The sequence below is a fragment of the Saccopteryx leptura genome, chromosome 12, assembly GCF_036850995.1.
Source record: "Saccopteryx leptura isolate mSacLep1 chromosome 12, mSacLep1_pri_phased_curated, whole genome shotgun sequence".
Classification (NCBI taxonomy): domain Eukaryota; kingdom Metazoa; phylum Chordata; class Mammalia; order Chiroptera; family Emballonuridae; genus Saccopteryx; species Saccopteryx leptura.
Window position 1 is genome coordinate 11,511,825 of NC_089514.1, and position 133,050 is coordinate 11,644,874.

The following is a 133,050-nucleotide window of genomic DNA, read 5'->3' on the forward strand; positions in this document are numbered from 1 at the left end:
TCGAAACCCTGGGCTTGCCTGGTCAAGGCACATATGGGAGTTGATGCTTCCTGCTCCTGCCTCCTCCTTCCTCTCTCTTCTCTCTCTACAATGAATAAATGAAGTCTTAAAAAGGTAAAATTAAAAATAATAATATTAATAAAAAAAAGAGTCACTGCAAAGGAGAAATATGGCTCTAAAACTCAGTCCCTGCAGAAGAAGCCAATCAGTACTTTAAAAAGGATCCCTGTGAGAGCGATCAAACAACAGTGACAAGGGAATTAACCCCGTCAGAAAGGCTCTGTCTAGAGCAGGGGTCCCCAAACTACAGCCCGCAGTCCACATGCGGCCCCCTGAGGCCATTTATCCGGCCCCCCGCTGCACTTCCGGAAGGGGCACCTCTTTCATTGGTGGTCAGTGAGAGGACCATAGTTCCCATTGAAATACTGGTCAGTTTGTTGATTTAAATTTACTTGTTCTTTATTTTAAATATTGTATTTGTTCCCTTTTTGTTTTTTTTACTTTAAAATAAGATATGTGCAGTATGCATAGGGATTTGTTCATAGTTTTTTTTATAGTCTGGCCCTCCAATGGTCTGAGGGACAGTGAATTGGCCCCCTGTCTAAAAAGTTTGGGGACCCCTGGTCTAGAGAACACCATGCCACCACCCCGCTGAGGTCGGAACCAGACCGAGTGAGGTCTGAAACCCCTGCACACGGCCCGCCACTTGAATAGACTCTGACAACAGCCATGTTGAAGATGAAGGACCACAAATTAAGGTATCTGAAATTCTCACACGAGCCTCGATGCTGTGCCTATGAAGGCAATCTCAAATCTAATTTAACGATCTATGGAGACCTATTCATTTGAGGAAAGAAATATTCTTAATCAAATAATGGGAGTCGCCAACTTCCAGATTTATTCTTTAAATGCCGCTCTGTACCAAATAACAGTAATCGGGAGAGAAGTAGTGGGGGAGATGGTGTCAATCTCATCATAAAAAGAACACAGATTTCTAAGTGGTGTCACAAGGATCTCTAACTAGGATGGAAGAAAAAAATAGGGCCCTCCCATATAAACCCTGAAGAATTAGTTTGAAAAAAAAGTGTGGAAAATTACTGAATAACAGGGACAGCATCAGAACAGATAGATTCAGGTCTCAAAACACATCAATTATTAACATTTGAATCACAGCGGTGGTTCATACAACCACCTCCCCCCTCTCTCCTCCCTCGCCCCCCCACCCCCCGCCACAGCCCCAATAACAGCAAGCACAGAGCCAGCCAATGGTCCTTCTTCGCTCCTCAATTTTATCCCAGGAGGGGTCACCCAGGACCAGTCACAGGCGCGGGGAGTAAGAAAGAGGCAACCGTCACCAGTGTTTGGAAGGCTCTTTAATAGCAAGCGTATGGTAATTACATCGTTGGATGAGAACCCCTCTCCCGGGAGAGAGGAGCAGATGGGGACGGGGGTTCGATGCAGGAGTCACACTGCTGGAAGCATCTAACGAAGGGAGACAGTTTGGGGCAACCCATTTCACAGTTGTGTCATTTACAAGAGACTTCTTTGAAAGGAAATAGAAAGGCAAAGAAAGCATACACACCCTGTACGAAATGTTTGTTTTTTGTTTTTTTGTGGGGTTGTTTTTTTTTGCCTAAGAAACACCCCCAAAACTGTTCTTTGCTTTTGCTTCTCATTAGAAGGCTGAACGGCTTTCATATACAAAGTAAGACTGGTTCACAGGTCCATTTCAGCTTCGTCTTAGGGTGGACAATCTCCTTTCTCCGCTAAGAAGCTGGTGTGTGGACAGAGGACGGCTCCCCACCTCTATCTGCCTAGCGACCAGAAGGTACTTAAATAAACCTTAAGGAAACAGAAACGAAACAAAAGGAGAACCAGCGGAAGGCCGTTTTACAAAGAACAGACTGTCAGCTTTCTCTGCGGCACCCAACGACTGGAATACAGTTCTCAGTAAATTAAATGTTTATTTTCATGGGACCTGGCACCCGCTTTTTAACTGCTGATGCCTCTCCAGCCTCTACAAGGCTTTTAATGGGCTTTCTAACGGGAAATGTTCATCAGGCCTCGATTTTTTGCAATCCAAATTTAAAAAAAAAACCTCAAAGGTAGCATACTATAAATATTAACAGTTTGTCCAATGGATGTGAGCGGTAGGTATTTTACCGTGGACACCGCGTTGCCATGGACACCAGAGGCCACTGGCATCCTGGCAAGTTTTACAATTATTCTGTAGAAATCTAAAAGGACTTCAGCCTTTTCATGCCATACCTGGTACCACAAAACCAAGATAACCGATTAAATCTTTAGGAAAGAGGATTAGTTTTTTGATTCAACAAAACTGTAGGCTTCTCCGGTAATCTGAAGACTAAGCAGTTGGCAACGACATCTCGCGTACACACTCCCTTTTGGGAAGAGGGATATGCGACCCACTCAAGTTTTAATTGTGCTCTTTCTACGACCCTGAAGCTCCGGGGCCTAGGTAGGCTCTGCTCTCCGGCACTCCTGACCCATGGTCTCCTCTGCAGCTGACAGCAAGGTCAAGTGCGGTTTACGTTCAGCCTGGCATGTGACAGGAGCCTCTTTTAGCACTTTGGAAAGACCGGCTTCTCTGGCTGACGGTTGGCTTATCCAGGACAAGTTGGCTTATCCAGGGCAAGAACTCCACCAGATTTTCAGGACACCCGCTGTCTCCTTGGCTGGGGGTGGGGAAGGAAGGCATTTTCGAAGCCACAGAGCCATTCCCAGCATGGCCTTGTCTCTCAACATGCAGGAGGCTCCTCTGAGCTCAGCAGGTCCCTAATGGCATAGCCATGAAAAGAATTTCCCGGGACCTGACGTGATCAATGCCTCCTGGTTTTTTATTTTATTTTTCTAAACAATCAGACCCTAATTCTCCCATTCATCCTCCCTTAATCGCCTCCTCCTGCCCCAGATTTAAGTCCTGCCTACTCCTACGTGCCTCCCAAATCATGGCCAATCAGATTGGTTCACGCCACAGCTTCTCAACTGGTCCATTTTCACAGGCAGGGCAGAGAGCCTGCGGAGGCTCTGGGACCACAGCTCCCCCAGGTCCACACGCTCTGTGCTCATACGAAACGGAAACAGTCTTTAGAGGTGGAGATGTGCTAGAGAAGGGTTTCTGCTTACACGGGAAACACGACAACAACTACGAGAGGAGAGAGGTTTTCACTCGACACTGGAAACCTAACCCTGGCACTGGGGCGCAAGGAGAAGTCCTCAGGAAGAGACTGTTTTGTGTTCTAGTCACTGAAGAACAAAAAGGACTACATGCTGTTCTGACGGGGGGGGGGGGGGGGGGGGGGGGGACGGACGGAGCGGACACCTTAGCGTAACTGAATCCGGAGCGTGGCGGGCACCGTGTGGGGTCCCACCACCCTCCCCGGCTCCATAATTCACTCTTCGGTTCCGCACAGCCTGTGATTCTCAGACAGAGGAAAGTAACCAGTAGTCATCAGAAAAATGTCTCCGATCCACTCAAACCCAGGCGCGAGGTTCTGTAAGGTTAGCGTAGGCATGACGTCGTATCTTGTCCACAGCGATGAACAAGTCACGATTCCCCTATTCACACCTGCACACTCACCACACACACACTCACTCACACAGATACTCCCTCGAAAACAGAAGGTCACTCTCTCTCAGCTACTCTTCATGCAATTTCCCCCTCTCAGTGTAACTTACTCTATCCACTTCCAAAGCCACAGTCTGTTGGGGCACCAAGAAAGCGATGCCTTCCACAGGCTGAGCACGTACACCTCAGACAAAGCTGTTCGCTAGACCTCCTGGGGCCTCTCACCTAAGGAAGTTTCATCAGCCCCTCAGGATCAGGCCCTGGGAGGGGGGGGGGGGGGTTGAACTCTCACAGACCAACAGAAACACTTCTACCGTAGCCCTGCAGCCAGGATCCTAGGGACAGGAGATTCTAAATCTATTTCCTGCTCATTTCCCTTAAAGCCTCCGTGATTTTTACTCTGCAAACCCACACACATTATAAGGCAGTCATGGAAGAACAGTGGTTAAAGCAGGAAGGGCAGGCATCCCTCCTTGTTTTAAGCTAGTGAAGTGACTTGCCCAAGGTCACACAGTTACCGGCAGAGTCAGCACTAGAACCCAGGTCCCTCTCTTTAATCCTGGGTCAGTGCTCCTCCTCCTGGGCCACATCACCTCCCGGGAAGGGTGGCGCTATGTCTGTGAATGTTCACACTTGTCCAGACACAGAACCGTTTCCACAACAGAAACCCCAGGCTGCTCGACTTGCCAACCGACCAGGTGAAACTGCCCTGTGCAGACTAACGCCACACAGGACCCGGACGTGTGGGTCTGTGTTCAGCGAGCACCGGCGGGGATGTGCACAGAGAGAAAGAACACTTAGAGGAAAACAATCTGATTTGCTTTTGGGGTTTTGCCAGGAAAGGAAGTAAAATATAGCGATGTTATCCCCGAACCAGTCCAGTGAATGGCTGAGTCTATCTCAGCTCGATTTTTACAAACAGAATATTCACATAAGAATGCCAAAATGCATTAGGTGAAAACCTAAACAGTTTTTTGATATATGTTACATCCAAGTACAATCCAAGTTTGTTCCATTTTCAAACAGACGCCAATTTAGATTTTATGCCTCTCTACTACATACAAAATTCCAGTTTACCTTTGAATGGAGCAAGCTAGTCAAGCTTCTTCATCTCAGCTGCAGAAGTCATCCTTTCAGCCTACTGGGTTAAAATAAAAATCGACCACACCTGAGCCCTATCTACAAAAAGTATAGTTTCCCAAACACCTGATTGGCTCAGGTCTGGAGCCAATCAGAACAGAGGTGAGGGAGCAAAGCCCAGAGCACACTCATCCCACTGGATGAATCCTCAAGGTCTCTGTGGTTAACGGGCTCCCCGGAAGGACGTTTCTTTTACTTAAAAATTAACCTTGAATATGTTTCCTCAAAACAAGAAAAAAAAATGTGGCTACTGACGCACAGATGGAAAACATTGTATTATTTTCCCCAATGACTTAAAACTGCGGTACGCGGTCTGACCATGAGCGGCTGGGCTCCCATAGCACCGACGGAACAGAAAATGTTGAGATAATCAGGTTCACACCGACATACCTAGAGGATAGACGAGGCTCCCAGAAGCTCTGTGGCCTCTGCGGTGGCTGCCTTTTTTTTTTTTTGATCGAAACTTTGACAATCTAACAGGCACGCATGTTAAAAACTACCCCACCCCAATGCTACGGTTAGTGAAGTGTTCAAAAGAAGCATCCGGCATCCCGTGTTGTTAGACCCAGAGATGAGGAAGGGGGTTCAAGAAAATGAATCCTTTCAATAGGTCCGTGTTCGCATGACAAAGGATTTCCCCCAGAAATATTTGTTGGTTAAATGATGACAGTTGTTATTTCTGTGAGTTGTCTGAGTATTGTGATCATTAAAACATTAAAACTTCCCCTCTGCACCCAAGCTAACCTGTGATAAAAGATTCCCACTTTCACATCGCTTTAAAAAAGTCACTGCAATTAGGTTCCTCGGAGCACTTGATTACAATTGTTTAATAAATTATACAGTGGGATCCTTTCCTTGACTTTAAAAAAGAAAAAAGAATAAAAGACAGATTAAGAAAGGATTCCATCATATATATATTTTTAAAAATGTTATACTGGTTTATTTTCCCATTAAATTTATCTATGGCTTCAAAGTTGAAGAGTGGCCCTTGGATTCTGGATGTTTTCATGATTTAACAAGTTGCCATCTCATTATAAAGAGAGAAGCTAGACTGTTTCACTTCCTATGTGGGACGGTTTATAAACACTTTTAAGTATATAAATCGGTAACTGATGTCACCCCACTTACATGTTCCACTGTTAAGACTTTCAAAGTGGCTTTGGAATTAGCATGTTCTAAAATAACTGACCATGCAAGTATGTTTACACAACCACGGACCGGTTCCCATGTACCCAGGTAACTCAGCAATGGCAGCGCCCGGAAGGTTCTTTGCCTTCCTCACCCTCTTCATCCAGAACTAAGTGATTATCCTTTTCTGCCCTTGTGCAGTGTAATGACTAGGTATTAAAACTCACGCCTTCTAAGCAAAACCTTTCACTTACGACACTTACAAAGGTACATAAAAGTGCAGACGGCATGTCCTCTCTGCCATGCTTTCCCCCTCCGCCAAGTCACCTTGAATACATTCAGAGTTCTCTACATTCAAGTCAGCGAATGTCAGCTCTCCCAAGGACACCCGAGAGAACGTCTAGCCGCAACATGGACTCTAAATTCGAAATGGCCAAGGCTACCGAGACAACTCCATGGAAACCCACTGACACGGGAGTAAAACGCAGGTCCCTTCTGAGCATAGCTTATCCCAAGATCATTGTGTGGTCATTAGAAAGGTATTTCATTTTTAATTTGGAGGCTGGGAGTCAAGGCGTCCTGTTTCGAAGAGCTAACCCGGGAACCCGCGACCCCACCTCGGGTGCCACGGGGCTCACTCATTGTCAGAGGGAAGCCCTTGTGAGTTTACTGCTGACTGACCCCCATTTGGGGGTGGTCCGCCTCCGGTTCCTCCTCCTCCACGTCGGCACTGTACTCTTCAAAGGCGTCATCGTCTGCATCCGGAAGCCCCAGTAACTGCAGGGGAGAGAAGAGAAGCAGCCGTGAGCACCAGAGGGCCCCAGGCAGGAAGACCACCGGAGGCCTCTGCTCAAGTGCAACAGCACTTAGCAGGACACGGCGTAGCTGCTACAGATTTCCCATGGGAGTCAACTGCCCTACAATGACGTTCACAAGCGTATTAGACGGAAATGTCGACCCTTCAATGGGTTGGTGTCCAGAGGGCTCACCGGGGAGCCTGAAGATTCTCTTGTTTTAAGCATCAAAACACGACACCACCTACTACCTACGCGAAGAGGTAATAGCTACGCCCCGTGCACACGTATCTGGGATGTTAGAGGCAGTACCGTGAACAGTGCCGACTGTCCTATCAAGATATCAGAAACCTATTCCCCTCGTTTTCTCCCCTAAAAACAGACCTGCTATTACTTATAACACACACATAGAAATGTGGAACTATTAAAATGTTCAACAAGCCTGACTGGGCGGTGGCGCAGTGGATAGAGCGTCGGACTGGGATGCGGAGGACCCAGGTTCGAGACCCTGAGGTCGCCAGCTTGAGCGCGGGCTCATCTGCTTTGAGCAAGGCTCACCAGCTTGGACCCAAGGTCGCTGGCTCGAGCAAGGGGTTACTTGGTCTGCTGAAGGCCCACGGTCAAGGCACATATGAGAAAGCAATCAATGAACAATTAAAGTGTTGCAACGCACAATGAAAAACTAATGATTGATGCTTCTCATCTCTCCGTTCCTGTCTGTCTATCCCTCTCTCTGATTCTCTCTGCCTCTGTTAAAAAAAAAAAAAAAAAGTTCAACAAAGCAGTTAAATAAACCACAGTGCGTCTAGAAGGTAGATTACACAGCCACTTAAAATAGATTTTTCTTAAAAGATTTTATTTTTGAGGAGAGAGTGGGGGGGGGAGATGGTGGGAGGGGTGCAGGGAGAAGTGAGAAGCATCAACTTGTAGTTGCTTCTAGTATGTGCCTTGACCGGGCAAGCCCGGGGTTTCCAACCAGCGACCTCAGCATTCCAGGTGGCTGTTTTATCCACTGCGCCACCACAGGTCAAAAAATGGTATTTTAATGAATCTAATGATAAAAATATATGTTCAGAAATATAAAAAAATAAAATTGTGTTTTCATTATCACACAGATTTCTTTAAATTTATACACAAATGCATAGAAAAAAAAGACTTCAATGAAATTCCTCCAAGTCTTAAGAGTACATTTTTAGACAGTAAAACTTATGGGTAAGTTCTTTCCTTTTTAACCTTCTTGTATTTTCCAAATGCTCTCCGGTCAGCATCAGGAAGACTGACAATCAATGCACAGCGAACATTTTCTTACAGCACTGCCTGGTTTCTGGCTAGAAACTGTGAGTGCCCTTTGCTAGGCCAGGTCAGTGTGGACGAAGAGCCCTGGTGTGGGCAGGAAGCCGTGACCTGGGGCACTCATGGCCATGATCCTGAGCATCTATCCCCGGGCCCCTCAGTGAGATTTATGGTACGCATGTGGCTGAAGGACTTGCTCATACGGTGACCCCTTCCTTGGTTGATCACACTGAGGCAACGTCACCAAACGACCCTCTGATCTAAACTCTCAGTGCATGAAGACACCAGTAGAATAGGACGGGCCACTGTTCACTTGGCGCTGCCCCCCCAGTGTGGTGCCAACCCCACGCTCTGCTTCCTGCTCTGTCCTATTTACTAAATGACAGGAATAAGCGGAGTCCTGATCAGAATAATACCTTGAGTCTGAAGTTCTCAAACCACAACTCCTGCACGTCTAAACACACTCAGGGCAAAATCGTCTGCTAGACTCTGCTGGTCATATTACGCATGTGGCCTGCCGGGGCAGACACGGCCAGCTGCAGACACGTGCTCTCTCCTTAGGGCTCTGAGGACGGCAGCTCGCTCACAGACATTGTCGACTGGGAGCGGTAGGGCAGGAGGAGCCCGTCTGGGCTCATCCCGGTAGTTTGTAACAATCCCCTGTGTGCTTGGGAGAGGCGGAAGCTTCTACCCCTACCACCGTCTCCCTTCTATACGGCAGTGGATGGAACAAATGACACAATTTGCCTCCGAAGTGAAAAGAGATGGTTGGTTACAATGAATGCAGGTGAATCGTATCCCAGTGTCCAGTTTTTACTTGAAGAGTGAAATAATTCAGACAGAAAAAGTTAAGAACCATATGATTTTACCTCTAGGTATGAGATATAAAACTGAATGCCACAAATGAATAAATAAGAAAAACAAAGACAAGTCACATACCTAGACAATGGCATGGTAGTTACCAGAGAGAAGATTGTGGGGGGGGGGGGGGGTGTGAGGAGATAGTAAAGGGGAAAGGGGACCAAATACATGGTGATGGAAGATGATTTGACTTCGGGTCACGGGCACACAACGCGGTATGAAAATCATGTATCCTAAAAATGCACACTTGAAAACTATTTAACCTTATCAACCAATGTCACCCCAATAAATTTCATAAAAATGAAACTATAAATTAAAAAGAAAATAATAATAAAAATCAATGATGATCCAAAAAAGTAAAAATAAAAAAAAAATCTGCTCAATGACCCACAAGTGTTTAAGCGTCAAAGGCTTAATGTTTAAATAGCTAATAGAAATATGGCTGACAACACTGAGAACTCCAGAATAATCACCTAAACACCAAAAGAATATGTGCTCTCATTCAACACTACGTCGCTCCTCAGTCCATAAAGGGATATCTCATTCAAAGAGGAGTGGCCAGTGGGTTCCCTCTCACTTAACCAGTCCGACTGGTGGCCACTGCTCGGGGCCCTGGGTGCAGGAGGCGTCCGCAGCTCAGTGGGAAAGGTCAGAGTCAATGAGCCACGGCTGTGGAGGGTAAAGAGGGCTCAGCTGAGGCATGCATCTTTGCCATCTTGTCCTGAAGAGACGTGCCACTGATTATTCTTTTCCATAATACACTGAGTAATTCACGTGGACTCAAACCACAGGCGTCCCTCAACATCTTTCCTCTCCTCAGCTTAGGAGGTGGCTTAAAGAAGCTCCAGCAGATGGAGGGTGAAACCATGACCACCTCTCTTCCCCTCTCTCCTCCTTCTAGCTCCCTGCCTTACCTTTGCTGTGCGTCCAAAGCCTGTAATTCTAGGTCTAGAGCACCAGCCATACGGGACGCCCTTCTCTCTGGTGGGAAGTGTTCAGATGCTACTTTAAGAGCTGCTCACTCCGTTCTTAGAGGAGGAAGAAGAGAAGCAGTTCTCAGTGGCCCTCTGGACTTAGGGAGGCAGTCAGACAGACTCCCGCATGCGCCCAACCGGGATCCACCCGGCATGCCCACCAGGGGGCGACACTCTGCCCCTCTGGGGCATCACCCTGCTGCATCCAGAGCCATTCTAGCGCCTGGGCAATCTTTGCTCCAATGGAGCCTCGGCTGCGGGAGGGGAAGAGAGAGACAGAGAGGAAGGAGAGGGGGAGGGGTGGAGAAGCAGATGGGTGCCTCTCCTGTGTGCCCTGGCCAGGAATCGAACCCGGGACTCTTGCACTCCAGGCCGACACTCTACCGCTGAGCCAACCGGCCAGGGCCTGGCCCTCTGGACTTTTACGACACTTCAATGCAGGGTCTGCAGATCTGTTGAGGGGCTGTGTGGCAACGGCTCTGGACCTGGTGTGCGGAAGCCAAAGCCCTCGACGGGGACCTCTGCCAAGCCACCGCCTTAGCTGAGCCTCAGCGCCCTTCTCTGTAAAGTGGGGACCATGACACCTGCTCTACCTCTGAAGAAATGACAGAGAGAAAATGAGAAAGTGAATGCGGCCGGGGTCTGCAAGCTGTAGAGCCTCCTGTGAATTATCTAGCTATGTCACATGAACTTGCTCCTCCTTCGAAAGCACAGCCAGTTCAGTCATTCCAGGGGAGTCACCGTGGCCTGGGCAGACTGCCCCTGGCCCCTGCTCCTGCCTCCCCTCTGCTGGGCTTGCTTCTGGACCCCCCCCCCCCCATGTTCGTTAGCAGTAGTACTGTAGGAGGCGAGAAGCGAAGTAGGAAACTCACCATTAGATTCTATTTGATTGTCAGGCTTACATGCAGCATTTGATGGAACCTACCGATTTTTTCAGATTTAATAATAATAGTTCATAGTTAGTGAAGCTGTTATCTGCTAGGCTCTGCCTTAAGCAGCTTTACCTATATCGATCGGTTCCTTTTGTTTTCGTAATAACCCTATGGAATAGGAAATATTATTACCCCCCTTTTCACACAGAATACCTAGAGAGATTGAGTAACCTGCCCAGAGCTACTAAGATGAGACTCAGAGCCAGGGTTCAAACCCAGGCCGTCGGACCGCAGACTTCACCTACCTAGCACCAGGCTACGCAGGGTACTCCCTCCCCGGTCAAGGCTGCTCCTATTGCTGGAGGCATCCGTGTTCTCTACCGGGTAATATACCTTTTCTAACATCCCAAAAGCAATGCCAATGTCTATATTTATGAGTATGTATGATTTGGAAGCACGCAGAGAACAGAAAAAGCACCAGAGCTAGAATTTGTCCGGGATTCCAAACGGTATCGCCCAGACGTACAATCGGTCTAGCGTTTCCGGCCCTGTCTCCGTTCCCGTCTACGGTGGGCAAGTCTAAATTTAACCTCTGGATCCAAATCTGAACAGTCAATAGACTTATCAGAGACAGGGGCGCAAACAGACTGGTAAGAACCCTGGAGTCCTTGCTTTTACTGTACCCACACATTCTCAGAAGGAAAATGAGCAGGCCAAGAAATCCTGTCTGGCATATTTAAATCACTGCTTATAACTATAATCATTAATTCATTTTTTTTAGCACTTTTTCTTCATTTAGCTGGGAAAAAATCTTTATGCTCACCCTGGACAAGGGTTGGCATTTCCAGGGTTTTGCTGTCCACCAAGCTTCCTTCAAACCACCTGTGAGCACGTCAATTCTTCCGGGGCCCATCCATCCAAATAGGATTGTGCTAGGAGACAGAGATGCCGTCCCTCGAGAATCAAGGTTTTGCAGAACCAAGAGAGTATTGATTATCTGTGGACTAACTCCAGCTCTTTTGGAAAGTGGTGTAAACTAGAGGAAGCCATATTTAGTTGGTATTTAGCATCTGCTGTCTCCAAAGGTGACACTCACTCAGCACAGTGGGCTAGCGTGTCTATAAAAGAGAAGAAGGTGCCTGACCTGTGGTGGCGCAGTGGATAAAAAGCGTCAACCTGGAAATGCTGAGGTTGCCGGTTCGAAACCCTGGGCTTGCCTGGTCAAGGCATATATGGGAGTTGATGCTTCCTGCTCCTCCCCACTTCTCTCTCTCTCTCTCTCTCTCTCTCTCTTCTTTCTCTAAAAATGAATAAATAAATAAAAATCTAAAAAAATAAAAAGTGAAAGGGAAGGAGGTGTCCTCGGAGAGCACAGTCAACCGCTAGGGCTCGGTGCTCTCGGTAAGCGCCCTGAGGTTTCAGGGGTCCCTGTGAGCTCCTTCCGGAGGACTGACTGAAGCAGCACCCTCACGCTTTACTGTGTACGATTCACCAGGGATCTACCGCGATCTCAGGTGGGATCTGAGATCCTGCCTTTCTAACAAAGCCCCAGGAGATGGGGTCACGGCTGGTCTGGACCCACACTTTGAGTATGGAGACTCTAAAGCCTTTGAGGAATTTGCCTCCATTTATCTCCATAAGCTGTAATGCCGGTGGTACCAAGAGACAGCTGACAGGCTCCTGGTCATCTGTCTTCTTGATCTAGGGAAAAAGCAGGTTGGTGGCAAGATGAAAAACGGACAAAATTAGTAGGTACTCTCTTATGTAAAAAATATTTTTTTTATTGATTGGTTTTAGAGAGAGAAGAAAGGAGAGAAAGAGAGAGAAGGAAATATCAATCTGTTCCTGTAGGTGCCCTGGCCAGGGATCGAACTGGCAGACACTGCATCGGGATGATGCTCTAGCCGAGCTATCCTGCCAGGGCGGTGCTCTCTGACTTTTAGGGGCCATTGTACTTTCTAAACAGGACAAGTGTCAAATTCCTTCCCTTCTTCCAGGCTCTTGGTCAGACTAAGAGTAGAAGCAAGAACTGGACTTCTAGGTCACAAAGGGTTTTGCTGTAGGGTTGGTTTAAACCCTGGCTTTCCAACCGTCAGTAGAAAACAAAGCTATCAACCTGGTCCGTGCCAATGAGCTAGGATTAGGAGCCCTTTTCTGGTAGAAATGTCTCTGATTCTCGAGAGGGAAAAAGCAGAGTCCCAGAGCAACTGCAGGGACCAGGGTCGATCAGAGAAAGAAGCCGTGGGGAGCCACAGGCTGTAACTCCAGGTAGCACCATCAAAGTAACATCTGCCGAAACGGCACACAAAACGGCCATAGCAACGGGTGCCTCGTGACCCTAATGTCCACAGTGCCAGGAAGAGGAGGAAGAGTTAGCACGCCAGGGAGATAAAATAAAGCTTTATTCTCGTTGAGAGAAAGCGGACGGGCAAAGACAAGGTTTGGTTTTGCAGCGAAGGGAAAAGGTAAGCTCTCTTTTCCCTCATGAGCAGCGGGAGGTCTGTCAGTCCTCACTAAATAAAAGATACAAAAACAGGGAGGAGAAAAATGAGTGGCATAACCACCATTATTATTGAGATCCATGGCCACTATTTTGTTATCTAGCTCAAACATGTGGGGACCAGCAACTGTCAACCAAGGGCATCTACCAAGAAAAATGTAGGACTCCAGAGATCTTCCTAGTCACATTTATCAAGGCTACTGATGGGCATCTTGGAAGCCATCACTGGACAGATGACCCGGTTAAACCCACCAGCTCCCAGGCAGCACTGACAGCCTGTTTGGCACTATGATTTGCAGACATGTACCATGTGGCTATGATGTCCCAGCAGAAAGGACACAAAAGTAGGTACAAGCAAAAGTTCCCAGGAGTGGAGCGAATGTGGTCACCCACACTCATGGGTCCATCCACTAAGCATTTTCTAACAGCAGTGATGAGACAGAAATGAAAACAACAGGCTAGCAGGTGGAGGGGCTCCGGCAGTCCTTTATGTCCTGAGTCTGATTTTGAAGATCCCTATGAATATACAAGACAGAGAAACAGGTATGACCCCCCCCCCCTTTTAAAGAGGCGGCCACTGAGGATGAGCAATGTTCTAGAGGCCACACAGTCTGGGAGCCAGACAGGCTAGCGCGCCTTCCCCCACTGCGGACATCTCTAAGGACTCTGAGCCCAGGGGCCAAGATGGGCCCTTCTGGTCCTTCTTCTTGGCCACCTCCTCCCCCGTGAGCACGACCAGATCCTGCCTGGATCCTGCCGTTTCTTCAAGTCCCACCCCCTGGTGAAGCCACCAGCATCCAGTCCCTCCACGAACCCGCTCACATCTGATATTCCTAGCCTTCCTGACAGTTTTTTAAAAAACACAACATTGTTTCTGATTATAAATATTTCCTGTGACATCATAGAAAATTTAGAAAATACAGAAAAGAATATCCTCGGTGATCCAGAGGCTCTGTCTGTGGCCACGTGCCCCTCTAGGGGACGGAGTGTCCATTCGTCGTCCTTGTAGCCCTAGCACCGTGACCTGTATGGATTAGCTACTGAATGGTGGCTATAATTTGGCACAAACCAATACTGATAAACTTTTGACTGTAACAGCCCCTCAGTACCTCCTCCCATCCTTTACTCAGACAAGGTGCCCCTGTTAAACATATGCGGCCAGCACTCAGCAAATTGTTTTTTCTCTCCACCAAGAATCTAAGAGTCCTACAAAATGTTTCACTCCATCCTGCTCACTTCTCAGCAGTATGTTACCTTGTGTCCCCTCCCACGCCAGCATTTCCCCCGGGCGCATCATGTGTAATGTGCTAAGTACCCCACAAGAATTATGTCATTTAATCGTCACCCCTAAGGTAACTATGGTCATTGTTTCCTAATTTGACAAGTGAAGAAACTGAGAAACGGAGAGGTTAAGTCACTTGGCGAAGGTCACAAGTGGCTGAGCTGGGATTTGAACTGCAGCCCCCAGAGCTTGGGCTCCTCATCAATGAAGTATCCTGATTCCACATCACTGGGGAAAGGGACCACAAACACCACCTTGAAGTCCACACTAACGTCCTCTCAGCACATGGCTCCCCAGAGAACCTGCAAAGCGGGGTACGCAGGGGAGGGAACGGAACTCTTGGCATATTCTGCACAGTAAGTACTCAGCACAGCGTCTGGACCACCACGAGCGTGCTGTCTTGTCAACTGGAGCTTTCTCTGCATGTTTCTGCGGCTGTCTCTCCTGCCACAGAGTCACCCCTCGGGGACCAGAGCGGCCACCGCGCCCCGCCCCTCGCTCTCCGAAGCCTGCATTGGCAAAGCAGGTGGTCGATACATTTCATTGAAAATCGGATGAAGGCCCTGGCCGGTTGGCTCAGTGGTAGAGCATCGGCCTGGCGTGCAGGAGTCCAGGGTTCGATTCCCGGCCAGGGCACACAGGAGAAGCGCCCATCTGCTTCTCCACCCCTCCCCCTCTCCTTCCTCTCTGTCTCTCTCTTCCCCTCCCGCAGCCAAGGCTCCACTGGAGCAAAAGATGGCCCGGGCACTGGGGAGGCTCCATGGCCTCTGCCTCAGGCGCTAGAGTGGCTCTGGTCGCAACAGAGCGATGCCCCGGATGGGCAGAGCATCACCCCTTGGTGGGTGTGCCAGGTAGATCCCGGTCGGGCACATGCAGGAGTCTGTCTGACTGCCTCCCCGTTTCCAGCTTAAGAAAAATACAAAAAAAAAAAAAAAGGATGAAGAAGTAGAGGGAAAAGAGTAAGATGGCGAAAAAGAGTAAAACTTTTTTTTCCCCCTTTCAAATCCAACCTTGGATTTCTTGGGGCGGGGGATGGCTGTACTGTCACACTGAGTACCTCAGGAAGACACGAGAGAGGGGGAAGCACTGTCCACCCAGCTGGCACGTGGGAACGCAGTGTGCTGAGGTGAGCTGCGCCACCTGCCAGGCAGGGCAGCCGAGCGAGGTCAGAGGATGAACCCGCTCACCCCGGGCCTGCAGGAGGACCGGGGCTTCCGCAGCCCAATCGCCTCTGCTTGCCTGATGTTCCAGAAGGCTGCAGAGACTGCACAGGGCAGAGGGCTGTCAATGGGCCGGCCAAGGGAAAGCAGGGGCTCCACGCCACAGGTGAGGCGGTTCTAGCACAACGGTGAAACTATCCCCCCCCTGGCTTCCCTGACGGGACACAGACGCAGCTGCCCGAATGGATCGGGTCGCCACCACCCTTTGGGACACGACGGGCTGAGGGTGTCCTGCTCGCCCACCTTGTAGCACTGGGCTACGTGCTGGTTCAGCCAACGCTCTCAACTACAGCGGCGACCAGACGCTCCCTAAAGGCACCGCTCCCTTACAGGAAACACAGGTCCAGGGACCAGGGGGGGGAAACGCACTCCTCTGTGGAGATGGGGTGGGGAAAGGCTCCCGCTGACCTCCAGCAGTCCTTCCTTCTGGTCCGCCACCCTCCCCGGGGCACACCCTGGCTGACAGAGACCCGGGTCCCCACCTGCACTTCCCCTTCACTGACCCTCAGAAGGCGCCTCCCACTGGCACCCCCAAGGGCAAAACCTTCCCCAAGAGGGGGCACTGTTGGGAGCATCGTCCCTACCTGAGGCTCTGCTTTAGAAATGCACCCTGGGGCCCTGGCCGGTTGGCTCAGCGGTAGAGCATCGACCTGGCGTGCGGGGGACCCGGGTTCGGTTCCCGGCCAGGGCACATAGGATTAGCGCCCATTTGCTTCTCCACCCCCCCCCTCTCCTCTCTGTCTCTCTCTCTTCCCCTCCCGCAGCCGAGGCTCCATTGGAGCAAAGATGGCCCGGGCGCTGGGGATGGCTCCTTGGTCTCTGCCCCAGGCGCTAGAGTGGCTCTGGTCGCGGCAGAGCATCGCCCCCTGGTGGGCAGAGCGTCGCCCCCTGGTGGGCGTGCCGGGTGGATCCCGGTCGGGCGCATGCGGGAGTCTGTCTGACTGTCTCTCCCCGTTTCCAGCTTCAGAAAAATACAAAAAAAAAAAAAAAAAAAAGAAATGCACCCTGGAAGCCCAACGACATTAACTCAAATCTCTGTGTCTCCATGACGCGCTGCAGCTTGAAGTGAAAGAAAATACTCAACCAATCGAACAGTTTTCAGCTATGCATCTAAATTTTTTGGAACTGCACCCCCCACCCCATTTACATGAGGCTGCCTGGTTGCCAAAATACAGCCATCGCCCTGGCCAAGAAAGACAGCACAAGTTCTGGGGCTGGCTCCCCTTACCCAGTTAAGCTACCCCTGCAGGGGCTCTGTTGGCCACCAGAGGTGACAGCCACACACAGAGAGCCAGGTGGCAGGTGACTGCATGGAACTCCTGTGGGGAAACCAGCTGCCAAGTGGGTGGGTATCCTCTGCTAATAGGTATTTTGTTTTCGTTAAGACTTGGGGAAATCAGTATTTTTCAAAGTACGCCTCCCCGGATACCTCTCCTTGGATGCCTGATAGGCATTTCAAACACTGACGTGTCCAGAACAAAGAGCCCGATAAGTGTCAACCCTAAACTTGTCCTCCCACAGCCTCCCCCATCTCAGTAAATGACGCCATTCCCAGCACTGCCCAGGCAGGGAATTTTGGAGTCATGCTTGTCACCTCTCTTTTGATCACGCCCCACTTCTGGTCTACCTACTCGGAAGGCATCTCCAGATTTCAACCCTTTTTTTTTTTTTTTTTCTGAAGCTGGAAACAGGGAGAGACAGTCAGACAGACTCCCGCATGCGCCCGACCGGGATCCACCCGGCACGCCCACCAGGGGACGCTCTGTCCACCAGGGGGCGATGCTCTGCCCCTCCGGGGCGTCGCTCTGCGGCGACCAGAGCCACTCCAGCGCCTGGGGCAGAGGCCAAGGAACCATCCCCAGCGCCCGGGCCATCTTTGCTCCAATGGAGCCTTGGCTGTGGGAGGGGAAGAGAGAGACAGAGAGGAAGGAGGGGGTGGGGGTGGAGAAGCAAACTGACGCTTCTCCTATGTGCCCTGGCCGGGAATCGAACCCTGGTCCCCTGCACACCAGGCCGACGCTCTAACGCTGAGCCAATCGGCCAGGGCCCCCAGATTTCAACCCTTTCATTCCACCTTCACTGTGACCATCATGGTCCAACCCCCTCCCCCCCGCCTGATGACAGCGATGGCCTCTTCACTGGTATCCCTGCTCCCCCCATCCCACCCCTTTCACCCTGACAGCCTAGTCTCAACTTATCACATGCAAAGTGGGATTCCTCTTAAATACCTCCAGCGGCTCCCATAACACGGAGTAAAAACCCAAGTCCATCTGTGACCTGCAAGTTCCTGAATGTCCTCGGGCCCATCTCTGGCTCCACACACTGTCCCCTCCGCTTGGGCACAGCAGCAGCTCCTTGTTCCTGACATTGGCATCCCCCACCCCCACCCCTGCCTCACCTGGTGCTCATCATTGCCCCTCAAGTTCAACTCAAATGTTACCTTCCTAGGAGATAGATATTGAACAGGAAAGTGAAACGGAGCACTACGTTTAAGTAAAAAAAAAAAAAAAATGTACTTTGAATAGATTGGAATAGGCTTAGAAAATTAAATAAAATTTAAAATGAATTGGTTGGACGAATGAGGCAAGTCAGACGGAAGGACAAAAGCCACCGAAATTCCAATTCTTATAATAGTGGGTTCAGTGATTAGGACCAAATGCCTTCTTAACTATACTGAAGAATTTGAACCTAGAGAGGTAAAGCTAACATGAAAAGGCTGCTTTTGTCCTGAGGGTATTTGCTGACCTAGAAGAAAGAGCTAGAAACTTGACTGCGTTGTTGGCATACTGGAAGAGCTGGGAGGCCAAAGTCAAACCCAAGGTCTTCCAAAAGAGCACCCCGTGATGAACCACCCCCACTCTGAGCTGGACGCCAAAGGCTCTGGGACCCTGTGCTATGGTTTAAATGACTTGTGTCCCCTCAAAACTCATACGTTGTAATTCTCCCCTCCCCCCTTGAGGTGATGGTGTTAGGAGGTGGGGCCCTTGGGAGGTGATTAGGTCATGAAGGTAGACGCCTCATCAAAGGGACCAGCATCCTAGCCCTGGCCGGTTGGCTCAGCGGTAGAGCGTTGGCCTGGCGTGCGGGGGACCCGGGTTCGATTCCCGGCCAGGGCACATAGGAGAAGCGCCCATTTGCTTCTCCACTCCCACCCCCTCCTTCCTCTCTGTCTCTCTCTTCCCCTCCTGCAGCCGAGGCTCCATTGGAGCAAAGATGGCCCGGGCGCTGGGGATGGCTCCTTGGCCTCTGCTCCAGGCGCTAGAGTGGCTCTGGTCATGGCAGAGCGACCCCCCGGAGGGGCAGAGCATCGCCCCCTGGTGGGCGTGCCGAGTGGATCCCGGTCGGGCGCATGCGGGAGTCTGTCTCTCCCCGTTTCCAGCTTCAGAAAAATACAAAAAAAAAAAAAAAGGGGACCAGCACCCTTACAAACAGGTCCTAGAGACATCTGTCCCCTTCCCCGCTGTGAGGTCACAGGGAAAGATGGCCGTGAACCAGGACGCGAGCTCTCACCATACCCCCAAATGTACTGACACCCTGACCTTGGACTTCCCAGCCTCCAGGCCAGGAGAAAGAAATTTCTGTGTTTCTACCACCCGGCCTGTGGTATTTTCTATAGCAGCCTAAACGCGGAGGGGGGGAGGGAGGCCAAGCCAGCTCTCAGGACCAGGACAAACCAGGAGAAGGCAGCCCTGCAGCCCGGCTTCTCCCACTTTCAGAGTTCTAGGAGCCCCGGTCTTAAATGGTTTGAAGGTGTTGTCAGACCGCTAGGGCCTCAGGCCATGGCAGAATAAAAATCCCCTGTGAAGGAAGGTACCCTCACTTTAGGCTTCAACTGATTCCTACATGTAAATTTTCAAATACAATAGCCAGCACGTACAGATACTCCGACATAACACAGAGACACAACAGCAGAGTGAGAACCAGTCGAAACAAATGGCGACAGGCTTACAGACCTTGAAATACTAGGATACGAGACACAGTCTATTATGCAACCGTGCCTACTGTGTTCAGAGAAATAAAAGAAACGCTTGAAAATTTCAGCAGAGAGGTAGATACTGTTTGAAAAGATTTGAAAAGGAAATGCATAGAAATTCTAGAGTACATCTCCTTGGACACGTACAGCACGGCAGGCGTGGGACTGAACCTGGGGGGCAGTGTCACGACACTGACCCTACCTTTCTGTGATGATAAAGGGAAACAGGTAATGTCCAAAACCGGGGTGAGTGTTCATTTCACATGGTTTTCAGTTACAAACAGTCAGCTAGCCACAGATATATAAATTCCTAAATCCTAAGGGGTGGGGAACTCTCTAGAATGAGTTTATAAAAAGAGAAAAAAAATAGAACCAGCATCCAATGTCATCCTTCTCTTACCCACAGACAGGGCAGTACCTCCTTCATATAGGCTTCTGGCAGCTCCCTGAATACAGGCCTCTCTATGGTACGGGAACCTGTAAGTCTACTGGGATACTCGGTTGTCTCATGAAGGCTCGGCTCTGTCAGCTTCCCACCCTATCGGAGATTCTCAGCTCCAGTGATGTTAAAATAACCATCATCCCCGCACCAAACAGCTGTGCCACATCCCGTTTCCCCCTCCCTCCCTCCCGCCCTCAGCCACCCTCCACTAGCTGCTATCTTTAAGCCACCAAGCAGACAAGAGGAAAAGAATTAGTCATCCCAGGTTTGGCCCACTGTCCCCACCCGCCCACCCTCGTTATTCAAAGCGCAACCCCCAGCAGGACACGAGAGGGTTTTAGAAGCCGAGCAGGCACCTACAGGTCTGAAAGACTTGAAGACTTTTTCCAAGACTTCCTGGAGCGTCTTCTTGCCGCAGGAGGAGATGTAGTCCTGTGCCAGCTGCAGGAAGGGCAGGCAGTCCTCGCTCTCACTCCACACGTGCTAGTGCCCGCAGGCACGGGGCGGAGAGAACAGACACAGTCGTTACCCTCGGGGGGGAAACACAGAGAGCCCAAAAGTGTTTCTCGTTGTTCTTAATTACACGCACTTGAAGAAGCCCTCCATCCCAGAGTAAGATTCCTGTGTTCATTCCTGATTGGTTTGCACTGAAGGGATCAGAAAATGCATACCCTCCAGCAGTGGTTCTCAAAGTGGGCGCCCTATGGTATTCCAGAGGAATATGTGCCTGTTGGGGACCAAAACACCAACAGGGTTTCTGGAGTTTAGATTTTTGGGGGACAGAGGTGTGGGGAATTGGCTCTAAGCTGACAGTCTGCGCAAACCCCTACCTCACTTGCCTGATTAGGTTGCAAAAGGCTGTTAAGCTGTGGTGCTGGATTGTTTACACTACCCGCCCCCATGTTCTCCAGAAAGACTGGAGGCAAGTTTCTTCTATCCTTTGTTTGGTGTAAAGTTAAGATGATATGTATGGTGGGGGTTTTCTGCACTCAACACAATTAAGAGTAAAAAGAGAGGAATTCTTCAATGTATTGATGATGAAATGAGTTTGCCTTTCAAATATATGTCCAAACATTGGAGAAATCGCTAGGACACATCAGGCTCATGTTTCTCATAAATACAAGAATGAAAAAACTTAACACATTCATGCCGGGACCTGCCGAATTTACTAAATCTTACTAAGAATGTATCTATAGTCTTTTTAAAAAATGTTTAACCCCTCTTTTTTACAAATTCTAAAAAGCATAACTCAAAAAATGTAACAAAAATATTTTTAATGTCAGAATAAATTTAATTTTGTTGTATTTATTTCACTTAATTACCATAAAAGCATGCTTAGACTGTATTTTTTTCTTTAATATTTGACTTAATTATTATAACATATTTCTCAGAAATTTGTATATAGTGCGCCTACAATGATTTGTAGGACTTTAAATGCGCCCTGGCTTCATTCAAACAGTTTGAGAACCACTGCCTTACAGGAAAGCCTGTGCTTTTGGTCCATAATCTCAGCTGCTACATTCACCATCAGATCTGCTCACAGGTTGCAAGCATATGAATTGATACTCCCCCCACCCCCACCCGTAATTTCCACCGCTCCCACCCCACCCCGTCCAGTGCAGGCTAACGGGTGGTTTTAAAACAGGAGAGAGGAGAAACCGAGAGCCTACTTGATCCTTACCTTTGCCTTTGGCTATGGCTGAGGAATTAATTAAGCATAGTTTGTAACCGCTACATTGGAACAAGACATTCTTTACCCCGTGAGCGCGGGTGATGGTAAATTGACTTCAAAATGAAATGAATTTAGGAGAACACACAGGAAAATCGTCACTAAGTCACTGCCGGGTAGCAAGGGAAGGAAAGACTTCCGAAAGCTCACCTTCCCTTAAAACGCTTTAGGAGCGATCATATATCCATGCAACACTTCACAACGGTCACAGACACCAAGAGGAGACTGGCTTTAGGTTTTGATTTTTTCTTAAGACTCGATGAGTTTTTCTTTCTTTTCTTTTCTTTTCTTTTTCTTTCTTTCTTTCTTTCTTTCTTTCTTTCTTTCTTTCTTTCTTTCTTTCTTTCTTTCTTTCCTTTCTTTCTCTCTTTCTCTCTCTCTCTCCCTTTCTTTCTTTCTTTCCTTCCTTCCTTCCTCCCTCCCTCCCTCCCTCCCTCCCTCCCTTCCTTTCTCCACGTGAGGATATCCCCCATTTTAGCACATCTCTAGGACTAGACAAGTCTCTCCCATCAATATTCAAGGATTAGGAATAAGCTGGAGAGACCCCGACGCAGAAGGGACAGGTATTGGGCTACCAGGATAACGTCAGGGTATCTATTCGGTTTCAAAGATCGTTGTTTAGGGGGTACCAATTACGGACAGCTATGGAACAGAGGAGGACATCTGCAGATGAGAGCAAGAAGCAGGGGCCAGGCAGCGGGAGACGAGATGTATTTGGAGAAATGGTCCGTGTCAAGCACAGACTCCCTCCCATTAATACAAATGATCAGGGCATCGCCCCAGAAAGTGATCCGCCCTCCGCTCAGTAAACACATTCCACTTCTTCCTCCTCAGCGCAGCATTTCCAGGAACCAGATCTACAGACTTAAAATGCTGCTCAGATCTAAGACTAACGAGGAGCTAATGTGCCGTCTTTACAGCCAATTACCTGCTTCAGAGATGCAAAGGTCCGTTTCCAACGGGCGGGCGGCTCTACACCAGCAGACCCCAGAGTCGTTTCCACCTCGGCTAATAAAGATAACCTCTAGGTCCTCTAACTCCAGAGAACAGCTCCAACACATGATCCCCTATTAATCAGAGACCCTTACAGTGGTTGAGCCACTGAGATGGCATTTGAGTACCAGTCTCTCACACTGCACAAAAGTAGAATAGGCCTGACCAGGCGGTGGCGCAGCGGATAGAGTGTCGGACTGGGATGCGGAGGACCCTGGTTTGAGACCCCGAGGTCGCCAGCTTGAGCGCGGGCTCATCTGGCTTGAGCAAAGCTCACCAGCTTGGACCCAAGGTCGCTGGCTCCAGCAAGAGTTTACTGAGTCTGCTGAAGTCCCACGGCCACGGCACATATGAGAAAGTAATCAATGAACAATTAAGGTGTCACAACGAAAAACTAATGATTAATGCTTCTCATCTCTGTCCGTTCCTGTCTGGTCTGTCCCTATCTATCCCTCTGTCTGACTCTCTGTCTCTGTAAAAAAAAAAAAAAGAATAGTACAAAGGGCTTTGGTGTCCATTATCGAACTTGATTCTTCCTCAGCGGAGAGCAGCAAGAATCAAGTCCCACTTCAATGTAAGTTCCCCGCAACACCCATGTTCATACTCAAATTTTAAAAAGCGTATTATGAATTCTTATCCAAGTTAAAGATGGGGTTACCATCTAGCACAACACAATAAGAGAACTTTAAGCCTGCCTTCCCTAGACTTGGAAGACTAGAAAAAGAAGTACTAAGTTTACTAAGTGCCTGTGTGGCACGCGGAGGCTGTTTTAACGTAGGGTGGACGTACGGACCCTCCGTGCCTTCGGAGTCTGCAGAATGGGGTGGCGGGTGGAGTTGGACTCTCCACCTGCCATGTGGCTAAGGTCACATGCTGAGTAAATCAGACAATGTGACTTCACAGAGAACACTGTTCAAAGCAACTTGGGATATAAGTGTAGCCAGGAAAACCTTGTATACCTGTTTTGTGCGTGTGCGTTTTGAAGTGCATTTGGGCTTCAAACTGCCAAGTAAACTACGGAAAGTGTCATCACTCAAACAATATCAGCATTGCAATGCACCCTCCTCTGCTTGGAAGTCAGACAGTTCCTTTGGTTGTGTTCTTAGGGGGTCTCGGACCCCCCCGGGGAGATTGATCATGCTGCAATTCCCATGTATTTATTCACTTGAGGAGTTGTTGACTTGTGATTCTATCTTGGAGAAGAGAGACAACACCCTGTACAGGGATTTCTGTCTAGTCTGCTGAGACTGCCCTCATTTGGCGAGCTTACCCTGGATTCCCTGCCGTGTTGGTTTTGTGGGTTTATGAAACAGTTTTTATTGAATCCTGGCCCATGAGATGATGTGAGAGATCACGGGGTTGGGAAACAGACAGACTCGGGTGGACATGGCCTAAGCTTAAAAGACACCACTTACTAAATGCTAATTGTTTCATATCCATTGTATCTCACAACCCAAGTTATTTGTTTTTATTTTTTGAAACATTGTTTCTTTCCAAACCGAATCAAGGCAGTCAGCAGAGACCCACAGAACAGGACAGAGGATGCACACTAAAATAGAAACGCGCAGTAGGGAACATAAGGACGAAGGGAAAACAATGAAAGGAAAAGGAGAGAAAACCCAGGGAGACTGGGACAAACAGTGCAGGGCAGACAGGCCGGGCCGCTTGCTCGAATAGGATCCAGTTTGCCCCCAGAGGCCTGTGCCCAGACGGAAGGCTATATCAGTGCCCACAGATAAAACAGAGCTCTTCACAGCTGCCAGGCAAGGAAGGGGCTGGGGGCAGGATGCCTCCCTCTTAGGAAAAACAGATGGCCCCATTCCAACACGGGGCGGGGGGCAGAAAGGACACCAGGGGGATGGGCTGATGCTCCCGGAAACAGGATCTGGGGTCTCGTCTTGTACAGAGACCACTGGGTGACTGAAGACCCGGAGTCCTGCACCACAGGGCATGGCCACCATGGCTTCAACTCGGGAAGGAGTTTCAACACGTATAACCGAACACCATGAAAAACAAAACAAAACAGTAGTTCCCAGGCAAACAGAAATGTAGCTACAGAATACCCTGGCTTCCCAATAGGGTTGTTAGAGCTCAGGCAGATCGTAGACCTCCCGAGTTGTAACAGGAGACAGGCCGAGCAGAGGCTTCGGGAAGGAGAGGAAAGCAGTGGGTCTCAAGCTTTGGTGGGCAAGTGTCGCCTGGAGGCTTACTGAAAGACAGTTGCGCCCTGGCCAGATAGCTCAGTTGGTTAGAGCATCGTCCCAAAGCACAGAGGTTGCCGGTTCAATTCCCACTCAGGGCACATACAGGAACAGATCAATGTTTCTGTCTCTTTCTCTCTGTCTCCCTTCCTCTCTCTCTAAAATCAATCAATCAATCAATCAAATTTTTTTAAAAAAGAAAAGGAACACAATGGCTGGGTCCCACCGGGGCCTGACTGATGGGGGCAGGGCTGAGAGTTTGCATTTGGAACGGGCTCCCAGGGGGTGCTCAGGCTGCCGGTGCAGGGACCATACCTTGAGAATCAGCAGCAGAGCAGACCTCTGACTAACTAGAAATGGGGGAGGGGAGGGGAGGGGAAGGGAGGGGAGGGGAAGGGAGGGGAGGGGAGGGAAGGGGAGGGGAGGGGAGGGGAGGGGAGGGGAGGGGAGGGGAGGGGAGGGGAGAGGGCAGCGGATGAGCATTACATTTAAGAAACCTGAGTGTCATGACTGACTAAAACCAAGTCCAAATCTCAGGACACCACAGGCTGCAGCGAAGCGGCCACTTGGACCTCCCCCGAGCAGCCTCCCCCTTCCACGGATTCCTGCCCATTAGAAGTTGATCGTCCCAGGTGAGAGCTTTGATTTTAAAACAAACCATCTAAGCCCTTCTTTCTGTTATTACATTGGGCCAGAGTTCATTATCAAGCTTGCCTGACTTATGACAATCTACCATGTTATCCGCAAAGAGGAAAACAGGCACCCGTTCTCCATAGTACAGATGGCAATATCCAGCTTATCCAAAAATGGCATTAGGTCAATCCTACAAATATTTTTTCCGGCACAGAGGGCCACCGCCATGGGCCTCACTCTCACTCTGGTCTTGACTTGAGAAAAATTTGCCATCATCAGTTCCAGAGGGGTCTGTTCTGAATCGGTGTGGCTTAATCCCAAATGTTGTCCCTAGAAAAGATGGTGGAAGATAAAAGCCACAAGCCATCTCAGGCCACCCAACACATTTCTGCACAGAGTGGGCAGAGCGTGGCTGGCCGTACCTCCGACCTGCTCTTCCTGTCAGCCACTGAGCTGGTCTGCCAAGGTTGCTGAGGCTCAGAGAGGTTACGCCACTTGTCTGTCGTCACACAGGGAGCAAAGGGGCAAAGCCAGGATATCACCCTGAGCCTCAGCTCCTACATTCATAAGACAAAAAATAACACAGGGTGGTTTTAAAGATCAGAGGAGCTACCCTGTAGACTGACTCTCATTAGCAGCGGTCAGTCAGTGTCTGTTCCCATCTATCTGAACTCATACTAGCATAACTGCACTCTCCTCAGGATTGGCCACTCTGTGGATATGCAAGCTCACCTCTTTTTTCCTGAAACAGTCTCTCTATGTAAACAATGCACAGCCACGGCGGCAAGCCTGCAGTCTACTACTATTCCCCACTTAATAATAGTGTCATACAGACAGGAGTATCCCTATCTGACAGATGAGGAGACTGAGCGTAGGGTTGAAATTAGACTAGAAAGCGCTTCCTCTGCACTATACTATCATATAAACCCAAAGTACTCTCATTTAAACAAATTACATTTTCTTCTCCAAAAACAACTTGGTCGTCACATAGTCCAGAACAGAGAGATGTGTCTCTGATGAAAACAGGGGGAAAATATAGACATAGCCCTGTGCACACATACAAGGTTAAATCGAAGTTTTCCTATAAATAAAACCTTTTCCTTTCATGCTATACCAACTGCTATCCTTGTTTTTGTATTGAGAAAGGATTAAACTACACACAATTTTTAGATCCAAGCGCACTTTGAAAAAGTAGGACAAGGGCACCTTTCCCTGGTCCAGCCCTGAGCCCTGGGCCCGGGAGGGGCAGGGCAGAGCTCTATGTTTAGCGCGCCCCTCCTCCTGGGCGGGGCAGGAGAAGGCAGCCCTTCCTCCTGGGCGGGGCAGGAGAAGGCAGCGGGGCTGCCATGCGCAGGACCGCGTGCACGCCTACACACGTGCCCGTTCGTCTGGTGTATTAGTGGCTGCCAATACCCCATCCTCTAACTTGGCAGCAGAGGGGAGTGTGCCACCTGTCTGTGATCCCCTGGCCCCTCCCTGTCACACCTGCCACCAGGCAGGGTGAGCCCTGTCCTTGAACTCCCAGCAGGCAGGGCGCTGGCAGCTTCATTTTACCCCTGGACCCAATGACGTCACGGGCTGTCCACGGGGAGAGGCCCGAATCCGGGCCACACCTGCAAAGGCACTGTGTGGACCGGGTGGCCTGTGAAGAGAGAAGGGGACAGAGCGCACAAGGGACCCAGGAGCTGCCAAAGCTGAGGAAAAACATCAAAGGAAGTCCTTGTTCCTAGGCGTCTGGAGCGACCGGCCTGATCCTGCCCCTGGGACGCTCTGCATGGTGGAAAGAACAGGCGCCTGGGCTTGGGCTCAAGTCCTGGCTCCCTCACTTCTGCATGGCACAGTCCTGGATGAGTCCTTGAAACTCACTGAGCCTCAGTTTCCTGGCCTAGAAAATGGGGATAAGAATACCTACCTCACAGAATTTTTATGAGGTTCAAGAAGCTGCCCTTGAACCTAGTCAGAATTGGGTCCCCACTTGTCACGACTCTACTGCCATGTTTTCAGTATAAGGCTATGGCTCACGTTTCTCTACCACTTAACAGCTGCGGGAGAGCGAGGAAACCTCACTGTGCTTCAGTTTCCTCACCTGTGTAATGGAGAGAATGCCAGAGGACCCTGTGAGATCACTAAGATGAAATGAGTTCACATATGCTAAGTGCTTGGAGCACTCTCTCTCTCTCTCTCTCTCTCTTTTTTTTTTTTCCTGAAGCTGGAAACGGGGAGAGACAGTCAGACAGACTCCCGCATGCGCCCGACCCGGATCCACCCGGCACGCCCACCAGGGGCGATGCTCTGCCCACCAGGGGGCGTCGCTCTGCTGCGACCAGAGCCACTCTAGCGCCTGGGGCAGAGGCCAAGGAGCCATCCCCAGCGCCTGGGCCATCTTTGCTCCAATGGAGCCTTGGCAGCGGGAGGGGAAGAGAGAGACAGAGAGGAAGGGGGAGGGGTGGAGAAGCAAATGGGCGCTTCTCCTATGTGCCCTGGCCAGGAATCGAACCCAGGTCCCCCGCATGCCAGGCCAACGCTCTACCGCTGAGCCAACCGGCCAGGGCCTGGAGCACTCTCTTGATACACAGTAAACTGCACGTAGTGGTAGTTACTATTACTGCCCTACGATGCTGTCATCCTTGAAATTTAACACCTACCTGTCTTCTACACTAGGACTGTCATTCATCCGCTCATTCTTATACACACAGATTGAGCACCTATGATGTGTCTGACACTGTTCCAAGTGCTGGAATACAGGGATGAGAAAGATAGACAGGCGTGACTGGTGTCAAGGAGCGAGCCTCGTAAAGAGGTGGGGGAAGAATGTTCTAGGCAGAGGGAACAGCAAGTGCCAAGGCCCTGCCTCAGCTTGGCATGCCTGAAGACCAGAAAGGCCAGCGTGGCATGAACCCAGCAAGCAAGGGGGATGAATGGTTCGAGGTGAGATCAGAAAGGAGGCAAGAGCCTGACAAGGCGGTGGCGCAATGGACAGAGCGTCGGACTGGGACACGAAGGACCCAGGTTCAAGACCCCCGAGGTCACCAGCTTGAGCGTGGGCTCATCTGGTTTGAGCAAAGGGTCACTCAGTCTGCTGTAGCCCCACGGTCAAGACACATATGAGAAAGCAATCAATGAACAACTAAGGTGTTGCAAGGAAAAACTGATAATTGATGCTTCTCATCTCTCTCCGTCCCTGTCTGTCTATCCCTCTTTCTGACTCTGTCTCTGAAAAAAAAAAGAAAAGAAAAGAAAGAAAGAAAGAAAGGAGGCAAGAAACATCACACGTGTGGTCTTGAAGTCAGGATGAGGGCTTAGGTTTCACTGTAAAAGCGATGGGAAGGCAGCCTAAGGTGAGGTGCGCAGTGGTGGGGACACAGCCTGGATTATAGTTTAAATAGAACTGGAGACTGCAGTGAGTCACTAGTATCATCACCCCCATTTTAGGCAACTGTTCCCGACAAGCCTGCTAGTATGGCACTAATATTAGCATCCCCATTTTACAGATGTGAAAATCGTGGCATAAAGAGATTAAATAACTTTCTCCAAGGCATAGAGTTAGACGTGGGGGACCGGGGTGCAAACTCAAGTAGTCTGACCCCGGAGTCTGAACACTCCTAACCACCAAGCAACACTGTCTCAGATGAGTAGAATGGCCCCAGGAGCGTGAGGGCAGAGACCTGACCTTTATCCTAGATAGCCCTGGCCTGGTGCAAAATAAGCCTTCAATAAATGTTTGTTGAATGAAGGAATGATGTGATGGCACTTTGCAAATTGAGAAATGCTATGTAAATATTCTTATTAAGAAATCCTGCAGATTATAGAAATTCCAATCATCTCAAATTCCTTTTAATGCTTAACAGATTTTCCTGGGACAGGGAAAAGAACAGTAAGGATGTTTACTTGGAGTCTGAGTGCCTTTAACCTGGGGCAAACAGCAGCAGACCACCCTGGGCCGGGGCAGAGAGGAGCAGAGGTCTGGCCTAAGAAACTCCCCTGGTAGGCAGCTTGTCCACCACAGCCTCAAGAAACTTCGAGAAAAGAAATTCTTTTCCCATCTTCTTTCTTCCTCATCTACTTCATTTAATTGCCCATGAATGAATATGTTCAAGCATTTTAATCATACAAATGAGGAAACATTTAAAATAAGGGCAGTCTTGAAAAAAGGCTTGATAAACATAATGTTTCTGAATGGCTTGCTATACACATTCAAAACAAGAGAATGGTCTTGCATTTCCTCCACCCACTTAATCTCCTTGGAGTAAATTCTTCTGATGAGTCTCCTTCAGTCCCAGCAGGAGGGCTGTGTGCAACTCTCCCATGAAAGCCAGAACCCCCAGAGAGAGACTCTTGCCCTAGGTCACACAGTAAGGAAGGAATCCACCTGCGGACTATGGAAGCCCTGGGGGCTGGAAGGGACTCCTAATCAAACCTAACCAGGCAGACAGATTGACCCCCCACCCCCCACCCCTACCCCACCCCCCGCCCTTCCCACTCCATCCCCGGGGCTTTTCCGCACTTCTACAATGAAGCAAACTCCTTTCCAATGACCCACTCCTCCCAATAACAAATAACTCTTATTTACTTATTCTCACTACAGCTACAGCTAACAGTGTTCTTCCATGTATTTATATTGTAGCTTACAGGCTCTTCACAAATACCTGTGATGGGGGCATTCTGATTGACCTCACTTTACAGGTGAGAAACTCAGGGAATCCCAGATTCAACCTGTGACTCAAACTTGCGGGGCCCCTGCTATGAGTAGAGACTGTTAGGTGCTTTATCTATCCAATCGCCGGGGCGCTGGCATTATACCCATTTTGGGGGGATGTGTAAACTGAGCTGGGTGACGGCAACTGACTGGAGTCAATCGGCCAGAACTCAAATCTGGCTGTCACCCAAGGATAGGTTTCTTCCAGAATGTCGCAGAGCTGGGGCCTAGGTGGGTTCTTTCCCGCCGTGAGGTGGGGTGGAGGTGGTGGGAGGGGCGTGCCTGATTGCCAGGACCACCTCTCTGGAACCCAGAAAGGTGCCGTGCTGCCTCTCTAACTCCTTCGAGAACTTCCCATCGGGGTTGGGGGCGCGCACCAGCGCAGGCCCCAGCACGGCTTTGTCTCACCCCACCTGAGGAGCCAGGGCCACGCAGGTCTCGGCGCCGCCCCACTGCCATCCGCAGGGGCGGCGGCAGCGCCAGCTCCAGGCTCAAGCCGGTGACCACACGGTAACCGGAGCCCTCAGCCGCCTCCATCTTACATGTGGGGACCATTATTTTTTCCCCCGTCCTTGCAAACACTTCACGGAGCGCCACCCCGGCCCAGGTTCCTCACCTCCCACCGCAACTTCCCTGCCCTCCGTATCCCCTTCCTAAACTGCCAGCGCCAAGATCCCAAGTGGGCGCAGGATGTAAAGTCAAAGATTTGGACACAGCAGTTCCAGGTCCCGATTGCCCCGAGCCTAGAGCAGGAGCAGGAGCGAGGGCTGAGAAAAACCAAATCGGAAAAACCAAAGGGCTTTGGGGGGGGGGGGGGGCGCGGCGGCGCCTCAGTCGGACAGAAACCGCTCAGAAGCTCATAGAGGAGCAATGGAAGCACAGGGGATAGGCGTGCCCGTGTGTGTGTGTGTGTGTGTGTGTGTGTGTGCGTGCGCGTGCACGCGCGTGCGTTTTGAAGAAACGGGGTGTAATTCTGCAAAGAAGGTCCAGGAGATGGGGCATCGCTAGTGTGGAGAGAGGCTTTGTGTCCAAACACGCAGCGCCCCGAATAACGTGTGTTGGGGGTGGGGGGGAGGCGGGCGGGGTTCCCCAAGCGGGGACAACTGGAGGACTTGTGCCTGCGCATCCGGAGGGGAACGGGGTTCCTCACCCGGACGGGACACCTGGGTGTATGAAGCTCCGGACTCTGGATCCTGCGGAAGGGTCCCTGCGCCCCGTCCCGGGCTGGTGTGACGCGGGACACCCTGGAGATGCTCCATGCCACGCACAGTCACGGGCCTCCGGGTCGCGTCTCTGAACCAGCCCTCCCCAACCCGGCTTCCCGGATCCTAAGGGCGCCCTGCCTGCCGCCCAGCGGCCCCACCCGGAGCGCTGACACCGCCGCGTCTGGCCCGGGGGCTTCCCCCGCGGAGCGCGGGGTAGAGGGGTGCGCGGCGCGACCGGTTACGCCCCCCCACCTCGCGCCCCACTGCCTCCCGAGCGTGCGAAAGCTCAGGCGCAGGGCAGCAGCCGCGCGGCCACACGCCCTCGCTCTGCTGCGGTCCCTCCCACAAGCACTCACAAAATTGTCCTCGCAGCCGTTGTCCGGACACAGCACGTAGAAGGAGACGCCGGGGTCGGCGTAGAAATCCATCCTGCGCTCGGTCTCCTCGGTAGCGATGAGCTCGAAGGGCGTGTTGGAGCACCATTTCTCCGCAACGTCAGCCAGCTGCTGGAAATCCATCCTGGCTCGCCGCGCCCGCCGCTCGCTCAGCCTCCTCTCCGCCACCCGCCTCCCGCTCCCTCCGCCCGCCCTCCGCTGCTCAGGCCCCCTCCTCCCGCGCGGGCAGCGCGCCGCTCCGCGAGCTCTCGGGCAGGCGGCGGGGCCGGGCGGCGCGGGCTCCCTCCGGTCCCGGGGCTCCTCCCCGCGGGCTCTGTTTACCTGCTGTGTGTAACGGGGTGGGCGGCGGCCAGGGACAGCGCCGCGCCCCGCCCGGCTCCGCCCCGGCCCGCCTCCCCGCCCGCCTCCCCGCCCGCCCCCTTTAGAGTCGCCCTCGAGGCTTGCGCGGGTGGGACGGCCGCCGCGCCGGGGCGGGTTGGCCGGGCGCTCCGTGGGCTCCCTAACACCCCTCTTTAAAAAAAAAAAAAAAAAAAAAAAAAAAGAAGAAGAAAGAAAAGGAACCCGGAGCATCCCGGGACCCTCGCGAGGCCGGGGCCACCCCAGACCGTGACGCCATGGGCCCCAGCCAATCACCGCAGCCTGGGACTTGCGCCCTAGCTCGCGAGCCGGGTGATGTCACAGCGCGGGCCCAACATCTGCGGCTTCCCGGGTTACAGTGAAGCAGAGAAATCTGGTAGTCCCTGTTAGCGATAATCTGGAGTTAGGAGGCCAGGAAAGCGTTTTCTCGAATGCGATTTAAATGCAGGGGACACCCACAAGAAGAGCAAATAACTTGTCCCCTGTGTGAGGTTAGCAGTGGAGGAGCTGTGAAAATCGAAGGGGAAACGGAGCTTTTCTTTTTCAGAATCAATGCCCTTCCCTCCATGGATGTAAAGAAATATTTCCCCTAAATACTTTTACTAGATACTGATATGAATGTCCATTTGGAAAGGAAGATGAAACTTGATTCATTAACATAAGGTTGAGTTTTTCTTAGAATTAAGCCTCATAAGACTGTTTTGAATGTTACTCAACTTTACTTCCTATTGCATAAGCTAAAATGATCAGCTTGCTAGTTTGGAAGAGGAGAAAGTAAATTTTAAAACAAGAGTATATATGGCCCAACAATTGCACCTGTTGAATGCTCACTGGGTGCCCAGGCTAGACAGGCATTGCTGGATTGCAGAAAATGCACTGGACAGAGCCCTCGCCCTCAGGAATTGAATGACTACCAGCAATGGCACGTTAAATAGCATTCATTCTACAAACATGCAATCAGTTTTATCTTTAAAGTTTGTCTTCTGAATCAGGCACCGTGCTAGCCTTAGGAATATAAATATGCATAATATGTGGCTCCACCCTCAAAGGGCTGCCAGACTAGGCAAGGGAAGCTCATGACACCCATCACACCCTTTATTCAGTAGTATAGATGTGGTTCTGGGAATTTTCTCTTGCACATTTCTGGAATAGGAATTCTTTTCGCCTTGACTTGCCTTAATAAATCAAAGCTGCCTTCCTACAGTGAAAGTAAAAATGGCACTTAATCTTTTGGTAGAGTCAGAGGCCAGGATGGTGATTAGCCCAAAGGCATCCCGGGCATTGCATTTTATCTGATCTTTTCCCTGAGGGAGCCACCCTTACCTGGAAGTAAATTAAATGCTCTCCTGTAACGATTTCCTAATATCATAATTTGCCAGTCCCTTGAAAACAACTCAGTTCAGTGAACATTTACAGATCATCTATTGCAGGGGTAGTCAACCTTTTTATACCTACCGCCCACTTTTGTATCTCTGTTGATAGTAAAATTTTCTAACCGCCCACCGGTTCCACAGTAGTGGTGATTTATAAAGTAGGAAAGTAACTTTACTTTATAAAATTTATAAAGCAGAGTTACAGCAAGTTAAAGCATATAATAATAATTACCAAGTACTTTATGTCAGGTTTTTGTTAAATTTGGCAGAATAAATCTTTATAAAACAACTTACTATAGTTAAATCTATCTTTTTATTTATACTTTGGTTGCTCCGCTACCACCCACCATAAAAGCTAGAACGACCACTAGTGGGCGGTAGGGACCAGGTTGACTACCACTTATCTACTGGATACCAGACAAAGATGCATAAAGCTCAGTTTTGTTTGTTTGTTTGTTTGTTTGGGGCCCGCAAGGAATTTGCAGACTGTAAAGTAAGATTCTAAGACCCCAAGATCCCTGCCCTCCTGGTATACACGCCCTCCCAGTTATTCAACCAAACACTAATCTAGATACTGCCCTGAAGGATTTTGCCCATTTAATTAAGATCTCAAATCAATTGACCTTAAGACAGGGAGATTGTCTTTGGTGGGCCTGACCTAATCAGGGGAGCCCTTAAAAGGAGTTGGGCTCTTCCTGGAGAATGGGTCGAAGCATGAACTAAATTCATCATCAAGGAGATTTTTCACTAATGGCTTTGGAGATGGAGGGGGCCACCTGGGAAGGACCAGAGGCAGAGTCTAGGAACTGAGAGCAACAGCTCTTCTAGGTCAAATAAGTTTGTAAATATGATATATATGTTTGCTCGCATATAGTTTGCATTGGATGTGGGGGGACAGGCTGTAAACAGGCAGGATCCTTATAGCCTAAGGCTTAGTTTTAAGACTAAGCCTTTCCCATCCACCCACTCTTTTTTTTTTTTTTTTTTTTTACAGAGACAGAGTCAGAAAGAGGAATAGATAGGGACAGACAGACAGGAATGGAGAGAGATGAGAAGCATCAATCATTAGTTTTTCATTGCAACACCTTAGTTGTTCATTGATTGTTTCTTATATGTGCCTTGACCATGGGGCTACTGCAGACCAAGGAACGCCTTGCTCAAGCCAGCAACCTTGGGTCCAAGCTGGTGAGCTTTGCTCAAACCAGATGAGCCCGCGCTCAAGCTGGTGACCTTGGGGTCTTGAACTTGGGTCCTCCGCATCCCAGTTCGATTCTCTATCCACTGTGTCACTGCCTGGTCAGGCTTATAACCCTTTTTGATGTGGGGTGGTGCACTCTCATGAGGAATCCCAGTATGCCTCAGATAAGTGACTTTGTATAAGAGACTTCCTTGTTTGTATATTAAATTAAAGGTTTTAATTTCTATACTATAAAGTGGGGCAGACCAGGAGCTTGCTCTCTCTTGGTTCCTGAGATTAGCATTAGAGGAGAGAGCAGAGAAAGGCCACGTGGAGGAGAGGAGAGGCAGCCAAGATGGCGGAGTGCTGAGGGAGAAGCCAGTTTGTGCAGAGTTTGTGCAGAGAGAAGGAGATCGGGAACAGAGGTGAATAAGGCTGGTGAGCTAGAAATCTTTGATTCTAGGAAACTCAGTTTAAGTCAGTAGCTTCGTGAGCACTGAATGAGTGGGTTTTGGAGCCCAGTGTGTGTTTTTACTTGCCCGCCGGGTGCAAGCTAGGATTAAAGCTAATGGCCCACCAGTTCTTGGCTCCATTGTTTCATTACCACCTGTCTGAATCAAATGCGAACCTGCACTGGCCAGGCAGCTGTGATGGTGGCCATGGCTACTGGCTTTACAGCCCTCAAGGAAATGAGACTTCAATCCTACAACCACAAGGAAGTGAGTTCTGCCAAAGACTTGAATGAGCTTGAAAGTGGATTTCCCACAGAGCCTGCAGACAAGAACTCAGTCTGACTGATACCATGATTTCGGTCTTGGGAGACCCTGTGCAGACAACTCAGTTATGTAATGGCTATGCTGAAACTTCTGACTTACAGAACAGTGAGCTAATAAATGCGTGTTGTCTTAAACTGCTAAGTTTCTTTGTCATGCAGCAGTAGAAAGCTCATATGTAGGACAATGGAGGAGATGGGCACATGAATTAAGATTCAGTTTGCTTTTGGAAATGTCACGTTACCGTGTTTTTTCTTCTTTTTTCTAAATATGGGGACCTCAAGATAAAGCAAGCTTCTTGCAATTTTACCTGGTTCTGTCATTTAAAGCACTAGTCTAGAAGTTCCAAAAATGAAGAGATTCCTTAAATTTGAGACTGAAATACAGAAAATACATAGCTTTTCTTCTTTTTAAAAAAGAGGGAATTTTAAAAATGTGTGTGTTTTAAAATCCATCTATCAAATTTGCTCCAAGTGATGGATGGCCATAATTACAAAGTGATACATATTCAACAAATACTTTTTGTCAGAAGATGAAAAATTCTCATGATGAATAGAATTCTGGGTATAACCCAGGTGCTTGATGGATTGAATGAATACTGTTGTTTGCCTTGGAGAGGCATGGAGTTCAAGAGCAGACGTTTTGGCATTCTGGGTTGATGGTTACTTCTGCAGTGTTAAGTTTTATGTACATCTGCAACTTACTTATTTGCCCCATGCCTTGGTTTTCGCTTCTGAAAATGGAGACAACAGTGAGAGAAAGTATGTAAAGTCTCTATCCCAGAATCTGTAGCATCTCCCTCCACTCCCCCACTATTGTGACACCCCAGAATGTCTCCAGACCACACTGCCAAATGTCCCCTGGCGGGCAAAATTGCCCCCATTTGAGAACCACTGATTTAGAGAGGAACATTTTGTATCCGTTCTGTTTCAGTCATTTTATTAACCTGGAGAGGATATACAATGAAAGCAGAAATTAATGGAAAGTGCACCTATAGAAGTTGCTTGAACCTTGAAAAAGTCAGATGCTTAGACAGGAGACAGGGAATCACCCTGCCTTCCTCCCACGTGGACAGTCCTATGAGGCACCTGGTGTAGGGATGTGCGCAGGCTCCCGGTTCAGCTCGTTCCAGAACTTCAGCCAGGTTTTCTGTGTAGCCTGATGGTAAAGAAACATCAGGGCCTGAACCCCCGTGTTGGGAGGTTGGCCTTTGGCTGATATTTGGAAGTAGAAAGAAGATGAAAATGCATCCCTACTGCTGGGCAGAGAGTTGTGCCCTCCTCGCTGCATTTAGAGATATTTCTCTTCCTTCCTACAGACTTCGCTCTCTCTGAACCATCGTTTGACTTTGGGAGATGTGTGTGGATAAGAAGAGGATTACTGAAATGCCACACTGGCTGGGAGGTGACAGGAGCCCAATCTGGAATTGCAAAGCCCACCCTAGAGTGTCCTGCTTAAGTTGACTCTTCCACTGACCCCATTCCCAAACCCCCTGTGGCTTTTATTTTAGTGTGACTTTTAACAAATGAGTTTGCGTTTTATATACTTCCACATTGTAAATCCTTTTAACTAGCCCTGCCCTCTAGCAAAGCTGCTTCTTCCACACAGCCTCGTGGTTCTGTGGTTTGAGGAATTAGGCAGAAAGGGAAGTGTGGTGGCTGGTCCACACCGACCTTCTGAGCCCAAGGTGCCCAAGGTAATTATTGCACTGCATTAGGAGGGACTGCGGATTCCAAGTTCCAGAAGGTGGTGGGCAGTAGGGAAGGGTGTGATTGGTCCAGCGGTGATGGGCTTGGTGAAAGGACCCCGGGATCTGGAGAAGCAACACCCGGAGGGCAACACCGCAGCAGTGAGTGCCACCCCACCCCTCCCCCTTCCCAGCACACTCAGGAAAGGTGCCCCCTGGAGGGGGGAGGCTGAAGGGCAGGCAGGGGCCCGAGTTAAGCTTACGCCAAAGTTCATGTTTCCTTGCAACAGGGATTTGTAAAGAAATTAAATTGAAAGATTGGCAAAAATAAAAAATCTACATACTTAAGTCATTGTGACCCATGTACCCCCTAAAGGTCAGGAGGGAGTATTCACTTAGGTATTCCAGCCCTCTGGCCGGAAAAATTCATTCTGGATCTTGTTCCTGCATCTGTCAATCTTAGTTTTACAAAATCTTTTTTTTTTTTGGTATCCTTCTCAGAGGTTTGACTCTAGAATTCGAGCAAATTCTGGATTACGTAATTTGGCTACGTTTGTTTTCAAAATATGTCCATCTAAAATTCAGCTGGTAGCCCTGGCCAGATAGCTTGGTTGGTTAGAGTGTCGTCTGGAAGTGCAGAGGTTGTGGGTTCAATCTCTGGCCAGGGCACATACAGAACTAGATCGACATTCCTGTCTCTTCCTCTCTTTTCCTCTCTGGCTAAAATGAATAAATAACAATTTAAAAAATAATAATAAAATTCAGCTGGTAAACACTTTCCTTTTATATATGTCAAAGAAAGAATTTGATTTAACTTCCTGTTTATTCGTGGGAACACTTTGCCATTCTGTCATTCCGTCGTTCCCTTCCTCGCAGCTAAGATAGCTTCTGAACACGCTCCATTTCTAACGTTTTCCTTGCCTTCCTCCAGTACAACACACAAAACTTCCTTTTCAGCAATATTCCATTGGTGCTGAGGGAGAAACAGACTCTAAGATGGCAAAACAGTTGTTTGAACATCTTTCTCTTTTCCATTTGCGACAACGATTATAGTTCAGCCTCTCTTTGATTTGTCTGCTGAGGCTCATTAGGAGCCAGTTATATTAGCTCATCCTCACGGGAGGTGTCCCAAGAGCCCTGCTCCAGAACTCAACGAGGACGTGGATTTCCTCTGGGAACAGGCGTGTATCCAGGTAATTTGCTAAACCAGGAGCTGCTGTCGTTATACCAGCAGGCTGATCGCTTACGATACGTCCATTTAATAAGATGCGATGATATGGATGGCAGCTGACGTACTGTACCCCAGCCTGGCCCCGACAGAAAGCGTGCAAGTGCATGTCCTCAGCCACACGCTGCCTAGGTAGCTGATCAAAAGAGTGCAGCTGCCTGACCTGTGGTGGCGCAGTGGATAAAGCGTTGACCTGGAAATGCTGAGGTCACCGGTTCGAAACCCTGGGCTTGCCTGGTCAAGGCACGTATGGGAGTTGATGCTTCCAGCTCCTCCCCCCTTCTCTCTCTGTCTCTCCTCTCTCTCTCTGTCTCTGTCTCTCCCTCTCCTCTCTAAAATGAATAAAAAAAAAAAAAAAAGAGTGCAGCTAAGATTTGTGAGACAATGGGTCGGGTGTCAGAAAGACTTCAAATCATGACTTTGCTACTTATTAATTGCATGATCTTAGAAAGGTTACCTAACCCCAGTGAACCCTAATTTCCTCATCTGTAAAGAAGGATGAAGGTATAGATGTTGTGAGCTTGTTGTAAGACTGGAAAGCATACCATCTCTGGAGTATTTCTATAACAAAATCTATCCTTATGAATTTAATTAGGGAAAGCTGAGCTTGTTCTTCTGCTTTGACCACTCGCACAATAGTAACACATTGAACAAACCCACCTCTCATTTCAGAAGGTGGAAGAACCGTTGTGATTTCCAGGGACCCTCTAGGAAATCTCAAGACAGTCTTACATGTAAAAAATACCTTGATTTTATATAAACCTAAAAATGTCTAAAATGGTACATTTTATGCTGTGTATATTTTATCACAATAAAATACCTGTTTTCAACCCTTTTGAGTATACACTCAAGAGTGGAATTGCTGGGCCATATGGTAATTCTATGTTTAACTTTTTGAGAAACTGCCCGACTGTTCCCCTCGCGGTTGCACCATTTTGTATTCTTGCCAGCAATGTAGGAGGGTTCCAATTTCTCCACATCCTTGCCAACACATTTCCCTTTTTTTTTAAACTCTAGCCATCCTAGTGAGTATGAAGAGGTATCTCATTGTGGTTTTGATCTGCACTTCCCTAAAATTAAGTTCTTAGGTTTCTGGTGGCACAGGAAAGGTTGTTTGCTCTCAGAAGCATGCGTTGTGTCGGTATAGGTGATTAATCATTACCTGTTGACAAATATTTCACTAGGCTGAACATTTACAGAGAGTGTAAGCTTTGTGTATCAGCTCAGTGACAATCAAGGGTTATATCTAGCTTCAGGAAGTTGGGAAATCAGACCACACAGATACATTCTATAGGCTCTGTGACAACAGGCTCCTAGGATGACGACAGCGAATTCCTACCTCAACATGAAGCAGCCAGGGAAGCTTTAAGCCAGGCGTCCCCAAACTAAGGCCCGCGGGCCGCATGAGGCCCCCTGAGGCCATTTATCCAGCCCCCGCTGCACTTCCAGAAGGGGCACCTCTTTCATTGGTGGTCAGTGAGAGGAGCACTGTATGTGGCGGCCCTCCAACGGTCTGAGGGACAGTGAACTGGCCCCCTGTGTAAAAAGTTTGGGGACCCCTGCTTAAGCCATTGCACCCAATGATGGCTGAAGGTCGCTTACAGTTAAAACAGGTACTGACTGCTGCTTCCTCTTTAATTAATGTGTCTTATAAGAAACCTCTTAAGGCAGATGGGTGCTCACTTCCCAGAGGTGTTTGGTGGATTCATGTGAGCCAAACTCTCCACGATGGTGTGAACTCTGCTGTCATTGAAGGGTCAGCTGCTCTTATGAATGAGATTTAAATTCTGACGTTAAGATATAGTAAGACCCTGCCCCGGGCCGTGGATTGCTAGCTGAGGATGCGACGCACAGCTCTCCCACAGGATCTCAGTCTCAATCACAGCTCTGTCCCCTGCTCCCGCACTGGCCTGTCTGGGTTCAGATCTGGCTCTGCAACTTACTGGCTATGACATTGAACTTCTGTGAACACCAATATTCTTATCTATAAAGACGGAAATTAAAACGCCCATCTCGGGCTTGTTTTCAGGATGAGCTACCATAACCTGGTTCTCTTGCTACGATGCCTGGTACACGAAGAGAGAAGTCAACACATGTTAGCTCCCTCAATAGTTATGATAAATTCCCTTGTGTTTTTTTTCTCAAAGTTTGGTAGGCAAGATTTTCATACGCTGCAAACTCAAATGAGCAAGCAATTGAACTTTATTTTGCGGAAACAGAAAGTTTGAGCCCACGATGCACCTGATGACAGAGAAGCAATCAAGTAAGTTCTAGGAAAATTCAGTCATTTTGACGTTTTTCCAGGCTTTTGAGGTTTCACTCAATTCAAGATATTCTCACACATTTCCTTCTCTCCATTCTTGGGCGTCCTGGCTTTGGGGGAGGTGTTTAACTCCATGTTCATTCTGATCCTAGGTCCTGTCCTTGAAGGCCACTCCCCACCTGCCTTCTAACTCTGCACGATAGACCACCACGGTTCTTTGGCTACCGTTAGACATTTTTGTTACTTTTGTGCCCCTTTTAGGAACTCACCAGCATCTAAATATTTATGTATTTATAAATAATAAATGTATACATACATACATATATGTACGATGTGTGTGTGTATATATATATATATATATATATAAAACATATATATATTTTTTTATTTTTCTGAAGTTGGAAACAGGGAGGCAGTCAGACAGACGCCCGCATGCGCCCGACCAGGATCCACCCGGCATGCCCACCAGGGGGCGATGCTCTGCCCATCTGGGGCATTGCTCTGTTGCATCCAGAGCCATTCTAGCGCCTGAGGCAGAGGCCACAGATCCATCCCCAGCGCCCGGGCCATCTTTGCTCCAATGGAGCCTTGGCTGCAGGAGGGGAAGAGAGAGACAGAGAAGAAGGAGAGGGGGAGGGGTGGAGAAGCAGATGGGCGCCTCTCCTGTGTGCCCTGGCCGGGAATCGAACCCAGGACTCCCGCACGCCAGGCCAACGCTCTACCACTGAGCCAACTGGCCAAGGCAAATATATACATATTTAAAAATTTTTTTTTAATAAAAAGGGTTTTGACTAAAGTCTGGGCAATCTTTATTCTGCAGGAAGTTATGTCATCCAGTTATTCTTCTCATTTCTTTCTAATATCTTTTTTTTTTTTTTTTTTTTTTTTTCTGAAGCTGGAAACAGGGAGAGACAGTCAGACAGACTCCCGCATGCGCCCAACCAGGATCCACCCGGCACGCCCACCAGGGGCGGTGCTCTGCCCCCCAGGGGGCGATGCTCTGCCCATCCTGGGCGTCGCCATATTGCGACCAGAGCCACTCTAGCGCCTGAGGCAGAGGCCACAGAGCCATGCCCAACGCCCGGGCCATCTTTGCTCCAATGGAGCCTTGGCTGCGGGAGGGGAAGAGAGAGACAGAGAGGAAAGCGCGGCGGAGGGGTGGAGAAGCAAATGGGCGCTTCTCCTATGTGCCCTGGCCGGGAATCGAACCCGGGTCCTCCGCACGCTAGGCCGACGCTCTACCGCTGAGCCAACCGGCCAGGGCAACTCTTTCTAATATCTTGTTTACATTGTGCACTGATCTTTTTGGGGGATAACCTCCTGAAACTTGAAATTACTTTATCTTTCATAAATCCTGGCTGTTATAAATAAAAAATGTTGGATGATAAGACTATTGTTTATACTATACATTTCAGTAACCTGGAACCAATTTGAGTTTCAAGAGCCTAATTTGGAACTCACATCCGTTTGGTTGAGACACTGCCGAGCGGTGACTTGGCAGGGAAGGGCGAGGAGGGAGCTCACAGAAAATGCACATTTCACAATGCTGCATGAGTTTGAGTTTGATTTCTTGATAAGTGTGAGCTGAAGTGTGGTCTCTCAAGCATGGTTTTCACCCTTCAACCTGGATGGCTTGCGTCTTACCATGTCCAGAATTATCTCCTCTGTAGTGTTCAGTCTGTTTTCCACAAAATTATGCCAGTTGGGACATGGATGACGGAGGACAGATGGAAGGGTCGTGCCAAAGTTAGATCTGTATCTGCCAGGCCAAGTGCAACACAACGCCCATTTTCCAGAAGTCAAACTGCTTCTGGAAGGGGAGAAGGAGAATGGCATTCCACCAAGCATGCTTGTCATTCCCCAACTTCGGTTCCAGATCCTCTTCCTACCCTGGCCCATGGAAAGAGTATTAAATTCTGTTCCTCCATGGCCCTTATGTAGCAACTGTGCCGGCAGAGGGGCATGTTAGACATTCCCAGCTCCACTAACAGAGCCATTTCCACCAGACAGCTAGAACGGGGGAGCACGTGAGATTCAGCGGCAAACGTCACTACAAAGCTATGGAAATAAAGATAGGGTGGTATTCAGAAACTGTTACATTAAAGGCCAATTGACTTTCTTTTTTTTGAGCCAGAGAGAGAGAGAGAGAGAGTCAGAGAGAGGGATAGACAGGGACAGACAGACAGGAACGGAGAGATGAGAAGCATTAATCATTAGTTTTTCGTTGCGCGTTGCAACACCTTAGCTGTTCATTGATTGCTTTCTCACATGTGCCTTGACCGTGGGCCTTCAGCAGACCGAGTAACCCCTTGTCAAGCCAGTGACCTTGGGCTCAAGCTGGTGAGCTTTTGCTCAAACCAGATGAGCCTGCGCTCAAGCTGGAGACCTCGGGGTCTCGAACCTGGGTCTTCCGCATCCTAGTCCGACGCTCTATCCACTGTGCCACTGCCTGGTCAGGCCCAATTGACTTTTGACAAATATTGCAAGAAAATTCAATGGGGAAGGAAAGTCTTTTTTTGACAAATGGTGCTAGGAGAACTAGATATTCTCATACAAATGGATCGAGTTGGACTGCTCCCTTACAACACATAAAAATTAACTCAAAACGAATTGTAGATCTAATACTATGAAACTCTTAGAAGAAAATCCAGGAGTATATCTTCACAATCTTGGATTAGACAATGTCTTTTTAGATACAATACCAAATACACAGCAATAGAATAAAAAATTTATAAGCTGAACTTCACCAAAATAGAGACTTCTGTGCTTCAAATTATACCATCAAAAAAGGGGAAAGAGCCTGGGTGGTTGGCTCAGTGGTAGAGTGTCGGCCTGGCGTGTGGAAGTCCTGGGTTCGATTCCTGGCCAGGGCACACAGGAGAAGCGCCCATCTGCTTCTTCACCCCTCCCCCTCTCCTTCCTCTGTCTCTCTCTTCCCCTCCCACAGCCAAGGCTCCACTGGAGCAAAGTTGGCCCAGGCGCTGAGAATGGCTCTGTGGCCTCTGCCTCAGGCACTAGAATGGCTCTGGTTGCAACAGAGCAACGCCCCAGATGGGCAGAGCATCGCCCCCTGGTGGGCATGCTGGGTAGATCCTGGACTCCCGCACGCCAGGCCAACGCTCTACCGCTGAGCCAACTGGCCAGGGCCTCATCTTTTTTAGTCATCATTTGTAGTTCCTTATTTGTGAGTTATCTAGTTGTGCTGGTTGTAACTTTTACAATTAAACATGATTTATATACATTTATAATGAATGCTTTTGGTGTCTTAATAAATTGCATCTACCCCAAATTTACAAAGATACTGTCCTATGTTTCTTTGTAAACTTCTCCATTCAGTTATATGATCTACCTTGAATTACTGTGTGTGGTGTGAGGTACGGGGGGAGGTTCATCTTTTTCCCACAGAGACGGGCAGTAAGAACCTTCTGCCTTCCTTTCACCATTGAATTACTTTGGGACTTTGACCAAAACTAACCGACTATATAAGTGTGGTTGATTTCTACACTCTCCTGGGCTATGGATCTTCACACAGTACCATCTTGATTACTACAGCTTTACTTACAGGAATTTTTGTAATTAGCTAATGTAATTCCTCCAACTTTTTGTTAACTTTCAAGGTTGTTCTGGTTATTTTAGGCCCTTTACATTTCCATATAAATATTAGAGTTAGTTCATCAGTTTCTTCAAAAATCTTATTAGAATTTTTAAAAAAAGTATTGTATTAATATATAATTCACATATGATACAAGTTCACCCGTTTATGTGTAAAGTATAAAATTCCAGTATACAATTCAAAGCGTATAATTCATGCAATTATTTTTGGTATGCTGTGGTAAATATATGTAACATAAAATGTGTCATTTTAATCCTTTTTTTTTTTTTTTTTTTTTACAGAGGCAGAGATAGACAGGGACAGACAGACAGGAACGGAGAGAGATGAGAAGCATCAATCATCAGTTTCTCGCTGCGCTTTGCGACTTCTTAGTTGTTCATTGATTGCTTTCTCACATGTGCCTTGACCGCGGGCCTTCAGCAGACTGAGTAACCCCTTGCTGGAGCCAGCGACCTTGGGTCTAAGCTGGTGAGCTCTTTGCTCAAGCCAGATGAGCCCGCACTCAAGCTGGCGACCTCGGGGTCTCGAACCTGGGTCCTTCCGCATCCCAGTCCGACGCTCTATCCACTGCGCCACCACCTGGTCAGGCTTTAATCATTCTTAAGTAAACAATTCAGTGGCATTAAGTGCATTTATAATTTAGGACAACCATCACCATTAGCTAGTTCCATAGCATTTTCAGCGTCCCAAACAAATTCTCAAACTAGTATGCAGTAACTCCCCATTCCCCCACCTCTCAGTCCCTGGTAATCTCTACTCTACCTTCTATTTCTGCGAATTTATTTCTTTTAGATAGTCATATAAATGCAGCCATACAATATTTGTCCTTTTGTGTCTGGCTTATTTCATTTAGTATAATGTTTTGAAGATTCACCCACGTTATCAGATATATCAAAACACCATTCTTTTTTTCATGGCTGAATAACCCACTGTTTGTCGAGAACACATTTTTCTCATCAATTCATCTGCTGATGGATACTTGGGTCATTTCCACCTTTAGGCTACTGTAAATAATGCTTCAGTGAATATTGAATTACAAGTGTCTGTTTAAGTCCCTGCTTTCAATTCCTTTGGGTCCATGCCTGGGAGTGGAATTGCTGGGTCACGTGGTAATTCTATGTTTAACTTTTTGAGAAATTGCCAAATTGTTTCCAGACAGCTGCTCCCTTTTACATTCCCACCAGTAATGAACAAGTTTCTAATTTCTCCACATTCTCACCAACACTTGCTATTCTTTGTGCTTTGTTTTTCATTAGTCATTCTATTAGGTGTGAAGTGGGATCTCATTGTTGCTTTGATTTGCCTTTCCCTAGTGATACTGGATATGTTTTCATGTATATATTTACTGGCCATGTATATATTTTTCTTTGGAGAAACATCTATTTCTCTTCTGCCCATTTTTGTGTGTGTGTGTGTGTGTGACAGACAGAGACAGATAGGGACAGACAGACAGGAAGGGAGAAAGATAAGAAGCATCAATTCTTCATTGCAACATCTTAGTTGTTCATAGATTGCTTTCTCATAAGTGCCTTGACGGGGGGGCGGGGGGTGCTACAGCAGACTGAGTGACCCTTGCTCAAGCCAGCAACCTTGGGCTCAAGCTGGTAGCATTGTTTAAACCAGATGAGCCCATGCTCAAGCTGGTGACCTCGGGGTTTTGAACCTGGGTCCTCCGTGTCCCAGTCCGACGCTCTATCCACTGCGCCACCTCCTGGTCAGGCTCTTTTGCCCATTTTTTACTTGGATTGTTTGTCTTCTTGTTGTTGAGTTTTAGTGTTCTTTGTATATTCTGGACATAAGTTCTGTATTAGATACATGGTTTGCAAATATTTTCTCCCATTCTGTAGTTTATACATTCACTTTTTTGGACAATATCTTTGATGGACAAAAGTTTTTAATATTGATGAAGTCCAATTTATCTATTTATTCTTTTCCTGTTCATTCTTTTTGTGTCATATGTATATGCTGGTATTTTTACTGGGAGTGCACTGAATCTTTGTAGTAAAGATTTATTTGGTCTGCCATTTCTGGCACTGAGATCCTAAAGTCCTTGGAATTTCCTAACTTAGGAGAGTAATAAAAAGCATCTTGGTATTTATAATAAACTTCTTTCACCACAGCTGAGTTTGTTAATGGGTAACTTTTGGAAAGTACCTAAGTATTGTGGCTGGTTGCTAGGGGACACAACCATGGGATTAAAGGGTTGAAATGTTCAGTCCCAACCCCGAACTTCCAGGGGTGGGGAGAGGGGCTGGAGATTGAGTTCAGCCACCAATAACCAATGATTTAATCAATCATGCATATGTAATGATAGGCATGGTTACCTCTCCAAAAGGATGGGGTTCAGAGAGCTTCTGGGTTGAACACACAAAAGTTCTGGGAGAGGAGCATGCCCCAGGGGGCACGGAAGCCCCGCACCCTCTAGCCAAACCCCACCCTGTGCATCTCTTCCACGCGGCTGTTCCTGAGTTAGATCCCTTACAATAAACTAGTAAATTTAAGCAAATGTTTCTCTGAGTTTTGTAAACCTTTTTACCAAATTAATCAAACCCAAGAAGGGGGTTGCAGGAACCTCCAGTCCCTGTCTTGTCAACGAGAGGCACACTGACAGCCTGGACTCGTGGTCGGCATCGAAAGGAGATGAGGGACCATCTTTAGGATTGAGTCCTTCACCTGTTGAATCTGATGCTTTCTCTAGAATTTGACTGAGTTGAATTCAGGACTCCAGCTGGCATTAGAGAATTGCCTGGCGGTGTGAAAAAAACAAAAAGAAAACACGTCTGATACATCCTATCACTACCAGATCCTCCAACCCATGAATATAGGGTGTCTTTTACTTATTTATTTATTTATTCATTTTAGAGGGGGGAGAGAGAGAGAGAGAGAGAGAGAGAGAGAAAGAGAGAGAGAAGGGAGTGAGGAGCAGGAAGCTTCAACTCCCATATGTGCCTTGATCGGGCAAGGCCAGGGTTTTGAAATGGCAACCTCAGCATTCCAGGTCGACGCTTTATCCACTGCGCCACCACAGGTCAGGCCTATAGGGTGTTTTTTAAAATTATCTTAGGTCCCCTCTATCTTGTCTCAGACATAACCTAATCTAACCCTAATTATGTCCAAAAGACCCCACCCACAACGTATGAACTTTGCGGAGGCACAAACATGCAGTTCATAACAGTAACACTCTCCCCCAGTGTCTAGATATATACATAGTTCCAGGGAAGTGCCAGGGTGGCCCTATGCTAGATCACGTGCCCCACCCCGCCGGGGCCGGAAGGCTAGGCACTGTGACTGGGAGCCCAACCAGAAGTCAGAGGAGCAAAGGGGCAGCCACTCAGTGTGCTCCAGAACAGGGGAGAGGAGATCGGGGCAGGACGACACATGAGATGTGTTCTAAAGTGAGGGGGGAGGACCCTCCGGGAAGTGTCTGGCCCACACGAACGCCCAGCTAGCCACTGTCCTGGAATCCTCCAACTGGGACATGGTTGTGAAGCATCCCAACCGGCTCGAGGCTCAGGTAAGGAAGAGGAGGTGTCTCGAGTCTACTGGAAACATGATTACATGCATGCAGGTCTTCTCCTTGAAGGCTGTGAGACATTCCGTGCAGAGTGGGGACCTGCCCTGGGGGCAGCAATGAATCCTCTGTGAGATCAGGGACAAGCGGCTCCAAATAAGAAAAACCTTACTCAGCTAGGAAAAGCCCAGGCATGATGGAGCTACACTTCCCTTTAAAACAGTAGTAATTAGCCTGACCAGGCGGTGGCGCAGTGGATAAAGCGTCGGACTGGGATGCAGAGGACCCAGGTTCGAGACTCCGAGGTCGCCAGCTTGAGCGCGGGCTCATCTGGTTTGAGCAAAAGCCCACCAGCTTGAACCCAAGGTCGCTGGCTCCAGCAAGGGGTTACTTGGTCTGCTGAAGGCCTGCCCGTGGTCAAGGCACGTATGAGAAAGCAATCAATGAACAACTAAAGTGTTGCAACACGCAATGAAAAACTAATGATTGATGTTTCTCATCTCTCTCCGTTCTGTCCCTGTCTATTCCTCTCTCTGACTCACTCTCTGTCTCTGTAAAAAAAAAAATTAAAACAGTAGTAATTATTAATTTGACCACCAGCACCCTTTTGGGAACTCTCAGCCTGTGCTCAGCATGGGCACCACGCCATGCACATGAGGCACAATTCTTGATTTGGTCCTTCTGCAGCAGCTATTGTGACCTCCATGACAGAGGGAGTCTTTTAGTTCTATATCCCAGGGATCATCTTTTTATCCCGAATGTCAAGGAGTGGGTTTTTTTCTCCCCCTGGGACAGACAGGGGGAGAGAGGGTCCTGAGTCACTCCTACACACGCACCAGGAGAATGTCTGGCTCCGCCATCTAAATCCTGATTGGTCCTTGAAACAAACCGCTGACTGAATACATCGAGTGCTGCGCCCTCTCATCTGCCAATGTGGCAGCCGGGTTAGATCAGCAGACGCTGGCACTGAACCACATACAGCTCTATTGCCCAGCAATTTCACTTGGGCAGAGAAGGGGTTGACATTTCATTTCCAAACTCACAGAAGCACAAAGAAAGAATCCTTTCAACTTCTCAGATGGAGCACAGCCAGTTCATGTGCAAAACTCCCTGGCTGCTGAGTCTTTCTGGCTTCTCTCAGAAGAGGACTGTCCGCCAGACCAAAGAGCTTCTTTTTCCACCTTTTCGTGTTTCAGATGGACTGGGCAAGTCACGGGGTAGCACACTGGCGTTCAGTTTTCCCCCATTTGCCATAAAAGAATGCAACACTCACGAGTTGTATAAAGTGGACAGGAGTAACATCAGAAGCTTCTGAGTGAAAAACAGCCAGTGGGGGGAAAAAGAAAGTATGGTGAAATTAAGTTCAAAATTTAAATTTCAAGTACCTTGCTAGGAGTTAATAAAGGAAATATCATTAAGTGTGGCGGCATGTGTCGGGGGTCCACCAACAGTATACGATGCTTTTTAACCTTGTTTTTTGAATACCCCCATCCTACTTTAAAATAAAAAGAGAGCAGGCTTATGCAATGAAAGTCAATCAATATAGTAAAGTACAAAGAAAAGAGTAAAAGAAAATCAATATCCACTTAAAAATAACCACCACTAACTTTAGGTGAATATCATTCCTGACTTGTTTTTACACAGACACGGATAAAAGGATAAGGAATATCTTCGTAAATAGAGACTCATACTTATTTTCATTTTTCATGTTTATTTCTCATCATATTAATTTAAAAAAATAGCACTCAGCTCATTTGTTTTTACTTAAGACAAGAAAATAAACAGAAGCAATTACTCAACTTTAATTATTTCTTTATTCCCAACAGGTATTTATTTGAAAATTCATTCAAGTTTGCTTTACATTATCAAAAACTTAAGGTTAGTCATTATGTGTTTTTTTCAGACAATATCAACTGTCTGCTATAAAAAGGAGTTTGGCAATCTTAAAACCTTCCTTCCTCCACTTCCAGTTTATGCCGTCTTATTAAGATTTATATTTGCAATATGTATCTAAAATACAACTGTAATAATGCCCAGCCTGGTCTTGGTTCTTTATATAGATCCCATGCTCCTGCCAGTCATTTTCCTATAAGCTTCTCCATTCTTGAATTATTTGATTCATTTCTCCTATCAAATAGTTTCCTTAAGAAGAGTTCATGTGCTTAAGAGTATCTGCTGTTACATATGACAACTTGGCTGCCAGTAATACAGGATACCAAAGTCACTTTTCTTCCTACTCAGAACTTCAGATACACTTCTCCATTGTTTCCTGTCACTGAATCTTATGGAAAAGCAGTTTCAGATCCTTTGGTGACTTGCATTTTCTGACCAAATGGTGAAGAATTCTTTTTTCATTTTTTTAGTTTAACTTTATCAGGACATGTCAACTGCTTTCTGTCAGATTCCCTAGAATATAGGGCACATTTTCAATCTGAAGGTTAAGTTCAGGAAGCTTCATTTTAGGAAACAATCCTGTATTACACCTTTTCTTTTCTTTAAGAGTTTATTGATTTTAGAGAAAGAGGGCAGAGGAGGAGCGGGAAGCATCAGCTCATACTTGCTTCTCGTATGGGCCTTGACCCGACAAGCCTGGGTTTTAGAAGTAGAAAGCTCAGGTCGATGCTCTAGCCACTGAGCAAACAGTCCAGGCTGTATTATAACTTTTAATACTCTTTAGTTTTTTTCCTTTTTTCCTTTTTTTGGGGGGGAGGGAGGGGGTTACCAATAACACATATGTTAGAATACCTTTGTCTTCCTACAATTACTTTATCAAGAATTACTTTAATCGCCTGACCAGGCGGTGGCGCAGTGGATAGAGCATCAGACTGGGATGCGGAGGACCCACGTTTGAGACCCCGAGGTCTCCAGCTTGAGCTCAGGCTCAGCTGGTTTGAGCAAAAAGCCCACTGGCTTGAACCCAAGGTCGCTGGCTCCAGCAAGGGGTTACTCAGTCTGCTGAAGGCCCACGGTCAAGGCACATATGAGAAAACAATCAATGAACAACTAAGGTGTTGCAACGTGCAATGAAAAACTAATGATTGATGCTTCTCATCTCTCTCCATTCCTGTCTGTCCATCCCTGTCTATCCCTCTCTCTGACTCACTCTCTGTCTCTGTAAAAAATAAAGAAATAAAAAAAAAAAAGAATTACTTTAATCTTTTAACAAACTCTTTATTCACTGCAAGTCATTTCTTATAATCAACTGTTCTCAATCATGTTTCTTGGTATTTCTAATTCATTTATTTGTTCTATAATAGTGTTATTTTGGTCAAGTTATCTCCTTCTGTTGTTTAATCAGCTCACACAGGAGCTCCCGTTTTCCTGAATTCATGTTCTTCTGAAGTTCTTGGAGGACGCAATGCAGCCTTAGGAATTGTTTCTTAGGTGAGCTCTTCTTTCCATCTGATTGCACCTGTTCGCCACTCCATTCCCTTTGCCGGCTGGACCCTATTTATGTAGATGCAACCTCATTTTATTTAAATTTGCTCATGTTTAAGACCATTTGCCTTGTTCAGGCCATTTATTTGCTCTGATATAGTGTTGACGTATTTCAATTTTTTAATCGCTAGCCCAGCCATACCAGTGCTTTGCCAACCAAAGCTGACCCCTGCGTGTCTGTGTCTGCCTGGGGGGTGGGGAGGAGCCATGCGCACAGGCTTCGTGTGAGGGGCTGCACTCCGCTCCGTCTTCTGATACTAGCATTCGGTTCTGTAGCCGGGTGGATGCCTGTAGCAGGCATACTGACTACGTCACAGGGGAGAAGGCCCGTGGGATTTAGGAGTTTCTTCTTCTTGATTCAGGGAGGAGCAGCTTGTTCCTGTCTCTCTTCTCACCTGTCTCTCCCAGCAACACTCCCTCTGTGATGCACACCCACAAACACCCACACACACACCCACACACACGCCAGCCCCACTTGGGGGAAGGAAGAGATAGGCTAGCCAGCCTGCCCAGCTCTCCAATCAGCTTCTTTCCAGACCCTGAGGGGTTTTTTTTGCATTTTTCTGAAGCTGGAAACGGGGAGAGACAGTCAGACAGACTCCCGCATGCGCCAGACCGGGATCCACCCAGCATACCCACCAGGGGCGAAGCTCTGTCCACTAGGGGAGGGGGTGATGCTCTGCCCCTCTGGGGCGTCGCTCTGCCACGACCAGAGCCACCCTAGCGCCTGGGGCAGAGGCCAAGGAGCCATCCCCAGTGCCCGGGCCATCCCTGCTCCAATGGAGCCTTGGCTGCGGGAGGAGAAAAGAGAGACAGAGAAGAAGGAGGGGAGGGGGGTGAAGAAGCAAATGGGCGCTTCTCCCATGTGCCCCGGCCGGGAATCGAACCCGGGTCCCCCACACGCCAGGCTGACGCTCTACCGCTGAGCCAACCGGCCAGGGCCAGGCCCTAAGGTTTTAATGACAGTTCTCAGTTTTGCAAATTCCCCCAGTGTGGGACAGGGTTGGCAACTCTTGTCCTTCTTGCTGGGAAATCTGGCCTTTTTCTTTGGGATCTTTTGAATTTGTTTTTTTTTTTTTTTTTTTTTTCAGAGACAGAGCGAGAGTCAGAGAGAGGGATAGATAGGGACAGACAGACAGGAATGGAGAGAGATGAGAAGCATCAATCATCAGTTTTTTGTTGCAACACCTTAGTTGTTCATTGATTGCTTTCTCATATGTGCCTTGACCGCAGGCCTTCGGCAGACCGAGTAACCCCTTACTCGAGCCAGCGACCTTGAGTCCAAGCTGGTGAGCTTTTGCTCATACCAGATGAGCCCGCGCTCAAGCTGGTGACCTCGGGGTCTCGAACCTGGGTCTTTCGCATCCCAGTCAGACGCTTTATCCACTGCGCCACCTCCTGGTCAGGCGGGATCTTTTGAATTTTAAGGCACAACAGTCAAGGTCCGTTTCCCTTGCTTTATTGCTGGTATATTTAAGTGGTTTTTACTTTTTAAGTTTTAATTTATTTTGGTAGTTCATTTTTTCAGGCTTTAGAGGAGGAGGTTCTGTGATCTGGCCTTATTTATCCCGAGAAACTACACAAAATCTTTAAGAGAAACACTTGATAAAATACTTTAAAAATAAGTTTATTATAACTAACAAATATAAAATCTGACAGATGTTTTCAAACATTTTTGCAAAAAAAGTGAAACCCTCCCTTGTCCTCCCTCTTCCCCCAAGATACAGAGTAAGAACTCAGACAGAGTTTTACAGGAAACACTAAACACGAACTCCTCATTCACTGGGTGGTCCTAAAAGGCTTCAACACATTATATTTTAAGTAAAGGTTCATTAAAATTAAGAAATCAATAAACCATTTGACACCTGCTTTCTACTATCATTTTATGATGCTCGATTAAAATGCTGAAGGACAAGAACAGGTAACAAAGACAGCGTGTGACAGATATTCAAAGTGCATGGATCAGCGAGACCACAAACATTCAAGATAAAGAATTTCAGGGGCGGAATTAAACATTGTCTTAAAAAAATTAATCCAAGGAAATCTATGTACATTGTAGCCTTTGGCATCTGGTCCAATGTGTTTGTTCTTCATAGAGACATCACTTTGTCCAACCTATCAACCAGATTAAATAGACCTCAACACATGTCTCATCTGACAAAGATTGTCCACAGCCAATTTCACATGAGGTAGTTGGGCTGTTTACAGACATTCTTGTGAAACTGTCATGACAGAGGGGACTCACACCTCAAACATGCCATGAGACTGGCTCGTCAGCCTTCTGGGAAGCAACAGAAATTACTTCTAGATGACCCTCTTGTCATCATTGACTCCATATGCCTATGAAGAGACAAGTACACCCAGAGTCTGTGTGGACAAAATCAGCTCTGCAAGTGGGACCAACTGTCCCAGGCTGGTTTCCGCTTATGAAGTGTAGGGAGGAAGTACTGACCACACTTGACAACACAGGTAATAGGAAGGACGTGCTTAAAGCAAGCAGGATATCTTTCTTGTGTTCTCACATAGCTTAGCTGAAAGCATCTGCTCACTCTGAAAGAGAAGCCAATCAAAGGGTAATGGAAGCATTTTGGACACGTTTGCATTACAGTGGAGGAGAAAGACCAGCGCATGCCATGCGTCAACTGTACGGTGGATCACCGCTTAGTCATGCCCTGGGGGGCGTGGCACAGCCGTGCAGGGCGGAGTCATGCAGCCTGCCTCTGTGCACAGGATGCCCACGGCAACAGGAGAGACTGGGAGCGCTCACACAGACAGTCTTGTGAACAGCCTGTTTACGGAACTCTTGAAAGGATCTCTAACAACCTTGTAATAAGCAGTCTGAAAATATCATTAGACGGCTAGTGAATATTTCATGTCATTAATTGTGAAACCCCTGAGTAAGCAACTGCAGATTACAAAGGGACATCCAGAAGCAGGATGTATTTCTCAATAAGTTATTCTATCTATACTTCACAGGAACACAGGCTCAGCGTGCACCCTAAAGTCTGCATGCAGCTGGACCAGCCCACACAGAGCCACCGACGCCCAGCCCTCGGGGTGTGTGCAGCCAGACCGGACCACGGAGAGCCACCGACGCCAGGCTCTCGGGGTGCGTGCGGCCCGACCAGACCACGGAGGACCCCTGACGCCAGGCCCTCGGGGTGCGTGCAGCCCGACCAGACCACGGAGGACCCCTGACGCCAGCCCCTCGGGGTGCGTGCGGCTGGACAGACCATGGAGGACCCCTGACGCCAGGCCCTCGGGGTGCGTGCAGCCCGACCAGACCACGGAGGACCCCTGACGCCAGCCCCTCGGGGTGCGTGCGGCTGGACTGGACCACAGAGAGCCACCGACGCCAGGCCCTCGGGGTGCGTGCGGCTGGACAGACCATGGAGGACCCCTGACGCCAGCCCCTCGGGGTGCGTGCGGCTGGACTGGACCACAGAGAGCCACTGACGCCAGCCCCTCGGGGTGCGTGCGGTCCGACCGGACCACAGAGAGCACCCCACCCCAGGTCCTCGGGCACCCATCACATCAGCTCAGCTAACAGAACTGATGGCTTAAAACAGACTTTACTTATACATTTTAAATCTAAAGATACAAAAAAAGGTTGCTAGTTCTCCTTACGAAGGAACGAAGCACGAGGGTGGAGAGGCTGAGGAGCTGTAAAACCTAGGACTAAAATCAGAAGCAACCGGTTTTAATCAGTGGGTCAGAAATGCACCATTGTGTAACCAACTTCTTGTAAGACAGGGTAGTTTAGTAGAAAGAAAAACACATAAGTTTTCCTTTAGAAAGCTTCCAAAATGTCTCACGTCACCTTACACGGCTCAGCCTCTGGGCGCTCTGCCGCCGCACACCTCGTGAGTGATTTTCACGGTCAGGTTGCATTTCCTTAAGCAGATACTCCTCACTGAGACTCTTTTACTTGTTTCAAATTAAATAAAAGTCTACTTTCTCTATCAGTTCCCACCATATATACAGTGTGTCCGTAAAGTCATGGTGCACTTTTGACCGGTCACAGGAAAGCAACAAAAGACGATAGAAATGTGAAATCTGCACAGAATAAAAGGAAAACCTTCCCAGTTTCTGTAGAATGATGTGGCAGCATGCGCAGATGATGACGTAACACCGTGTATACAGCGGAGCAGCCCACGGCCATGCCAGTCGAGATGTGGACGGTACAGAGGAAAGTTCAGTGTGTTCTGTGGCTTGCTAAATTAGAATCCGTGACCAAAGTGCAATGTGAATACTGGCGCGTTTATAACGAAGCGCCACCACATAGGAATAACATTACTGGGTGGGATAAGCAGTTGAAGGAAACCGGCAGTTTGGTGGAGAAACCCCGTTCTGGTAGGCCATCAGTCAGTGACGAGTCTGTAGAGGCTATACGGGATAGCTACCTAAGGAGCCCTAAAAATCTGTGCGTGAGCCCACATCGAACTGCACTGAACAGGTATGAAACTGGGAGAGTTCTCCTTTTATTTGGTGCAGATTTCACATTTCTATCGTCTTTTGTTGCTTTCCTGTGACCGGTCAAAAGTGCACCATGACTTTACGGACACACTGTATTTTTTTAAATTAAAAACATTTTCCTGAAAATATACAGGTGACAGCGCTGACTTTCCGGATGGACACACACCCATGACGAACAATCAGAGGACTGCACACCCGCCCAGCAGCCCTTATCCAATGCCAGACGCCGTTCCTAGACGCCGCACATCCGGCGGTCCCCTGCTCCGCAGCTACAGTGGGAAGAGGGGTTCTGCAAGCTCTTTAAGGGGTTCCCCTGCAGTCTGGGGGGGACACAGAGCGGCTGCTCCAATGGGGACACCTCTGGTGAGGACAGAGAAGCAGCAGGGCGGACCTATGTGATCAGATCTCCCTTGCTCTGGACTAGGACACTCGGGGAAGCTCTGCGTTCAACAGGACACGTGAATAATGGCAAGATGCCCCAATCTACCACCAACACAATCTGATGAACACAGCCTTTCCAAGTCAGTCTCCAAAATCCCTGCAGAGATAGTGGGAGAATCATCCCCACCTCAGTCACAGGCTGGTGTTGCCACTGTCCCCGCCAAAGCTGTCCCTTCAACTCAACATTTTCCATCAGGAGCAGCTATAAGAAGTCGAATGTGTTTTCAAAGGACAAACACTTGCATCATCAAAAGGACTGTTCAGCTGAACTGGCACACTGACCCTCCCAAGTGTAAATCCTGGCTTCTCCTGTGGGTGGCGCAGACGTGACGCGATGGTGTGTATGGACGCGCCCCAAGGGGTCAGCCAGGCTCACCTACTGGCCTCTCCTGATGCCTAGGGGACACGTGGTAGTTCCCTTCAGGATCTCTCTAGAGGTTACTCTTGAAAAGGGATCCTGAAATGTATGAATAGCGAGAGCAAGAGGGCTGCCCTCGTGTTTTCTCATCTCCCCTCACTGTCAGAGTGAAAGGAAGCTCCAATGGCCTGAAATCTCCGAGGAGGACAATTTCTCTCTATCCTTCCTCTCTGTCCCCTTCTGAGATGGTAACTGCAAATTGGCACAAAGTAGAGTTTTGTCTAAAATGGAGAAACCAATACTGCAGATCCAGGAGGAAGCCCTGCGGGCGCCGAGCTCCAGGTCAAGTTGAATTTATCCTCTATTACTAGGGTCAACTTCTAGTTCTTTCTACTGAAGGGCTCCCAGAGCTTTACACACCTCAGGCAAACTTAATACGCTCCAGTGAGGGAAATACCAATCACAAACACATTGCCCCTTTCTACAGGGTTGGAAAACGGGAGAATGGGAAATGTAACTGACTCAAGTTATTCTAACCCCGATTCCCAAAGATCCCGAATAACAGCAAACTCCTCTTCCCCGGAAAACTGAGTTGTGTCCACCAAGCAGTTTCCGAATGAATGTGAAATGGCCACACTGAGCATCTTCCTTTGAGTGTGCATTCACAGCTTCATGGGCAGATCACAGGGATTTTCTTGTGCCCACTCCCTCCATACATGAGTTCCCCTGAGGAGCGGAGAGCACCAGCGATTAGACCGCTCATGCTTCACAACCCTTACCACTCCTGGGAGCGTCTGCTCCCAGTGGCACAATGCCTAAAGTGTCTGCATTCAAGGTATAAGCAAGGACTGGCTGTTTTTCTCTTCCTCTCTAGGAGGCTGTGTCAAGGGCGGGGTCCCCGTGTCCCGCCATCATTTTCACACTAGCCAGAGAGGGAGACCCACACGGATTACTCATGGGGGCTGGGGAAACAGCACACACACAGCTTGGCAGCAGCCAACAGAAAGTGCCAGAATACAGAAGAATCAGCGTCATTTTAGCACCGAGTGTACCCCCAGCCTTAAAACAGTTAATGTTGCTTTTCTAAGTTTAAGCCTTTTCCAGAAGTCTTTATGCGTGCAGAGTATTTGCTTCATTAATTGGAGCTAAACAAAGTCCATTTGTTTAAAGACTGACAGAGGATAAATCGACACCCCTCCCTACATTACTCTCTCTGGCTAAGGGGCAGGTGGTCATCGCCCTCAGAGCAGCACCATCACCATCCAGGGCTGCTCAGGCAGCACTCACCTGTGCTGCTCCGAGGAACTCACCTTCCCTCCAGGGGGCCCACCCAGTAGTGGAATGCCCTTCCAGCTCCCCATACACTCTGGGCAGCGTGGCCTCCTAAGACCAGGGCCAGAGCCCCAGTGCTCCTCTTCAGGGGAATGCCTACACAAGGGTGTGGTGTCAAAGACCGAAATCCCACCATTAACCTTGACACGGTCCCAAAGCCCTTAGAACTAAAATGGAAAAGCAGCTGCATTTCGCTTGCTGTGCACGATGGGTGATTAAACCAAGATTGATCAGAGAGCACAGCGGGAACCACGTTCCCTGCATGCAAGACATCGGCTGGGTGTCCGTGCCGGTTCCATTAGGAAGCTGCTGAGTAAACGTGGCGCACTCCTCACTCTCCCTTTAGCTGTTTTATTTCCACAGTAGCCTCTTCCTGTTTGAAAACAAGGGCACATCACTTAGTTCATGCAGAAGACTGGACATTCTGTAAACTAGAATTTAATCTCATGGTTTTCGAGTCTGTGCGTACAAGACTCGCCTGGAAAGTGTATTCAAATGCAGATCCGGAGTCCCACCCATAGGATCTAGATCTTCAAGTCAGGGTAAGGCTGGGTGTTTGCTTTCTGAACAAGCTCTCCATGCGACTTGGATGCCGAGATGGTCCAGGTCACACTGGGAAATCACCTGGTTCCTCTACTGAGGGGCCGTGTCACGCTCAGCAAATAAATCCCTCTACCTCCAAACCTTACTTTTGAAGTTGAGTAATAATCCCTGAAATGTCACAGTTTTGCTGTGATGTCCAACTGAGATGACATACGGGCAAGCATGGGGACAGTGTGGACATCAGGTAGGACCATCTCTGATGGCCTGTCCCACCTCTCCCACAGTCTTCCAGCCGGGGACATCAGCCACCCCTTCAGAGCCACTGTCCCCCCGTTTGTGCACAGGGAGGGCCCTCCTTGTTTAGGCCTTGTATCTTCCGGGCTGACATGGTCACCCCAGCGCCCTGAACCTCTCGACTCCCACAGGCGTTTCTTGCCCACGGAGCCACAGAGAAGATTCTCTATATTTCAATAGCGTCCACACAGGGGCTCAGCCCCGTCCGAGTTTTAGTCTAAGTCTAAATTGATTGGAATGCTGGCTATGGGTTACAGTCCTGGATACAGAATTTGCTTATTTTCAGCTTGGGTTTGGGTGGCCCAGTAAAACTCAAAGCTAAAAACAAAACAAAACCAACAAATGCACTTGTCAAATCTGCTCTTAGGACTCTTCAAGTCTATATAACAGCTATGATTTGGTTTCCAGGAGGCCCTTAGAACTGAAATATATAGCACCTTGATTTTTAAACACACAGAACATATACACATTTTAAAAAAATGATAAAAGCACTGGGCTTTGCCTCCTCCTCCGCGCGCCCCCACGTTAGGGGTGGAGAGACTGCAGCCGCGGCCAGAAACAGAACCCTCCGCGGGAGGTGGAGGTGGAAGCGGGTGGTCCTGCGCCGTCACACCACCTCGTCGCTCTCCAGTCCGTGGACCTCGTATAAAGAGTCCAGGATCGCCAGCTGCTTTTCCATGGCAGGCAGGTAGAGGCTCAGGTCCCTCTGCATCCCAGCACTGAAAGCTGCCTTCCGGTGGTCGCCCTCCTTTATGGTTAACGCAGCCACAAAGTCTTCATAGGACGGAGCTGCCCTCAAAGCTAACTGCAAAAGAATCTCCCGTGAGAAGGTGCACCACGACTCCTCCGTGCTTTACTCTCATGCGCGAACACACACACACACGCACACACACACACACACACACACACACCCCGAGGGCAGCAAAAATAAAAAAATGTAAATACACCTTTTGAATTCATGGACTCTTAAATTTTTTTTTCAAGCACCAAATCAAAGAATTTTAAGGCTAAAAGAAGTAGTATGTACTTGGGCCATCCTGAGGATGAATAATGCCGGCAAGTCAGGGGATGCTGGGAGAAAAGGGTCTAAGAAAAGCTCTCCTCCCCTTCACAGTGTGACCCGGCGTATTCCCCTGGAACCCACAGAAGCGACCTGCATGTGTTTTGCCACCACAGCCTCTGTTCCCGCCTGGCCAGCCTCGCAGAGCACCTGGCTCTCGGGTCTGGGCCTCATCTTCATACATACAGTTTCTTGCACATCTCCTGTTTCCCCCCACATGAGAAATGTTTCCTTCGCACCCCTGAGTATTTTCTAAAAAGGAAGGGAGCTAACGTTTGTTGTTGGCTTGTGCACTGATGCTGCGATGCATTTCATCCTGGTTAATCTTTCTAGGAGCCCTGTACAGTGTACCCTAGTTTACAGATGAGCATCACGTAGCCGGACCTGGGCACAGCCATGTCTCTGCTGTCAGCCACACTCACACTGCATCGCTCCCCTCAGGCGACCTCCTGGGCTCCTTCTAGCTTCCCCTCCATCGCAGACCACCTGTTCCCTAAGCCGTCTGGCATCCGCTGGGTTGGGTCTGCTGAGATCTCTGGAGACTTTTTAGAATCCTGAATTATTATTCTATGGTTTCTTTCTTGAGAGTCCTTATACTTTGAATTTGAAAGTCTTGAAAAGAGAATCAACCTTCCCCCTTTTTGCAAATGGAGAGTGACTGGCATTTTTCATGCAACGGTTAAAGCACAGGCGTGGGTAGAGAAGACCCGAACTTGACCCCTGAATCTATCAAATACTTGCTTGAGGAATTTAAGCACGGCGTGTAAAGACCTAGAACCTAGGTTTCCTCATCTGTGCCAGAGAACTGATATCCCTTTCCTTATTTGAAGCATTAATGTGATACGTCTGATGTCCTTAACCCACTGCCAGGCACATACTAAATACTTGATTAATGGTAGGAATAAACAGAGAGAGCAGAGAAGGAAGAGAAGGCAATTACCTGAAAGTATAATGTGAGAAAAGCTCCCAGAACTGAAGAATATGAAACTGCAGATTTAAAGATCCACCCAAGAACTCAGCATAACGAATGATCCAGACCAGAAGGGGAAATGTCATAAAATTTTAGAATGTGGGGATATAGCAAAGATCACAAAAGATCATGCATCCAGAAGAGCATGAGGAACATAAGACTGGGACAGGAATTGGAATGATAGGAAATTGCACAGTAGTAACAGTGGAAGGTGGAGGACCACAGAGGGGTGCCTTCATAATCCTGCGATAAAATTATTACCAACCTAGAATTCTATACCAGCCAAAGCGCCACTCCAGAAAAAAAAAGGCAGAATAAAGACATTTTCAAGCACGCAGGAACTCGGCAAGGTGGCACCCCTGTACGCATCCTCTTCGGAAGCTGAGGGAGGATGGACAGCACCAACACGACAGATTAGATCAAGAAACGGGAAGTCACAGGACCCCTGGGAAGTGAAATCAGAGTGAGGTGGGCTTTTCCTGTAGGAAAACTTGTGAGGGCGGTCACAGCCCGACAGGCCTGAGTCACTAACTCGGATAACAGTAAGAGTTTAGAAAGCTCAGGAAGGGAAGTCTCCAAGAAAATAACAAACACCGGTTGGCTCAGTGGTAGAGTGTCGGCCTGGCGTGCAGGGGTCCCAGGTTCGATTCCCGGCCAGGGCACACAGGAGAAGCGCCCATCTGCTTCTCCACCCCTCCCCCTCTCCTTCCTCTCTGTCTCTCTTTTCCCCTCCCGTAGCCGAGGCTCCACTGGAGCAAAGATGGCCCGGGCGCTGGGGATGGCTCCTTGGCCTCTGCCCCAGGCGCTAGAGTGGCTCTGGTTGCAACAGAGCGATGCCCCTGGTGGGCATACCGGGTGGATCCTGGTCGGGCGCATGCGGGAGTCTGTCTGACTGTCTCTCCCCGTTTCCAGCTTCGGAAAAATACAAAAAAAAAAAAAAAAAGAAAGAAAATAACAAACAAACATATCATGATACGCTTGTAAGTTCATAGTGATGGCGACTTGAGAGATCTGATGATGCAGGGGAAATACAAGCATGTAAGAAAGAACAACACAGAAAGTACCCATAGAATTTTGGCTCATCGTCATACTGTTCACCTGTGACTCATTACACTGGGATGGTGGGGGCGGCGGAAGTGAAGTAGGGACAGCGAGGTCTGAGAGAGCTAAACTCCAGTCTGTAACAGGAAGTTGAAATTTAATGACTAAAACTAGGCCACAAGGAACAAGAACCACTCTTAAGATTATGGAGGTATTAGAAGAATTAGCCACCGAAGTCGAAAGGGGCAGCCTCTGTGGAGTAAGGCTGGGAAGTACGGAGCAGAAGGCAGGACTGTTCTGTTTTTGTTATAACATTTTGGGATGTTTGATTTAGAATTGTAACAAACCCCGTGCACAAATGTTTAAGTAAGATAAAAGATTTTAAAGGTTTTCCCTGTTTGGGGCCCTGGGAATTTCTCAAATGCTCCTAGACGACTCTGATGTGCCCTGGCAGGGCAGCTCAGTTGGTGAGGGCATCATCCTGAAGTACAGAGGTTGCTGGTTCGATCCCCGGTCAGGGCACACACAAGAAACAGATCGATGTTCCCGTCTCTCTCTCTCTCCCTTCCACTCTTGACAAAATCAATAAATAAAAGTTTTTAAAAGTATACTTAAAAAATGAAGAAGACAGTGATGCAGACCAGTCTATTTGGGAACCAATGACAGAACTCAACGGACAAGTGAACCACAAAGGTCAAGATGGTTAGTGCCCAGGCGGGAGGCAGAGCCTGGACTGGGCGCCAGCTTTGCAGATTAAAACTGTTTGAAGATCAAAGCTCACTATTTGGCTAATGAATGAGTCAACTTCCTTGAGTGTAAAAGATGTTTCCCTGAGCAACTGAGATCAGTTAAATGAATTTGTCCCTGCTAATTAATCAGCACGTTGGAAACTCAATCAACTTTGCAGAGTAGGAATGAGTTGGCGAATAGGAGAGAGGATGGCAGGGCCAATCTAGCTTCTCTATTGATCCGGCTGTTGCCAAGTGCTCGACATACCTATTTTCTTAACCCTCTGAGAAGTGAGTTTTTCTGAGGCTCACTGACCCCCAGGAATGGGTTTGTTTTTTTTTCTTAAATGAAATTAGTTCCAGTTCCAGTTTTATCAACTTAAAATCATGTTTGTTTGAGAACCAATTTATGGAAACAAGAAGAACCCGCATTCGCCTTTTCTCAATGTTGCCTTACGCATGAACGATCGTACTCTGGAGGGTCAGGAGGCACGAGGACGTCCATGAACGTTTGTATTACTCAAAGGGTTAAAACCCAGAAGTTAAAAAATGATTAGCAATTATATCAAGAGCCTTCAAAGTGTTCTTGCTCGAGGACTTTGGGTGTATTACCTCACCTCTTGTGTCTCAGGTTTCTGGGTCTACAAGCAGGGGAAATAGGACAACCCGCCTCGGAGTGAGGAAATGAATAACTGTGCAGACATAAAGCACTTAATACAATGTCTAGTGCATGGCATACGCTCAACATTCTAAGCTGAGGTCGTAGTTGTTGGCATTAGACATAGCAATTCTAATTCTAGGAACCTACTTTGAGAAAATAAGTGTTTTAATTTTTTAAGTCAAAAGTGCATATGAACAGATGCTGTTTTATCTGCAATAACAATGAGAAGCAGCTTAAATTTCCAACACAAAGGATTGGACAAATAAATTATGGTACCTCCATAGTAGAGAAATATTGTGTAATCACTAAAAATAATGGTTTGCAAAGATTCTTATGGCATTGAAAAATAGTCATGAGAGAAGCTATTAAGTGGAGGGATAGAATATAAAATTACACTACAAGCTAAGTGTCAAAGAAATTTACATGCGTGTACAAAGTATACAAAATAAAGATAATTGTACACATAGAAACACGCTGATATATAATATAAACACTTCTAAGCAGATATATTTAGATAACATAGAAAGTTCTGAAAAACAATATTTAAAAGAATATTTAAGACATAAAAAAATTAAAGCTAAGAAGGCAAAACACAAAAATGTTAAAAATGGTTATCATAGAGATTCATTTCCCCCTCTTTCCATTCTTCCGTAATTTCTACAACGTATTATGATGTGTCTGAATTACTACATGTTGGGGAACATGCCAGAAATCAAAACGTCCTTTTAAAGATTCATGCTCATGATACATTTCTGCTGCAGCTGCATTCCTGTTGACAATAACTCTTCTATCGTTAATATTTCAGGATTTAGCTTCACCCCTACACAGAAACAAAACCCCATTTATGTTTCTTGAACACGGGGCAGCTCATTGTTGTGATGCTTTGTCATCTCACAGGAGACGTGGGTGTCAGACACTTGCGCCCCATTGCAGCGTCTACTCCGGGAGGCTTATGAAGGGAGCCGTAGCGCCTGCCTAGTCCCTCACAGCGGCCTCTCCACACTCTGTCTTCGCTGTGGGTCGCTGTGGGGAGCGGGCGCGCCCGCAACGGACGACAACTCTGGGCGCAGGCCTGGGCTCTGCCATAGCCTCACTTGGAGACTTTGGGGCTGGAATGAATAGTTCTGAATTTATAAAGTGGTGGGAGTTCATCCTGAGGCTTACTAAAGATAATCAACATGGAAGCACTGGCACAAGGCCTAGGACACAACAGGTGCCCCGAGCTGCACAGTAGCTATTATGATGATTACTAACCATGCACCGAAAGGAAGTGTGGGCAGTTTGAAGCCGCTTCCCTTCAACTGGTCTAGCTCCTGTGATCTCCATGATTTCAAGAATGCTTTCATTGCCATTAAAATTTGATTTCTTTTTTTTCAAATTCATTTTAGAAGGGAGTGACAGAGAGGAGAGAGAGAGAGAGAGAGAGAGAGAGAGAGGGAGGGAGGGAGGGAGGGAGAAGGGGGAGGGGGAGGGGCAGGAAGCACTAACACTGATATGTGTGCCTTGACCAGGCGAGCCCGGGGTTTCCAACCAGGGACCTCAGGGTTCCAGGTTGACGCTTTATCCACTGCGCCTCCACAGGTCAGGCTAAAATTTGATTTCTTCCACTGTAAAGCCTTCCCATTTTCTTTATCTGCCTCCTAATACACCGTGACCTAAATAGTTCTTACCTTAGGCAAATGAGGTCTGCTATCCTTTAAATTAATTAAAAACATCACCTGCCAAGCTGTTTCTATCCCCCAATCTCCCTGAACACTCACATTCTGTGACGTTTCCTAGTGAACCCCTACCTGAGACTGCCTCCGACGGAGACGGACTCCCTGTAAGAGTCACAGAACACCTGTTACTGCTGGCATAAAGGGTCAGCGACTCCTGCTGTTCGACACAACAGGGCAAGTGATTTGTCCAGAAGACTGTGATTCCTGGATGTGGATGTGTCTTTCCTAGGTCCATATGCTGGCAGGGCAGGAGTGGGTGCGTGACACAAGGTAAAACACAGGAACGCAAATCCCTCCACAATAGAATGAATCGGGCAAGAAGAGAATTCCAGCCCTAGCTGCTGGTACACCCACTTCAGTGAATTTCATATTCAATGAAATTCAACTCTTAGGAAAACAAACTCAAAATCTGCAAACGAACGACAGGGAACGCAAGGGCCAGCAGGGGGAGCTATGAGCCTGAGGGCATCACGGATTCCTTCCCTTCTCAGTGAGGAAGTGGCAGCTTCCTGCCCACCTCTGTCTGTATCGATTGTCCCCACTACCTTCCCAGAAAGGCAACCACTTCGGGGCAGACCTCCCCAGGCCGCTGGGACTGGCCAGGGTAAAGCACACCCTGTTCAACAGTCTTCCTTTCTAGACCCTCGCCATTGCCAACATTCCCACACAGCAACGGGCTCGAGACTGACATGAAAGAAGCAACACTCTGCTCTTACGCTGGGAAACAAAGCAAACAGAAACAGCACGCACACAAGACCGAGCCACACCACCTCGCTGGGACCATCAGCACATCAGGAGGCAGAGGGAGTACTCACAGCAAAGACCCCTCGGACCACCCATCCGTGGTGCTGCCGCAATGTTTTACCGTACGCGTTATCTGGAAGAGAAGACAAGCTGTGAGGAACAGTGCCGCCAGGATTAGTGCCGCGTCCGTCCTTATGCATGCGTAGCCTGGTCCTATTGGTATAAGGAACTGATGAGAAAAAGTCTAAGATTATATACTCCCAAATTTTTGAGAAGGAAAAAAGCCTACACTGGTGTGTATTGTAAAGAAAAACAGATATTCCTGCTTTGTGTCAATATATCTGAACTCCAGGTTGTCATCATGTTGGAAAAAGTTCAAGACATGTAAGGAAATGAGAGGGGGGAAGGACACGGGAAAAATCAAGAATAACTGCAATTAGAAATACACTATTAATATCAAGCAATATTAAAACGCAGTTCTTTGAAATGCCGTGACCCCAAGCCAGCCCTTAGCTTCCCTTCCTTACTACCTGTCCCCCCTCTTTGTAAGACAATCTCTAAGCTTCTCTTCCATCCCAACACTCGATTCTAAGCTTCTCTTCCATCCCAACACTCGATTCTGGTGCGTCAGGTGCTTGCCCTGCATGGCCGGACAACCCTGGCCAGACAGCCTTAGACTTAGAAAACCTTCAGACTATTATAGGAAGAATGGCTTAAAGTTACCAAGCGAGTTATAAAGTCATTCGTATTCTAAACTTTAAAGATAAAAACCTATTATTTTTGTCCCAAAGACAAAAGTAAGATTTAAGAACTGATATATAATCATTTTAACTACCAAAAAAAAAAAAAAACCTCTCTCTCTCAAGAACAAGGTGACAGGCCTCATACCAGACATGTATCCCTGAATGCTTTAAATAACTCACTACAGGCAAACCTGAGCTGATCTTTGTTCACAGGAGCAAATGCACCCCTAGGAGGCGCCACGCTGTCCCCACAGCACGTGTTTACTTCCACGCCCCACTCTCTCCTCAGCACCATCTCCAGTAGTTTACACAGTGCTTATTCCTCAATTAACGCGGGGCTCGGGCGGTTCGACGTTCTTCATATTGTCTAGCTCATCTGAGTTCTACTCCAGACTTAGGCAGTTTCATGTGCTAGTCCCAGCACTGCTATAAGTACCACCCGGCCACCATTTAATGAATGCTTAGGTTTACCACAAGATATAAAAAATATTTTAAATTGTAACAAGGGTGGGGAGCGGTTCACTGGGCTGAAGACCACGGGCTGGGTGGGGCCACGTCTGAGGTCTTCACATGCTGTGTAAAGGATTCTGAATGTCTCAACTGAGGCACAGTGGCGGCTTTATAAAAATGTAACTTACTGCTTTTTTCTGACTTCACAAATACTGCATGTTTATTGTTAAAAGTATGGAAAACACAAACAGGAGGTGACTAGAGAAACCTGTATAATCATGCAGTGGGCATTCCGGGGTGTGCTCTCTTAGTCTTTTTTTCCTGTACAGATGGTTTATTTTCTTCAACCAACAGGCACAATCAACCTAACGCGGCACTGTGGTGGAGCGGTGACAAGGTGACAGTCCTGTGTCTTTACCGCACATAGCTTGAAGCCGCCTCCGTCCCTGGGCCTCCAGCTGCAGAGCCCGCCCGGCCAGAATAACTAACTGCCTGTTGACCAGGGTTCTGGACCCAGTGCTGCGCCCCTCAGAGACATCCTACCTGTCCTACGCTGCGCCATTTCAATCAACCTTTCAAAACAGCCCAGAACCCTTCCTCCAAGCCCCCCTCCTCTAGGGCAGCCAGCAAACAAGGGGGCTGGGATCCAAACGGTGGGCAGGTGGCCTGGTCTGAGGAGGAGGGGTGTCTGTGCCCACCCCCCTCCTGGGAGGCAGCTACTCCTTACTGTGTCCGGACCGTGCTGGAGCAGGGTCCCACCGGGCAAACTGTGGGCCAGGTGGTCTAACAGGAGAAGACGGTGTCAGAGCATCTCGGCTGGGTCCTGACTCAGGACCTGCAAGACCACTGCTACAATTTAAAACCAACAAATACAACTAAACTCATTAAGAAAAAAAATAATTGCCAAAAGTCCTCAACTGACTTCTAGGGCTGCAAATATCCCTACCACGTGAGGCTGCATTAAAACAAGATGAAGTCTAAGCCTGACCTATTTTGGTTACCCAGAGATTAGATAATGAAATACATTAATCTTCCCTGTAATACCCATTCATTATAATGCGTGTTCTATAATCTGCAAGTATTTTTGGCTTCTGAAAGACATAAATGATACCCCTCTCCCAGCTCTCTGAGATGTGTCACTTCCTCAGAGACTGAGCCACAGTTTCTGAGCAGGAAGCCTTGACAATCCATCACCCTGCCCAATTCTCTTCCTTTACAAAAGAAACAGAAAACCCGGGGAGACAGTGACTTGCCCAGGGTCACAAAGCTAAGAGCAATGAGAACTGGGGGTATTCTTGTTGTATTAAAAGATCCTGCCAAAAACTAATGTCTACCCTTTGTGAAACAAAATAATGAAAACAAAAAATGTGCCTTTTCCAGCCATTTGCTGAAAGAATTTGGACCTTAGTCTGTTCATGGCGACAAGACAACGGTGGTTTCTTTACTGGTAACTCAGAAACCTGCCATGAGGTATTCAGAGGTTATGACTAAACCTACTGTAGTATCTGTGTCAGAACTACCTTTCCATTACTGTTGGTGGACTATTCTGTCCAGAAACTGCATATAAGAGATTGTGTTTCTCTATCATAAATCTATAATTGGCAATCTATAATTTGTAAAGTTACTCTGAGTTGCAGTGAAGACAAAGAAGGAATGTAAGTCTAAGTTCTAAGAGAGAGCTCAGGAAGTTGTAAGCAAGGCCAGGAAAGGCAGAATCTACCTTTCCCTGAGCTCGGGTCCCCTTCGTTACTGTCAGCATGTGCTGTGAGGAGTCCCGTCACCAGCATGGCTCGACTCACGCTCCATGGTATTTTCAGAATAATTAGTCGTTTGACCCTAAATATCTGATTATGAGTTTGGACTTTCTCACATAGCTCTCCTTGTCTGTGAAAACCTTTTGTATTAAACACGTAACCGAGCATCCTGGAGATCTTGGTGGGGTTAATGCTGACCTGACATTTATGGGAGCATCCCGAGGTGAGGGATGTGGCAGGATGCCCTCCCGCACGGAGGGGACGGGGCAGAGCACATGACATTTAGGACAATGGTGCTTGAAATGCCAGAGCAACTTATTTCCCTTCCACATACAAGGATGCTCGCCCAGCTCCTTGATAGGATGTCTGTGCATGGAGGTGCTTGGTTCTAGGCTGGACCATTACACATATCTGCCTGTGGACCCAACTCTTCTCTGACGGTGACTGCTAGAGAATGTCACAGGATGCTAGGGGTCAAAGCGGCTCTTGGTATACAGCCACCCAAAATATCTAGTCATCATCTCTGATCATCATTACGGGAATCCAAGTGATGGCTCAAATGCAAAGAGGGCAACAGAAAGCCCAGGGGTTCCCTCCAGATGCGGGGAACCCACTCTGGGCCCCAGAACTACAGCAGTGTAATGACTACCCATGCACTTTCCAGGGCTTAGTTAATGGAGGCCAAGGTTCCCATTATGTCACTTAGGACATAATTACGTCACTTAGGACTTACTTCTCATCTCTCATTTTCCAGGCTGCTAAGATTACACTGAAACAGGGTTTTCAAATTTGGGAGTGCCATCCAAGGTTTACCTGTAATTTATCCCTGTCTTGCTGTTCCTAGGTTAGAAAAAATTCTCAGTCATTAGAGAACTAACTAATTATTATGAACAGAAGGTAAAATTAATTAACCAATGCTAAGGATAATGTGGCAGGTCTAGATGAGCAGGTCTCAAACTTCAGCACGGGTTAGAATCATCTTGTTAACGCCGAGTGCTGGGCTCTGCTAGACTTTCTGAGTCAGCAGGTGTTGCGTGAGGCCCGTACTCTGCATTTCTAGTAAGTGCCCTGGTGATAAAGGTGCTGCTATCCTTGGACCACTTTGAGGACCACTGACCTAGACCTGAGACCCGATGAAAGGTACTTATCCTCTTTGTACCTCAGCTTACTCACTATAAAAAGGAAGTATTAGGAAAAAGAAACGAAATGTTTATCAGCAACCTACCGTCATACCTACACTGCATGCTCTATAAGTAAGTGGTAGCTGTTATGACAATAACTCAAATTCAATTTTAGAATTCAAAACACACAAGCTAATTTGCCTGTTTAAGGCATGTAAATTGACATACACTTTCTTTACTCACATACCCAAACTCCCTCATTTCAAGCAAGATATCAGTTCTACTTGCAAAAGCTGTCATTTTTAAATGAGAAAAGAGAAGCTGTTAACCCAGCAGAAATATGCATGGAGCAGCCAAGGGGCTCTTATCAGTTCACTTGTAACCAGTTCTCCTGCAGCCTCTGTTTGCCCAGAGCTGCCTGTGTCTGAGCTTGGGGGGCAGGGTGGGCTGGTCAGGAACCCTCTCCCCACAGTGAACAGCAGCGGGGAGCTAGGGACTCCTCTAAGGAAGACACCATGTAAGTCGGGAGAACCTCTGAGATAACCCCGAACCTCAGATGGAAGCCTCACACTCCGGCCTCTTGTCCTTCCCACTGAAAGTCGTGCTGAAGGGAAGGGAAGGGATGGGAGAGGAAAGCTGAGGCTGGCTGGGAGCCCTTCAGGTTTGCAGCCCCCTCTGCCCTCCAAGCGGCCTTTCTCTGCAGAGTCAACACTTCCTGGTCCACTTTCCTAAAAGGTAGGGCCAGACTCAGGGTGGAGGCCGGACAGACGGGTACATCCCCTTTGGGTCCTGACTTCAGTACTAGAAGTGCACTCGCCACAGCTGTTCATGCCACGCACTGGTATATCCTCCCTCTCCATCTCCAGTGGGAGAGCCCCAGGGCCCGCAGAGGGTGAGCGAGAGGAACATCCCCCTCCCCCCTCCCAGACAGCCATACAAAGCAACAGCACCACGTGACCTCCCCCCCCCCCCCCCCCCCCCCCCCCCCCCCCCCCCCCCGCAATCTAACAGGTCTGCATTTCCTCTGCATTTCCGGCAGGTGGAGGAGTCTTCCTCCCCATGCAAAGAAGTTCCTCTACAGAGAAATTCCTGGCATAGCACCTGCACCTGAGCTTTGTAAACTTTCCATTTTTGATTTGGGACAAATGAATCCCATTTTCTGGCAGGTTATCAACTTCGTATGTCATGATGGTAAGAATATAAGTGACAACAGAGGCTAATCTCTACCAAGTGCTTATTATGTATGCACGAAGCTATCTGATCTTTACAGCAGCTCTCTTAGGAAAACTGTATCATCATTCCCCTGACACAGACAAGGAAACGGAGAAACAGAAAGGTTACACAAGCTGACGAAGGGCACAGCACTCTAAGTGGTGGAATCCAGACAGCCCCTGCTAGTAACCACTCACTCCACAGTCATGAAGTCCCGTAGATACCGGGGCGTGGCACGAACAGCTGTGGTGAGTGCACTTTTAGGACTGAAATCAGGACACAAAGGGGAGAACACATCTGAGACTGTCCGAGTCTCCGGGATGTGCGAGAAACCCCAAGATGCAGGTAGCCTCAGGACGGGGGAGCCTTTTTGTTGGGGAGATGAGGTCCTTGGATTCAGGGGCCCCAAAGAGACCGATTCAAACTCTTTGTAGTCTTAGCATGTATGTTAATCTTTCAGAATACTGGTTACCTAACCTGTATAAATGGGTTGAGCTGAGGATTAAGTTGTCTAAATTCTTTATAAAGTGTTACAAAATATCAGCTTTTACTGTTTCATGGCACATCAGTAAGCTTCTAGACAGAAAGACCTGGGAAAATGATGTGGGGGCAAGGACCCCTCAGGCCTCCTGGCCCAGAGGGGGGGCTGGCATGACATACACTCACCCCATTCCGACAAAACACTGCAGTGAACACTGGCGCCCCCTGCCTGACAGAAGCAGCTAATTCATTCCTCTCGCCACCTATAATAATGGCTCCCTAGAGCCTGACCATGAGCTCCTCAATATCATCACAACACAGGGCTTCAACGTAATACAGGATTTCACTCCCCACAGCGCTATGCCTCAGGGCCCATGCTGGAAGAATTCCCTCGAGGACAAGAGTGTGAGGTCAGCCACTCTGTTAGGAGAACTCTGAGGATGCTTCCGAGCCTTCAATCTTCTTCCAAACTGGCCTGACAGATGCAGGGGTCCATCTATCCACCCACCTGCCCCAAGTTTATTAAGCATCTACCATGTGCCTGTCCTCTGACCAAGGCCTTGATCCCAGTCTCGGCTCTACCACTCCAACAATGGGGCGTGAGGGGCGTGTGAGTGCAGCATGACCCAGCCTGCACCTCCCCCCAGAGCAAACTCCCAGCCCCCCCCCCCCCCCCGCCCTCTCCAGAACTGGTGTCTCTCTGGATAGTGATTGTAGAGGAATGTACTGTGGCTGAAGACTAATTTAGGAAGGACCGACTTCTTGGAAATACTAGGTTTTCCTGTTAAGATTAAGGGATGGCTCTCTGTGAATTAGCTCTTCTTTAAGATACACTGATTTTTAGTAAGTTAGAGCTAGAGGACCAGGTCACTATGTCATGGGTGCTTGATGAACAAAGCATAGAAGAAACAAACCATAATGTTGAGTGAAAAAGTAATGAAAGGAAATCCTGAAAAGCAGCAATGTCTCCTCCACCTCGTCTCCCCCTCCAAGGGCCTCTGCTCCACATGCTGTCCAAATGAACCATCAAAAAGCAAAGAACACTCACTCAGGGCTGTCTGGATATCCTTTTCTCCATTCTTCACTTCTGTTAAAAATCCTTTCAAAAATTTGAGACCTCTAAAACAAAAAAGGAAGAAATACTAGTTTCGAAAGTCAGTCATGTTCCCTGGGTAGAAAGAGCCGGCAGCCCTCAGCAGCAAGCAGGCTGAGCCACAGGGCGGTTCCTTCTGAGCTCCTTCCCCGCCCTTCCCTCCGGCTGGCCCCGCCCTCCTCACCTGGTCCAGGTAAACAGTGCTTCTCAAGACCCAGTACCAGGCCTGCTGCTTCTGCATCCCCTGGGGACTTGCTAAAAAGGGAAATTCTGGGGCCCACCAACTTACTAAGTCAGAAACTCTGGGCTTGGGGTACAGCAACCCTGTTTTTAACAAGCCCTCCGGGTGACTGTGATGTCCCTAAAGTTTTGATCCACTGACTTAAAGCAAAACCAGTCGGCTTTATCATGCTTTAATCATATGTATATTATTATTATTATTATTTTTGTATTTTTCCGAAGCTGGAAACGGGAGAGACAGTCAGACAGATTCCCGCATGCGCCCAACCGGGATCCACCCGGCACGCCCACCAGGGGGCGATGCTCTGCCCCTCTGGGGCGTCGCTCTGTTGCGACCAGAGCCACTCCAGCGCCTGGGGCAGAGGCCAAGGAGCCATCCCCAGCGCCCGGGCCATCTTTGCTCCAATGGAGCCTTGGCTGCGGGAGGGGAAGAGAGAGACAGAGAGGAAGGGGGGGGTGGAGAAGCAGATGGGTGCCTCTCCTGTGTTCCCTGGCCGGGAATTGAACCCGGGACCCCTTGCACGCCAGGCCGACGCTCTACCACTGAGCCAACCGACCAGGGCTAATCATATGTATATTATTAACATTAACAATGTTTATCACCACCAAGAGGAAGGCAAAAAAATAAAATAAAAATTGGTGTTCTATTCATTAAACCAGTGCTTCTCAAAGTGTGCACCCGGGCACACTGGTGCGCCCTAGAAGATTTCCAGGTGTGCCCTATGGTATTCCAGAGAAATATGTGCCTGTTGGGGACCAAAAAACCAACAGGGTTTTTGGAGTTTAGATTTTTGGGGGACAGAGGTGTGGAGAATTGGCTGTAAGCTGACAGTCTGCCTAACCCCCCACCTCACTTGCCTGATTAGTTTGCAAAAGGCTGTTAAGCTGTGGTGCTGGATTGTTTACACTACCCCCATGTTCCCCGGAAAGACTGGAGGCAAGTTTCTTCTATCCTTTGCTTGGTGTAAAGTTAAGATGATATGTATGGTGGGGGTTTTCTGCACTCAACACAATTAAGAGTAAAAAGAGAGAAATTCTTCAATGTATTGATGAAGAAATGAGAGTTTACCTTTCAAATATATGCCCAAGCATTGAAGAAATCGCTAGGACACATCAGGCTCATGTTTCTCATAAACACAAGACATGAAAAAACTTAACACATTCACGCCAGGACCTGCTGAATTTACTAAATCTTACTAAGAATGTATCTATCTATATATAAAAAGATAACTTTTTTGTCGTTTTTTTATTTTTTAACCCCTCTTTTTTACAAATTCTAAAAAGTATAATTCAAAAAATATAATATAAAAATGTTTTTTAATGTCAGAATAAATTTAATTTTGTTGTATTTATTTCATTTAATTACCATAAAAGCATGTTTGGACTTTATACTTTCTTTAATTTTTTTTTTTTTTTTTTTTTTTGTATTTTTCTGAAGCTGGAAACGGGGAGAGACAGTCAGACAGACTCCCGCATGCACCCGACCAGGATCCACCCGGCACGCCCACCAGGGGCTACGCTCTGCCCACCAGGGGGTGATGCTCTGCCCCTCCGGGGCGTAGCTCTGCTGTGACCAGAGCCACTCGAGTGCCTGGGGCAGAGGCCAAGGAGCCATCCCCAGCGCCCAGGCCATCTTTGCTCCAATGGAGCCTTGGCTGCGGGAGGGGAAGAGAGAGACAGAGAGGAAGGAGGGGGTGGGGGTGGAGAAGCAGATGGGCGCTTCTCCTATGTGCCCTGGCAGGGAATCGAACCCGGGTCCCCCCACACGCCAGGCCGACGCTCTACCGCTGAGCCAACCAGCCAGGGTTACTTTCTTTAATATTTGACTTAATTATTATAGCACATTTCTCAGAAAGTTGTTTACAGTGCGCCTACAATTATTTGTAGGATTTTAAATGCGCCCCGACTTCAAACAGTTTGAGAACACTGCCTTGACCTTCTGGCGAAGGCTGCGCAATCAGGCTGGCTCCCTCCCTCAGCAGCTCCTTCCTAAGGATCGCTTTGCTGGGTGGCCCAGCCCGCCCGCCCGCCCCGCAGCCTCACCTCTTCAGCCACAAGAGGGCTTCAGTAGCTGAGTTCCTAACCTGGGCCACGTCGGCCTCCACTTCGTGCAGCACTATCTTCTGCAGGGTGGTGAACTCCTCCTTGTTGGTTATATACTTCTGGTTCACTTTCTGCAGGGGAAGCAGGGGAACAGTTGAAGGTTAAAAGGCTAAGGCTACCACGCGAAGCAGTACAGTACTGAGACTTTCAAAGCTTGTCCAGCCGGTGTCTAAGAAATCAAAATAAATGCAGCTTCTATTACTTTATTCCTAGTGTTTTCAGGGTAATATTCCTTTTACTTTGAGAAATCCTTTTTTTTTTTTTTAGCAAGAGACACAGGAGAGACAGGAAGGGAGGGAGATGAGAAGCATCAACTCGTAGTTGTGTCACTTTAGTTGTTCATTGATTGTTTTTCATATGTGCCTTGACTAGGGGGCTCAAGGAGAGTGACCTTATGCTTCAAGCCAGAGACCTTTGGGCTCAAGCCAGCGACCATGGGGTCATGCCTGTGATCCCATGCTGAAGCTGGCGATTCTGCACTTGCTCAAGCCAGCAACTTCCCGGTTTTGAACCTGGGACCTCAGTGTCCCAAGCCAACGCTCTATCCACTGTGCCACCACCAGTCAGGTTGTTTGAGAGTTCTTATGAGGCTTAAGCTAGAATTAAATAGTTAGTCTTAGGGCTTTAAAGTACTATTTTTAAAGTACTCTTTGCTGTTCCAGAACCTTTCACACAGCTGTCCTATACTTTTTACTCTGAGATCATACTCAACAATCCTTTGTTTCTGAATGAGATTTCATGCAACTACTTTCTCCAAGTATACAGTCTCCCCAGAGTCAAGCTAGTATATTCACCTTAATATTCCCAACAAGATCCATTTTAACAGGAGCAAACACAGTAGGGCCAAGTTTGTCTAAAAAAAGAAAAAATTTTTTTAAACATCTTTGAAAAAGCATTCAAGTGGAAAATATTTTTTATAGTATCAATAAATTTAGCAGCCCCCCATCAAAATTTTAATTTTTGCTTTTAAATCATTTCTAAACATAAGCTTCAAAGGTTTCTAGGGTACCATCATCACTTTTTCCTTTTACACAATCCCGAGGTGAATCACCGTAACAGGATCCTAAGTGGCAGGTGAGGGTAATCTTATAAACTTGGAATACATATTACAATCCTTAGGCCTATCCTATCCAATATGGTAACCTTTAGATTTGTGGCCACTCAGTGTTTGCAATTAGCGAGTCCAAGCTAAAATGTATGGTAAGTGTAAGATACATAACAGATTTCAAAGATTTAGTACCAAAAAAGAATGCAAAACATCTCACTAATGATTCTTTTACACTGATTATATCTTGAGATAATATTTTGAATATACTAGGTTGGCTAAAATAAACCATAAAAATGATTTTTATCTTTTTCGCTTTACTATTTTAATGTACCTGCTAGAAAACTTAAGATCATATATGTGGTCTGGATATTTCTGTTGGACAAGAACAACTAAAAATAATAACACAAATAGGTAGAGCTAATGAGTCAAAAGAGAAAATATAATGGAATTCTGAAAATACTTGATAGACCCCAAAGAAAAGCAGGTACAAAGACAAGTAGCTAAAAGGCCAAAAAGGAAATAAAATTGAATACTAAAAAAAAATGACATTAATTGGATAGAAGTCAAGAAAGGAATAAAAAGGAAGCACAGACAGGACTAACAGAAAATGGCATGATGGTAGAAACAAGTAACAAGACAGTAGACTTCTATTCATCCAAACAATGCAACTCACACATGAGCAGCGTACAGGGAAAACAAAACAATGATCATCTCAATAAATACAGAGATATTTCACAATTAACTCATTTATGATGATAAAAAAATCATTGTACAAAAAAGTCAACGGTGCCTATATGCTATCAATGAACAAATGGAAAATGATATCGTTTTTACAACAGCATCAAAACCCCACAAAATTCTACAATTTGTTCCTAACAAAAGGTGGACAAGAGGGCTACAGCAAAAGAAAAGCTACCCACATTGCTGTGAAAATAACAACGACCTGAGTGAATGGAGAGGTGCAGCGTGCCCGGGACTAGAAGACTCACTGGGAAACCACCCGCACGCTCACACTGCTGGGGGAAGCTGCAATGTGCACCCCGTCTTTATGTATAAAGCTAAACACAGGAACCCACACATCCTCAAGCCCACGCCTCGGTCTCTGCTCAAGAAAAAGGGAAAGGTATGCCCACGTACACAAAACTGTTCCGAGCAAGGGTATTTATAGTAGCTCCTAACAAGAGACTTCCCAAGTGTCCATCAATAGAGGAGTGAATAAACACATTGTTCAAGTCATTTAATAGAATACTACTCAGCAACAAAAAGGGATGAACTGCTGGCACGTGTGACAACAGGGATGAAAACATTACATTGAGAGAAAAAGCCAGATGCGAAAGGGTACATAATATGATTATACAGATATGAGATTTTTAGAACAGGCAAAACTAATTTATGGGGACAGACAGCCGTAAAAAGTAGTCTCAGGCCAGGTGATAGGTTGGGGACTGAATGGCAGAGGGAACATTCTGGGCTGATGAAAACATTCTATTCTTGACAGGAATGTGGATTACATCAGTAGGTGTATTTGTCAAAACCCACTGAATCATAACACTTAGGTTCTATGCAAGTCCTATCCTGATTTAAAAAAAGATGCGTACTTAAATGAGTCATATTGCAAATTTCAACATTATTAGCAATTCCTGATACTACTGACTCTGACAAGTAAATGTAATTTGAACTTAATTAACACCTATGTATTCATTTAATTTCTGAAAAAAGTGTTAACTGGTAAAAAAGTTTTCTCCTAGTACCAATGGAGTTGAAAGTCTGTTCCTTAATGACTTTCACTTTCCCTTTTAATTATGATTTTCAGAAAACAGAATTTCTTTGTTATTACGCTATCCAGCGGTCAATATTTTAAAATCATAATTAGAAATAAAATGGGAACATGCAATACTGCTCCAGGACACGCAGTTTTGCCTGTACGCGGCTGGTGACACGAAGAGGAAGCTAACTGCACACCCAGTTCGGGGTCTCTGACGCAGAACAAGGGGCGTGAGACAGACGAGAGACTAAGGGTGTAGGCAGCACAGCATTCTCACCCAGTACTGGAACCACAGCGTAACACGAGGCCAAGAACGCTTCTGTGGGAATGCCACTGTCTTCCAGAAGTTCAATGTCACTAAAGCTAAACAATTTGGGGATGAAGAGGAGGAAGGAATGCAAATACAACATTAGCACTCTCCACAGTTCAGAGGTAGTCATGAAAACAGCTGCCGCTCTCCAGGAAAAATCATTTGGCCAACTTCACATATATACCCCAGTGAGTAAAAACTATTATTCCCCTCTCCCCTCTCTCCCCTCTACCCCCCGCCCTCCCCTCTCTCTCCCCTCTCCCTCTCCTATCCTATCCTAGTACAGTTTACTAACAATATCATTTCCCAGAGATAATCTATCCTAGCAAGCTGAAATTGGTCCACAATCCAATTCCTTTTCTGATCCACTGCTTCCAACAAGGCAAACAGTAAAGCAGGGATCTGGGTAAGCCACTTTCTCTATTCTGTAGGATACACGATCACCTGCAGGGAACACCAGGATGGGTTCCCAGAAGGTATCCAACCCGGTGATAAAGTATAGAGTACCTGGTGTTCATGGTACTAAAGAAAGTTGGGATGACTTCTTGGCCTTCCTCCCAGTGGGATTCAGGAGAGCCACCCGAGGAGTCTGAGCCAGGCTGTGCCAGGCTGTCATGATTTCCCGAGTTCTCTTCCCCATCTTCCCTCATTGTTTCTCCTTGGACTGCAAAGTGGAAGACACTCATTACTAACCATTACCTATTGTGGAAATTAACATACAGTCATCGTGGAACATTTCTAAAGCACAGAAAAGCACAAATAAAGATCAGTGAAATGCTGTACACATACACATATCCATACGCACACAAAACAAAATTGGGTTTAAATATATGTAGGCTTGTATCTCATTTGTTTTCATCAATGTATCAATACAATTTTCATTATCATTGAATACTCTTCAAAACACAGTTCTATTAATAATAACCATGTAAAATGGCATCCTTCTCTGTGGAGGGCATGTAGGTGGTTTATACAATTTTAGTAGTAGAAAAGTCATTTCTCATTAGTGTATTCTGGATTTGTGAGTTTGCCTACTTGCTAAACTTTATTTTAATCCTTATATCAATGCTTACGGCACTTCCGCAGTCATTTGTGGACATGCGCAAAGTGCTAAAAAATCGAGCTGCCCGACATATATGTTCCCAGCCAAGGTTAAAGAAGGTGACACTCTGACTTCTTATTTCAGCTCCCATACTGTACACAAGTGTTATTTTAATGCCACGTTTTATGCATTTTTGTGCATTTCATTGCTGGTTTCACTGTTTAAAAGGACCTCCACGTGTAGTGCTGTCTGGTGTTCCCAAGCACAAGAAGGCTGGGACATGCCTTATGGGGAAAATACCTGTGTTAAGTAAGACTCAGGCATGAGCTGGCGCTACTGGCCATGGGTTCAATGTTACTGGGTCAACTATATTAAATAAGCTGTCTTTAAAAAGAAACACATAAAACAAGGTTACATACTGGTCAGTTAAAAAAATATTGCCAACAGAGGCTTGTAAGAACCTAACCCCACGTTACGCCTGGAAGCAATGGTGCAGAATTTGCTACTTCGATGTCTGCAATGACTTTACAGAACAGAACTATATACTGTAAATAATGAGACTCGACTGTCCTTAAATCTATTCCCTATGGACAAATTCCTAGAAGGAAAACTATTGGGTCAAACAGTACTGTTTTGATAGAAATGCTCCCGTCCTTACTATTTACTCAAGGGACAAGATTTCAGTGATGTGTGGATTGCTTGCCTTATATTAACAGTTACGAAAATATATCTTCTTTTTCCCCACGTCATCTGGAAAAATGGGATCTCTTACTTTAAGGGATATAAGGAGGAAATTTTTGAAAATTTTATTTTCAAAATATTTATTAAACACTTATAATTAAAAGGTCTACTATAGTTGTCTTGGACTGATCTGGCGTTGGTTTTGGTTGTGAGAACCAATGGGATTAGCACATCTGAAAGGGCGGTATTTGACCTGCAGGCTATTACCTGCAATGTGGGACGTCGGCTCGATGACACAGAGAAGGACTGGCTGAAACCTGACGGTGGCTGCTGACTTCTGACATTTCAGGCCTCACCAGAGACCGGGCGTAGAAACCTGAACTGCCATATCTTTGCACATTCTTAAGTTTGACATCACAGTCTACGTTCAAAGGACTTTGAGATTCAGAGAAGGCCAGCGAAATACTCATCCTCTCTAAAAAGTCAGTAGACAGCTCCCGGAGGCCGATGAATGTCACAGCCAAGAACAGTGAGCTGGAGAATCCCTCTTCTTTCTGCTCTTCGGCTCCTGGTCTGATGGGACATATGGGACGGCAGAATGCTGACGGACAAGTGGCCTGCCATCCAGCTAACACATCTGCCTCAGGAGCCACCCAGTACTCTGTCCTGAGTGCCATTCGAAGCAAGTGCCCCAACATGGCTAATAATCAAACCCCCGACCTCCTGTGTTCAATGGCTTGCATCAGACTCCAGTTTCGTTTTTACCTGTTAGATTATCATCTGTATTGTCTTCACTGGATACGCTGCAATCTACCTCTGCAGATTTCAAATACAAGGAACTCTTGTTTTTCATTAGGATTTCTTCATCGTCATTTATTTCCATATTTAAAGATCCATTTTCACAATTGTTTAACTCCATTTGCCTGGAAATGTTTTTAAAGAAAATGTTTTAAAGAAAAAAGACCAGGAGGTCCAATTATTTGGTCATCAATAGATCTTATTCTGAGGGATGGGGGAAGGGTTTATATAAATTAACAAATGGAATTATGAAATCAAGCCCAATCTCTCAGCCCCCTGCCTCCGAGGTAGGGGCAGGCCAGTTTCCAGGCTGAAGCTGAGAAGTCAGGGTTCTCTAGCACCCTCTGGGGACTCACTTCCTGCCCCCACCACCAACAGGAAATAGTCATTGACAGTGCTTTGATTTTCAATCAGCTTCCTGTAGGTACCACATTTCACACTTTTCTCATTTTCCTCCGTGTCTCCGTGGGAGGGTTTTTCTCCCCTCAACTCTCAAAATCACTGGCCACTTCCGAGTGTTTGCCCAGCCACATGCTGTGGTCAGGGCGGAATACTCCATGCAAAGTGTGTGTGACATACAGAAACCTGGGAGGAGAGGCCACACTCTGGGGACCGACTGCTCTTCAGGGTAACAGAAAAATCAACTTAACATGCAAGTGGGACACTTGATTCTGTTAAAGGGACAATCACAAGGTCTCACAAGTGACTAGGAGCGGCCAAATTAGAACAAACATTTTCATCTAATAAAATTAAATTTATTTCTAGAGAAATTTATTTTCTAGAGAAAGACCATATTTCAATGAAAAATGCAGTATATTCAGGAAATACCTCAAAAGAAAAAAATCTATAAAGATGTTCTTATTGAACATATTTAGGGGTGGAGAAAAATTTTAACAACCAAATTCAGAACAATCTTGTACTAAAGCAAATAGTACAGTATAACAATACAAAATAGATAATAATTTTAAAGAACATCTGGACCAAGTCAAAATGTGGGAATGCTTATATCAAATAAAAATCCAATCAAGACCCCAAATAATAGGAACATAACTATGTAAATGTGCCCTTTTTCTAAACACAAAGGAGCCTTTAGATTTAGAGGAAGAAATAGTTTAGATTTTGATATTATGTTCTGTTTCCAACTGTAAAGCTAACTAAGAGTTTAAAACCAAAAAAAAAAAAAAAAAAAAAAAAAAAGTGCCGTCCTTTTCGGATAGAAGCACACTTAGATCAAAGCTCAGCTTCTCACAAGAGCAGTGGGCCCAACCCTCAGTTAACAAGAGAGATAAAAAGTTACTAGAAGTGACAGGTGAGACCCGCAGCCCAGGGAAAATGCAAACACCTTCCCTGGTAGTCACGGCTGAACGGGAGGTCAGCACCTACTTCACAGGGAAGTCAGACATTGTTTCCTCCCGGTATCATCTCAGATCATGAGAAGAACCACCATATGATCAAAATATTCTTATTAAAAAAAAAACAACAAGAGATAACAGTATCTTTTTTATTAGAAAGTAGAAAAAATAAAGTTACCGTACCTTTCCAATGAATTATGAATGGGTACAACAGGATGTTTCATCTTTAAAAGAAGCAAAGAAATTAAAGTTTACATGCTAAACTTCCAACCGAGCATTTTTAGCTTTATCACATAGGAAAGTGATAAATATGACTATAACATACACTGTCCCAGTTTTAGAACAATTTTAGATCCTCCCAAAAGAAAGGAGTCATTCTTCCTAACCAGTCTTTTCTTTCACATTTATTCAATTAAGGGCACCCAAATTTCTTTCTTTCCTCTTATTTGTTTTAGCAAGAGAGACACAGAGAGAGGGATAGATAGGGACAGGAGAGAGATGAGAAGCATCAATTCTTTATTGCAGCACCTTAGTTGTTCATTGTTTGCTTTCTCATATGGGCCTTGATGGGGGGGGAATACAGCAGAGTGAGTGACCCCTTGCTCAAGCCAGCGACCTTTGGGCTCAAGCCAGCAAGCTTTGGGCTCAAGCCAGTGACCCCGCATTCAAGCTGGAAGGGCACCCACATTTCTAAGAAAAAGGAAGATGGTCTTTTAAAGTAGTGGTCCCCAACCCCCGGGCCGCGGACAAGAACCGTCCGTGGGCCATTTGGTACCGGTCCGCAGAGAAAGAATAAATAACTTACATTATTTCCGTTTTATTTATATTTAAGTCTGAACGATGTTTTATTTTTTAAAAATGACCAGATTCCCTCTGTTACATCCGTCTAAGACTCACTCTTGACGCTTGTCTCGGTCATGTGATACATTTATCCATCCCACCCTAAAGGCTGGTCCGTGAAAATATTTTGACATTAAACCGGTCTGTGGCCCAAAAAAGGTTGGGACCACTGTTTTAAAGGACCTAATTATCAGAGTCAAACCTGTGGTGGTTGACTTCCTTATAATTTCAGTCACACTCATTAAGCATTAATAAATACCAAACTATGATGCCGCACTGTATTAAACTGGAAGTATGAAGGTAAACAGTATGGGGTCCCTACCCTTAAGGTAATTTCACTACAGAGTAAGCTTAAAATAAAGGTATGAGGAGAAGAGGTGTTCTCAGCCCAAGTTAGGGATTCAGGGAAGAAGAGATTAAATCCTGAGGGACGAGAAAGAGCCAATCAGGGAGTGACAGGGAGAGGGCATTCTTGGCACTGGGAAATGTCACCAAGATGTGGGGGACCTACAAGCCGTTTCCACGGTCCAGCCAGGTAATGACAGCGAAACAGGCTGGGGGGGGGGGGGCGAGGAGTTCTGACTTTAACCTGCAGGCAGTGAGGGAGCCCCTGAGGTAGGGGCAGTGGTCCGACTTACACCAACTGCAGGGACGGAAGTACCACCCAGCTGCCTGGAAGGGTCAGGCTGAAGGGGACTAGTAAGAAGGACACCACAACCTCAGGGAGACCCACCGGCCGAGGAGGCAGAAGAGAACAGGCTAGCTACAGAGACGTGTTTAGGGGGTAAAACTGCCAAAAATAACCGACTGGATACAGGGGTTGGAGGGCAGATATAAAAGTGGACACAGAAGACGTCCACTAGAAGAAGGGTCAGTCACCAAAGGGCAATGGAGAGCAGAGCTCGGTACCTCACCTTCTCACCATCACTAACCCACGGCAGCCAGGCGGAGAGGGCTCTCACCTTGCCGGACTTGAGCGTGGCCAGCTGCGGAGAGCCGGGGGGCGTGCGATAGAGCAGCTCCGAGGTGAAGGCCGCGTTGGCAATCTGCATGCATTCTTCCAGAGTCTTCAGAAATGTGCTGCACGTGGATTTCAGCAGGGCTCCCACATCCACGCCCTCCTGCGACACAGCCAGAGAGGGAGACCCGTTTACCGTGCCGAGGAAAAGCCCGGTTGTGGGATGTCCTTACAGGCTCCTACCCACAACATAATACTAATAATGTATCTCCCTATTTTACAGGACAAATATGCACAGCAGTTATAAAAGAAAAGGACCGAGTGAGTCCAGTTTCTCCATTAACCAGACACGAGCTTACCCTCAGTCTGACCCTTCCCTCTCAACCCACGGCTCCAGGCGAAGGCAACAGCTTCATTCCACTCAACAACTCCATGCCAGCACAGTGCCAGGTGCTGGGCAGAACCCTCAGGGAGTTCCTCGTTTGCAGGAGTGGCAGACATGTAACAGGGAGTCAGAGACTAAAGACTGGCGGGGTCCATGGAAAAACGTCTCCCAGTGCCTGAGTGAAACAGGTTCTCAAACAGAAGTGTTAGAAACCACATATCAGCCTGACCAGCCGGTGGCACAGTGGATTATAGAGCATCGGACTGGGATGCGGAGGACTCAGGTTCAAGACCCCAAGGTTGCCAGCTTGAGCGAGGGCTCATCTGGTTTGAGCAAAAAGCTCACCAGCTTAGACCCAAGGTCGCTGGCTTGAGCAAGGGGTTACTCAGTCTGCTGAAGGCCCACAGTCAAGGCACATATGAGAAATCAATCAATGAACAACTAAGGTGTCGCAATGAAAAACTAATGATTGATGTTTCTCATCTCTCTCTGTTCCTGTCTGTATGTCCCTATCTATCCCTCTCTCTCTCTCTCTCTCTCTCTCTAAAAAAAAAAAAAAAAAAAAAAAAGAAACCACAAATCATGCATTGTTAGCGCAGAATGGGTTTTCTGGCTTTCAGTTCAGGTGAGTCTAAGAGGTTTCAGCAACTGGAATTCTTTTGAATATCTACTCATTATTTCTCTAAGTTATTTCACTTGTTCAGTGTGTTTTTCCTCTGGATATTGATGACATTCATATGTTGTTCAGCAAACGGAGGTCACATCCTGACTAGAGAGTGCAGCCTAGGAGTGTGAAATAGTGTTAAAGCAACCAGATCGGGCCCAAGATGGAGTCGCTCATGCTAAACCTTATGTCAGCAAACCAAACACTTACCAGTTAGGTTTCTGTGCTGAGCTCTCCCAGAAAATATCTCCAGACACTGCCAGATGTCTCCTGAGGGGCAAAGCTGCTCTGGGCTGACAATCACTGTTCTAAACTAGAAATATCCCAAGAACAGGACTGAAATGTTTTCTTTTTTTGGCGCCCCCCCCTTCTCTTATCCCGGCACAGTGTCACGCACATAACAGGCAGTTGCTGAAGGAGTCAAAGAGCCCATAGGAAGTGGATGAAAGAGAGTTCAGTCACCTTTATTAGGAAAACCCCAAGCATGTCCACTACTAGTAGCACAGGGTCTGAGAACTGGAACGTAAACCCACTCATTATAATCTGCAGTCTTTATTCTGCAGCACTGGTTTTTAGATGACAACGTCCAGTGTCATCTGTGAGCAGCATGTGGTGTCCCCGCCCCTGGGGCTCAGAGAAAGAATGTTTTACCTCAGGACTGGACACACCGGTTGTGGTCACTTCTTTTGTTTTCTCCACTTGCTGGACAAGGAGGTCGCAGTAGAGTCTCAGCTCCGACATTTTGGTTTTCAAGTTTTCAGTGTTTTCAGCAAACTCTGAATAAGAAAATGATGATAATGGAAGTCATTATTAAAATGAACGAATGATTTACTACACTGCTCACAAAAATTAGCAGATATTTTATTGCTTCCTATTCATTTTGAAATGTCCCCTGGTTTTTGGGAGCGGTACAGTTAGTACACTACACGGACAGGAGAATAGATACCCTATGCCTGACGTCAGATGTTCGTCGTATGCTTACAGATCGGGTCTAGGTGAAGTTTTGGGAGCAAGAGAAACAGAGAAGGAGGTTTCCAGTCTTTCTAAGTAATCCACGTTATTTCTGGAGCCAGCACACGGCGCGACGGGCAGCGCAGGGAGGTGGAGAGAGCACACTCCGGTCCACGTGTCAGAACCGGGAGCAGAATCCAGGGTTCGGTTTTAGTTTCGGTCCTACCAGTTTTCTCTACGTGTAAAACGGGGTCCTGGCTACCTACCTGCTAACATGGTGCTCAAAACTGGGAAACAGTGTTCTGTAATGTGCAACTGCCACTAAAAAGGCAGCTCGTTGATTCTGAGGACTGGCCCAGCGCCCTGCCTGTCACGGCTAATAGCACCCTCTGTGCCCCTGCTGCCCCTGTATTAGCTCGACACTCCAGCCACCCTGGCGCTGGGGACTCGGCGATAATTATCACCGCCTCTGTCTGCTCCAGAAAAATGCTACACGTCACCACCAGATCTGAGTCAAGGCTGACAGTGTCTAGAATTTACTCCCAATTTAGCGTTCCAAAGCACCAACAGAGAGACCACTTTACAGTGTCTACCTCAAGAGCTGAGAACACCCACCACACCCGTCACAAGAAAGGGGTCCTGAAACACTTCTTCCCAGAGGCCCTCCTCTCCCCACAAGATCTTCAGGTGTATGTACGGGGCTAGATGCTGGCAAGGTGGCGATTAGGGCTCAGGCAGTAAGCTCTGGCACTCGTGACCCAGTTCAGAGAGAAAAGTTGTGCCCAAAACACCAATGCGAAAACATACATGCACTTCTGTTCAGTGCAGCGTTATTTACAACAGACAGGATCCGGAAGCGGCCAAGTGCCCAGCATTCGGTGAGTGGATAAAAAAGCTGCGGTACATTTACACAGTGGGATACTACTGGGCTGGAAAAGAAGGAAGAAGTCTTCTTTTCATTTTATTTTTTTTGCAATAGCATGGATAGGCCTAACCAGTATTATACTAAGTGAAATGAGCCAGTCAGAGAAAGACAAATACCATATGATCTTCATTATCTGTAGAATCTAATGAACACAATAATGTAGCAGATAAAATGGAAACAGAAGCAGAGACACAGAGAACAGACTGAGGGCTGTCAGAGGGGGGTTGGGGACCAGGTGAAAAAGGTGAAGGGATTAAGCAAAAAAAAAAAAAGTATATCTATAACACACAGACACCAGCGACAGTGTGGTGGTGGCCGGTGCGACAGAGGGGCGGGGCAGGGGGGGGTAGGGGGGTAACGGGGGGACCATTGGTAAGGAAAGAGACTACTTTGGGCGGTGGACGCACGACGCAGTGTGCAGATGAGGTTTTGTAAACCAATGTCACCGCAATCCATTGAATAAAAATAATTAAGTAAATAAACAAATCCACATTGTTTAAAAAAAAAGAAAAGGAAGTTGTGCTGCGGTTCTCAGACTTACTGAGGTCGTGCTCACGAGCACGGAGCAGCGCGGCAGCAACGTGAAGATTGGGCGTCCATCCGCCCGGGGAAGGGGAGGGACGCGGGCGTCGTGCAGAAGGCAGCCCGAGCCAAGGCTTTGGTGGCTCAGCTACTTTTCCCCAAGGGAAACTGGTGCCAGGCTGGGCACTGCAGGGCAGCAACGTGAAGATTGGGTGTCCATCCGCCCGGGGAAGGGGAGGGACGCGGGTGTCGTGCAGAAGGCAGTCTGAACCAAGGCTTCGGTGGCTCAGCTACTCTTCACCAAGGGAAACTCGGTGCCAGGCTGGGCACTGCAGGGCTCACCTTACCACTCATTCTCATGGTAATCCTTTTAATGCAAGTCATCGCCTCTTTTTAAAGTATTAGGAAGCTGAGGATCAGAGAGATTAAGTGATCTATGCCAAGGTCAAAGCCAGTAACCCACCTGCAAAGCCATGATTTGAAACCAGTTGTATTTGGCTCCAAAGCCTGCACTCTTTTTACTCTGCTATGCTAAGAGTTAGAGAGGGACTATGGTTGAAATTCTACCGTATTTTGTATCATGTGCATGAAATGCAAAGCTGGGTCAGTGGTCAGAGGCAAGAGAGCAAATAGGGGACCTGGGTGACTCAAGCTTCTCAGACCAGAGGACAATTAGTACTTGCCTTTTTCCTTCTGGGTCCTACTGTCTGTCAGGCAAGCCTTGGCTGACCCCAGGGCCACCAGCCACCGCTGTCTCTCAGCCACACTTCTGGCTTTCAGGTAGAAATACTGCTCTCCTGGGATGATCAGGTCCATGCGTGTGTTATCCACAGAGTGGACTAGGAGCAAAGCAGAGGGGCCGGAAACTGAGGAGAGCCCCCTCCGGGTAGCCCCCACCCCACCCAAACCCTCCAGCTCAACTGGTGCCAGTCTCTGAAGGCGGCTTCTAGGAGCCTGCCAGCCCCCAGCCCTCACCACCTCTCCTGGCGAGATGCCTCCCTGCTGAAGGGGAAAGCCCTGCAACTGGATCGCACCAGGACTTTGGCCTAAGAAAGAACCATGCAATCCTCTTTGGGATCTTCTATCAGAGCGGACAGGGACTCCCTCTGTGGCCTTGTATGTATCAAGTACGCGCTTTGCGGTCCAAATGGCCTGCATGCCAACAGGTAGGGGGCACTCTCTATCTCCTTGGGTTTACTGGAAAGCACTCAAACACACAATGTCGTTCCTTTCTACTTCCCTTCACAGGGCAGATCAAAAGTGAGACTCCTTCGGAGTTCTCAGGAGAAGAAACAAGCAAACCACACTGCTTTACCCACACTCTTCCCCCAAGCTCCCAACCCCCAACTCCCTTCTAATCTGTTTCCTTCGGCTTCCGAACCACATCTCAGTATGTCTCACGACTCTCAAAACTGAGAGGAAAGGCTGTTTGCAGGTCTGTTTGGTGTCTGCTTGTTCTGTTTTGAGTACTGGGTGGTGATGAGGAGTGTGTGTGTCTTGGTGTAAACACAGCAGTGTTTGATGCTGCACTTAAAAGATTTAAACAAGCTTTGCAAATAGCTGCTGGCCCCAGGTGGGCAGGTGCTGAGGAAGTAGCACTAGATGCTGCTTAGGCCCGGTCGTTTAGTTTGACTACCTCTTAATCAACCGCCTCATAAAAACTGGCTGCACCTGCAGGTCTTACTGCAGAGCTCTGTCACGTACGACCCTACGTATTTCTGTATTTCTGTCCGTACCGTAGGAGACGCAGGCAAAGGCGTGCAGGGACTAATGCTTCTCTGATCACGGAGGGAAAAAGACAATCTGCACCTCTCTTTGGTTTCTCACCTTGAATTTCACAGACCGCCATTTGGATGCTCCCTTTGCAACCTTTCCAGGCATCCTCAGGAGAGTCGTAGTAGGACAGGATTCCCCCGCAGAGAAGGAACCACCGGGGCTGCCAACCTGAAGACAGAAGAAGAGCAGGGTCTCACCACCTCCTGTGTCTGGTGTGCCATCCGGAACGCAGGAACAGGGCCTACCTGGGGATGCTGGGTTCCGTTGCCAAGGAACGTGCGTTCCAGGGGAACCGAGGGAAAGGAGGAGGTTAGGAGAGACCTGCATGTCTGCTCCCATCTTTGTAACATTAAAAAGAACCACAGAGGCACGTATTTTTAATTGCATAATATATAGAAAAACTCTAGAAGGATCAGCAATAAATACTGTTATGATTCTCTGGGTAGTAGGATTACCCATGGTTTTTATTCCTCCCCAATATAATACTAGTAATCCATGGCTTTCCATCGTTTCCTGAACATTATTGTTATCACATACTGTTCTCCTCCCCTCTGATTAAGAAAATTATCCCGGCCCTGGCCAGTTGGCTCAGTGGTAGAGCGTCGGCCTGGTGTGCAGAAGTCCCGGGTTCGATTCCCGGCCAGGGCACACAGGAGAAGCGCCCATCTGCTTCTCTACCCCTCCCCCCCTCCTTCCTCTCTGTCTCTCTCTTCCCCTCCCGCAGCCGAGGCTCCACTGGAGCAAAGATGGCCCGGGTGCTGGGGATGGCTCCTTGGCCTCTGCCCAGGCGCTAGAGTGGCTCTGGTCGCAAGAGCGACCCCCCCCACCCCGAGGGGCAGAGCATCGCCCCCTGGTGGGCAGAGCGTCGCCCCCTGGTGGGCGTGCCGGGTGGATCCCGGTTGGGCGCATGCGGGAGTCTGTCTGTCTCTCCCCGTTTCCAGCTTCAGAAAAATACACACACACACACACACAAAATTATCCCAAACTTAGCAATAAGACAAAAAAATTATATCGCCCCTTTCACCATCATATTGAATGCAAGTAAGCCAGCCTACGGTCATATGAGCACTAGAAAAAGATGACTTTGACTCACTGGTTAGTACTAATCCACTGAAATGAAGTAATCTGAACACATTCAAGGGCTTAACTACCTTTACTTTGGAGACTATCCGGAGACAAACCATACTCGGAAGCAATCCATACCTTATCTCACCCAGCCCTCTTACACCACCTGCCTCTAGCGAGCCCAAACCTGTTTGCACTATTACTAGTCCTGCTTCTGGGCTCTTGCCGGAGCCGATCCCTGACGATCTCCACATCAGCCTCGTCAGCCTCCTCACTTGGGTCTATTGTTTTCTTTCTCTGAAATGGCCCTGCCTTTCAGGAACACCTTTCTCTCATGGGACTCTTCTGCGGCCGGGGCAGCCAGAGAGAAGGTGGCAGGATCTCTGGGCAGAACCCCGGGGCTGCTCGGGTACAGACGCCTGGTGAAGGGCTCTTGGCGATTGAGCCGCACAAACCAGGTGTGTGAGACACCGATCAATGTCCAAATGGTGTCAACTGATTACATTACAACAGCAGATCAGTGGGCGTCCTGAAGCGCCCCAGTCTCGGATCACGGCGCAGGAAACTACTCATGTAAATAAGAGGACCCGCGGCCTGCACTGAAGCTAGGCAGAGCACAGGAGTTCGGTGGCAGGTGAGATGTTTCACTCATCGTTTACTTCGTCAAGGTCTGCTTTTCTTTTCTTAATTTATGTTTTAATTAAGCGTATTGGGGGTAACATTGGTTAATAAAATTACACACGTTTCAAGAGTATAATTCTAAAACACATGGTCTGTATATTGCACTGTGCGCCTACCACCCAAGGTCAAGTGTCCCTCTGTCTGCTTTTCTAGGAACCAGAATACACAAGCCTGCCAGGTTACTGTGTCTCCACTTCCATAAACTAAACTGGATAAATACTAATTCTCAACATCCACCCTCTAGTATTCATAGCAGTCACATAAATTTCCTGCCACACAAGCCTTTCTCACCGAAGATAAGTAATCTTTCTAAAACTATAGCTTATGCCAGTCTTGTTATTATCTTTTTTATATTGAGGACTTCCTTCCCAGGCAACACCTAAACCCTTTACTGGACGCATGGAGTCCCATGGCTTTATCTTAACACAAGTCAATTATTGGCTGACAAACCTCCTGGGATCAACTCGTTCATTTTTCTTTCAGACGGTGATGCTTCCTGACCTGGGCTATAAATCCTACGGAAACTCAAACATGAAGGCCACTGTTCTTCACACAAACAGCACAACCCAGGGAACCACAGTGGTCATCGGCCTACGTCTTGTTGAGCAGAGAAGCAGCAATCCCGGAATTAGATAGACAACACCGGTGATATTTTAGTCCTGTGCGAGAGAATCTAATTATTTACATGTCCGTTCATCCACCTCCCCTCACTGAGACAGAAGAACCAATTCCTGAGATTTGAAAGAGGACTTTGAAATCATAGCCCAACCAGCTCATTTTACCTACCTAAGGGCACGGGAAGTACACAGCAGATCTGGGGAAAAAACTGCGTCTGTCTACACTGCCTCTCCTGGCATAACAACCCCCAAACCCCATTTCTAGATGCTCTCCTGGTAGAGAAGGGTAGTATCCTCTCACCTGCAGTTTAACTCCCATGATCTGTTTGGTGTGAACACTCCCCAAAGCCCCCATGACTTCTGAGGAGAATTGAGGAGATCCTCGATTACTGTATTTTATCAAATTTAGAACCCCACCTGTATTAGTCTGGGTTCTCCAGATTAACGGAACCAACAGTATGCATGTATCTCTTCGTTCATTCATTAATTTTAAGGAACTGGCTCATATAATGACAGAGGCTGAGAAATCCCAAGATCTGCAGTCAGCAATCTAGACACTCAGGAGAGCCGATCTGTAATTCCAGTCCACAGACAGCAGGCTTGAGACCCACAGCGAACCAATGTTTCAGGACCAGTCAGAAAACAGAAACAGAAGATTAAAGTCTCAGCTCAAGCACTCGGGCACGAAGAGTTTCCCTCTAAGCCTTGTTCTATTTAGGTCTTTGATCGGCTAAGACCCAACTCACATTAGAAAAAGCAATCTACTCTACTGGACCTACCAATTCCAGTGTTAATCTCACCCAAAAACACCCTCACAGACACACCCAGAATGATGTTTGGCTAAATGTCTGGACACCTCCTGGCCCAGGCAAGTTGACACATAAAATTAACCGTCACGCAACAATAATTTTAAAATATGTATCTTTATGTGTCCCAAGAAATAAAAAAATAACCTGCTTAAGTCATGATATAGCATTGATGCTAAATGTTTCCTGATTTCAGAGATACTGAAACGTAAATAAAAAGAGTCTAGAAATTGAAAAAAAATGTGATACTAAACCAGGTTTATTTTATAGGAATCTGAAAAATGTTAACTGCCCCCCCCCCCACACACACATAAAGCACAGAAAGTTCTGAAAGTAGCTGGTAAACAATTATAGCAACTGAAACAAAAACCCTGTAACAGGTTCAGTTATCTAGAAGTTAGGAAGTTCAATGTATTGTTTTCTGTGGATTGTAACTATAAAAACTATGACCAAGAAAAACTTTTCTTTAAAGCATAGAGTTCCTGGAATTTCAGAAGGCGCATGAGGAGACCAGAGAAGTCTCATTCTCATTACATGTATGCGTGCCAGTGAAGGCAGAGCAATGGAGAGTCCAGAGCAGAACGGGACACTCGGCTCTTTCAGAGGGAAGCTCAGCTACAGCTCAGCTACAGCTCTGGAAGGATGCGCTGTGCGGGAAAGAGGCATGGGCCATGAAGAGGCCATTCATCCTTGTCTTGCTTTAAATTAATCTGCTCGGAACAGAAGGGAACTTCATCAACCTGATAAAGGCACCTACAAAAACCCCACCGCTAACTTTATATTTAATGACAAAAGACTGGATGCTTTTCCGCTAGTAGCAGGAACAGGATAAGGACGCTTGCTCTCCCCACTTCTTTCAACTTTGTGTTGGAGGCTCCAGCCAGGGCAATTAGGGTACAAATGAAATAAAATGTATCCAGATTGGAAAGGAAGAAGCAAATCCATCTCTATTTGCAAACGTACACTTATACATTAAAAAAGTAGTAATAAACCTTAAGTAATCCGGCCCTGGCTGGTTGGCTCAGTGGTAGAGAGTCGGCTCGGCGTGTGGAAGTCCCGGGTTCAATTACCAGCCAGGGCACACAGAAGTGCCCATCTGCTTCTCCACCCTTATCTCTCTCCTCTCTCTCTCTCTCTTCCCCTCCCACAGCCAAGGCTCCATTGAAGCAAAGTTGGCCTGGGTGCTGGGGATGGCTCCATGGCCTCTGCCTCAGGCGCTAGAATGGCTCTAGTTGCATCAGAGCGACGCCCCAGATGGGCAAAGCATCGCCCCCTGGTGGGCATGCCAGGGTGAATCCCGGTCAGGCACAGGCAAGAGTCTGTCTGCATCCCCCTTCCCGGGGATTATCACTTCGGAAAAATACAAATTACAAAAAATAAAACAAAACAAAACAAAAACCTTAAGTAATCCATTAAAAATATTTTGTTAAAACAAATGAGCTTATTAGCAAAGCTGCAAGATCTAAGACCAATACACAAATATCAACTGCATTTCTCTACAGCTGCAGTGATAACCTGGAAAATTAAATTAAGTAAAGAATTCTATTTACAATAACATCAAAATTAAAATACTTAGGAATAAACTTAACAAAAGAAGTGTTAAACTTATACTTTGAAAACTAGAAACATTATTCAAAGAAATTAAAGATTTGAAGACTTTATTCCCGAACTGTCACCAGCTTATTTTCTTGTCCCAGACGGCGCAGAAATCTTTCTTTACTTAAGTGACAGCAAATGTTGGCAGAATTCACTTTTTTCCCAGTTCAAATAATGTTGAACAGTACATATTTTTTCAATGAGCATCATTTTCTTCAAAAAATACACTTATATTTGCATCTAAAATGACGTAGTTCATGTTAATTTTGTACATGTTCTTCCTTTTTTATTCCAGATCAGCCATGATTTTTAAATCAAAATTTCTAAGTACAGACGTTCTTATACCTTTAAAGATCCAGACCAAAAAAATGACTCCTTGTGAGTCATACCCATCCATGACTAAATAATATTGCCATTTCCTTCTTTTTTACTCTGTGTAGCCTTGTGACAAGTAGCTCATCCAAACATATCATTTAAAAAAAGAAAAAAGAAAAAGGTCTGTACTCTATTAAGAAAACACATTTTTCTTAAAATATTTATTTTTAAAGTTACACACAGTAAAATTTCTTCTTTGGTTAATAGTTCTGAGTTTTGATAAGACACGGTTTCATTATGATGTGTGTGGGTATGTCTTTTTTTGAGTTTATACTGGTTGGAATTTGCTGAGCTTCTTTTTTCTTTTTTCTGTGACAGAGACAGAGAGAGTCAGAGAGAGGGACAGATAGGGACAGACAGGAAGGGAGAGAGATGAGACACATCAATTCTTTGTTGCGGGTCCTTAGTTGTTCATTGATTGATTTCTCATATGTGCCTTGAGGGGGGCGGCCACAGCAGACCGAGTGACCCCTTGCTCGAGCCAGCGACCTCAGGGTCTTGAACCTGGGTCCTCCATATCCCAGTCCGACGCTCTATCCACCGCGCCACCGCCTGGTCAGGCTGCTGAGCTTCTTGAATCTGTAAATTTTTGGTTTTCACCTAATTTGGGAAGTTTTCAACTGTTATTTCTTTAAGTCCTTCTTTACCAGTGTCTTTCTCCCTTCCCCTTCTCCTTCTCCAGTGCAGAATGTTAGGCCTTTCATTATCGCCCTGCAGATCCTGGGGTTTTATTCTCTCCCCCAAACTCTTTTTCTCTGTTCTTCAGACTAGATAATTTCTATTGACTTGTCTCTAAGTTCGATGATTCGTTCCTGTGTCGTCTATATTCTACTGAGCCCCTCTACTGAGTTATATTTTTTTTATTTCAAACACCATTACTTTTTCGCTCTAAAATATCCCTTTAGTTCTTTTTTAATAACTTACATTTTTCTTCCAGGAATCTCCTCCTTTTCATTTGTTTCAAGAGCGTTCATCTTTATCATGTTGGCCGTTCAGACTTTGTCTTCCCTCCCCAGTCTGCCTGTTACTGTTCACATTTCAGAGTGCTCAGATACTTGCTTCCAGGACTCTGTTCAGAGTTTTCAGTTCTAATCAGTGGATAAGAGGCCCCATGGGCTTCCTCCATCTTGGCCCATCTATGACACCCTTAAACAGAACTAGAGGGAGGTCCACTAAGTGAAATGTCAGCTCGGGGCATCGCTCTGCCCATACGTACACCCGTCCAAGTTCCTCCAGAACTTCTGCCGATCAGGTGTCACGGGGAACCACTTTGCAATCTTACCATTCACTGGAATGAAAACATGAACGCATTGTAAGTTTTTAAAATTCCAGAATGAAATGCTGCTGGGTGGAAATGCAGAAAAACACGAGAAGGGGCTATTTAAATCATCTGTGAAATATGAAGCTAAAGTATGGGGGGGGGGGGAGTGAAGGAAAGGCGCTTTTCTATCAACTAAAAGAGGAAAACACAGTAACCGTAATTAAGCAGGTACAGAGCGGGAGAAGCCTTCGTTTCTTTTTCTACAGATTTACACATGAGCTTACTAAGTCTCTAGCAGTCTCTTTCGGCTTTCAACACCTGTAAATCTCTGTCATCATACAAAATAACAGGAAACTCAATTCTTCTAAAGAACTTATGTCAAGAGAAAGCAACTACTATCAAGAAAATAAAAGTGAGATGAAAATTGTTGATAGGATTGACAATCTTTCTGAAGTGATGGGTCAAGACTTGATTAATTCACCATAAATTATGGTTACTGTATTCGTAACCCACATACATTATATGATGATTATAATACATTATATTATGGCTGCTATCTAGGTATGTTAGCAGTAAACAAGAAAACCTACCATTTTTAACCGAAGCAAAGCATAATTATTGATCCCTGACCTCCACAGTCTTGGTGTTTCCCACTGTTTGGCTCTGGGTGCTCAGCCATACTACACCCCATAAGATACCCCTGCCCCCATGACTTAGCTTCCCTGGCAACCTCCAGACAGGACAGTGGAGAGCAAAGCCATGGGTTCTTCTGCCATGGCAGTTGGCTAACAATTTTGCTGCAGCTGGGGGCAGAAAAAAAGGAACAACCTTCACAGTAACAGATGATAACCAAGCATTAGCTAAATTACAAGTTTCTTAATTTACCATTTGCTGATTCACAAAGCATTTTTGAGCACTTATAGAAAAGAAGATCCCAGCCTTCAAAGAATGACAGTCCACTGGGCAATCAGGCATGCAGATGGTGAGGAGACTATAATTACAATATATTATATCAAATGCTCTTTAAAACCTACTGTCAGAGCCTGCTGTAAGCCTCCTCTCCAGTACGCTTTAAGCGACCGCACTGGATACTTATTTGTTATATTTATTTGCTCTGGGCAATGCCTCTCATATGTCCCACGATCGCCTTACTGAAGACAGTAGTGTTAGGAAACTCTGGTTCAAGTTCAAACTCATGACATCCAGTGACTACGTCACTTAGTCACTTACGGGGCATTTATATCTTCTAATTTATAAACAGAGAGGGATGGACTAAACTGGGCATCTAAGGGTTAACATGTCTCTTCCTTCGACTGTCCTGTCGTGTCTTTCCTGACAACTCCAGTATTCTCCTACCATCCCAGCAACAAACCGGAAGGTCAGTTCTGCCTACCCTCGGCTCTGTCACCCTCATTTCCAACACTCCCCTGTGCCTTGCCAGCGCAGAGGGCATCAAGTCATGGAGAGGACGTGGAGTCAGGCACACCTGGCTCAAGGCTTATGTGTTGTATGATTCTAAGTTAATTATTTCTCTTGTGAGCCTCAATTCATTCACATGTGAAGTGGGAGAGTATGCCTCCCTTCTCCCCTGGCCTCATCGTCTTGCACGTGTCGTTCAGTTTTGCCTCCTCCTTTGCCATGTTTCACCAGCTAAATCTTCCTTGCGTAGTTTTTTCTGTGCCCTTTTCTCCTGTTTAGAAACCCCGAGTGACTCCGACAGTACCAATTCTACACCCTCAGAGTTGGCTCGTCTCAATAATCTAACCCCATTGCAACAACACTCCAGTATCTCCTGCTCCCAGTCAAGAACTCTCCTTTTCCGTCCTGCTGTTTCTTTACTGAGGGTCATCACTTCTGTTCCCTCATCTCTTCTCTTTTGTTCAGGCAATGACATCCACCCTTTGGTTCCACCTCCTCCAGGAAGTTTTCCTGGAATACTCCTAAGAAGGATTCTCTACATTTTCCTGACAAAGGTATGCCTGTCTCCTTTGACTGGTTTTATGCCTTGCTCACAACATTCTCACTTTCTTCTCTCCTTATTTCTGGCTGCTTATACTGGCCGCAGAAGCTGAATGGCTTGTCTTGATCCAAACTGTACTTGGCCAGCAGAGGCGGAAAAATGACAGGAAATCTGTGATGTCAACCTGGAAGGCCAAAGACATTCCAGCCTGTCAGGGGCGCCCCAAATTTGCCTTTTAAATTCCCATAAAGACACAAAAGAGTGACATCTAACTGCACCTCGAGCCAATTATGCGAAAAACCTAGGTCCCTCTAAGCCTTGTTCAGCCACGGCCTCATAAACTCTAAGTCACGAATTTAGCTGGAAGAGCATTTTCATAGTTGAGTAGGATTTCCACTAGACTATGACCTCCCTTGAGAATAAAGATCATGTCTACTCAAAACAGTATCCCCCCCCCCCCCCAAACACACACAGGGTCTGGTAAAAAGCTGATGCTCAAGGTTACTTGAATGAATGAACAATTGACTGACTGGGGACTATTAGATGGTGTTAAAAGTAGATTGTTGAAACCATTTCTCTGGTATTTAAAAATCAAGGCAGAGTCTGACCAGGCAGTGGTGCAGTGGATCGAGTGTCGGACTGGGACACAAAGGACCCAGGTTCAAAACCCCAAGGTCGCCAGCTTGAGCACAGGCTCATCTGGTTTGAGTGTGGGCTCACCAGCTTGAGCCCAAGGTCGCTGGCTTAAGCAAGGGGTCAGTTGGTCTGCTGTAGCCCTCTGGTCAAGGCACATAAGAGAAAGCAATCAATGAACAACTAAGGTGCCACAACAAAGAATTGAGGCTTCTCATCTCTTTTCCTTCCTGTCTGTCCCTATCTGTTCCTCTCTCTGTCACACACACACACACACACACACACACACACACACACACACTATCAAGGCAGAGCCATCCTTGCTTTGGACTATGCAGGAACAATTCTATCTGAAGGATATGGAGTAGACTCTCAAGCAAACTACTTTTTGCTTCCTTTGATGGGAGAGAAATACTGAGAAAGATTGGGCCTCTCTCTGGAGAACTCTATAGATAGTACCCATCTCTCCACCTGTCCTAGTACTGTCCCATCCTCCACAGCCAACCTGAAATGGATCCAGAAAGAGGAATGCCCAAGCATCAGGGTCATTCGGGGACTTACCCTCCCTGCTATCTCACTCATCTGTCTTGTGTCCAACAATAGCTCCACTGCCTGTTTTTGTTAGTTTTGTCTGCCTCAAATCTATTCCTAATGGAATTTAACTGGCTTCTGCTCAATTCTAAACAGAGAACAGTAATAGTAATAGGAAGTGGTAAAGATTAAATACTCAGAGTGCAGTCCGAGAACAATGGTTCCAGGCTTCTTCAGTCCACAGACCACTTCAATGACCTGAGACTCCGTGGATGACTCCTAACACCTCCAACAACAGCACGCATCAAAATCAATGAAAAGGCAGATGCTGCTTTTGATGGAGTGCCAATGGGACGACAGACTAACATCTCATGTTCCTTATTAAATATTCATTAGTTTTTGCAGGAAACAAAAGTACGGACCAGTGCTACACAGAGTTACATGATCTGTTATCATCATTCATCCATAAAGATGACTGTCATAGGACTATACTCAATTACAAAATTCTAATGGTCTATGTGTATCTTTTCCTTTATAATTTATACCCATCCAACTTCCAAAAGAAGGATTTAAGGAATTCAAAATATTTATACTCTCAGAAGCTATGAGGAGCCACAATTTGCACACAGACAATATATATAAATTAAAATTTTCTGGCATTAGCACTAATTAAAACAACTATTCAATTAACCTACCCTGAAGTGAACTATGTCCCAGGCAAGTTCATACACACTGCTCACAAAAATTAGGGATATTTTATAGCTTCATATTCATTTTGAAATATCCCTTCATTTTTGTGAGCAGTAGATGTTTTTCATTTCATATTCATAACACACCTGAAACAGCTATTATCCTCACTGTCACCTGCAAGCTGAGGCTCAGGGACAGTAAGTACTTGCTCAAAGTGTCAGCACTAGTAAGTTGCAGAGCAGAAATTTGAATGCAGGGCTTCTGCCCTTGGTCATTGAAATACACTGGTCCAGAGCCCTGTCACTGAAACCAGGAATAAAATAGTTTACCATTGGATATATGTGCAAAGAAAGTACCTTTACATCATACACAAAAATGAACTCAAAACACATAAGACCTAAAACTGTAAGAGATAAAATTAAAAATTTCAGAAAAACAGTACAGGAGTAAATCCTCATGACCTTGGGTTAGGCAATGGTTTAATACATGAGATTAAAAGCACAAGAAATAGGCCTGACTGGTGGTGGTGCAGTGGATAGAACACTGATCCAGGACACTAAGGTTCCAGGTTCAAAACCCCAAGGTTGCCGGCTCGAGCACAAGATCATCAAAAAATGATCCTGCCTGACCTGTGGTGGCGCAGTGGATGGAATGTCGACCTGGAATGCTGAGGTCACCGGTTCAAAACCCTGGGCTTGCCTGGTCAAGGCACACACGGGAGGCAACTACTATGAGTTGATGCTTCCTGTCTCTCTCCTCTCTCTTTCTCTCTCTCTCTCTCAAAATCAATCAATAAAAAAAAATTTAAAACTGGCCCCATTACCGCTGGGTTGAGGCCAAGGTTGTTGGTTTGAGCAAGGGGTCACTAGCTCGGCTTGAGCCCCCAGTTAAGGCACATATAAGAAGCAATCAATGAACAACTAAAAGTGATGCAACTATGAGTTGATAATTCTCATCTCTCTCCATTCCTCTCTCTCTCTAGCTTAAAAAAAAAAAGCACAAGAGATAAAAAAGTGACAAATTGGACATCAAAATTAAAAACATTTGTGCTGCAAGTGATTCCATCATGAAAGTGAAAGACAATCTACATAATAAGAAAAAATATTTGTAAGTCATGCCTGATAAACTCCTATCCACAATACAGAACTCTCATAGTTCCACAATGAAAGCATAAACTCAATTAACAAATGGGCAAAGGATATGAACAGACATTTCTCCAAAGAAGACATATAGATGGCTAAAAAGCACATGAAAAGATGATCAATGTCATTAGCCATTAGGGAAATATAAATCAAAACCACTTCAACTTACTGGAATGGACATAATAACAAAGACAGTAGTAACAAGCGTTGGTGAGGATGTGGAGGAATGTGAGTCGTCCATTACTGGTAAGAAGGTAACATGGTGCAGCCACTGTGGAAAACACTTTATAAGCGTCCCCCCGCCAACAGAACAATTCAAATGTCCATCCATGGATGAACAGACAAACAAAATATGGTATCTCTATACAACAGCATATTGTTTACTAATAAAAAGGAACGATGTACTCAGACACGCTACAACAGTTATGAGCCCAGAAAACATTATGCTAGGTGGAAGAAGCCAGCCATGAAAAACCACGCAATGTATGATTTCATTTCTATGAAATGTCTAGAAGAAGCAAATTTATCCAGACAGATGAGTGGTTGCCAAGGGCAAGCGGGGTAGGCTGGCAGAGATTGCTAACGGCTGCTGCGCTCTTTTTGGGATAAAGCAAGTGTTTTAAAATTGATTAGGACAATGGTTGCACTCTTTAAATAGACTAAAAGCTACTAACTAGCATACTTTAAATGGGTGAAATTTATGACAGGTGTGTCATTATCTCAATAAAGATGTTAAAACAAATAAACAAACAAAAAGGCTGACCGGTGACGTGAGACCATGAGATTCTCACTCTGAATCACTCACATCCCAGACACCCTCTTGGCAGCGTTTCCACAGCGTGCCAGGTGTGCCCGGCGGGTGGGAGGGGGTGAGCAGAATGAGAGCACCTCCTCAGACAACCATCTGGTCAGCATGCTGCAAGCTTTTGTTATTTTTGGAATGCAGTGCTGCAAAGTGCTTATGGCCGGCCTGCTCCGGGGGCCCAGGAAGCCCGCAGCTGGCGGGAGCTCAGGCGGCGGCCCTTGCATCTGCTGAGTGGGCAGCAGAGACCTGAGACTGCAAAGGAGAGTGTTCGCAGCCAGCTCAGAAAACTGAAACACGGGCACAGCGCTGGGCGAAGTTTCCCTGGCTCCCTCGCCCCTCCCCGCCTGCCACCCCCAAATACAGCCTGCAGTTCTAGGTCAGCATACTTTAGATCTAGGTGCCTTATGAATCAGCTAGAGTTACATAATGACCAAGGAGGAAGGACCTCTCAAAGTATCGTGTAATGGAGAACTGACTCTGCAGCCACTTACCGGGTGACCTTGGGCCAGTTCCTCCCCTGAGTCTCAATGTTTGCATCTGGAAAATGGGAACAATAAAGGCAACTGCTTCCTAAAATTGCTATAAAGACTGAAGGAGCTGATCTATGTAAAATGTTTAGAATAGGGCCTGAAATGTGTGTGAAGTTTTATATTATTCTTATACATATTAACTGAGAAATCTCTCTCTCCTCCTTTTTTTTTTTTTTTAACAGAGGAAGACATTAATGTTCAGAGCTGGTGCCACTGACTGCAGCAGGCAGTGACAGAGCTGGTATCAGACCGCAGGGCTCTGGCTCCTCGCCTAGTGTCCTCCTAGAGAGCATGCGTGTCAACCATGCTCACGTAATACCCCTCCACTAACTTTCCGGGCTTGAAAGATACAAATTACAAACATCCAGTGCCTAGCACTATGTCTCACACAATAGTACGGGTGTTTGTGAAACGTCTAATCCCCCGCCTTTTCATCGCAGGTTTAATCTTCTAATATCTGAAGAGAGGAGTTGACACTAATCCCAGAATGGCCAACGTCTGGCTGCACACAAGGCAGGCTGGCTCAGAACTGCTGAAGAAAATACACATAAGCAGTGTTTTCCCACTTTTCTCTGAGGGGCGCAGAGCACCTGGGTGTGTGTAGTGCCTTAAGGAAAAGAGGCTTCTCTTCCTTTCTCTTCCCGTATTTCAGTGGTACGCCCATGCGAGCAATTCACGGTACTCTCAAGGACTGATGTTGATACCTATTAGTTTAAGAAGCAAGGGAAGCTCCCAAAACTCACAAAACAACTACATTATTTAGCAAAATACAAAAATGCAGCCAAGGTAAGCTTTAAACTTTTAAACAATCTTCTCCTGCTCACACGCACGTGCATATGCACGCACACACGCACGCACACGCACGCACACAATCACTCCACAGTCTCTAAAGCAGCCTACAGCACCAAGTCTCCCATCCACCCCTTGTTGGAGCCTCACTTTTCTCAGATCTCCAGCCATGTGGGTTTTCTTTTCTTTCTTTCCTTTTTTTTTTAGGTTTCTACTCATATTTTATTTTCTTGGCTTTTTAAAATTTTTTAGCGTTTAGTAAATAAAGCAGAGGGAGAGGGGGGCCTGTGGTCTCGTAGACTGTGGGGGAGAGCCATGGGCCGTCCCCTCCCTCCTCCCTCCGCAGCCATGCACATCTTCCCTTTCCTTAAACTCACCGTCTCTATCCTGCGCTAGGCCCTTCACACCGACATTCCCGGCGCCCAGAAAGCTCTTCCTCACAGCTCCAACGGCACTCCGCCTTGGCCTCCCCACCCGGGTCCCTAGCTAGTTCCATTTATCAGTCAGGCTCTCTCGCCTCTTTCCTTCAAAGAAGCCTTCCCCAACAGCCTGGAGAGCCTCTCCTTTCCCCTCTCCCCAAATCACACACACTTGCAACATGCTTCTTATGCCTTATCCAGTGAAAGTCCTTCTCCCCCAAACTCCTGACCGTAAGCTCAAGGAAGGCAGGGGCTGTGTCTGTCCTGTCCAAAGGGGCTTACCCTGTGCCCAGCTCAGAGTAGGTGGTGAAGGAAATTAACAACATGCTCCAAGGATTCAAAGGATTATAATAGCTGCTAATCTGATTTCCTAACTTCACCACTCCAACTGGACGCAGGGCATTCCATATCCAGCCACGAGCACGACAGAATACACAAACTACAGATGTTATATTATATACTCCCTTTGCGGAAAAACTCCGAATGAACAAAAACTCGGACTTGAGATTACGTGGATTTTAAAGTTACTATGTGCAAAACCGTAAGAAATAAAAAAATGTCATTTTTATAAATGAGCTTCAGAAGAAGAGAATGTCATGATGTCTTCCATCCAAGCTTGTCATCAACATTCACATAATGTGCTTTTGGGGAGAGAGAAACTCACACAGGAGGGCGGAAGGAACACGAATGCATTTGCTCTTCCCAGGTTATCCCTGCTCCTTTCCAAATTAAATTTACCTCCTAATGTAATAGAAAATGTGGAACCATAATTCTAAGCATATCCAGGAGAAGAGCCCAGTGGTGTGACAGGCTTCTATAAGCAGTGTGCCCACAACGGGCAGCCCGTGGCTAACGGAACGAGCAGCGGGTGTGAGGACCCTGACTCCAGCACCTCTCTTCTTCGGGGCTTCACCCTGGCATCACTCAGAACTAACTCCTCTTACCTGGAGAAGAAGAAACAAGTAGGCTCAGAGCAGATGGTACAGCCATCACGTGAGAAAGAGTCCAAAAGATCCTTCTAGAGAAATCTTGCTCTATTGAAGGATAGCACAAAACACAGCCAGAAAAGGATAAAAGGCATTCCATGACTCAAAAGTAGGAGCTGTACCAACAAACTGAACTGTCTATACAGAGAGAAGAATGAGAAAGGAGAGAGAGAAAGAAAAAAAAAAGGGGGGCGGGGAGCTGGAGAAAAAGAAGGAAGAATACTGAGGATAAAAGAAAAAAAGTTAAAAAGCACGTGTGATGTAAAGGAGTGAAAGACCAGCTACTAAATTTTACTCAAAGGCATAAGATCCATACATCTCAGAGCTTGAAGACAACTGCAAAGGAAAACTACCTGATCAAACATCTCCCTTTAGGCTGGTAGAGTGTTAATCAGCCTCTGACATGTCCTGGAAGTCCAGCCATGAGTTCGCCATACCTAATGTAATCGCTTGACATCAATGAAGGTCCCTGAAGAAAACGCCAGGTCTTCTAAAACACCACTCCTCACTCAGTCTCCACTAATGATTACAGGAAACATACAGAGAACTCACAGCTAACCACACTGTGCACAGGAAAGAGACTGTGGGTACACCCAACAGGTGCACTCGCTGTGCTGTGTAACCTCATCAAAGTCACTACACCAACTAATCCTCCCGGACACAGCTGTCCCTAAAAACCCCAGAGCATCACCAACTACAACCTTTAAAAAACTGTCCTATAAGGATGGGAAAATATATCTCCCCAACTCTAGAAGACACTGGGAATATTTCTGGTTTCAAACATACATTGCTATTAGAATTAAAAGTGCCTAGCTTATTTCCCATAATAAAAAGTTTAATTCCAAAAAAAAGTGCCTAGCGCCTTTTTAATTCCAAAAAAAGTGTCAGCATACAGAGGTTTTTTTTTATTTTTTATCAAATACTGGCTGCACAAATGAAAAAAAAAAAAGCTTATTCTGAATCATATTCACAGCTGAAGAATAGTCATAACCTCAAAATACGAAGAAAGTACTTCCACAAATTGGAAAGGGGTGGGCTACTATTTTTAAGCCATTCTGCTCAGCAGCACAAGAAAACAATAGCTAATATTTGCATTGATTGATTGTATGGTACTTTCTGAGTCTGTAAAACAAAAAGAAATGCCCAGTGAGGAGGAAACCAAAGCCTGGTGCAAATCTCGGACTTCTGAAACTGTTGCGATGGAACTCGAGGTCTGCATGCGGACGAGTCTAAAGGTGACAAAGGAAAAGTGTTGGCACTGGGGACCTTGTTTGAAAAAGGGCCTTTCCCTCTGGAATTCCCGGTTACAGTGGGCAGTGATTTGAAACGTCCCACCCATCTGCTGGCCAGGCGAGGTCAGCTCCTCCGCCAGGATTCAGCGCCCCGCTCCCGCTGACACCGAGGGCATCGTGCCTTTCAAGTCACCCCAATCCCAGGATTCCGGGGTTTCCTTGAAGCGAAAGGGCAGCCACTACCCTCACCCAGCCCCAACAGCGGAATGTGTCCCTACAGCACGGGGGACACTGCCCTGTCGGTGAGGCGCTTTGGGGAAATAGGCCGGGTGCGCACGAGTCTCCACGGTCCCTGCCGGGGCGGCGACCCTGACCCCCAGGGGGCGCGTCCCGCGTCGCCCTCCAGCTGCGCAGACAAAGGCCCGGGGGCCGCAGGCGCGCCCCCCACTCACCGCTCAGATAGTTGGTCCACTTGTACAGCACCCCCTCCATGGCGCCAGCGGCCGCTTCGCCCCTCGCTCGCCAGCCCCTCACTGCTCCAGGCCCCAGGAGGCGACGAGCTCCGGCAGCAGGGCCATCGCCGGGCGCTGCCGAGCCGCCCACTCCCGGCGCCCGGGCCCAGTGCGGGGACGCCCGGCCGGTCTCACATAGTCGGCCCGGGGGCGGGGTGACTGCGGTGGCCTGGGCACGTGAGGACACGACAGGGGCTGGCGCGCCTCCGCCAGCGGGCTAGGACCCTGGGTGGGCCGGAGCGGCGGCTGCAGCATCCAAAGCGCTGCCAGTGAGGCAGCCGGGCGCTGGCGGCGCCACCACGCGCTCCCTGAGTCTTCGGCCCGCCGGGCCCGGGGCTCACTCGCGCATGCCCAGTGCACCGCTCCCGCGCACGTTCCCAAAAATCCACTCCGGGATTTGGCAGCGACGACGAGGGTGGAGCTGACGGAGCCAGAGAGGCCCGCAGGGAAATTGAGTCCTGGGCGGCTAGCTGGGGAGACAGAGCTGGGTTAAAAAGGAGGGGAGCCGCTGGGACCAGTGTGTGACACGCTCCTGACTGTTAATGGTGCTGTAGATGGGTCGGAGCCCACCTCCCGATGTTGGAGGTTAACGTTGGCCCCTTGGGTTGGCCCCTGGGTTCTAGTCCCCCGTCGAATTCAAGGCTGTCTGTCCCATTGATCCCACACACTCGACGTACCCAACAACAGGGCTTACTGAGACGATGGGAATTTCACGATAGAATGCTGTGTGGCTAGTGTCAAGAATGTTGTCAGAATTTTAAGGCCTGTCTACCGGAGATGCGGTCCACGGTCAGCTACCCTGGCATCACCGAGGAGCTTGTCAGAATTTCAGAATCTTGCCTCTAGCCCAGATCTCCATAATCGAAATCGGCAAGATCCCGAGGGAATTCCTTTGCATATGAAAGTGTGAGAAACTTCTCTGCTAAGGATATTCCAGCAGGGGAAGCGATTCGCCTCCCGGCGATTCCTGCTCCAGCGGGACTATAAATTGCATTCTCGCAAATTACATTCTTGCAATAGAGCGGAAAGATCAGGTTACGAAACAAAGTGTACAATGTGATCCAAATTACATTAGGCATATGTCAGAGGTATGCAGCAAAATGTTAAGATTATTTGCGAACGGTGGCGTTAAAGACGATCTTCCCCTCCCCCTTTATTTTTCTTTAGTGTTAACGTTGCTGTGTTTAGCAAATGAAAACAGAACAGTAGGTTGTTTTGTCTGAAATTCATATTTAATTCAGTTCCTGCATTCTAACTGGAAACCCTACTTTAGTGCTTTCCAGTTTCTTCGAAATCGACTATAATGAACATGCATTGCTTTTGAATTAGACGGTAAATGTAAAGCTAAAACATTTTTAACTAAGATAAGCCTATGGGATTCTCTTTCTTCTTTAAAGCGGAGGTGTGCACGTGCTTATTCTCGATAGAAGTTACTAATTGTCCTTGTACAGGGAGAACACCTGTACAAGGTACCTAAGTGGTAGGTACATTATTAGTAGCCATACTTAAAGTTTATGCGGTGTTGTAGAATTCATCAAAAAACCTGGTTGGAAGGCGGAGCTCAACAGCTTTGGGGCTGAATAACCTTAAGCAGGACCCTTAATCTTGTTTAATTTAAATATGCTTAATCTTTATATGGGATAAAAGAACCTGCCTTACTGGTAATGTAGTACGGTTCACGCACTGGAACGCGCTTTGTGAGCCCGACAGCTCTGTGTTAAGTCTTTATCATTTATACCGTAAGTTAAATAATAAGCAATAGCAGGAGTCTTAGATTGTGCAATCCTGGGGGCTTCTCACTTACGGGGAGAATAAAGGAGTATTTCCGGAAACCTCTACCGTTTTTTCACAAGGCCCCAGGACTCTTCCCAGCACTCGCAGCCCGGGTATTTACACGTGTAAATCGGTCGGGGGAGTTTCCGGTTAGCACCGCGCCCCACTTCTCCCCAGGTTCGAGGTTGTGGACTTCTTGAATCGGCCGGGCTCTAGGACCACTCCTAGTGGTTTGCAGCAGCGCGACTCTGGCCCGGCGGGCTGTAAATTGCATGCTTGTAGTGTCATTGGCTTGAGAGGCGCTTGAGGGACAACACTGCAAGCCAACGGGAGGCCGTATTTCCTGGGCGACCACGTTGTAAGAGCCACTCCGGTCCGGGTTTTGGTTTAACTCTTTAGAGGAGAGTTGGCAGTGCGTGGGAAAGTTGCCGATGGTGAATGTGCCACGTCTGCTAGGAAGGGAGAGTCATGAACTTGCCCGAGGCTGTTGTCCTTAAGCCTTCAACTACATTCTTAACTCTATGAGGTCCGGGGTCCTTTCTCGGTTTTTGCAGGAACTTTTTTCCTGCTGCAGCAACATGAGGCTTTTCTTGTGGAACTCGATGCTGACTCTGTTAGTCACTTCTCTGAGTGGGGCTCTGATCCCTGAGCCAGAAGTGAAGGTCGAAGTGCTCCAGAAGCCCTTCATCTGCCATCGCAAGACCAAAGGGGGCGATTTGATGTTGGTCCACTATGAAGGCTACTTAGAAAAGGATGGCTCTTTATTTCACTCCACGTAAGTATACCCTGCAGGTAAAACAATAAAGAGCCCACCCACCTACGCCACGGCAGGAAAGGTAGCATCACCAAATTTTCTCTCTCTAAAAAAACCCCCCCGAAATATCTTTCCTTCTTGGGGGAAACGCAGTTCTTTAATGCCAATCTTATATAAGAAAACCTTTGAAGGTTTTACTGAAAACATGTAGTCAAGATAGAGCAGTTACTTTTTATTATAAAAATCAGACCTAGAATCTTTAAAATACTGCAGAAATATCTACAAGTATCATTAGACATAGAAAAAACTTAAAAGAATTCTCATTTCTCAAACTTCATTCCTGAGGGAAAGTGACTCAGTTCCATTTTTAATTTGGTGTAGGTAAAACTGACATGAAACTTTTCACAGCAACTTACCGAGTAGAGAACACAATTGTTTATTTGCTTGTTGTAGGATAATGTATATGCTAGTTCACTGTCCTATCCTTTTGTTCTGACAGATGACATTGGTCAAGACACAGGACCATGATTTGTTTCATCATTTGTTTCTTTTTGGACGTTTAAAGATTTAATTGATAGGTGTGGCGGTGGTTATGGTTGGTTAATCCAATGCCTACAGTGAAGGATTTTCAGATGATTATACTATCATTATTTCTGTTCTATAAACAAATTGCAACATGCAAAAGATTTCTAAGTGTAATCATTTCCAATTAGGCATTGGTTCTACCAGTTGCATTCCAAAATGTATTTATTTAACATTTCCTTTATGTTAGGCCCTGTGCTTGATACTAGGGAGATTCAAAAACGTTGGCTTCTCTCCATCATTGTCCATTCACTTATCTATCCATCAAACGTGGGCATTCCGATCAAGTCTGTTGTGAGGTTTTGGAGAAGTGAATGGGTATCGTCCCTGAACTCTGTTAGCCCTTGCGGAAAGTTCCAAAGTGACATCTTGCCATAGAATTCTCAGTAGCCCAATCGTATTTGCATTTTCTTTTTTTTTTTTTCTTTTTGTATTTTTCTGAAGCTGGAAACGGGGAGAGACAGTCAGACAGACTCCCGCATGCGCCCGACCGGGATCCACCCGGCACGCCCACCAGGAGCGAAGCTCTGCCCACCAGGGGGCGATGCTCTGCCCCTCCGGGGCGTCACTCTGCCGCGACCAGAGCCACTCTAGCGCCTGGGGCAGAGGCCAAGGAGCCATCCCCAGCGCCCGGGCCATCTTTGCTCCAATGGAGCCTTGGCTGCGGGAGGGGAAGAGAGAGACCGAGAGGAAGGCGGGGGGGGGGGGGGGGTGAGGATGGAGAAGCAAATGGGCGCTTCTCCTATGTGCCCTAGCTGGGAATCGAACCCAGGTCCCCCGCACGCCAGGCCGACGCTCTACCACTGAGCCAACCGGCCAGGGCCGGCCAGGGCCATGATTTGCATTTTAAATTTCCAATAGTATTCTTATTTTTAGTCTGATCGCTTTTAGACCCAGACTGATTTCTTTCAGGTCTCAGAAACCAAAACCACTGTGGACTAAGATCATGGGACATTATTTAGCAGTTTGCGACTCAAGTCTAGTAATTTGATGAGGGAACTGTTGGACTATTGTCATGAAACCTCCATGACAATGGTGAGGAACTGCCTCCCCTGAGAATGATGAAGAAGTCCCATAAATTGATCATTTTATAAAGTGTGTTTGTCATTTCTAGAACCTTCGCCTATGTGCCGTGACAACTGTGTCAAAACTGGAGTCAGTTCTCGGTGGTAGATTCTTTCTTTCTTTTTAATTTTTTTCTACCCTTCCCAGATTTTCTACAGTTGGCATTTTGTTTCTTTGATCATGGGGCGAAATTAAGGAAAAGAGGAAGTAACGGCCTTTACCTAGACTTGGTGAGCGAGGTACCCATGAAACCTAGTAGAGCGACTTCCCCTTGAATAGAACACTCTCCTATTGTACCCACAGGGAGCTAACTGGAACTCAGCCCTCAAGCCCTCCAGTGGCTCCACAGGTTGGTTTTCTGGGGCTGGCCTCCCTTCAGCTCATGAGGCAGCATATCTGGACCATTCTTTTCTTCCTTCATCCTTGAGGGGCCACTCCTCCAGGCTTTCCTGCACAGCCCCACAGTACACCCCCGCAGAGAGAACTGGGCCAGCGTCTGAGTGATGATAAAGGGTGGAAGAGCAGCCTTCTCCAGCGGTCAGAGCCATCAGCAGGGTGCCTGTAAAGACAGTTTGTAGGCAGTCTTGAAGAGGCTACGCTCCTGACTTGCAGTGTCCGTGTGGGTATATGGACCCATGTGTCTAGACCGTAATTCTCCTTACCTCATCCTGCTTCCCAAACTCTTAACTCTCAAACTTCCCACTTTTAACTATTTTTGTCCCTTTTCTGAACCTAGTAGCCTGCCTGGGACAGCATCACTTTGTGGTTGAGACCTTGAACTTTGTTGTTAGGTCAGGTACTGGCCCACATAAGCCCAGTTTCCTCATCTGTACAATAGGAAACAATAGTACTTACCTCATATGATCATTGTTAGAGTTTTAAAAAGCATTTGGGGTAACTCCTAGTATATGGTAAATGCTCAAACGTTGTTGTTTTTCATTATTATGCCCTCTGCACTTCTCTAGCTGAGTCAACAGGATGAAATTTGCATCAAGAAATATGAACAGTGCCCTGGTTGGGTAGCTCAGTTGATTAAATTATCATCTAGATACACCACAGGTTCAATGCATGGTCTGGGAACATACAAGAATCCACCAGTGAATGTATATAAATAAGTGGAACAACAACAAATCGATGTTTCTCTCTCTCCAAAGAATTAATAAATTAAAAAATTTTTAAAATATGGGCAGTGAATTGAATTACACTATAAAGTTTGTTTTTTCATTTTAGAGAAAAGAGAGAGAGAGAGAGAGAGAGAAGGGAGAAAGAATGAGGGGAGGAGCAGGAAGCATCAACTCCCATATGTGCCTTGACCAGGCAAGCCTAGAGTATACTATAAAGGTGGTGTGTATGTGTGTGTGTGTGTGTGCGCACGCGTGTGTGTGTGTGCGCGTGTAGCTATTTTTATTAATTTCAAACTTAACCACTATGGGTGCAAACAATGCACCACAGCACTTTTTAAAAAGTTACTGAAATGTTCTGAGGTGTTTTGTTTCTGTTGCAGTCACAAACATAACAACGGTCAGCCCATTTGGTTCACCCTGGGCATCCTGGAGGCGCTCAGAGGTTGGGACCAGGGCTTGAAGGGTATGTGTGTGGGCGAGAAGAGAAAGCTGGTCATTCCTCCTGCCTTGGGCTATGGAAAAGAAGGCAAAGGTAAGAACAGGTCTGCATGCTTACGTAGCACTAGAGTTCTTTCCTAAATTAGGAGACAGAAGTTAGCATACTTGTAGTTACTTTCCCCTAGAAGTAAAAGAGGACTTGTAATTATGTCTTGATTATCTTTTGAAATGCCTAATTAAAGCCATCATATCTAAATGGCCAACTGAGAGAACAATGAAAAAAGCATTACTATTAATATTGTTCACCAATATAGTGGCTTCATTTGTGTGTGTGTGTGTGATAAAGTATACATAACATAATATTTACCATTGACTGTTTTGTTTGTTTGTTTGTTTTTTACAGGGACAGAGAGTCAGAGAGAGCGATAGACAGGGACAGACAGACAGGAATGGAGAGAGATGAGAAGCATCAATCATCAATTTTTCATTGTGGTGCTTTAGTTGTTCACTGATTGCTTTCTCATATGTGCCTTGACCGTGGGACTACAGCAGACCGAGTGACCCCTTGCTCGAGCCAGTGACCTTGGGTCCAAGCTGGTGAGCTTTGCTCAAACCAGATGAGCCCGCGCTCAAGCTGGCAACCTCAGGGTCTCCAACCTGGCTCCTCCGCATCCCAGCCCAATGCTTTATCCACTGCGCCACTGCCTGGTCAGGCCCATTTGACCATTTTTAAGTGTACCATCCAGTGGCATTAGGGACATTCATATTACAGTATAAACATCACCACTTTCCACCTCTAGAACTTTTTCATCATTCCCCAACCAAAACTCACCAATTTATTTTAATAATGCCAAAAGATAGATTATTCAACATGTGTGTTGATGAACATTTGAAATATAGATTATCAAGGCATTAAATGCAGTTTTAGATGTGGGCTGTGTGTGACTCTGAACTGAAGGTTCCCTTAACAAAGCTTCTACAGTTTCTGATACTTGAACCTGTAAGAATAACGAGTGACATAAAGTGAGTTTAGCAGAACAGAAACAAGCGGGCTAGCTGGTCCAGGGAGCCTTTGCTGGTTTGTCCCAGGGCAGCACATGTAACTGTTGTTTGAGTGGAGACCTTGCAGCTTTCTGAAGGGCCATTTCCAGGAGGCCAGAAGGTGGTTCAAGCATAAGATATGCATGTATCCTATAATTAATTTATCGTAACCTAACTTAAGGGAATAATTGGGTATCAGAAGAAAGATTTGTAAATAGAGGTGTCCATTCCTGTGTTGTGTCTAATGGCAAAAAAAAAATCAGAACCAACTTAAATGTATAATGAGAAGGGTTTAGCGAAATAAAATAGGGCCCAGTTATTGAAAATTGGCATTGCAATGATTTAGAAAATCATACCCATGCCTGACCAGGTGGTGGCACAGTGGATAGAGCATTGGACTGGGATGCCGAAGGACCCAGGTTCAAGACCCCGAGGTCGCTAGCTTGAGCGCGGGCTCATCGGGCTTGAGCAAAGAGCTCACCAGCTTGGACCTAAGGTCGCTGGCTCCAGCAGGGGGTTACTCGGTCTGCTGAAGGCCCACGGTCAAGGCACATGTGAGAAAGCAATCAATGAACAACTAAGAAGTCGCAACGTGCAACAAGAAACTGATGATTGATGCTTCTCATCTCTCTCCGTTCCTGTCTGTCTGTCCCTGTCTATCTCTGCCTCTGTAAAAAAAAGAAAAGAAAATCATACCCAAATGTGCATGATATAATGCTATATATAAAAGTAGAAAGGAAAGCTACAGTATGTATTATACTGTGATATTAAGTGTTAGAAAAAAAAGTATTTGCACATATGAAGTGAATCACAAAGAAATAAGAATGTTAACAACAGGGCTGGGAATTATTTTTATTTCTGGTTCCATTGCTTCCAAAGTCTCTGCAATAGGCATATACAGTGTGTCCTTAAAGTCATGGTGCACTTTTGACCGGTCACAGGAGAGCAACAAAAGACGATAGAAATGTGAAATCTGCGCCAAATAAAAGGAAAACCCTCCCAGGATGATGCAGCAGTATGTGCGCATGCGCAGATGATGACGTAACACCGTGTATACAGCGGAGCAGCCCACAGCCATGCCAATCGAGATGTGGACAGTACAGAGGAAAGTTCAGTGTGTTCTGTGGCTCACTAAATTCGAATCCGTGATCAAAGTGCAACATGAATATTGGCGCGTTTATAACGAAGTGAAGTGCCACCACATAGGAATAACATTACTCGGTGGGATAAGCAGTTGAAGGAAACTGGCAGTTTGGTGGAGAAACCCCGTTCTGGTAGGCCATCAGTCAGTGACGAGTCTGTAGAGACTATACGGGATAGCTACCTAAGGAGCCCTAAAAAATCTGTGCGTGAGCCCACATCGAACTGCACTGACTAGGTATGAAACTGGGAGAGTTTTCTTTTTATTTGGTGCAGGTTTCAACTTTCTATTCATCTTTTGTTGCTTTCCTGTGACTGGTCAAAAGTGCACCATGACTTTACAGACACACTGTATTACCTACATTATGAAGAAAAAAAATTTAGTCATTGGAACCAGTCGAAGAACCACTCTGATGTAATAGGAATATAGGCTTCACAGCATCCTTAGGTCTAAACCATTTACAAAGTGGGAGCCTTAATCACAGTTTCCTAGGAAGAAAATAAGTGTCTCATGGGAAGCACTGTATATTCTAAAATGGAACTTGCACTTGCTATGTAACTCTTAGGCATAGAACGGGATTTACTAACCAAATTCATTCCGTATTTTAATTAATGATGCTCTTAAGAGGATTCTCTGGTGTTCAAATGTCTTTCTTCACCTTTCTGTATCTTTATTGTCTCACCTTTTTTAGACCTCTGTGTATAAATATGTGCATATAGTATATAATACATGCTATAGTATTAGTCCATCGCTCTTGGCCATACTGCTTTTAACTCGCTTTTACTTTATAACCAGTAGAGATCTGAATCTGAGTCATTTCCTTCGCACTGAGCACCATGAAACTAATTCTGCGAATATGTATTTAACACTCGTTCTGTAGTCCGGTAGTGCCCCGTTTGCATGCCGCCTGGGGGAAGATTCCGGTTTTCTGGACGACCTAGTGCATGCCCCTTCTCGGTCTAGATCTGGCGTGGGAAAGCCTCAGCACCCAGCGTAAGTTCCGTTCCCTGTAGCACTTCCAGATGCCCTTTCATGGAGGTCTGTGGATGGAGAGACTGAGACATATGTATAGTGTGTACCCAGACCTGTATGTTAGGTATAGTTATAAGGAAACAGTTGAAAAAAATTGTCTATACTTCCCAGAGGAAAAAAAGATTTTAAGTTTGTAAGATTCCTGGGACTTTAACAATGCTCTTTTCACTTTGGAAGAGTTTTTTTTTGTTTGTTTTGTTTTTTTAATCTTGCTCCTCAGGAATGAGTTTTAATTTCTTCTATCTTCTGCAATTTCTTACACATATGTATAATGGTATATATCAGAGGGGATACTTTCTAACTTTCTGAAATTGCTAATCCTGTTTGATTTGTTTCTGAAGCCTGTAACAGATATCTTAGTAACATATATGGAGAGCTTACTATCAAGCATAATGATAAGTATATTGCATGGACGTATCTTCCTTCATCTTCCCAGCAGACTCCTGCGGTAGGCATTACTGTCGCTTGTATTTTACAGGTTGGGAAACTGAGACTTAGAGAGGGGCAAAAGTAAGCTGCAACCCTAGATAGTGTGACACCAAGCTCACTCAATTATAAACCGCCTTCACTGGTAGAAATGGCAGTATTATATATGTTTCTAGGTCAGGACTTTCAGACCCGAGCTAGTAAATCACTTGTACTATAATTAACTCTGAAATAACTAAAGCACTTGAAGTCATTTTGACATGCAATATGTAATACCTTAATTATACTTGAAATTTTAATATCCAGGCCATTGTGTGTGTGTGTGTGCATGTAACAATTTTTAATTGCCAAGCCTAAAACAGACTGCTTTTAATCTATTAGTTTGGATTATTTTTTCTTTATTCTCTTTATTTCAGTAAAATATGATTATAAGGAATTTCCATCATGTGATAATCTTAGGAGGGTTCTTCATTTAATTCACTTAAAGGAATATTTTTTCCAGTACTGTAAGTTTTCTATCACTTAAACTTTGGGGTCTTTTTAATACAGCTTAACCTTTCCTCTCCTCATTTTAGGTAAAATACCTCCAGAGAGTACGCTGATATTTAACATTGATCTCCTGGAGATTCGAAATGGACCAAGGTCCCATGAATCCTTCCAAGAAATGGACCTTAATGATGACTGGAAACTCTCTAAACATGAGGTGACCCCTCCTTCCTCCTACTCTCTCTTTCTTCCTTTCTTTCAGAAATTTTTTTTTTTTTTTTTTTTTTTTACAGGGACCGAGAGAGAGAGAGAGAGAGAGAGAGAGAGAGAGAGAGAGAGAGTGAGAGAGAGAGGGACAGACAGGAACGAAGAGAGATAAGAAGCATCAATCATGAGTTGGGACTCCTTAGTTGTTCATTGATTGCTTTCTCATATGTGCCTTGACCGCGGGCCTTCAGCAGACTGAGTAACCCCTTGCTCAAGCCAGGGACTTTGGGTCCAAACTGGTGAGCTTTGGTGAGCTTTTTTTTTTTTTTTTGCTCAAGCTGGCGACCTCGGGGTCTCGAACCTGGGTCCTACCGCATCCCAGTCCGACGCTCTATCCACTGCGCCACTGCCTGGTCAGGTGGAAAATGTATTTTTAATGTGGGTAAAATGTTATTTATAAGTCTTACAATGCCTGTGCTTTGAAAATGAACTTTTTAAAGGAACTCATTGTTTTTGGAGAGAAATAGATTTTAAAAAACACCATCTGTTCTTTTGCTATTTTTTCCTTTCTCCCCAATGCTTAAGGTTGACTGTATCCTGCTCTTTTTCTGAGTGTTTAAAAAAATCATTTTGCCAAGAATTTTCCCATTTGGAGTTACTATATAAGAAACATAGATGTCCTGAGAAATGTCTCCTGTGGCCCGTTTCTGCTTAAACCTGTAGACTGGCTGTTAAATGCACTTTGTAGTGATTTCTTAACTATCAGCAGTGGGCAACTCACACACTCAAACAGGTTCGTTGAGGTTAGCACCAGGAGAAAGACTTCAGTCTGCATTTTTCACAGCAGAAGACTTTTCCCACACTCCTCAAAGTCCCAGAGTTTAAGTAGGGAAGAGGATGATGTCTTCTTCCTGTCATTTAATGAGGCTTTCTCGGCCATTGTTATACATACCTGACCTAGTCTTGCTGCTTTTGGGAAATGAAGATAGATCTTTATCCCTATTTTTTAAAATCTACTCATGCTCTGCATCTGGCTTGCGTGGTCACAAATCAAATCCCTTTTTATGCTTTGATCAATTTCATTCTAATGGCCAGTCTTAAATATGCTCAGTTTTTATGAACTGCTGGGTCATGAGCCTCAGCTACAAAATTTACAACACCTCATAGTGCTACCAGTCATAAAACTTTCTTAGATCCGAGGTAAAATTTTAATTTCCTTTAATTAAGAAGACTTGAATCTATAACATCGTCACATGGTTCAGAAAGATCAAGCCAATTAAAAAAATTAAAAAGATATTTATCAAGAAGTCTTTCTCCCCCCCCCTCTTCTACTATGTGACCTACCTCTTTCATATCCAGTGTTATTAGTGTCTAATGTATTTTTCTAGTATTTCTTTATGCAAATACAAGCCAACGTGAATATATATTCAAGCTTCCCCTTTCTTCCACAGAAAGTAGCGTATTATACATCATACTTGGCATCCTGCTATATTCACACAATATGCCCTGGAGATATTAATCCATATTAATCCAAAGAGTTTCACCTGTCTAGGCAGTGGTGCAGTGGATAGAGCGTTTGACTGGGATGCTGGAGGGCCGAGTTCACCAGCTTGAGCGCGGGGTCATCCGGCTTGAACATGGGCTCACCAGCTTAAGCGCGGTGTAGCTGGCTTGAACGTGGGATCATAGACATGACCCCATGGTCTCTGGCTTGAGCCCAAAGGTTGCTGGCTTGAGCAAGGGGTCACTGTCTCTGCTGTAGCCCCCCGTCAAGGCACACAGGAGAAAGCAATCAGTGAACAACTAAGGTGCCACAACGAAGAATTGATACTTCTCATCTCTCTCCCTTCCGGTCTATCCCTATCTGTCCTTCTCTCTGACACTCTCTCTGTTTCTGTCAAAAAAAAAAAAAAAATCCATAGTTTCATCATCCTTTTGTTCTGTTTTGTTTTTACAACTACGTTAAATCACCTTAATCTTTAAAATAAATGTATACTAGGTGTTTGCATGTTGGTGGTAGAGGGAAGAGAGAGGATTTGAAGTTGCTGATCTAACAGGAGGAATAATAGGGATATGATTAAAAATTAAAATGCAGGTTGTATTCCCTTATAGTGAAGCTAGTGTTTAACTGGAAGCAGTATTTTGTTACATCTTTAAATACCTGAATGAAAACAGTAACTTCAGTCACAGCACCACTCATCAGACTGGGTTTTGCTTTAATTTCTGAGATTAGAGGGTCATGTGGCACGATTGTGTCAGGTCCACGGCTTGAACTATTCCCAGACGCTTATTTACATTAAAAATGCCATCATTTAATCTGATTTTAGGAGAAATGTCTGGAATTCTGGCCCTTGTTAGAAAACATGATCTGGATAATTGAACGGATGGAAAGACAGACAACAGTCTTGCAAACGCTTGGCTTTATTTAGACTCAGATTCAGAACAGGTAGTGTACTTTCACTGGATGTTTTTCAGATAGTAGAAGCCTTATCTTTGCTGCTTAGCAATACTTTGTCTCTATTTTAGCAGTATAGCAAAAGGTTTTTTTTGTTTGTTTGTTTTTTGTATTTTTCTGAAGCCGGAAACGGGGAGGCAGTCAGACAGACTCTGGCATGTGCCCGACTGGGATCCACCCGGCATGCCCACCAGGGGGCTATGCTCTGCCCATCTGGGGCGTCCCTCTTGCAACCAGAGCCATTCTAGCGCCTGAGGCAGAGGCCACAGAGCCATCCTCAGCGCCTGGGTCAACTTTGCTCCAATGGAGCCTTGGCTGTGGGAGGGGAAGAGAGAGACAGAGAGGAAGGAGAGGGAGAGGGGTGGAGAAGCAGATGGGCACTTCTCCTGTGTGCCCTGGCTGGGAATTGAACCCGGGACTCCTGCACGCAAGGCCGACGCTCTACCACTGAGCCAACCGGCCAGGGCCTAGCAAAAGTTTTCAAGAGAAAGAAGTCTTTGTAATTCTTTTACTATTATTAGAAATATACCATGGAGCAGGTGTTTAGTACAAATATTGATCGATTTACGACCTGTGCAACTTACGACCATTCGACTTTATGACCACAATCGCTAGCCACAACTGCTCCGCGTCTGGCAGCGCAAGCGTTGAGCTTTGCCCAGCTGGGCTTATGACAGTGCGGACCAGCTTCTGGCAGCACTACCATCTCCGCAGCACCATTTCAACCGTTATCCCAGACTCAGCACAGCAATTTGTGTTTTATGTCTTGGATATTTTTCATCAAACCCCTCCCAAGATGTCTACCAAGAGGAAATTGTCTTTGCAAATATTAAACCAGTTTTACTGGTAATACAGTGTTTTACTTAAACCTGACGAATGTAAAAATAAACAAAATGGTGTAGAGATGATACAAATGGCATAAAATGAACAAAGAAAATTATGATATATAACAATAATGAAAGAAAATTATGGTAAAATATGACTTAAAGATTTTTATAACATCATTTCACAGTACTGTACGTATAGCCTGCTCAACTTACGACCAAATCGTGTTACGACCGGTCTGTCGGAACCAATCGTGGTCGTAAGTTGAGCTCCAGCTGTAGTTGTTACATATCATTAGGTGAGCTACCAGTCCAGCCTGTGATATTGATTGACTCCGGGTGGGCATCTTATGAATTATAATTATTAACGAGACCTATTATTTTTGTAGGTTAAAGTGTATCTAAAGAAGGAGTTTGAAAAGCATGGTGCAGTTGTGAATGAAAGTCATCATGATGTTTTGGTGGAGGACATTTTTGATAAAGAAGATGAAGACAAAGATGGATTTATATCTGCCAGAGAATTTACATATAAACATGACGAGTTATAGAGATACATCTTACCATTTTTACATAGCAACCATCGTTAAAGTCTTATGTTTTAACATCGTTTTGTTCTGTTCTTGCTTTTTAAAAAAATTTATATATATTTTTTGAATGTTATTTAAAGAAGCCCTTAGTGTTTCTAAGTACCCGTTTCTTTCTGGTGAGTTATTGGAAAGAAGAAATCTATTTGTCCTTGATTAAGAAGAATTCTGGACCATTTTCCACTTTCCATATGAAGTTTTGTGACTTACTTGTAATTTTAAAATATCACCACTGGGACCAAGCCCTACATAAGGGCAAGTATAGCACAGGTCAGCACCGTCTGTTTCTGCTTCCCTCTGTTTTCTCTAGGTTAGATGCTGCCTTTTGCAAAGCCTTTTGCTCTAGCTCAACACTGCTGTTTTAGAGTTGTAATGAAACAGTGTGTCTGGACCTGCCTTTGAGTCTCTGAACAAACAGGAAAATGCTTGTTGAACTCTGCTTAGTAATAGTTACCGCTTTACTGAGGGGATGTGCAATGTGGAAGTGATACACAAAGTTAATAACTTGTAAATATGTATACATTGAACATCCTGCCTAGGACTGAAGCTGTAGAGGGTGGGCAAAAGTAGGTTTACAGTTGTTTGTATGGGAAATACCTTAATCAATAAATAATAATACAAGAGTAAACTCTGTTTTGCATACTCACAACTGTAAACCTACTTTTGCCTCACATCCTATAAGGTTGGTTCCTGATTGCTACTGACTTATCATGATAAATAGAACAAATTATTTATGTTTGTTTCTTCTTAATAAAATGTGTGTAAATGTTGTAGATGAGGTAGAAGGTTGTATTTAGTCAGTGCTTACTTTTTAAGGTTAATAGATTACCCTGACTGGTGTTTAATTAATAGTCTATAACAAATGTATTATACTGTAATAACGTTGTATCATGATTAGTTAACAAATCAACATTTTCCCATTTCTGCTCCATCAGAAAATAAGTCAGACCCAGAGCAGCTGCTATGAAATAAGGTCTATCCCGGGTCAAAAATTTGGTGATTTTATTGTTTTCTTCAACAGGCTTTTCTCCTTAAGACTTTTAGAAAGTGTCCAAATCCCCATTTACTAAGAATAGTGTTTTATCATTTACAGAGTGATCTCAACTGTATCATTGACTTTAATTCTCATTGGTCTGAACCCATGAAAAAAGCTGGTGGATCTTAAAGTACCCATTGTACAGATGGGGAAACTGTCATTCAAAAGGATTGATTGTTGGGACTAAGATCAATAGCTAACTTCCTGAATCAGATTTCAGTCCCCAAGTTCATTATCTTTCTACTGAAAAGCAAAATTTTTCTTTGCCTTCACTGGGTCTAATTTCCTCTTCAACTTGCCTTCCTAGCCATCAACTCTGGTTTTTTTGTCTTTGGGTCCTTACCCTTTGAAGATCCTTGACTGGCTACTTCTGATGCCTTAGAATTCTCCCCATGATCCGAAATGGCTCTGGTTTCATTGGATAATCTTGTAGTCAGCAATGACTTGCTCCATAAACCCTGCGTGCTGAGAGGTTCCCAGTGTGTATCTTAGCCCTGTCGTTCCTGTTTAGCTTTAGATTTTTTTTCTTTAAAGAATTATGAACAACTATTACATCATATACAGACTACTTTCACTGATTATATATTGATATTTTCCTTACTAACACCTTTCTTGAAGAAATCAGCTATATCCAGAAAACTCAAGTTCACTGCCGTTTTCCTCAACCTGGAGAAGTCACAATACAGAAAGCCTTATGGGCCTGACCTGTGGTGGTGCAGTGGATAAAGTGTCGACCTGGAACGCTGAGGTCGCCGGTTCAAAACCCCAGGCTTGCCTGGTCAAGGCACATATGAGAGTTGATGCTTTCTGCTCCTTCCCCCTTCTCTCTCTAAAAATGAATAAATAAATAAAAATTTTTTTTAATTAACCTTTAAAAAAAATAAAAAAACAAAAACAAAAAGCCTTATGGTGCGTGATGAGGGCAAAGGAAGTAGGTAGCTTGTCATATGGTGCGATTTTGTAGAAACATTACTGATGATGCTATCTACAGCAGAACAAGAAAAGTAAAAGGAATTTTGATTATTCAGGCAGTGTATTTCTTTACCCTGTGAATTTATCAATTCCCATCTAAACATTTAGACACAAGTATAAAATAAAATAAAAATGTGTAAATTGGTTATGGTGGTCTAAAGCTTTCTGCCTTAGTAGTTTAGTTGTCTCTGCACCTTTCCATTTGTGGGAATAATTGGACACAAATTGTGACTTCCATTTGTACATAATTTAACTCATTAATACTACTAGGTGTGTCATATGTGAATTTATAGAATTATGGTATTCTTTTTAAAATAAAGTTTATTTGGGGGGTTAAAGGGGGACAAATATATGGTAATGACAGATGATTTGACTTTGGGTGATGGGCACACAATGCAATATAAAGACCACGTATTATAGAAATGTACACTGGAAACCTATATGATCCTATTAACCAATGTCACCCCGTTATATTTAATAAAAAGAAATTTAAAAAATTATGAAAAAATATTTAAAAGATTATGCTTTTGGCTGTCTACAAAATAGCGCCCAATAAGCAAGCAAGCTATGTTAGTGGTTTGAACACAACTGGGAGAAATTTTTAAAAAGGCAGTGAAGCATAGATGTAACTCTTAAGTGTCATAAAAGAGTCGCATTTTGCAGGTCTCTATATAAATGAAGTTTATCTGGCTTACCAGAAAATTAACACTACTGCTCAGTTAAAATTGTGTCCTATCAGAATTTCCCTGCATCCCATCCCAAACTTAAAAAAATAATAGTTCGGCCCTGGCTGGTTGCCTCAGCGGTAGAATGTCAGCCTGGCATGTGGAAGTCCTGGGTTCGATTCCTGGTCAGACACACAGGAGAAGCACCCATCTGCTTCTCCACCCTTCCCTCTCTCCTTCCTCTCTATCTCTTCCCCTCCTGCAGCCAAGGCTCCATTGGAGCAAAGTTGGCCCCAGTCCTGAGGATGGTTCCATGGCCTTCGAGTCAGGTGCTAGAATGGCTCCAGCAGCAAAGGAGCAATGCCCCAGATGGGCAGAACACCGCCCCCTGGTGGGCAGGCTGGATGGATCCCTGTCAGGCACATGCGGGAGTCTGTCTGCCTTCTGGCTTCTAACTTTGGAAAAATACAAAAAAAATTATAGTTCATTTGGGAAATAATTGGTTTTGTGAAAAAATTTGAGGTTTATCAAAGGGATTAAGTGGCTCCTTTTGATGTAGTGCACAGATTATGGTAAGGAGCAGGATAGAACAGTTGGAAGATTCCTGGAGAACTGCAAATGCTAGCACACTGTCCACAGATTCTTTGGTTTGCAGGGCGTGTTCCTGTGCTGCCAGTGAATCCTCTGGCTTGCCATGGATGACGTTAGTGAGGAGAGTCAGCCAATGATTTTCTTTCTTTTTCTTTTTTAAAATTTTGAGAGTATGTTTATTAAAGCTGGGGACGGTGAAACCAGAAAGGGCTAGAACAGAAAAAGCAACAGGCAGAGCTGTTGTCCAAGGCAGAGCTGCCTTGGCTCTCTGGAAACATTACAAGAGAGCAATGGGCCTACACTGGAAAGTCAGAGGAAAGGGGGCCTTGGAGACAGAGTCGGGTTAGCCTGGAGGGGCCGTCAGTGCCCATTGCTCTCCTGGTTGCAAATCTGAGGAGCCTTAGAGTTTAGGAGATGCACGTCTGGGGGGGGGCGGGAAGAAGGGGAGAAGATTTACCTGAAACTTATGCATTCTTATTGACTAATGTCACTGCATTAAATTTTATATATATTGTATATATGTATTTTTTTAAGAGGAGAGGGAGGGGGAAGGAAAAAGCATGGGTGTGCTCCCTGGAGGGAAGCCGCTGTCAGCTGATGATTTCCAAAGCCAGTCTAAGTGCCTGTGAGCTGGACTATGATCAGTTTTATTTTATGAGCTAAAAACAGATGACATGAGATGTTTACTGAGGTTTCACTCTAAAAATGCAGAGTAAAGTGGATGCTGTCCCCGAGCCTGTAGTAACAGCTGAATTATACCCCACTTGGGAATTTCCAAGTCATTTCATTAACTTAACATTCCACACTGTAGTAAGATCACAATAATTTCCTCTTTGATAACCAGTTGCAGGAACAACAACACACACACACAATGTAAATTGAAGTGTTGAGGGATAGTTTCCATTAATATAAAGAACGAAGTAAGGGTAGGGAGACCCTTTGGGGTTTTAATTCCATTTTTTTTTTTTTTACAGCATTTTCTCATTCATTTGTTGGACTTATTCTGGCAGAGTACATTTCGTGTTAATCTAAATCTAAATCTAAATCTAATTCTGTTAGGAACTAGATTCCAGTTTCTCTGGTTAGGAACTAGAAACATTATGACATCCAACCACATGTTGGTCGTTCTTTCCATTATGATCGTAACTCCTGGAATTGTGCAGCCGTTTTGTGCAGAATGCATTCTGTTTGAGACATTTTCGTTTTTTTAAAAAGGGTTCTTAAAGCCCTGGCCGGTTGGCTCAGTGGTAGAGCATCGGCCTGGCGTGTGGGGGATCCGGGTTCGATTCCGGCCAGGGCACATAGGAGAAGCGTCCATTTGCTTCTCCATCCCCCCCTCCTTCCTCTCTGTCTCTCTCTTCCCCTCCCGCAGCCAAGGCTCCATTGGAGCAAAGATGGCCCAGGCGCTGGGGATGGCTCCTTGGCCTCTGCCCCAGGCGCTAGAGTGGCTCTGGTCATGGCAGAGCGACGCCCCGGAGGGGCAGAGCATCACCCCCTGATGGGCAGAGCATCGTCCCTGGTAGGCGTGCCGGGTGGATCCCAGTCGGGCACATGCGGGAGTCTGTCTGACTGTCTCTCCCCGTTTCCAGCTTCGGAAAAATACAAAAAAATAATAATAATAAATAAATAAATAAAAAGGGTTCTTAAATTAGTAGCTAAGTTTAATTAAATGGGTAATTATACTTGTGTAGAATAACCAAGAAGGGCAGTACAGATGTGAGATATTTGTCTTAAAATAAGAGATGACACTTCAGTTGTAAAAAAAAGAGGGAAAAACTTTAAAAAGTTTCCTGCAATGAAATCCCTACTTGAATCACCAAATTCCCCCTACGGCAAAATTGTTCTGTCCTGCTGTCTTCATACCAGTGGCTCCTTGAAACTATTCATTACGTTATTCCTTGCATTATTTTGGCTAAATTTTGTAAGGTATAGAATCTTTTACAAAATGTCATGTTCTTTTTTTTTTTTTTTCTTGCCACATGCAATAGTATTCAAAGTTTTCTATGTTGTATCATAATCTTTAAAGACAATTAAATAACCTACTAGAGTCAGTTGATTCTTGTGTTAAGACTGAACAGTAAATCAATCAACCACCCCTTGGACTTTTTCCTAACACTTCTTTGGCAATAATTCTTCAAACCTATTAATTCTTTATCATTTACCTATTTGCTTTGAGCTGAGCAATGGTCAGTGGTTTTCTATTATTTCTTTTCTGAGATGAGGTACTTTTCTTTTTCTTTTTTTAAATTGAATTTATTGGCGTGTCATTGGTTAACACAATCATATAGGTTTCAGGTGCCCAATTCTGCCACTCTTCTCTGTATATTTTATTGTGTCTTCACTGCCCCCCCCAAGTCAAGTTCTTGTCCATCCCCATTTATTCCTGCTCTACCCCCCTCCACCAACCCATCCCCACCTACCCTGGTACTCACCACACTTTTGTTCACGTTCATGAGGGGTTTTTTTGTGTGTGTGTGGTATTTTTAAAGATAAAATTAGGCCCTGGCCGGTTGGCTCAGTGGTAGAGCATCGGCCTGGCGTGCAGGAGTCCCAGGTTCGATTCCCGGCCAGGGCACACAGGAGAAGTGCCCATCTGGTTCTCCACCCCGCCCCCTCTCTTTCCTCTCTCTCTCTTTCTCTCTTCCCCTCCCACAGCCAAGGCTCCATTGGAGCAAAGATGGCCCGGGCGCTGAGGATGGCTCTGTGGCCTCTGCCTCAGGCGCTAGAATGGCTCTGATTGCAGCAGAGCGATGCCCCAAAATGGGCAGAGCATCGCCCCCTGGTGGGCATGCCGGGTGGATTCCGGTCGGGCGCATGCGGGAGTCTTTCTGACTGCCTCCCCATTTCCAGCTTTGGAAAAAAAAAAAAGATAAAATTAATATGTATAATGTTCTGTCTTGTTTTCACAGTTCAATAAATTTTAGTATATTCACACAGTTGTGCAGCCATCACCACAACTGTGGACATTTTGACATTTTGTCACCTCAGAAACAACCTCCCCCCACATTAGCAGTTCCTCCCATCCCCCCTTTAACTCCACAAGCAACCACTGATCTACTTTTGTACTTCCCTAGTCTAGAAATTTCCTGATAATCCTCAAAGCTCAACCCTTTTGTAATACTCAAGGTAAAGAAAAATGGATTATTTGAGAAACTCATATGACAGTGATACAATTTCTGCTTTTAATTTTTGCTTCAAAACATATGTTAGCTGCTTTTTAAAGTTCAAAGTGAACCAGACATATAGACTCCAGCTCTCAGGAATACCATAAATCACTTTATGTATGTGAAGTCAAACTCTTTGCACATATAAAAGCTAGAACCAATGGTAGAGGAATATAATAAAAGTACTGAAAACCTAGGGTTCGGTTTATAATTAAGGGTAGGAAGTCAAAGGAGAAGAGTAAAGAATAATCAGGAATTTTAAAATGTAAATATTTTTGTATATCTAGATGATACCCAATTCTCTGAAAGTCAGGTGATTGATCCAACAGGGCATGAAATAATAACAGTTTTCTGGTCTTTCATGGGAAATAGAAGGACACCCAAAACAAAATATTCCTTCTCTAGACTCAGAAATTTCATGCATTTTGTCAATAGGTGGAATTGTTTAATCACTCACAGAATGCAGGAAGTCTTCCTTTAATTGAACCCAAAAGTCTTAGAATATTTTAGACAGACTTTGTCTACTTCTTTCAAGAATTGGAAGAGAACTGATAGTAACTTCTGTTCAAACTTATATATTATTTCAAGTGAGCAGTGGTGTTAAAATTGCAGATATAAGAAGCCCAACTTTTACAATTCTGAATAAGGCTTCATCTATTAAAACATGCCTCAGGTGCTGCAAAATATTAATAAGCTCTATTTTAAAATGGTACATAGCATAAGGTAGACATTTTCCACACATGCAAAATAGGAAGCCATGTCTACAAGAAAGGTTTGGTGTTTAATCTGTTCTTTGATGGGCACACAATGGAGACTCAGCAATCCCCCTTTAAATTATCTGTATCTTTGACTAAATCCACGAATGACTCCTAAAGTATAGCAGTGAGTGCGATGCATAATTTGTTTTGTTTGTTTGTTTTTTTAGAGGAGAGAGAGAGAGACAGAGAGAGAGAGAGGAGAGACGGGGGGGGGGGGAGCTGGAAGCATCAACTCCCATATGTGCCTTGACCAGGCAAGCTCAGGGTTTCAAACCGGCGACCTCAGCATTTCCAGGTCGACGTTTTATCCACTGCGCTACCACAGATCAGGCCCATAATTTGTTTTTAAGTACAGTTTCAGAACATTGATGATCTGTTATTTAAAATGAAATGGGAACCCTTCATTCAAAAGACACATCTGAATAATCGAATTTAGAAATCCACTACCTAAATATAATGAATAGTATTTTACACCTTTTTTCAAAATACAATTTATGGTTGTCTAAATTAGCAATATCCAAAGGACCTGATAGATCATTTAAATTCAAAATATAATTTTAAAATAGATTTTGACATTTATGATTGCTCTATGTTGTCTATACTCAACATGAGCAGTAATTCTGTAAATTGATTTGAGGGTATTCTAAAGGTTTGTTTCTATGGTAACCAAATTCAGAAGACTAACCTCCTAAACACGGTTGTCATGGAATTAAGGCAGGTGGCTGACTAATCTTGACTGGTACTTTTTCATCTTTTCATGGCTTTGTTAGCTTCTTTCTTTGGTTCTCATAAAATTATATACAAGGTGATTACACAGGCTTTCATACCCATACACGAGTGTCTCATTCACATAATATTGTCTGTTCATTCCCGTGAGATTTGCCCAATGACATATCTTTTTCCTCCTGTTACAATTACACACCAACGGAAACCCTAGGTAGAAAATACCTCTATAAGCCATGTGCTAAAGGTATTTCTCAATTACTCACGTACTTCAAGCTTCTCAAAATCATTGCATAGGGTTCTTCAGATAATAACAGTGGTTAGAAGAAAAGGCAAAATTGTCATTGGTAACCCCTTTCAGTGGTCTACATTTGCATGACCTGCATTTATGATCATCTTTTAAACTTTACATTTCCCAATATGCTAGATCAGTGTATTCATCTATGCATAATTCTTTCTTTTTTTTTTTTTTACAGGGACAGAGAGAGAGAGTCAGAGAGAGGGATAGATAGGGACAGGCAGATAGGAAGGGAGAGAGATGAGAAGCATCAATCATCAGTTTTTCGTTTTGACACCCTAGCTGTTCATTGATTGCTTTCTCATATGTGCCTTGACCATGGGCCTTCAGCAGACCGAGTAATCCCTTGCTGGAGCCAGCGACCTTGGGTCCAAGCTGGTGAGCTTTTTGCTCAAGCCAGATGAGCCTGCGCTCAAGCTGGCGACCTCGGGGTCTCGAACCTGGGTCCTCCGCATCCCAGTCCGACGCTCTATCCACTGTGCCACTGCCTGGTCAGGCTATGCATAATTTTTAATGTTGCCTTTGAAAGCAACATATATGCATATATTGCTTCTATACTTAATTGTCTTGCCTGCCTCTGACTTTTGAGAGGAGAGGCTGTGATAGGTCTTTCTCATCTTTGCAGCAACACTGTAGTTCTTAGTACAGGTGTTCAATAAATGTTTCTTGTTAAATTACTTATGTTGAAGAAGTTCTATAAGTAAACTATGCATTTGTAGTTTTTCCCCCCTGTTTACTCACTAGATCACTGATTTATTACAAAAGATATTAGAGGACATAAACCAGCGACCAGATGAAGAGATAGATACGTAGGGCCAGGTCCCACACAAAGGAGCTTCTGTCCTCACAGAGCTCGGGGCCTGGCATGGTGGCCCGTGGAAGTTACCAGCTCCTGCCTGAGCTGCCGGAACCACCTCTGTGGAAGTCCTGCCCTTCCCGGGCAGCCCACTTCTGTTGACTGAGCAAGTTGGGGACTGATGAGCTGGCCATTTTGGCTCTACGCAGGACATTTTTTTTTTTTTTTTTTTGTATTTTTCTGAAGCTGGAAACGGGGAGAGACAGTCAGACAGACTCCCGCATGCGCCCGACCGGGATCCACCCGGCACGCCCACCAGGGGGCGATGCTCTGCCCACCAGGGGGCGACGCTCTGCCCACCAGGGGGCGATGCTCTGCCCCTCCGGGGCATCGCCCTGCCGCGACCAGAGCCACTCCAGCGCTCGGGGCAGAGGCCAAGGAGCCATCCCCAGCGCCCGGGCCATCTTTGCTCCAATGGAACCTTGGCTGCGGGAGGGGAAGAGAGAGACAGAGAGGAAGGAGGGGGGGTGGAGAAGCAAATGGACGCTTCTCCTATGTGCCCTGGCCAGGAATCCAACCTGGGTTCCCCGCACGCCAGGCCGACGCTCCACTGCTGAGCCAACCGGCCAGGGCCTACGCAGGACATTCTGACGGGCAATATTTGTCCGAGAGCTCTCCATAACCCTAGCTGAGAATTTGTTGGGCTTTCATTGCAGTACAGTTTCTTCCTCTGCCCAATCCTGTTTCTATTCCTTTCCTTTCACATGTGTTGACCCCTATGAACCCCTCACACCCAAAATAGCCCCTCAGTGTCCTCCCCCAGGGAAGTCGGTCTATAATGAAGACCCAGCTCAAGCTGGTCCTCCATTGGCATGGTCACTTTTCATTGGTGTTAGGTCCTCTTCCCTTCTTCCCATCCGGGCCAACTGATTACTCATGTTCAGAATAAACTAGAAATTTATGAAAATACTTAATTCAAATGGGGGGATATTTGGAGAAATACAGTTCTGACATTTTTCAGACCTGTCAGGATCTAGTACTTTACACTTCCCTCATTAAAGTTATTTTCATATTCGTGTTTGTAAGTAAAGCCAGAACAGTTTCCATAGTGTTTCCCCCGATACAGGTGACTAGAGGGAGATTTTATGAATATCTCTGCATGCCATTGTATAAAAGCTGAAATTAGCACCCCTTCATTCTTTACCTCCCCCCACCCCAGTTTTTAATCTTGGAAAAGAGAAATCTGCCTCTCTCTGTGGCAAAAATAATAATAAAGGAAATCTAGCACACTCTGTTTATTAGCTCAACTCTTTCAGCATGGCTAGATGAAATATAGATGACTGTGTAATAATTGCAGGTGATTTTAGACAATTTTTTCCCCCTGCCAGGCAGCTCACAGAAACCCTGTGGTTTACGCTCATGTATTCCCCTTGTGATTGATCGGGCCGATGAGTAAAATCCTTACTGATACGTCTTGCTGTTCTCCATATTTGTTCGGCTGTTCTTTCCCCTATCTCTACCTGTGAGGTTTCAGTGGCAGCCGAGTCTGTCTCCTGTGCATAAGGCAGAGACAAAGTGCATGCTGCTGCTGCATAAATGCGCACAGTGCCATAGGACCAGCTTGCTGTGCCGACCCTGGGGCAAGCAGATGCCTCTCTGTCTTCACGTGCTCCTGGGCTCCTGGCCCCTCAGCCCGCTGGTTGTTCACAGATGTGTTAATAGGCTTCAGAGATTTCAGACCCAGCAGGTAGCCTGGCAGGCTTCCCTGTCTGTGTTCCCTGTTGCCACCAAGGGAACAACATGGTGTGCAGGTGTTGTCCTTTACAGGAAAAGTGACACGTTATGGTTACAGAAAGGCGTAGAATTGGATTTTTTTTTTTTTTTTTTTTTTTTTACAGATCCTGCCTCAGGTTTATTTGAACCAATAGCACAGGAGAATACCAGCTCCATGCAGACAGCAGCCCAGGGTCACACCAGTCCTTCCATCGTCACACTGGCAGACAGAGACCTCTGCTGTGGAGCCTTTGTGGGGGTCTGGCCACCTCTGGGACGCTGAGGCTGAGTTGGAGCTGGAGCTGCAGCTTGGAGTTTGGTTTGAGCCTTAGCCTTGGACTTTGGTCTCGGAGTCTGAAACCCTTGGTGATGCGGGCACGAGCACGTTTTTGTTTTTTTTTTTTGTATTTTTCTGAAGCTGGAAACGGGGATAGACAGTCAGGTCAGACAGACTCTCGCATGCGCCCGACCGGGATCCACCTGGCACGCCCACCAGGGGGCGATGCTCTGCCCACCAGGGGGCGATGCTCTGCCCACCAGGGGGCGGTGCTCTGCCCACCAGGGGGCGATGCTCTGCCTCTCCGGGCGCAGCTCTGCCGCGACCAGAGCCACTCTAGTGGCTGGGGCAGAGGTCGAGGAGCCATCCCTAGCGCCTGGGCCATCTTTGCTTCAATGGAGCCTCGGCTGCAGGAGGGGAAGAGAGAGACAGAGAGGAAGGAGGGGGTGGGGGGTGGAGAAGCAAATGGGCGCTTCTTCTATGTGCCCTGGCCGGGAATAGAACCCGGGTCCCCCGCACGCCAGGCCGACGCTCTACCACTGAGCCAACCGGCCAGGGCCACGAGCACGTTTTCCAAGCTTGAGGTGAGCGATGTAGGCAAGTCAGTTGAGCCTGCGGCTGCCGCCCTTTGAGATCTTGAGCTTAACCTACTTGGGCTTGATGGCCTTGGCACATGCTCTTGGGGCCTTGGCGTTGTTGGTCTGCATCTTTTTTCGGGCCCTTCTTGTTGTACTTCTTGGCAAAGTGCATGTTCCTCAAGTAACTGGGGTCTGCTCCCTAAAGTGATTCGTATCTTGGTGATCGGGGTTTCTAGATGCTGTTTTTCTGCCATTTTCAGGAATAGCTGTGCGTGGTGTGGTTCTTGGACTTGGTCATATCTGCACCTAACTTAGCCCATGGCTCCTGAAGCCTCGAGTTGGACTTGCTTTTCTAGAAGTGGTGACTTACTGAGTGCCCTTAAACTCAGCATTTATACCAGTGGCTCTCAGACCTCAATGTGCAAGAGAATCAACTAGACAACATGACAAAAGGCAGGTTCCCTGGCCCCAGCCTCAGAAACTCTGAATTCAGTAGTTTTGGGCCAGGCTCAGGAACAAGCCTTCTAGGAATATTTTTATTGTTTCTTTAAACTCATTGCGCTACAGTTTCTTTGGATGGACTAAATGCACAATAAGGTTCTTTTGTGCTCCAGGAGTGCGTGTGCCACCGCTCTGCTCAATAGTATGTGCTGATTCCCTCAGCCCTCTCTTACTATCCAGGAGCTCATGTGGCAAACCAGAAGCATAAGCATAACATTCAGAAAACAACCTGACTCGTGGTGGCACAGTGGATGGAGCATCGACCCGGAACACTGAGTCCCTGGTCACCAGCTTGAGCACGGGGTTGCCAGCTTGGGCACAGGATTGACATGATCCCAGAGTCACTGCCTTGAGCCCAAAGGTTGCTGGCTTGAAGTCCAAGGTTGCTGACTTGAGCCAGGGGTCACTGGCTTGGCTTGAGCTTCCTTTGTCAAGACATGTAAGAGAAGCCATCAGTGAATGACTCAAGTGAAGCAACTACAAGTTGATACTTCTCATTTCTCTCCTCCCTTTCTCTCCTTTCCTATCTCTCTTTCTCTCTTTCAAATCAATTAAAAAGAAAAAAAACAAAGGACATGCAGAAAAGTCTCCTTTCCTACCTTCTATCCAGTCACCCCGTTCTCCCTGGTGGCATCTACTAGTACAGTTTCTAATGTATCCGTCCAAAGATATTCTATGTATTTGCAAATAAGAGTACACACATGTATTTTCTTTTCACAAATGATAACACACAATATTTTGCACTACTTAAAATAGGTTGGAAATCTCTGTTATCAGTACATAGAGGTCATTTTTTAAAAATAGCTGGTTAGCATTCCATTGTATTGTGCTGTAATTTATTTGAATAATCCTTGACTGATGAACATTTGTTTCCAATCTTTGCTAGGTCAAACAACATAGCAATGGGTAACTTTGTACTCACATCATTTCCCACCTGTGTCTTATCTGTAGGATAAATTCCAGAAGTGGAATCCTCCCGAGACTATGTATATTTGTTATTTGAGGAGAAATTGCCAAACTGTCCTCCATGGAGGTTATGAAACCTTTTGATTTTCGCTAATCTGACAGGTGGAAAAAGCTACCTTGTATATTTGATTTGTAGGTCAGGGAGCTTGCATATCTTTTCCTGTGCCTATGTGGGATTGCATTTGATTTCCTGTGAACTTCCTCTTTACAGGATACTCTGTTTTACTAATTCATAAAAGACAGTCTTTGTTTTGTTAACAGATAGATGGTCATGTTCCTACCAACGAGCTTGACAGCAGCATTCACACACGCACCCCCTTTGACACTTATCTGTGTTATTAACCTAGGTGTGATCTCTTGGTTTCCTACTTGCTGTGTGACCTTGAAAGAGTTACTCAACCTCTTTAGCCTCCTGCTCAAGTACCCGGCACCAGGTCTGGAATATCGACATGGCACAGGATAGCATCTTTA

The 133,050-nt window shown here is 46.3% G+C and overlaps 3 protein-coding genes and 1 non-coding gene across 8 annotated transcripts; 1 reads left to right on the forward strand and 3 right to left on the reverse strand.

Moving 5' to 3' along the window:
- Positions 1 to 3,434: 3,434 nt before the first annotated feature.
- Positions 3,435 to 32,239, reverse strand: MTURN (maturin, neural progenitor differentiation regulator homolog). The gene is made up of 3 exons (XM_066353837.1): positions 31,882 to 32,239; positions 20,429 to 20,551; positions 3,435 to 6,634 (listed from the first exon to the last, which is right to left on the reverse strand). The coding sequence occupies exons 1-3, from the start codon at positions 32,041 to 32,043 to the stop codon at positions 6,524 to 6,526; spliced, it is 396 nt and encodes a 131-aa protein (XP_066209934.1). The 5' UTR covers positions 32,044 to 32,239; the 3' UTR covers positions 3,435 to 6,523.
- Positions 32,240 to 48,733: 16,494 nt separating this feature from the next.
- On the reverse strand, positions 48,734 to 105,878 carry PLEKHA8 (pleckstrin homology domain containing A8). Of its 5 annotated transcripts, none has more exons than XM_066354441.1 (14): positions 105,490 to 105,878; positions 88,971 to 89,087; positions 87,827 to 87,982; positions 85,397 to 85,521; positions 83,701 to 83,859; positions 82,082 to 82,122; positions 80,514 to 80,671; positions 78,533 to 78,689; positions 77,993 to 78,078; positions 75,697 to 75,755; positions 74,843 to 74,973; positions 72,515 to 72,585; positions 65,778 to 65,839; positions 48,734 to 49,213 (listed from the first exon to the last, which is right to left on the reverse strand). In XM_066354441.1, the coding sequence occupies exons 1-14, from the start codon at positions 105,527 to 105,529 to the stop codon at positions 49,172 to 49,174; spliced, it is 1,404 nt and encodes a 467-aa protein (XP_066210538.1). In that variant the 5' UTR covers positions 105,530 to 105,878; the 3' UTR covers positions 48,734 to 49,171. The 5 variants fall into 5 exon arrangements, 3 of the variants coding, with proteins under 3 accessions (XP_066210538.1, XP_066210537.1, XP_066210539.1); XR_010747546.1 differs by having other exon boundaries at positions 49,196 to 49,213; positions 74,884 to 74,973; XM_066354440.1 differs by lacking the exon at positions 48,734 to 49,213 and adding an exon at positions 55,843 to 59,589.
- Positions 105,879 to 107,733: 1,855 nt separating this feature from the next.
- On the forward strand, positions 107,734 to 121,635 carry FKBP14 (FKBP prolyl isomerase 14). The gene is made up of 4 exons (XM_066354127.1): positions 107,734 to 108,097; positions 111,228 to 111,379; positions 115,501 to 115,628; positions 119,287 to 121,635. Exons 1-4 carry the CDS (start codon positions 107,844 to 107,846, stop codon positions 119,443 to 119,445), a joined length of 693 nt encoding a protein of 230 aa, XP_066210224.1. The 5' UTR covers positions 107,734 to 107,843; the 3' UTR covers positions 119,446 to 121,635.
- Positions 118,465 to 118,540, reverse strand: TRNAA-UGC (transfer RNA alanine (anticodon UGC)). The gene has a single exon. It is a non-coding gene; the product is annotated as a tRNA-Ala (tRNA).
- Positions 121,636 to 133,050: the final 11,415 nt, after the last annotated feature.

Bases quoted from the DNA above. Each gene is read 5' to 3' on its own strand.
- PLEKHA8 (XM_066354440.1), bottom strand. From the start codon at position 105,529: ATGGAGGGGGTGCTGTACAAGTGGACCAACTATCTGAGCG. The intron at 80,672-82,081 runs GTACGGTAACTT...AAACATTTCCAG, and splicing joins ATTCATAATTCATTGGAAAG to GCAAATGGAGTTAAACAATT. The intron at 74,974-75,696 runs GTGAATATACTA...CTTCCCCTGCAG, and splicing joins ATCTTGTTGGGAATATTAAG to AAAGTGAACCAGAAGTATAT.
- FKBP14 (XM_066354127.1), top strand. From the start codon at position 107,844: ATGAGGTCCGGGGTCCTTTCTCGGTTTTTGCAGGAACTTTTTTCCTGC. The intron at 111,380-115,500 runs GTAAGAACAGGT...TCCTCATTTTAG, and splicing joins CTATGGAAAAGAAGGCAAAG to GTAAAATACCTCCAGAGAGT. The intron at 115,629-119,286 runs GTGACCCCTCCT...TTATTTTTGTAG, and splicing joins GGAAACTCTCTAAACATGAG to GTTAAAGTGTATCTAAAGAA.
- MTURN (XM_066353837.1), bottom strand. From the start codon at position 32,043: ATGGATTTCCAGCAGCTGGCTGACGTTGCGGAGAAATGGTGCTCCAAC. The intron at 20,552-31,881 runs GTGAGTGCTTGT...TGCGGGCACTAG, and splicing joins ACGGCTGCGAGGACAATTTT to CACGTGTGGAGTGAGAGCGA. The intron at 6,635-20,428 runs GTAGGTGCCTGC...TCTCCCCTGCAG, and splicing joins TCTTCAAGTCTTTCAGACCT to TTACTGGGGCTTCCGGATGC.